The following is a 144,179-nucleotide window of genomic DNA, read 5'->3' on the forward strand; positions in this document are numbered from 1 at the left end:
GTGCTTGTGGCGAGTGCTCTTATCAGACACAGGCATGAAAACCTCTTTAATCTGATCTTAATGTATCACTGTACACATTAGACTGTCTGAGACTACTCAAGGCATTCACTGACAATGATCCTCAAGGGAAAAGGAGATTAACAGTCCTGACATCAATAGCACTTTATAAAAAGATTAAGAATAAACGTGTAAAAAAACATTGTCAAAACTGATGTTCTCTTGTTGTAAAATTACACACACCTTAATAAATTCACCATTTATTTTACACAACTTTTGACACTGTTATTTTTGGCAAATTTCGTTTTACACAGCATAATGAACATGCCCCCTGGTGTCATTTCCATGCCCTTGAACGTCACCTTTACCCTGATGTCATTGCAATGTCTGGTTAGTGGACAATATAAAGGTGGCAACCCTACAAGTTATTCAACACTCAAGCACTGTAGAACACCAGCTAATCGCCATCTGAGGATGTCACTCAACATCTAAGAGGACCTAAAAGGGAACTGCAGTCTATCTTTTGCTACAGGAAGGAGATTGGCTACCCCCAACCTACCTGCTGGGGAAGGACTGTTAGGGTATAATACATCCACCTAGAGCCCTGCAGCGGGTCGGGTTACCAGCAAAGACCTGCAGTACCCTGCGGGTTGCAGGTAGAAGTTTTGGGAGCGGGTATAGTCTAGTTGTTTTTAGATTTAGGTTTAGACGCGGGTTGGCGGTTCTCAGGTTTTGCAGGTCGCGGGTCACCGATCTTCTTAAAATTGAGTTTTACTCCTTTTTTTCTGATTATGCCTACTTCTAATGATGCCACTTCCGGTTTACAATGACAGCACTTCCTGTTTTACTCCTTTTTTTTCTGATCACACCTACTTTTAATGATGTCACTTCTGGTTTACAATAACAGCACTTCCTACTTCTTGATGGTCAGCAGGTCGCGGATAAGGAACTTGCGAGTCGGGTGGGGTAGCAGGTCCAAGTGGGTAAGTATGTGGGTTGCGGTTTGGGTTCGGGTTTAACAAATTGGTTCCATGCAAGACTCTACATCCACCACTTATTTTTAACACAAGCATATTCCAGAGGAGATTTATGGCAGGGGTGCCCAAAACATAGATCGGGATCGACCTGAAGACCTTTAGCTGGTGATCAGTAGATCTCAAGACACTGTCAACAAACCGTTTGTTTAGATCGCCCTCCTGTTTCATGATAAGTAATATTTTCCATGGAACAGAATTGTGACAATGCTTTCATGGATGAAGATCCTAACAGGATATCATCACTAAGAGTAGACCTCGTATTAGTAAAGTATGGGCACTACTGATTTATGGCATGCTCCAATAAAAGTGAAATTTTTAGCCCAAAGTAAAAGCAGGAGCCATATAATATTTTTGATTGCCTACATGATAAGGATAGTGAACAAAAAAAAGCTATGTGTTCTCTTTAAATTCCCCATATGGGATTATTGCAGACTCTGTGCCTTAAAGGAGAATTCAACCCCTTATTAAAAAAACCCTACATCTCTGCCCTACATAGATCCCCCTCCCTCCTCTCCCCCAGCCTAGCTGCTACCCCAGGCAAATGCCCCTAACTTTTTGAAGATTTACAATGTGCCATTGTGATTGGATTAGTGGCATAGTTTATAGACGAGAACTTCCCACACTGAACTGAAGAAGCTGTTCAGATGAGTAGTGAAATTTCTTCATTGATTACTCAGTCCATTTGTTTTTAGATTTACCTATACTAGATATACCATAACCTGGATGAATGAAAATCTTCATAGCCCCAAACTTTTTACTTACCCCTCAGTGTAGATTCAGGGATCTCAGTTGACAGCAGCCATCTTCCGGGTCTTCGGTAATCTGAAACTGAGATTGGTGAATCGGCGGAGCGATTTCCTAGTTCGCGACAACTGTGCATGCGCCGAAATGGATGAAAATTGCCGTAGCGCTGGAAGAAGACACGAAGAACCGAAAGATGGCTGCCGTGTGATCCCTTAATCTGCACCGAGGGGTAAGTATAAAGTTAGGGGCATTTCCCTGGTAGCAACTAGGCTGTGGGGAGAGGAGGGAGGGGGATCTATGTAGGGTAGGGTTTTTTTTAATAAGGGGTTGAATTCTCCTTTAAGGGGTTGGAATATTGGATGCATAGCAATGCAACGAAACAACATGATTTTCCTTAGCAGGGGGTTTTATTGTAAACGTTTGAACAAAGAGTGAATAGTGAATTATTCAAATTACTATCTAACGCTAGCATCTGAGATCTGTGCTTTGCGAGATCAGTTTCCCGTTTTATAATGGAAAAGCCAGGGAGTTGGCCTATATGTTGCATTCACTGTATTTGTTGTATCTGCTTGAGTTTCTGAGTGCACCAGGATGATATGAAGAAATAACTTTTATCAAGAAGAAAATACCAAGGGATTTGGAAAGATACGTATTAATCTAAATGTTTTATTGTGCTGCCCTGGCATTGGTTGAAAGCAACACAGCCAAGCTTAGTACTTAGGGCTAAGAACTGGATTTCTAAAATGCCTTTTTTTATATCTTACATTTATATAAGTTTGAAAGGACAAAGAAAAAAGGACAACTAAAGACACAGTACATACTGACAGCAGCAGTTTTGAGTCCCCTGTTCTTGGCTTTCTAGGTTCTACGGTTCCCCTAAGACAAAGTATGTGTTCTATTATTTGTATTAAGTCACAGGGCTGCTGCATCATTTCAAATGAACAGCAAACCAATGAAGGGTAAATTAAAACTCCCTGTTCTCTCCTTTGTACCTTCTGGCTTAACGGGTCTGGCCGACCTTGGAATCCCAGATATTGTAATGACAATAAAGTTGTGAATTGTGTATAGAGACATGTTTATGGAAATCAGTAGAATATTTACATGCCTTAATTTATGTAAAGAGTCCTTAGGTTGACCTTATAATATATGTATGAAAGCAGCAGAATATTTGCTTTAATTTATGTAAAGATTCCTCAGGTCTGGCTTATATGAGCTATAATAAATATATGACTACAGACCCTTAGTAATTCTAATAGAAAACGTCTTGAAAATGAACTTTTAATATGACTGCATCATTCACAGCTCCTTTCAGATATCTATTCCCAACCTATTATATCATGGAAACAGAATGAAGCTTGATGTAAGATTAATGAATATTTCGATTAAAATAATAATTGAAGTCCGCGGATTCAAGGGTGAGAACTAAGGGCCCGGGACACAGTGGGAAAGAACAGGCCTCGGGAAACACAGTTTCATAGAAATTGATTTTAATTACTCAAAAGGGCAGGCAAATAAAGGGCAATTATAGTGAGCATTAGGTTTTATAGCAGGTTGTATTATTTTGTAGATTGAGGAGATAACTGATGGGGCTGTTGCTGAAATCTAATTTGCAGCTTGGTGCCTGAAGGGATGAACAGATTGTAGAGCTGCCCAGTGTAATATAATGGATCATTCCTAATCATTGAGACCACACTGTCAAGTTTGCTGGATACTCGAGTATAAGCCGACCCGAGTATAAGCCGAGGTAATTAATTTTACCTACGAAAACTGGGAAAACTTATTGACTTGAGTATAAGCCTAGACACAACTACAGCCCTGTCTCCCAGCAGCGCACATTCCACCAAAGCGACCCCCCCAGTGATCAACTGGACTTCTTTGCAAAGTTGACAGTGACAGAGAATTGCCAAACGGATTACTGTGTGCATTGTCCCACTACCATGTGCAGAGGGCGCTGTGTGATATTGCAGTCACTGTTATTCTTTCATATAACCAACAGAGGGTGCTGTGTGATATTGCCATCACTGTTATTCTTTCATATAACCAACAAAGGGGGCTGTGTGATATTGCAGTCACTGTTATTCTTTCATATAACCAACAGAGGGCGCACTGTTATTCTTTCATATAACCAACAGAGGGTGCTGTGTGATATTGCAGTCACTGTTATTCTTTCATATAACCAACAAAGGGGGCTGTGTGATATTGCAGTCACTGTTATTCTTTCATATAACCAACAGAGGACACTGTGTGATATTGCAGTCACTGTTATTCTTTCATATAACCAACAGAGGGCACTGTGTGATATTGCAGTCACTGTTATTCTTTCATATAACCAACAGAGGGCACTGTGTGATATTGCAGTCACTGTTATTCTTTCATATAACCAACAGAGGGCGCACTGTTATTCTTTGATATAACCAACAGAGGGCGCTGTGTATACTCGAGTATAAGCCGAGGTAGACTTTTTCAGCACATTTTGGATGCTGAAAAACTCGGCTTATACTCGAGTATATACGGTAAATTAAATATTTCACTCCGGTTGCACAAAGCTCTATGAGTGCACCAATGCTTGGGTGATAGAGACCTAGAGAGACCTAAACGGTTATTGTTGAACCCTTCTGCTCATGCAACACCACTCTACATTTTTCCAAAAACACTATTATGAAAAAAGTACACCGTTATTAGTCATGATGGATTTGTCAACAACAAATACTTGTCTATTTGATCAACAGGTTTGGAATCCATTACGGAAAGGCCGTCTCCCATTGTAATCAAATAATCCAAATTGTTAAAAATGATTTCCTTTTTCTCTCTGATAATAAAACAGTAGCTTGTACTTGATCCTTTTATTTCCATACACGCAAATACATTGGGAACACTGCACATTCTATTCCAAATCAAAACATGAGGACAATGTATTCAATTTGTGTTATTCCTTTACAGAAAGTGGCATATTATCAGTATCTGCATATTTCTTTACAAACTCAGTCACTGTATAAACGAAAAAATGTTTCAAGATGTTCCTTTCCATTAAATGACTGAACTAATATTTAGTTGTATAAGGAGTGTTTCTGAGAACTGCTGCGCATCTGTGTTGCATGGAGTCCACCAACTTCTGCACATTCCACAATTCTTCTGCATTTCTTGATGTCACCCCACAAGTGGACTGGCCACTCCATAACATCAATCTTGTTGTTCTTGGCTACTCTAGTATCTCATAGATATATCTCACTTTCTCTTCATCCCTGCCTGTCTGCTCTAGTATCTCACATATATATCTAAAGTTGGTCATACACGGGCCGATAAAAGCTGCCAACAGACCGAGTTGGCAGCTTATTGGCCCGTATGTGTGGCCCTTTGACAGGCTTCCCCGATTGATATCTGATTGAAAGATGAAAGCCGCATCTGTTCATTGATGTGGTCCCGTGATCCGACCAACGTATTGGCTGCATTATGATCCGATCGTTAGGTCCTAGGGTCCTCAATGTGGGCACATCAGGGAGAGATCTGAGATTTCTCTACGTGTATTGTATGACCACCTTTACTTGTTCTTCAGATCACTGCCTGTCTGTTCTAGTATCTCACAGATATATCTCACTTGCCTTTCAAATCCCTGCCCTTCCCATTCTCAGTCATACCATAGCAGTTCCTCAGATTCCTACCTCAATACTCTCTCCATGGTCTGCCATATTTCAGTAACCACATACCCCCTTTAGCTGCTCAGATCTATGCCTGGCTACAGTAGCCAAATGACTAAAAGGATAAAAAGAGAGGGACATTTGAATATCCAGACATTTTGCTCTTTTCCTTGTATGTAGGAACTCACAGGAATGAAGTCAGGAGTAATAATAAAAATCCAAAAATGTATTGATCCAATTAAAAGTGGCACATCATGATAGGAACAATTAGAGAACCACGTTAGAGAAACGCGTTTCGTGGCTATCCAGCCACTTTCTCAAAAGTGCTTTTAATGGCTCAATACATTTTTGGATTTTTATTATTACTCCTGACTTCATTGATGTGGTGCTCCGTGTTCCTACATACAAGTTTGACTATGAAGTTTTGTCCGGGGTACTTTTCCAAAACGTGATGCACACAAAGGAGAAGTCACCCCGTGGTGCTCCCAGGTAACTAATTTCATGATCTGTTCAGATTTTGCTCTTTTGCTGCCTGGTTTGTTGTTTGCCCTTTGCTACAATACTGGCATTATACACACTGCAAGATTAAAATACCTTCCTTCTCTTAATGAATAAAGGCACGCACAAAAGTGCCGGATGAAAGGGTGTTGATAATGCTGTATCAGCAAAAAAAAAGTCTCCTAATTACTAGAGTTACTTTTCTTCTGTTGGGTCTAGTGTAAGCACAGCTGCGCAGAACCTCAGGGTAGTACTTTGCCACTGATTAAGTCAGTAATGTCCTTTGCAATTGGAAAGGCAAGACAAATCCGTAGAGCTGACAGATGTGCCAGCCTCCTTCCTGAAAAGTTGTGCTAGTCCGGCTTCCACATCAATACACTATAAAAGCAGGCATTTTCCAAATTAAAATTGCTAAGGTTTGATGAAAGCTGCTGATCTTCCCCCTGCTCACACTTTTAGGACGTAGAAGGAAATCTACTACGACTATCCTGAAACCAAATACTCAAATCGATGGCTGTAATTAAATGGCAAAACACTGAATGCAAATGGATGTCAAGAATCGGACACGTCTGAGTGAGAGTCTCAGCTCTTGACCCAAACACTTTAACCCTTATGTCTGACCCTTCAATTACAATTACACTATATACTAGAAACCACAACTGCAATAAGCATCGTTTGTCATGTGATTTTATTCATCAGTCAAGCAGTTGTACTACAGCATTTATCTCCAGTCATAAAATCAAATCTCAAGTCAGGCTTTCAGGATAATGATCATTAATATTACCACCATTGTGAGCATAAATACTATAATGTGAATTAAAAGTAGTGCTTATCAGATTCTGTAACACCGAACACACGAAATTTGCATGGAAAAACAACAGAACATTCACTGAATAATGCAATTTGTTGTTGACTCATAGAAAGGCACTCTTATGAGTCTGATTATTAAAGGCAGGGATATTTAGTTAACTTTTAGTATATTATAGTATATATAAAGACTTCTGAGGAGTACCAAGATGGTGGCTGCAAGAATTCGCCTAGTATACGCTGAGAACGCCCAGGGCATCTATGGCTCAAGCGAATAGGAACACACTAGTAACCTGCTTGTGCAGGGAATGGGCTCAACCTAATTGGTAGACCATGGAGAACGCTGTTACCTCAAGGTGGAGGGAGCACACAGAAGGGTTCATAGTATACCTAAGGGAGCACCCCTTGGCTCAATCCCACATAGATAGTTACCTTGTGATACATTTTAGGCATAAGGCTCTACCTGTAAGTACATAACTTAGGCAGGGAGCACTATGATAATAAACTTAGAAGAAGAAAAATGCTGCCTTCAAGGCAGGACAAACTAAAAGAACTGAGGTGAAGACACCGGATGAGAAGGAGAAGGAAGAGTTTGTCCTGCATCCAGAGAGGAGTAACCTAACCCAGTCCTCCTGTCTCCTGATTCCCCGAAAGCTTGTGCCACATTACTGCTGTAATAAATGTTTTAAAAGGCAGGAGTGGAAGTATGGTGGTGTGCTTCTTCTCCCTTTTCTAAAGAAGTCATCATGCTTGGCTTGGGGCAGCCTGGGACTGAATGCACCCTATGAATACAGGTAAGTGGTGTGCCGAAGATAAAATAGTTCTACCTGTAAGTGCAAGACTTAGGCAGTGAGCAATATGATAATAAAGTAAGTAGGAAAAGAAAAATGCTGCCTCCAAGGCAGTGCAAACTAGAAAAAACAGAGGACCGAGGTGGAAACAGAGGAAGAAGGTTTTAGTGTGTCCTGCCTCTAGAGAGGAGCAACTGAACCCCAATCATCCTGCACTGACAGGTAAGGCTGTACGGAGAAATTGCATTTAAACACAGTTTTTTAATGGAACTAAGCGTGTCTTTCCCCGTTCCAAACACAGCCCTCTATTCTATTGATAGCTGAACAAGTCCAGAGCAAGTAAATGCTGAATGTTGCATCTTAACAAACGCAATTAAATACAAACGGAGTAAAACGCAACTCAGAATGCTCATCAATACATCTGGGCAGAATATAATGGAATCAGTTAGGGAGTGCGTTTATTTACGTTCAAACCGGTGCTTTAATCCGTGTTAAATGCATAAAAAAAAAACACAGGAAAAAACACCAGAGTGTAAGAGCCTTAAGGCAACTCCAAGGGTCTTTCCCCATGATGTCAATGAGAAACAGTTTATAATGAATAGCAGGTGTTTTGACCAACAGCCCCTGGGCCCTGCCCAAACACAGGGTCAACATTAGAAGATTAAAAAAAGAATAGAACCTCTTAGGTATTACAGATCCAAGAGAGAAACGTGTGAAGGAAAACATGGCCGATCAAGGTAATTGAGTTGTTCTTTGAGTAGATGTGCAACGTAAGCAGATTTGTCTGTAACACGGCAATCATCGCTAAATCTCAAGTGTATCATTACACCCAACACTTATATAGAGGGAATCACTGTACTGATTGATGACAGAGCTGCACAAAGCTTGGAGACTGCTGGAATTTGGGCAAAGCTGACAAGACGAGAGTTGCAAGATCGGTTAAAGGAGAAGGAAATTCCCTGGGCGCAAAAACCCTCCCCCCGCCCCTGTGTTGCCCCCCCTCCCTCCTCCCCCTGGCCTACCTGTCGCCCCGGGCAAATGCCCCTAACTTGTTACACACCCCTTTGCGCAGGTCCTGTCCACGGAGTTCACAGGCGCCATCTTCTCCCAAGCGGTCTTCTTCCTACTTTGACCATGTGCACTAGGAGCACTTATCCGGTACGCATGCGCCAAAAGTCACTAAGTTTTCGTGACATTCGGCACATGCGCAGTAGATCCGTACCGGTACATGCTCCTACTGCGCATGCGCCAAAAACGTCGGTCAAAGCAGGAAGAAGACCGCTTGGGAGAAGATGGCGTCTGTGAACTCTGTGGACAGGACCTGCGGAGAGAGGTGAGTAACAAGTTAGGGGCATTTGCCTGGGGGGAGGCCAGGGGGGAGGAGGGAGGGTGGGCAACACAGGGGAGAGGGGAGGGATTTTTGCGCTCATGGGGTTTCCTTCTCCTTTAAGCAGTTAGTTCCAGCTCGAAGGAAACTCACAGGGTAGAACAAGGCGCTGCTACATTTTCAATTTAACTTGATAGCGGCAGATATAATAACATCATGGACATGTGTGCATCTACTCATAAGCGCTGATGAGATTAGTGGCAACTAAAATCCCACTAGCGGTGTGTAAGAAGCAATTTTCCTATGAATTTAGGCGATATGGTAATATATTGCAGACACTAATGCAGGTCTGTACCATTCCAGTGTTTACCACACGATCAATAGGATTTAGGCTTAATTGTCACTAGCAAGTTTATAAGATTCTGCAGCACGGAAATGAGACTCTCATTCTGGCCAGGAAGTTCCCTGTAGAGAAAGACTAGGGGGCGAATTTTCGTCAGCGCCAGCTTCCCACCCCTTGCACCACTTTGCCAGGCGCAAATACGCTACATATACGCTAATTCACTAAAATGCGAAGTTTCATCCCAGGCGTCGAATGCTGGCACCTTTTCGCTAGCGTTACTTCGGCTGTGCGAAGATTTCATAGCGAAGGTGCACTAGTATTCATTGTGCCTATCGAAAATCCACTAGTGATCTTGCGTTTAGGTCAATTTGCATAGGGCGCATAATTTAACGTTGTATGGACGTCTTTATTATAAATGTTGATGCAAATGGTTTAAGTTACCGGTTTATATAACACATGTCCAGGGAACCTTAATAAAGACAAGAGAGTTAATATAATGCCCTACACATGAGCCCACTGTAAAATTAATGTGCCATATGTTAGGAAATGTCTGACGAAAACCAGTTACCCAAAAAAGTTTAAGTCAGGACTTTTGTAGCCAATCCCACTTAAAAAAATGAAAAGTCGCCAGCTTTTTTGGAACTTTAATTTCGGCACACAGGTCTGAGGTGGCAAAGTCAACTCTGACGAAAGAGGTTCTGTAAAATCTGCACTTTAGTGAAGTAGCGGTGTAATGATCGTTCGCCAGAGCAAAAAGTCGCCTGGCGATAGAGTACGAACAAATGCTAGTGATGGTCCCGTTCACTAGCAAATTGGCGCCTGAGCCTGTTAGTGAATTGGCGATGTCCCTGCGAGTGGCAACGCTGGTGAAAAGTCAGCAACTTCGCTCTGTCCCTAGGAATGAGAGGCATCCATCTTTCTGGCAATTCATTGACCAGGTAGTAGGGAAGTAAAGGAGTAGGAGTAAAGTGTGGGGGATTGGTCACCCATTGAAGTGAGGGACCGGAAAGAGGAAAACGGGCCACCTTGTAATCTTGAATGAATTGTTGGTCTCTTGGTTTCACCTAATTGGTTACCAGGCAGTAACCAATCAGTGACTTGAGGGGGGGGGGCACATGGGTCATAACTACTGTTGCTTTTGAATCTGAGCTGAATGCTGAGGATCAATTGCAAAATCACTGAACAGTTATGTCCCATGTGTCCCCCCTTATAGTCACTGATTAACTCAGAGTTAGAGAGCTGAAAAGCAGGAAGTAGTGTTCTGGCTATTATGTTACACATCCACTCACTCCAGCCTTTATACATTACATTCTTAGCTAACTAACTATATTAGATACATTTTTTTATTTTTCACAGCCTATCTATTGACCCAGTTTTTATTTTTACACTGAACTGTTCCTTTAAACACATGATCCACTATCCTCCTATCTTCACTGAACTTTTCATAAATTTCTGTTATTTTTATACTATTCTTGTGAGTTTTCACTGTTCCTTTCAACCTCTCCCATTGAAAGGTCACACGCAGTATTTTTACGTTGCGTTTTTAAAAAATGTGCGGTTGAGAGTAAATACTCCAATGAAACCACACATGCATGTTAATATGCGTTTTTCAGCCTGTAGTTTCTTTTCCCAACATGCATTTCAGTTTTTTCTCATTCCCCACAAGCATTTTAGTAAAGTTTTGAGAGGAAAAGCCAAGTGGAAAACATTTTACATGAAGAATGTAGCCGTACTGCTTATCAATACGCAACGTAATTACATCACCAGCATACAATGCCGTAAATTCGTATATGCGGAATCCATCTCATGAGAGTTTGGCCACCATGTTGAAAATACGCAGAGTATTTCAGCAAAGTGTATTTCCAAACTTGCAGATCCCATAGCGTTCAATAACATGGTGTTTCCTTGGCGTATTGGCGTTTCTGTTAAAAAAAACGCAAATACTTGCGTCTTGTGGCGGATAATGGCTTGCAAGCTCCCTGTGGGAATGGCTATAGTGCGTATTCCCTTATTTTCAATAGAGCATTTATGCTCGGCTGTACGTTTTTAAAAATCCATCGTAAAAACGCCACGTTTGACCTTGCTCTAAGATGTTAATGCTCTGAGCAAGCAAGAGAAGTGCTAAGTATTTAGCTGTATAACATCTATAAACTGCAGGTGGACTCTGACCTGTTTCTGCTAAGAGATAATAAAGTTAACAGGGTATTAAGAGTTGCAAAGCATTGGCAGAAAAGCAAGATTGCCCTATCATAATGTGCCTATTATCCCATGGTGCACTGATTTATAAACCCAAGGTACATTAACTAAGTAGTCCTTTCCCATCGTCCCAGTATCAACTGGGATACTAGCAAATGTGAATGTTGCATTTCACACAGTGACACAAAATTGTGAATTGCTTTGTGATCAGCGATGATGCATTCCTTCCAACATTTTGGAAAGAGAAAGAGGGACAAAAAGATTTTTGAATCTTTTTGAATATTGAACTGTTGGGAATCCTTCAGTATGGTGCAGCTCAACACTTGATAAATCAGCCCCTGAATGAAGATTTGCTGTTGGAGGTCACTTACAGTATACGGTGAGCTTTGAAAGCATAAGAAAAGCATAAACAGAACAGTTGACCTCCGAATTAAAGGTATATCAACCAAAGTCATGTTTCCACCCATTGAGTATGGAAGCTCTAGAACTGTAACTGCACCTTATCCTTGTTTACTTCTTACCTAAACAGGGCTCTGAGATTAATCAAAACGGAGAGGATTCCCTCTGGACCATAAGAAAGACAAAAAAATGTATGTACAGGTATGGGACCTGTTATCCAGAATGCTCAGGGCCTGGGGTTTTCCGGATAACGGATCTTTCTGTAATTTGGGCATTCATGCCTTAAGCCTACTATAAAATCATATAAACATTAAATAAACCCAATAGGCTGGTTTTGCTTCCAATAAGAATTAAGTATATCTTAGTTTGGATCAAGTAGAAGCTACTGTTTTATTATTACGGAGAAAAAGGAATCATTTTTAAAAATTTGGATTATTTGGATAAAATGGAGTCTATGGGAGACAGTCATTCTGTAATTCGGAACTTTCTAGATATCGGGTTTCTGGATAAGGGATCCTATACCTGTACTAAAAAGCATCCAGTTTGAAATGAAAAAAATTAAAACCATTTGGCTTATAATTGGCTAGTCTATAACACACTAAGGGGCACTATTTATTAAGGCTCGAATTTTAAATTTGAATTTTTGATTATTTTTTTCTTGGGGCAGATTTATTAAGGGTCAAATTGCAAATTCTAAATCGAATTTCCAACTTGGATTTTTGGTCAAAACTCAAGTTCAAGTTGGAAATAATCAGAATTTGACCCTGGGAACTCTAATTCAACTATCCGCCACCTAAAACCTGCCAAATTCATGTAGAAGTCAATGGCAGAGGTCAGTTGACCCATTTTGAAGATGACATTCAAGTTTTTTCAGAGAAAAAACTCAAATAGAATTTAGTCTAATTCTATTCGAATTTACAGGGTCGGTAATATTCGTTTGCGTTTTAGATGTTGGAGTTTTTTCTTAAATAAGATACTATTCGAATTTTGAGGTCTTCGAGGTAATAATAATAATTATACTGAGAATGTTTGCTAATTCCATTTTATTGTAAGTTTATTTATTTTTCAATTTTCACATTTTTAAATTCTGTAATATCTCTAATAATTAGATTTTCCCACAGATGAGGCAGCAGCAAAAAAAAAAAATAATAATTTTGTTGTATTCCTTCAACTATAAAAGAAGATGAGAGTTACGAGATATAATTTAATAAATTTCAATAAAACAACACATGTTCACATTTTCACTTTGAAATTCTCTAATATCTCTAATAATTCGATTTTCCCCACAGATGAGGCAGCAGCAAAAAAAAAATAATAATTTTGTTATACTCCTTCAACTATAAAAGAAGATGAGTGTTACGAGGTATAATTTAATAAATTCCAATAAAACAACACATGTTCAGCCAAAGGCTTCATGTTGTTTTTTATTTTTTAATCCATACAGTTTAGCTACTGAATGCACTGAGACAAGGCAGCTGCCTATAATCCTACAGGAGGCATTGTGCATCATTAGTTCGTTAGAGCATCATTATTCTACACATATTTTATAATGCCTTTAGGAATATGTATATTAATGATTTGGTATCTTTTGGTAAAAAAAAAAGCTCTCTGTGCTAGTGTTCTGACTCATGGCTACCCCATGGCAACCAAAAAAGAGCCGTAATTGGGACTGGCAAAGAAATATTGCATTGCATAGGCTATTGTTTCTATCTACCTGATAGCTAGGTGGGTTAGGGTCAATTACATCATTAATCCCCTCTATAATACTTTTTTTTATTGCAATCAATGGGGAATCGCTATATGCAAGCAGTCCATTTTTGTCATTTGGTGAAAATGCTCTCTTCTTCATTATCTAAAATACAGAAGAGCCACGAAAATCCAGTAAATGATATCCTTATAATACACAAAAGCCATGAATATCTTGTAAATCAAATCCTTATAAACCGTGAGTTCTGATGTCATCAGTTATAAACGGTGAGTTCTGATGTCATTTCTGTCACATGACTCACTGAAACTTGTGTATTATAATAAATAAAGTACCCCCAGTTGCAAAATATGAGGATATTAGAAGTTACCTCGGAGTTCCATGACCTGTATAAAAACACTCGGCCTCGTGTTTTTATATGGTCATGAAACTTCTCGGTAACTTATAATATATCTATAATTTACAAGAGGGGGTACTTTATTCACTATTTAGTAATTTCATCATTATAATCGGTGCTTAGTGATGTAATTTGTCACATGACTCACTGGGGGTCAATTATAAGCAGTGGGCTAATTTGCTCCTGGGCTGTAAACCATGGCAACCAATCAGATCGTTTTCAGTGCTCAACCTGCTACTGGCTGGAAAAAGCTAATCACTGATTGGTTGCTATAGGTTACTGCCCTGGTACCAATTTGCCCATTTCTTATAAATGACCTCAGAGACTTGTGTCTTATAATAAATAATGTGCTCCAGCAAATTGCAAAATATGAAGATATCAGAAGTCACCTTGGAGTTCCATGACCTGTATAGAAGCAATCAGACGATGGTCATAGAACATGGTTTATCTCTCTGTGACCACAACTCAACACAATGCAGATAGCACATATCGAGAAAACAAGGATCTGTAGATTCTTCTGTCCAATGGTTTCCAATGCTGTCAAAACCTATACTGTATCTATAGAATGCGGAAGGGTGAAAAGTACATGTGAGTAAATGGGTGATCATAAAGCCAAAATCCATCAAACCGAAATAAATGACCCAGATATATAGTTAGCAGCAGTCCTAAACACAGCCTTTATCATGGAGGTAGAACAGAAATGAAGTTAAGTTACACTTTGGGGCAGATTTATTAAGGGTCAAATTGAAAATTTTGAATTCAAATTTTTTTTATGGTCAAAACTCGATTCATCATATTCTGGCCCTTTAAGAACTCGAATTTGACTATTCGCCACCTAGAACCGGTCAAGTTCATGTATAAGTCCATGGGAGAAGTCTATTGACCATTTTTTTGCTGTTAGTAGCCTTGCTGACAATTCTCGAATCTAGTTTAGTCTAATTCGAACTTCAATAAATGTGCCTCTTTATGTGCCGACTAAAATGAGGTCAAAAGTTGCCTACCAGAGGTAGAAATGTGTTTTACTTTAAGGGGCAGATTTACTAAGGTTCTAATGGTAAAAAAATTTTTTTAATTCAAATATAAATCCACCAGTTGAATGTGACATTTATCACCCTTCGACATTGGAAACATTTTCTAGTTCATGCAGAAGTCAACGGCAGAGGTCCCTTGAACTATCTGAAGATGTTAATAGTAGCGATGAGCCAAATTTTTCCTAAGTTTCGCTTCGAAATGAAGCCCCCAAAAATGTTGTGTGTCAAAAAAAAATTGACGCACAAAAGTCGTTTCTGTTTTCTGGAAGAGAACTCAAATTAAATTTGATTTGAGTTTTTGGGTCGGGACTAATCCATTAAATTTTAGATGTTCACATTTTTTCATAAATAACATATCATTTGAATTGTGAATAAAATGGAATTTATTGTAGTTTAAAAAAAAAAAATTCACATTACTCTAAAATACGACCTTCGATAAATATCCCCCATAGGATCAGCTCTTGCCCATGATGGGATTCTGATCTTTAGATGATCATTTCACGGTGTTAAAATATTTAACCCTGTTACTCCTAAAAAGTTCTAAAATGAAAACCTACGGTGTCTAATGGAAGAAAAACGTTCCTGACAAAAAAATGGCTTTTGGTTTTAATGGGCTTGTTTGGAAAGAGCAGCGGGAAACCTCCCGGTGACTTTTAGCCGCCTAAAGGAGTTCAATACTTTTTAAAAGGTTTCTCAGGGAGGGAGGAATGCCCAGTGTTTTCAGCTAAATGGCTTTTAAAAGTCTGCCTGCCATTTAAATGATCAGAAGTGGTGTCACCGGGTCTGTCTGTGACCTTCATCTTTCCTTGTATTTAGAGGAGAGGGCAGACTGTGCCGCGGCCTGTAATCAGTCACACAAATAAGCATTAATATTTAGGCCTGCTACAAAGTTTGCTTGTCTAACCTCCTGCTATACTTGTGCGTATTTAGTTTTACTGTATATTTACTATATCCCTGCCCTGGGATCTACATTGCCAGTCACAGGCTAAGATCAACACAAAATGCAAAATAAGTCCTGGTGCAAAAACCACAATCAAAAAGATGTAGGCCTCACCTCCGATAAAAACATTTCTCCTTTATTGTTTGGCTATTAGAAAAGATTACATAGTGTAGACGCATCACTGCCTGACGCATTTCGGACTCGACTAGTCCTTAAAGGGATACTGTCATGGGAAAAAACATTTTTTTCAAAATAAATCAGTTAATAGTGCTGCTCCAGCAGAATTCTGCACTGAAATCCATTTCTCAAAAGAGCAAACTGATTTTTTTTAATTCAATTTTGAAATCTGACATGGGGCTAGACATATTGTCAATTTCCCAGCTACCCCCAGTCATGTGACTTGGGCTCTGTTAAACTTCAGTCACTCTTTAATGCTGTACTGCAAGTTGGAGTGATATCACCCCCTCCCTTCCACCCCCAGCAGCCTAACAACAGAACAATGGGAAGGTAACCAGATAACAGCTCCCTAACACAAGATAACAGCTGCCTGGTAGATCTAAGAACAGCACTAAATAGTAAAATCCAGGTCCCACTGAGACACATTCAGTTACATTGAGAAGGAAAAACAGCAGCCTGCCAGAAAGCATTTCTCTCCTAAAGTGCAGGCACAAGTCACATGACCAGGGGCAGCTGGGAAATTGACAAAATGTCTAGCCCCATGTCAGATTTCAAAATTGAATATAAAAAAATCTGTTTGCCAAAGAACACATTGACTCTCCTAATGAGAAATGGCGCAACATTTTTGTGGACTGATAAAAGCAAGATTGTTTTTTTTTGGGTCTAGGGGCCACAGACAGTTTGTCAGACAAACACTTAGGGGCAAATTCATCAAGGGTCGAATTTCGAGGGGTTAAATCCCTCGAAATTCGACTGGGGAATAGAATCGAATAGGCAATTCGGGCGAATTTATGCGCTGACGAATAGTCGAATTGGGGAATATTCGCCAGGCGAATAATTTTTTTTACATTTTCACTTAAGACCTGAGAGTGCGGATCTTCCTTGCTGAATATGTATTGATATTATTGATACTGCACCCAGGCACCTTGGACTACTTTTCGAGAGTGCTGGCTACCTTGTGGACTATGTGTGTGTGTGTGTGTGTGTGTGTGTGTGTGTGTGTGTGTGTGTGTGTGTGTGTGTGTGTGTGTGTGTGTGTGTGTGTGTGTGTGTGTGTGTGTGTGTGTGTGTGTGTGTGTGTGTGTGTGTGTGTGTGTGTGTGTGTGTGTGTGTGTGTGTGTGTGTGTGTGTGTGTATATAAGCTAATTCACCAGTTTACAAAAGTGCCAACTATTTTTCTGCAAAATATCGTAGCGCTACATTATAATTAAAGGATAATGATACAAATAATAATACTCTGCATACTTTAAAACTGAGCTGCTAGACTCCCACTTAGTATAAGGAGAGCTATAAAAGAAGTTTAAAGAAACGTATCAACCATAATTCTCGGTTACTTAGCACTTCTTAAACATTAGCAGAGAGAGGAAAATATAGTGTGTGTGTGTGATAGGGCGTACATACAAATTTGCTACCGTTTTTTTTTTACAACGTCTGCGAGTTTTTATATATAATGGTTTTTGCCGGTAAAAGCAATTCACTCATCAGCCTTTTTATGTTTATTTGTCTGAATAATAATGCCTGAACGGTAGAATTACCTAAATAAAGGACAACATAGCAAACACTCCAGTTAAAAAGCTTATAAAAATAATATCTAGAGCGGCAAGGAGTGGGCTCACATTTCAAGAGCTACTTTTCAACCAGAAAGGAGAAGAAAAAAAAACAATTTCCAAAGCCGGGCCGCTCCACCATTGAATTGGAATAGTTTTTAATCTGCTTGAAGAAAGGCATCTGATCAAACTCCTTAGATGGTGTTTTATCTTTGTAGCCTGACGGGCTCCTACAGGTTATTTGTCGAGGCTGAGGACAACTTAATGGACTTCCCCCTGAGCAGCAAATACAACAAGAGAGAGTTTGATGGGCCTGGAACAGTGGTTCGCCAATGAAAATATCACAGGTGTTCAGTGATGCCATTAAGCAGCATCCTCTGTTGGAGTCGGCAATCTTAGATGCTAAAAAAGCCCAGACAATTGAATTTTTTTGTAACATTTTGCCTTTCATATTCAAAGAAAAGATGTATCCAACTGCCATATTTTGCTCTTACATGAATACAGACGCTACCTTTATTTTAAAGGGGCACTGAAACCATGTAAAAGTTGCTGTAGTGTCATCCAAAGGACCCTAATATCCAGGGGGTGATCATTTATTTTTCAAACTTCTACAGCCCCATGGAGGGAGTACAAAGTTCAGGTGTCGTTTCTTTTAAAAGGGCGACCTTTAACTTGAAATGAACATAGCTAGAAATGTTGTATTTTATATACTGAACTTGATGCACCAGCTTAAAGGTTCAGCATCTCAACAACAGTAATGATCCAGGTTGCGGGGAACTGCAGATCTTGTTAGGAGTGTCAGTGACTCTGCACATGCTCAGTGTGCTCTTATCAGCGGTTGAGAAGATACACTTGGGGGTCATCACAAATCATCAAGCAGCAAATGAGGTTCACTCATACAGGACTGCTACAGGACTGATTATTTCATTCTGATACAGAATACACTGGTTTCGGAATTGGCGTGACGAGTCTTTCCGTAATTTGGATCTTCATACCTTAAGTCTACTAGGAAATCATATAAACATTAAATAAACCCAATAAGTTGGTTTTGCTTCCAATAAGGATTAATGACCGTATATACTCGAGTATAAGCCGAGTTTTTCAGCCCCCAAAATATTCTGAAAAACTCTACCTCGGCTTATACTCGGGTCAAGCGCAAAAATGGTCGCCGGCATCTAAGAATAGTCTCCAAGAATATTCGCCGGCATCCAAAAACGAGACGCCGGCACCTCCAATGAGAGCAGAAACCCTCAATTTTTTGATTGAAACTTACCAGTAGCTGCTGCATTTCTCTCCCTAGGCTTATACTCAAGTCAATAAGCTTTCCCAGTTTTTGGAGGTAAAATTAAGTACCTCGGCTTATACTCGGGACGGCTTATACTCGAGTATATACGGTATATCTTAGTTGGGATCAAGTACAAGCGACTGTTTTATTATTACACAGAAAAAGGAAATCATTTCTCAAAATTTGGATTATTTGGATAAAATGGAGTCTATGGGAGATGGGCATTATGTCATTTCGGAGCTTTTGGATAACGGGTTTTTTTATATTGAAAATTACGTTTACAGTTCATTACAGCGGGCATTGAAAAAGACCAGTGCTAACAGAGGTCTACTGCTTCATGAAAGGGTGAGACTGAGGTTGGCAACTGGGCTCACTCTCCACTAATTCATGGCAGGGGCAATAGTGTACTATTGCCAGTACATAATACAAATAATGGTACAGTTATTGGATCAGTTATCCGGAAACCCGTCATCTAGACACCTCCAAAGTACAAATCCAAAAATCTGAACAGGAGGCAAAACAATCCTAATGGGCATATATAATGTTTAAATTATTTTGTAGTAGACTATGGGGCAGATTGATCAAAGGTCAAGGTGAATTTTCAAATTCAAAAAATTCTAATTTCAAGCTATTTTTTGTGTACTTTAGCTAGGGAATAGTCCAAATTAGATTTGAATTAGAAAAAACATCGAAAATTCAAATATTAAAATTTATCATGTACTAGCTGTCTAAAAAAATTCGACTTTGACCATTCGCCATCTAAAACCTCCCAAATTGCTGTTTTAGCCTATGGGGCACCTCCTAGAATCTATTTGGAATCAATTGGTGGATTGAATCGATCGCATGCATTATTACTTCAATTCGCACGATTTGAATTCGGCGGAATATGGACTTATTCGATCGAAAGCTGACCTATTCGGCCAAAAAAAACGTTGACTTAATTTCGCTTGTGAATTCAAATATCGAAGTTTTTCAAATTCGAAATTCGGCCCTTGATAAATATGCCCCTTAGGGTCAGATTTATTGAGGGTCGAATTGAAAATTAGAATTTATGGTAAAAACTGTAAATTTTGAATTGTGATTTATTCAAACTCGATTTGAATTTTAATAAGAATTCAAATTTCGAGATTTATCAAACTCTGGCCCTTTAAAAATTTGAATTTGACTATTCGCCACCTAAAACCTGCCCAGTTTATGTAAAAGTCATTTTACACATTTATGTTGAATATATTAAAATTTAATAGAGTTAAAAAAAATCGCATGAATTTGAAATTCGAACTTTCTAAACCACCAATTGTGCAATTCACATGTACCTCAGCTATCACAAATCCCAAAAATGTTTTGCACTTCGACCTTGACATGGGCTTTGTCTTCCTTGTACTCAGCTCACTGATAGTGACGGGACGAATAAATTTGCCTGGCATGAACTTGCGGTGAATTTCCTCGTTTCGTCACCTGCGAATAATTCGCAAATCTCCTGTGAAAATTCTAGATATTCAAAATATTTTGGACACGCGTCTGAAAAGTCGATTGCGTCAACACCGGCGCACGTCAACACTATTGACTTTAACGCCAGCATCAGCTTGGACGCGGGTGTCAATTTCCTATTTTTCGTGAAAATGACAGATTTTCACGATTTTTTCTTGATAACATTCGATTTTCAAAATTTTTTCATGAAAATGTCCCAATATCAGGATTTTTTTGGGAAACTTTCCGATTTCACAATTTTATTTGCCAATTTTTCGGGGGTTTCCCGTTTTGCTTCGGCGAAAAATTTGCGAATTTTTTCGGCGAAGCAAAACAGGAGAAATTCATCAATCACTACTCACTGATCATTCAAGGCAAAACCAAAGATATCAGGGGCACATATTTATAATCTTGTATAAATGACTCCAGTAAATACACAGTAAATGAACACATATATAAAATGGAAAATATTGCTCTATGAAATGCTGAGAAAGAACTGCAATGAAAAATAAATCACCCGTAATTAGATGAAGCCTGGCAGGATTAGTCATAATCAATCACTATCTGTTTTAAGGTCTAAAAATGTGATTTGATTCTGTTTTTAATCCGCTACGGAAGTGAATATTTCTGCAAGATAATGATCATTTTTAAATAGACGGCGAACACTTACCAAAAATATACCTCCTATACTGCACTACATGACAGCTCGATAACTATTCAATTCTATTTTTGTGGTCTTTAAATCCCTTAATTATAAAAATATAGTTTACCAGTGAGACATTGCTATAGAGTCAAAAATGAAGGCATAGTGAAGGAATAGAATAAAAAAAACTCTGGCGAAAGAGGTAACAAAATGGAAAATTAGCACTTTAATGAATTTGCGGTGTAACGATCGTTCGCCTGAACAAAAATTCGCCTGGCGATAGGATGTGAAACTGCGCTAGCGACGGTCTCTTTTGCTAGCGAGTTGTCCTCTATGCCTGTTAGCAAATTGGCAATGTCCCTGGGGATGTTTTTTTTTGCCTAATTTTTGCTATCGATGGCGACTTCACCCTTTAATTTACTAGCACATAGACTTCAACAGCAATAGTTGTTTAACTGCTTTATCCCGCCGCCTATTTGTTCTTCCACATTCCCCTTCAGGGTGTTGGCACACCCCACCATGTTACCATTTAACAGTTGCATGGAGTAATTTCCCATTGCTTTTTAGATTTAAACCCCGAGAGTTTGATCTCTGCAAATAAACTGCTTATGTGGAAAAACAAATTGGCAGGATAAAAGCAGCTGTGGGTCAGGGGTTTCCACTGATACAAGGTCTGTGGAGCAATCACTTTCCCAGGGGAAGGGAGCGGAGCATGTGCACCATATATATTACTATTTTATTCTCAAACAGCTTCTAAAGAGTTTAAAGGAGAAGGAAAGCTAAAGAATTAATTTATTGCCAATAGATTAGCCACAATAGTACAACTATAACACTATATTTATTCTACAGAATGCTTTACCATACTTGAGTAAACAGCTCTAGAAGCTCTCTGTTTGTTTAGGATAGCAGCTGCCATATTGGATTGCTGAGACATCACTTCCTGTATGAGTCTCTCCCTTCTCACTCATAGCTCTGGGCTCAGATAACAGCAGGGAGGGGAGGAGGGAGAGAGGAACAAACTGAGCATGCTCAAGCCCTAGCCCTGGAGGTTTAAGCTGAAAACAGGAAGTCTGATACAGAAGCCCATGTGTACACAATAGAAGGAAAGAAATGCTGAGGAATCAGAGCAGCATTACTTTGAGGTTTTACTGGTGTATTATATTTCTCATAACCTTTCCTTCTCCTTAAAGGGGGTTATTGATTAAAGCCAGAATGCTAAAAACTCAAAAAATTCTAAATTATTTTACTATAAAATCCAAATTTTTAGTGGGGATAAAAATTTACATTTTTCGAGATTTGTTAAAACCCAGAGGCTGTAAAAATTCAGAATCCGAAAATACTCCATCTTCAACCTGTCGAGGTACTGTAGAAGTCAATGGCAGAGGTCCTATTTGCAATTTGAAGATATTATTGTCCGAGCTGGGTTTCGTACAATAATTCGAACATTTCAGGCGTCGAATCAGATTTTTCGCGCAACAATATCTGAAAAAGTATCTGTTTTCGTGCGACAATCCGGAAAAGTTTTGGTTTTTTCCCGATCCGATTTTTTTTTGATAAAAAGGGCAAATCGTGAATTCTAGTTTAATCAGACCTTTTTTATTTAAAACATAAACGATTCGGATTTTGATAAATAGCCCCATAAAAGTGTTATTTATTAAAATGTCCATTTTCACATTTAAATGGTAACTCTGTGCCTACCCAAAGCTATTTCAGTGGCTTTCTATGATCAGTTCCCTGATTCATCCCTCCTAGCTGTGCCCCAAAGAAAAGCAATGTCTCCAGAGTGCGGCCAGCTGAACACTACAAAGAAGAGAAGTCTTCACCTGGTTCATATATAAATATCACTTCTTAACCCAAGAGACCAATTTAATGAAGCTAATTCTATGTCTGTGTTCAATGATGTTTAATCATCAGCTCTGAACTTATTATTTCAAGCAAGCAGCATTCTGAAGCACAAATGTAACAAGGTAATGGGGCTATCGTTGTTGTGTAAGGATGCCGGATGAACTGGCATAATACGGATTAGTTCATCACACTATTACCCCACTATTACACAAGGTTTAATTGTGTTGGACTTCCTGTTGATATACTAATATATACTAATAAGGGAAACTGCTGCAAAAATGAAAATGTAACTATAAGATTCATCTCACGGAAATAGTCAGCTTTTCGAAATATAATCAATTTAAAAATTCTGTACCGTTTCTGAGATAATCAAGTTGCTCTTCTCCGTTCCCTTCTCTTCGCACAGTTTTGTGTTGGAGTAGGTTATTTTGAAAGACAGTTAGCTCTAATACATTGTGTAGTCAAATGGAACACAGGGAAATGTATTTAAAGGGGAACTAACGCTAAAATGAAAATGTAATATTAGCTTCAGCATACCGAAATAAGAAACGTTCTAAATATAATTAATTAAAAATGATGTACTGTTTCTGAAATAATAAAGTTTATCTTCACTATTCCTCTCTCAGCATCTGTTTCTCTTCATTCTGTCTTCATTCAGGAGTTGGGTGTCAGATGAATGATCCAATGTATCTTATAGGGGGGCTCCTTTTGCCTAGAAGATGTATTAGAGCTCACTCTATTTAAATCACCAGAAATCCTGTCTCTCTACATACAGAATTTTTTAAAATAAAAAAGTCAGACCAAACTAGAATACATGATTGGACCTTATTTATTATTAAAACAGCACGATATAATCGGATCGGGAGAAAAACTTGATAAAATCTAGCGAAAACGCGAATTGTATGTGTTTTTGATTTTTTTTAACAAATCACTCGCTTTTCACTCAGATTTTTGCTCGAAAAGTGCGGGCTAATTCCACAGCAGACCACAGAAACTTCCAAATACGATAGGGAACTCTTCCATTGACTTCAATCGTTCTTGAGAAAAACTGAGAAGGGAACCACTTTGCTGTGTCCTAAGTCCCTACAATCCTACAATATCAGCTCTGCATGTAGAAATGCATCGATACCTCCCGCAACACAGCATTTTGGTTTTGACATAAAGCCGGCCTCCACAGAACAGTATTTATTTCAGTGTATCAAGGTGTAATAATGATTTGTTCGAAAGAAGACTAAGTCTTCTGAGTTATTGTTGTCTATAGCTTCCAAAATCTGTTCCCAAAGTCATCCCATGAACATTTTGCCTACAGATTTATTTCATGAGCACAGTTCAAGCACGGCATCCCTTGACATTGTTATATAATATTGCTGCGTTTATTTTGCTTTAACATAAAAGGCGACTCTTTAGGAACTTTCACTTTAATGAGCCTGGCTGACATTTAGGGGGTTATTTATCAAAATCCGACTTTTTAAATTAGAAAAGTCCAACCAAACTAGAACCCATGACTTGCCCTTATTTATCATTAAAAAAACCTAGAAAAAAAAGAGATCAGGAAAAAATGGGACTTTTTCAGAATTTCTCCCAAAATAACCCCAAATTTTTCACGTGTGATACCTGAAAACCACGAAACAGAAAACATCAAACCCCGAAAACGCTGAATTTCGTTAGGGTTATCACCCCAAGTGATCAAATATACGTATTCGAAACCCGGGTGAACCTATTAGGAGAAAAATACACTGGCCTGGGATTCTTCCAGCGAGCACCACGGAGCAGACATCTTCTGGCTTCTTCCAGCTGTGCATGCGCAGTAGCACAAAAAGTCGAACTTTAATGAAAAAGTCGTCTATTTCGTCCTACTGTGGAATCGTTGCGCATGCATCTGCCCCCTGAAATTTGAAGATAGAAGAAGCCGGAAGCCGGATAAGGGGACATATTACATTGACTTTTACATAAATTCGGTAGGTTTTAGATGGCTTATTTTCAGATTCGGACTTTGAACAGCTTTGGGGCATAATAGATTGCAAAAAAATCGCGTCTTTTTTTGCCTAAACTTTGGAGCATTAATAAATAACCCACTTAATGACTGAGCGCCTTCAGATAAGGAAGCATGGCTTTCAATATATAATATCCCCCCCACCTCACCAGACAGACACAATTATTCCCATTAACCTTTATAAAGCTTAAGACAAACGGTTGTGTTTGAAATAAAAATGTAAGCAGGGCTCCCCTGAGATGTGTGCATGTGCGGAGCATTTCAAGCAGCAACTTGGATAAGTAAGTGGGTGACAGCTCTTGTGGTGCTTGATGTATGAGAGATCTACAGAGCCACCTGCTCAGGCAAAGCAATAGCAGCAGCCCCTTGGTGAGTCCTCATTTATAATACTCACTGCTCTGCATCTCCATCATTGTAGCACTGAATGTGGAATAGAAACAGCTGTGATATAAGTAAGTGAGGTGTGCTGGGAAAAAGGATAGCAATAAAAACAGCACTTCACTTTTGTTCAGTCTAGGAGTACCCTGTTGCTTCATGAATATCTACAGATGAGAAGGAAACTGTAGTTCTTCACCAGGTCATCATTCAGTAGTAAGAAAGAGTTCAGGACTATTTGAAAGCTACAAGGAGATGCATTGTGCACCTAAAATGCAAATGAAAAGAAATTCAACTGAGATGAATTAGAAATAAGCCGGGGAGGCCCATTCTGTTGCTTCATGAATATCTACAGATGAGAAGGAAACTGTAGTTCTTCGCTTGGTCATCATTAAGTAGTAAGAAAGAGTTCAGGACTATTTGAAAGCTACAAGGAGATGAATTGTGTGTCTAAAAATGCAAATGAAAAGAAATTCAACTGAGATGAATTAGAAATAAGTTAGGGAGGCCCATTCTGTTGCTTCATGAATATCTACAGATGAGAAGGAAACTGTAGTTCTTTGCTTGGTCATCATTTAGTAGTAAGAAAGAGTTCAGGACTATTTGAAAGCTACAAGGAGATGAATTGTGTGGCTAAAAATCCAAATGAAAGGAAATTCAACTGAGATGAATTAGAAATAAGCCAGGGAGGCCCATTATGTTGCTTCATGAATATCTACAGATGAGAAGGAAACTGTAGTTCTTCGCTTGGTCATCATTTAGTAGTAAGAAAGAGTTCAGGACTATTTGAAAGCTACAAGGAGATGAATTGTGTGGCTAAAAATGCAAATGAAAGGAAATTCAACTGAGATGAATTAGAAATAAGCCAGGGAGGCCCATTCTGTTGCTTCATGAATATCTACAGATGAGAAGGAAACTGTAGTTCTTTACCAGGTCATCATTCAGTAGTAAGAAAGAGTTCAGGACTATTTGAAAGCTACAAGGAGATGAATTGTGTGGCTAAAAATGCAAATGAAAGGAAATTCAACTGAGATGAATTAGAAATAAGCCAGGGAGGCCCATTATGTTGCTTCATGAATATCTGCAGATGAGAGGGAAACTGTAGTTCTTCACCAGGTCATCATTCAGTAGTAAGAAAGAGTTCAGGACTATTTGAAAGCTACAAGGAGATGAATTGTGTGGCTAAAAATGCAAATGAAAGGAAATTCAACTGAGATGAATTAGAAATAAGCCAGGGAGGCCCATTATGTTGCTTCATGAATATCTGCAGATGAGAGGGAAACTGTAGTTCTTCACCAGGTCATCATTCAGTAGTAAGAAAGAGTTCAGGACTATTTGAAAGCTACAAGGAGATGCATTGTGCGCCTAAAAATGCAAATGAAAAGAAATTCAACTGAGATGAATTAGAAATAAGCCGGGAGGCCCATTTATTGAAGGTCAAATTTTAATAGTATTAAAACCTAAAATCACGAATGCCACGAACGTTATTAAAACAGACGAATGTAAGAATTATGAACGTTAAAGGGTGCAGAACAAAATACGAATAAGCTTAGCTTCTCAACAGCTGCTCAGAGCCCACTGAGCATGTGAGTGTCACAGACACTTTCCAAGATGGTGACCCCCTGTGACAAGTTTGAAGTCCTGGATCATTGCTGCTATTGACAAGCTCAAACTTTAGCCTCGTGCAATAAGTTCACTATAGAAAATAGGACATTTTAACCATATTAATGTTTAGGGTTTAGTTCTCCTTTAAGTCAAAGATGAGAAAAAGACTGAACAAACTGAGTCTACCTGGGTGGTAGTGAAGGAAAAGAATTCATCCCTGCACCAATGTCCTCTGGACATACAAGTCAAAGGTGGAGACACAATGGCATATGTCGCATCTGTAGGAAACCAAGAAATTCCTAGGAAAAGAAGAACCTCATTTCAAATGTAAATCATGGTGGTGGGACCATTATGGTTTAATCTGCTTTATTATTGCAAATCCTGGGTAGCTTGTTGTGACACCAGAACTGGCAATCTGTAGATGCTGGTGAAACCCTAAGGGGTTTCTGTAAAATACCACAGTCTAAAAGCTTTCTTGATAGTATTTTTCACGGATTTGTTTCCCTTATTTATCAATCCATTTTTCCCGGAAATTTCCTGTCTGGAAAAAATACTCGATAAAATCATGGAACAATTGGAAACGTATAAATTTTTCGGATTTGATGCCTGAAAACTTTGATATATATATATATATATTTGAAGGAGCCAGTGTTATTTTGAATTCCTGATATATATAATGTGTAAAAAAAAAAACCTGTTTTTGCCTCTCGTTATGTAATCAGCATCCATATATTTACCACCCACCACATATATTGCTTTTCTCCAGAATGCCTTTCATTTCATATGCAGCGTATATACAGTATACTGAATATCTTGCATCTGTCTCTACCTCATACATATATATATAAATATATACATATATACTGTGTATATACAATGATTTTTACAGCAGACCCCCATTTTAGGTTATTTAAGGGACCTGAAAAAATGGTGTAAGATCCTGTAAAATGTAATTCAGAGAAATGTATTATGAATTATACAGTATATTGCTGGGACCCCAAAAGGTTATGTAAAAATTAGGCTTTTGGCAACAGGCCTTTAAATGGTTATGAAACTCCTTAGGGATTATATACAAATACTTTATACTAAAGGCACATAACCAGAGTTGGACTGGGATGCCAGGGGCCCACCAGAAAACCTTAGACTATTGGCCAGTGTCGGACTGGGACACCAGGGGCCCACCAAAAACCCTTAGACCAGGGGTCCACCCAAAAACCTTTAGACCAGGGGACCACTCTAAGTATTATTTTTTTCCTCTACTCACTCAACCTCTATTCTCCTAGTCTCTTTTCTTTACATATTATAATCTATTATTCCATCTATTTAGCCTTAGAAATAGACAATGACCATGAAATAGGCCAAATGTTTAGAAACAGGAGGGCCCACTGACACCTGGGCCCACCGGGAGTTTTCCTGGTATACCGGTGGGCCAGTCCGACTCTGCTGTGGGCCTACTTTCTAAACTATTACTCCGCCTCTACGGTATATATAGATATATCCGTTATCCGGAAACCCTTTATTCAAAATTCTGAATTACAGAAAGGCCATCTCCCGTAGATTCCATTATAATCAAATAATCAATTTTTTTTAAAAAAAATGTATTTCCTTTTTCTCAGTAATCAGGGCCGGATTTACATAGCAGGCCCCCCCTAGGCCCGTTGTCGTTTGTCGCCCCGTCCCTTCCCTTTAATTTGCTCAGATTTTCATCCTTCATCATCATTCATCGTTCTCACCTGAGCAATGGGGATTGGCACACTGTAAATTTGAAAACTATTGTCTCTCATGCGTATCTCCAATGTTTCTGAACCAATTTGGTTGTGGTTGGGCAGCATGCCGTCCCATAAAATCCTGTTGCCCTAGGCCCGGGCCTTGGTGGCCTCTCCTCAAATCCGGGCCCGTCAGTAATAATCAAACAGTATTCTTGTACTTGATCCAAACTAAGATATCATTAATCCTTATTAGTAAAATCACTGTATTATTTACATGATTTTCTAGTAGATTTAAGGTAGAAGTTCCAAATTACGGAAGGATCCATTTTCCAGAAACCCCATGTATGTGTGTGTGTATATATATATATATATATATATATATATATATATATATATATATATATATATATTATCATGCTCCCAGCTTCAGCACAGACTAGGCTGACAAACCTGGGATTTTTACTATTCATTATGGATATCCACAATAAAGGGCACTGGGCTATCATAAAATATGTCCCTTAGGCTTGGAATGTTAAAAATAATCAATGCATGTACAGATGTAATTTGTATTTCCGAAGGTAATGTACATAAATAAAACATATGCTTATATTACAGTGGTCTGTGAAGCTTCAGTAATCGCATCACAATATCATGCGGCGGTAACAGGACATGTCATTTAATGATGTTATCGCATTAATTTTTTATTCCCTTGTTATATTTATCCACAGCTGTCTAATTAGGAGTCCACACATATTATCCATTAGATGCCCTTGGGTTCAGAGTTTCCTACACAAGAAACTAACTCTCAGCCCATGAAAAGAGGTTATATCTGCACATTAAGATGCTGGGCTGCCTGTGTCTAGAGAGCACAAGCCCAGTGTAAGGGATTCCTTAAAGAGCAGAGATCACACAGTTTGATAATCAAAGAAAGATGTGCCTAAGAGGGAAATCTGGGTGGTTTTAACTTGTGTTGCTATCTCCACCTCACGCGTTTCAAGCAGCAAGCTTCAGTAGATGGGACTGAGAGCAATGACACTCAGTGCTATAAATATGAAAGCACACGGGGAACGGCAATGACTTCTCCCTGTTTTGTGCTACTGAGTAGAACAGCGCAGATTAAATTATTTCATAAGGGCATCTTTGGTTTAAAGGGACCCTCCACCTTAAACCAGTTATTTTTTAGCATAATGAAAGAAAATGTTATTGTATTAATTAAACATTGTCAGTTGGGGAGGCACATTTTTTTTTGAAGTCTTTTAAATTCAAATATACGCGAAATTCGACTGAGGTTATTTAATAAAACGAATTTAATAAAAAAAATCGAATATTTAAAACTCTCACAAATTTGACCAACTCTAGGGGGCACATTTACTAAGCTCGAGTGAAGGATTCGAAGTAAAAAAACTTTGAAATTCTACGTTTTTTTTGGGTACTTCGACCATCGAATAGGCTACTTCGACCTTCGACTACAACTTCGAACCGAACGATTCGTACTAAAAATCGTTCGACTATTCGATAGTGTAAGTACTGTCTCTTTAAAAAAAACTTCGACTACCTACTTCGGCACTTTTAACCTACCGAGCATCAATGTTAGCCTATGGGGACCTTCCCCATAAGCTTTCTATGCTTTTTTTGATCGAAGAAAAATCCTTCAATCGATGGATTAAAATCCTTTGAATCGTTCGATCGATTTTTCCTTCGATCGTTCGATTGAAGTTTTTGCGGTAAATCCTTTGACTTCGATATTTGAAGTCAAAGGATTTTACTTTGATGGTCGAATATCGAGGGTTAAATGTGCCCCTACAACTCAAATTGAATTTGAATCCGACTAAACTCAATTTTTTTTTGGAGAAAAAACTTGAATGTCAGGAAGGCATGTCCAAATTGGTTACTAGACCTCTTCCATTGACTTATACACGAACTCGGCAGATTTTAGGTGGCGAATAGCCGAATTTAAGTTCTTAAAGGCCAGAGTATGATCAATCTCGAAATTCAAATTAAAACTCGTATCGAGTTTGGTAATTCACAATTCGAGAGCTTTGACCATAAAAAATTAAAATTTTCAATTTGACACGTAATAAATCTGGCCCTTATAGTTACTTGCTTAATTTGAGGTCAGTGTTTGTTAATCCCTTATGAAGTTTTTTGGTTATGACTCTTAAAACAAAAAAGCAGAAATCAATTTTATTAGCTGCCCTCTGCTACTTTATATCAGGAGTCAGAACCGGAAGTACAAAGCATATATACATCCAGACAGACACCAATTTCAATGGCACTGTACATTGCCTTTGGAAAAACACTATTTTAACTTCTAAAAACACATCTTCTAGGCAAAAGGAGCCCCCCTATAAGATATATTGGATCTAAATGTCAATGAATATCTGACACCCAACTGCTGCATGAAGACAGAATGAAGAGAAACAGATGCTGAGAGAGGAATAGTGAAGATAAACTTGATTATTTCCGAAACGGTACTGAATTTTTAATTGATTGTATTTAGAATGTTTATTATTTCAGTATGATGAAGTTAATATTAAATTTTCATTTTCACGATAGTTTCCCTTTCAAAAAAAAAAAAATTCAAAAGCGGTTGCTCTGTAAAGCCAAGCAACCATTCTACTCTTTTGCTGGCCAAAAGGCAGACCGTTTCCTTTACATCTAGCAAGGAGATGATCTTACAGATGAACAAGCACAGCTAGCAATACTAGTTCTTTATTAACAGATAAAATGGATTTAACCATGAAATAACATACAGAACCATGGCCAATGTGCAAATTGTCAGCATTTATCAGCATATGATAACAAGCATGGATGTAAATGTTATGTAAATACAGGTAGGAACACAAGTGAAGGCAAGTCTATCTCATTTGCACCTTTCTACATATCGGTTAAGATGACCACTTTATTGATTTATACCCTCCTGAAGTCAAAACACTTGCATGTAAAACCTATTAACACAGTATCTCCACAAAGCACTTACTGAGTCCTCCCATTCCCTTTGCCCAGTCATGTGGCGTTGATAGTCTTGTAGCAGACACCAAGTCTATAAGTGTGTTGAAGATCCCCTGTAACAAACGGATTCATTAAAGGAGAAGGAAAGCTACAGAAGCAGTTTATTGCCAATAGATTAGCCACAATAGTACAAGCTATAACCCTATATTAATTCTGCAGAATGCTTTACCGTACCTGAGTAAACATCTCTAGACTTTGTCTCTGTTTGTTTAGGATAGCAGCTGCCATATTGGCTTGGTGTGACATCACTTCCTGCCTGAGTCTCTCCCTGCTCACTCATAGCTCTGGGCTCAGATTACAGCAGTGAGGGGGGAGGGAGGGGAGATAGGAGCAAACTGAGCATGCTCAAGATTTAAGCTGAAAACAGGAAGTCTGATACAGAAGCCCATGTGTACACAATAGAAGGAAAGAAATGTGCTGTTTCTTTTGACAGGGGACACAGATTTATATAGACCTTTCTGATAAATCTTACTTACTTTTTACCTTTCCTTCTCCTTTTAACAAGCACCATATTGCTCAGACCACAAAAGGTCATGCTCTTAGAATGTTCCTCAAGCAGACTTGGCCTTTTTACAACTTTTTCAAAAGGACAGCAAAGTGCCTGTTCCCTGCTGTACTGCTGTATTGTGCAGCTTCTTTAATGATTCAGAGTACATTGTAAGGTTGTTCAACTCCTGCCATTCAACTCCACCATGTAGGCCAGAAATATTCCGGCCCTTGGTACCATAGAAGTTGGACAGCACTGGTGCAGTGGGTAAGCTTTACATAATGGCACAGGGCCCCCGGCAAATAATGGTATCTTCTTAAATGAATCTGTGATTAAGATGTTATTTCTGAACTGTTTAATAAATCTATTTTCTTCAGCCAAGGATAAGTACTGACCACTTAATTCCTAGCACAATTCTTTATCCCTATTATCAATGGAAGAATTTTGCTCATCAAATGAAAGCTGGACAGTAGCTACATTCAGCGGTTCCTTTAACGCCAAAACAGTGAGATTGCAGTTTAACAGTATATTATTCATGGACTGTCTGATATAAAATATACCAGAAATTAGATATTTTGTTTTATAGATGCTTCAGGACCATATACAGAAAAATGTAATATTTTTCCAAAATGCCTGGCTGAATCATTGTCCTATCAAGTGATTCTTTAAACCCGGTAACTTCCATAAAACTTGGGCTATTGCTTTACCTCTCATTATGTCTGGTTCCAGAACACGGAATTCCCATTTTATGAGAAAAGCTTCTTTCTGTGCAATCAGGTTAATATGGAAATGTATTGCTACAATTATGCTCTCTATTATGATGCCATTTTGCAATTGCGGCTCATGAGATTAACATTGTCTCCCTTCATAAATCTTCTTTATGTCTATATAAAATAGGACTGGTATCTACAATATCACGTGCCTTTGCAATCATGCGGTTTTAGTGATGCCCTGGGATACTTGGGCTAAAAGACACAAGACACAATGATAATTCTGACATAAGGTAAAATATATAACATTTTTGGTGCTTTTAGGAAGGCTGATTGGATGTCATTTTCCTTGTTGCCAGTACTCTCTACACAAATAGTTGAATTTTACTGTCCAGATAAATAAAGGGATACTATAAGTGCACGAGCGTGCAGAAATAGCAGCCCAATAGTGCTATCCAGGCACTGGAACCTCTAAATCCATTTCTGGTACTCTTTGTAGAATGTTTCATGAAGGCTCATCTTGCAGTTCAGCTCCTTAATGCTGTGACTGTGTGCTTAATACCAACATTCATTTGAAAATATATCTGTTTTAAGTCAAAAAATTATCCAATGTTTTTAAAACAATTACCCTTTAATAATCTACAAATGAAGGTTACTGGATCCCTAGAAAAATGAAGGACACTTGTAATAAATACAGGTTGGAGGGCGTATTGCAGAGGGATTGCAGAAGGAAAGAGGAAGACAGAAGAGTATGGCTCCGTGGTGCTCACTGGTATAACCCCGGGCTGGTGCATTTTTTTGCTGATAGGAGCACCAACCTGGGGTTTCAGGTCAATACAATCACTTGGGGGTGCCTAACATTTGGCACCCAGAAGTGCATGAAGCCTTTCCTTATCCTTTAAAGGAAAACTTAACACTACTATTAATATGGCTAAAAATGCCATATTTTATATACTGAACGTATTGCACGAGGCTAAAGTTTGAGCTTGTCAATAGCAGCAATGATCCAGGACTTCAAACTTGTCACAGGGGGTCACCATCTTGGAAAGTGTCTGTGACACTCACATGCTCAGTGGGCTCTGATTGGCTGTTGAGAAGCTATGCTTAGGGCTCGTCACTAATTATCCAGCAGAAAATGAGCTTCCCTGGCTGTAATATAAGCTGATGCTACAGGTTTGCTGATTATTCAATTCTGATGCTAATTGCACTGGTTTCTGTGCTGCCATGTAGTAATTATGTGTATTAATTACTAATCAGCCTTATATTGTGACATTTCTATTCTATGTGTACTGTATATTGTGAGTTGCTCCCTAAGCTCAGTAAGTGACAGCAGCACAGAGCATGTGAATCAGTGAATCAGCAGAAAAGAAGATGAGGAGCTACTGGGGCATCTTTTACTGCTAAAGGGGTGTTTTTGCTTTGGACTGGTTCATAACCCCATTACATAATGTACAACATTTCTGGTTCACTTCTTCTGAGTGAGCTAGAAATGTTGGCAGGAAATATTATCAAGCTCATAATTTGATTGGAAAGTGGAGCTTATTCATTTCTTCACTTCTTCACTGTAATCTTTAGTTCTCCTTTAAGGTATTCTAATTAAATCCCTAGATTTTCCTTACTTTTCTAAATGTCAGAATAGCATAAAAATGCGGTGCTACAGATTTTCCAGAGTCAGAACTGCTAAACACAAAACACAATAAACTAAAATGATTGACGAAAGGTACCAAGGTTCTTATACTCACTGACGCGTTTGCCCGCCAGTTGACTCCAAACCTCCACTACGAAGCCGTCAAAGCGCTCATCCTAAAGATATAAGAGGCTATTTAGCATTGATCAGAGTTGCAGTTTTACAAAGCTCTCTCATGAGTTTAATCTGATTAGTGCAGAATTAAACAGTTTTAGCCAGCAATTTAGCACATTGCCAATTTTAGGCTATTAGATAAAACATGGACAAGATATGACGTGAATACAAAGATACCTACAAGCAGGAGAAAAATCCCAATGCAACAGACATCTTGAGTGAAAGATGTTGCTTGAGCTGAATGGGAATAAATTGATCAGACCTTGGCACTGTCAAGACATGGACGTCTTCCTAATGCCCTTCATCCATCCTGAAACAAGAACAAAGTCCAAAATGTTAAAATTGAGCTCTTCAAGAACTGGGATCATCCCTTCAAACACCAACAAGGACCCTGCAGACATAAATTATTCTTTGCATAGCCTTGCATAGCATGTCTGGCTCTTCAATAATAGCACTGGCCATGCAATGTGTTTCTATTGGGAAAATGGTATAAAATTTACAACAAAAATTCTGCACTGGCGCAGTCTATAAAACATGCAATCTTTTCCTACTGGCTGATGGGTTACCAACCAATAGGCTTCCATATGTCATTCCCTCTAATGGCTCATTCGTAAGACACACACTGTATAAACACAATGTAAAAATACAAAGTAAATAATAATATAATGATAAAATTGTCCAAAATATTCCAGGAGGTAATAGAACTTCCGACATTTTAAAAAAGAAGCTAGATGGATTTTGCCATTCTCTGCTTGCCCAGTGCTGCTTGTGTGTGCCATTCTCTGCTTACTCATTGCTGCTTGTGTGTGCTATTCTCTGCTCGCCCAGTGCTGCTTGTGTGTACCATTCTCTGCCTACTCAATGCTGCTTGGGTGTGCTATTCTCTGCTCGCCCAGTGCTGCTTGTGTGTACCATTCTCTGCCTGCCCAGTGCTGCTTGTGTGTGCCATACTCTGCCTGCCCAGTGCTGATTGTGTGTGCCATTCTCTGCTCGCCCAGTGCTGCTTGTGTGTGCCATTCTCTGCTTACTCATTGCTTCTTGCGTGTGCCATTCTCTGCTCACCCACTGCTGCTTGTGTGTGCCATTCTCTGCTTACTCAATGCTGCTTGGGTGTGCAATTCTCTGCTCACCCAGTGCTGCTTGTGTGTGCCATACTCTGCCTGCCCAGTGCTGATTGTGTGTGCCATTCTCTGCTTGCCCAGTGCTTCTTCTGTATGCCATTCTCTGCTTGCCCAGTGCTGCTTGTGTGTGCCATTCTCTGCTTGCCCAGTGCTGCTTCTGTGTGCCATTCTCTGCTTGCCCAGTGCTGCTTGTGTGTGCCATTCTCTGCTTGCCCAGTGCTGCTTGTGTGTGCCATTCTCTGCTTGCCCAGTGCTGCTTGTGTGTGCCATTCTCTGCTTGCCCAGTGCTGCTTGTGTGTGCCATTCTCTGCTTACTCAGTGCTGCTTGTGTGTGCCATTCTCTGCTTACTCAGTGCTGCTTGTGTGTGCCATTCTCTGCTTGCCCAGTGCTGTTTGTGTGTGCCATTCTCTGCTTGCCCAGTGCTGCTTGTGTGTGCCATTCTCTGCTTACTCAGTGCTGCTTGTGTGTGCCATTCTCTGCTTACTCAGTGCTGCTTGTGTGTGCCATTCTCTGCTTGCCCAGTGCTGCTTGCGTGTGCCATTCTCTGCTTGCCCAGTGCTGCTTGTGTGTGCCATTCTCTGCTTGCCTTACGCTACCTGTGGGATGTAAGCCTGTTAGGGGTTTGTTCTTGGGGTTTGTTAGCATTTGGAAATTGTTAAGGGCCCCTAAGGTGTTTAATCATATGTTGGGTGGTTGTTGTATTATCCACAGGGGAGGATGAGGCATATGGATTTAAATGTATGTTTTTAACATAACTTCAATTTTTCACATATGAGTGATGAGGGATTTCCCTGCAGTGAGCACCAACCATTTGGTTTTTTGGTGTGCTACCACCTTTAATATGGATATGATCTTAAAAGTTCTTGTGGTAATATGGGTGTGGTTTAAAAGGGGGAGTGGCCAACACTGACTTCCTTTATCGGCCCTCCACCACATAGGCCAATAAAATGTTGGCCCTCGGTACCACAGAAGTTGGACAGCACTGATCTACATCATTGAGCCCGGTAACTTGATAGGCCTTTCTACATTTCCTCCTTATCTGCAGCCAGACTGGAGAGATGAGGGTAAATTTAGCTGCAAACGCATTGGCGATATCGTTGCCATGACCGTTCCACTGTTAAGAAAACAGGAAACTTGGTACCAAGTGTTGGTGCTTCGGACATTTGGGTTGCAATGCTTTTTGTTCCCTTATCATGGGAACCAATAAAACATCCAGTCCTTTAAAGGACATGTACACCCCCTCCACAAAATAAATCAAAATTGAATCAGTGAACAGCCACTTTGAAATCTTTAGATAACTGCCCCTCTGGTTGTTAAAAGGTTAACAGTAAGGCTGCAGCATCCCCTTAATCGCTTAGAAATCCTTCTCCTCCTCTAACCCACACGGCCCCCTCCCTCAGGAATTTGCTTTGACTCTTGACTTATGAGCATGCTCAGTTCATCTCAGCTCAGATTACTAAACACACCCATCAGTCTAACAGCCAATGAATAGATAGCATTACTGGTTCCCATAAAAACTCTGCTCTAGCTGTCTGATCCTATTTTTGTTCTCCTAACCACCTCTCCTGAGCTCAGCTTAAACATTACAGTGCTCAACCCCAGCAGAACTATTTATCAAAGTATGTTGTGCCTGTTTAACCCTGCATTCTGTGTTGCAGGAACTTTACAGCATACATGTCCTGTTTGAAGATGTCAATGTTACTGATGATGTGTGAGAAGGAAAATGGCAGCCTGGGGAAAACTGCTATTTGTTTTAGGAAAATGTGATGGCTCTGGCAAATGGAGGGGGTATGTGCAGTACAAATGATGTAGCTTGGGTGGGGAAGATGTGCCCAACTTATATACATGTAGGAAAATGTAGGCTTTACATGTCCTTTAACTTCCTGGTGTCCCCTGCTATACTTCCAATGGCAACAAACTGGTGAAGAGCAGTACTTTTAATAGTATATTTGCTAATGTGTAGTACTAGAGATGTGGCAAAGCAATAAGCATTTCCAACATGCCACCACTGTGTGTGTGACTCTGTGTGAACCTTATAATCTGATAGCTGTAACTCCAGCTACTAACTATACAGAGCATATGCCCCAAGGAATGAATCTTATGCTAAGTAAGCAGCCACAAAAGAGCAGCTTGCTGATTGCACTCCTCCTCCTGGGAGCAATGAAGGCCTCTGGGTATATGCTAACACTGCATGCCATACTTTACATCTTCCTTTTCCTGACATATTTTATAGAGGAGTTGGAATTTCAAGGCAAAACTGTAAAACTTGACTTAAAAATGACCTTGGGAAAATGTATCCTATTTCAGATGCTGATTTTTTAAATGCATTTATTATTATTATTATTATTATTATTATTATGGTACAGAAGCACAAAACATAATGTACAACATTTGTAGCTACTAAGTTAGTTAAGCTTTAGTTCTCCTTTAAATTACAATGCAGACTGAACTGGTTTGTGAGCTGCCATGCAATGTCATCTAATTAGCATTGTTTTATGACTTTAATGATATATCTATTTATAGCATATTATATTTAATAACCGAATAATAATCTTTCATCCTTGCATTTACACAAAGCAGTGCGGAGCCCTCCTCCCTGTGGCACTCAATATATAATTGATCAGCGGCTCCCAGCCTCCCATCATCCTCTAGGAGTCAAAGATGGCCAGAGGCTGTTGTTGTTGTGATAATGGCAGGTTAAGATTTTACTCAGCGTACAGAAGAATAAGAGTGACATCTAGTGGTACTAATGCAAACAGCTTCCTCCAGAAATCAAGCACACAAATATAAATCCATACCTCCCAACTGTCCCTTTTTCGGAGGGACAGTCCCTCTTTTGACAGCTCAACCCGCAGTCCCTCATTTGTACTGGAAAGTCCCTCTTTTCTCTGCACTGAACAGCCAGAAAAAGAAACAAAGTTTCTCACTTAATTGGCTTTTAGCAGAGAGCCCAGAACAGCTAACAGGTGCAAATAAGATACTTTGTAACAATTTTGAGACACAAAAACACAGTTTAGATAAGGAGAAATATTTTCAAACTTTCATAACCTGCCAAATTTTATAAAACAAATATGGTAATTAGGGGGTGTGGCCACAGAAAGGGGTGTGGTCAAAAAATTAGCTGCGCTACGTGCGGAAAAAATTTTTTGGTCCCTCTTTTTACTTCCAAAATGTTGGGAGGTATGTAAATCTAAGTCAGGGGTTATCGGATTTATTTGGATCAAGCCCCCTGCCATTTTGTGGACACTGCATCATCTCAGAATCTTGTTTGTGCACCAGAATGGGGGACCTGATGTCCATCCCCATGTCCTGGCTACACAATTAAATGGCTAAATGGCACAAATCTGCTGGCCACCAAAATGTCTAGAGGGTGACCTGTTTTATCAATATTTAATGAAATTGTCTATGTATTAGGGACCCCTATACCTCCTGGGCCCCCTCTGTAGTTACCCCCCTGGTGACGGGCGAATCTGTCCCATTCTGCTTCATGGGAACATAGTGAAATATTCAAGGTGTATTTTCACATAGATTCATTAATTTCTTTAGAATTTTTTTCACTGCACATATTGGGCTATTTTTTGGGGCTACGTTTGAAGGGCCTCTTGGCTAGTTTTGGGCTGGTTTTGTAGCCGACTTTGGCTGTTTTTCAAAATTAGACCTGGCAACCCTGCATTAGGGCAGGAAAAGTACAAACCAGCCAAAGGCCCAAAAAGTAGCCCAAATCCCTACCTTGGCTAGTTTGTACTTTCAAAACCCGCCTGGGCTTTAAATTAGTTGCCCAATTTGGCTGGAAACCTGGCAAACCCTGCCCTAATGTGCCAAGCCTGTGTCTCCCAATGCATGTTGGGTAATGTCGTTTTTGTTTAACAATTGAATGTTGAATGTAAGACTACAATACCCAGCATGCAATGAGACTGACTTGTGTAGAAGATGGGAGTTACCAGATTTTGGCCTCTGTACCCCCAGTCTCCTGTGACTTTCCTCAATTTCAGACCATTTTGGGGCACAAATCTGCTGACCACCAAAATGTCTTGAGGTTGAGCTGTTTTACCAATATTTATAGAAATTGTATATGAATTAGGCCTTATGGGGTCCCTTATACCTCCTGAGCCCCCCTCTGTAGTTACGTCCCTGGTGACGGGCCAATCTGTCCCAAAAAAATAGCCCAAACCCGTACCTTGGCTAGTTTGTACTGTCAAAAACTGCCTGGGCTTTAAATTAGTTGCCCAATTTGGCTGGAAAACCTGCCCTAATGTGCCAAGCCTGCGTCTCCCAATGCATGTTGGGTAATGTAGTTTTTGTTTAACCATTTGCCAGCCGCCATGTTTAATGTAGGACTACAATACCCAACCTGGCAACTCTGCAGTGAAATGAGGGTGATTTTCTCCTGTGTTATGGAGCACCTTTTAGACAGACTTATTAAAGGCTACAGTTTTCTGGTGAAGCTACATTTCCAGTTAAATTGCTGTTTATAGAATGTGCTTATTCAGCATTTATAGGCAACTTTAAATTGGCGCCCCTTCTCCACACGCCAATGAGTGACATCTGTCAGCTCTGTCACACAGTCCCCGCCCACCTTCAAACGAGAGAAGGCGGGAACCTCTGAGACGTGTACGCGCACATCGAACGCATTACACACAGCGACGCTTCTTTGCTTCTCCTGTCTCACCTTCCAGCGCTCGCTCCCGTCTTCAGGACCGGTTTCTATGAGCTGAGGGAAGGGGGCGGAGCCGTGTCGTGAGCGCACCGGGCCGGATTATTTACAGCAGAGGGGTATCCACAATACACCCAGGCAGCTCCCCCACGGGCCAGGACAGAGTGGACATCGTTTCTCCCCTCCTGTTGGATTACCTGTGGTGTCTTGGAAGATGCCTGCCGTGTCCAAAGGGGATGGGATGCGGGGCCTGGCCGTGTTCATATCAGACATCAGAAACTGTGAGTAGCGAGCGGGGCGCAGTGCGAGAGAGGGGGACCCACAGGCCAGTGGATAATCATGAGCTGACGTCACGGGGCAAGGGCAAATAGCAGAGGTCACAAGTGGATTGTTCCCATGGAAACCCCTTTACAGGGTCAGTGCGATGGTATGTCCCTAGGAGGAGGCAATTTAAAGGGGAACTCGCAAAAAAAACTGAAAAATTAAAATAAGCTTCCTCATACTGAAATAAGACATTTTCTGAATACAGCCAATTAAAAATTCTGCGTTGTTTCTGAAATATTCAAGTTTATGTTCACTATTCCTCTCTTCGTTCTTTCTTCACGCAGGACAGGGTGGCCAGTAGTGATGCCGCGGGACCCGGGTGCGGGTTGAGTTCTTTTCCTGCTCTCCCCGTCCGCCACCTTCAAATGCCGGCATTCGACTGCTGGGTTCCGGTTTTATAGTGTCGCGTCTATTCGCCCGCCCCCTTTGTGACGTCATTGTGACGTCATCAGCGGGGCAGGTCGGCGTGGGTCTATAAAAGGACCCCCGGAAGCAGGCGCGGGTGTTAGCAGGGCGGGTTAGTGTCAGGTATAATTTTCCAAACCAGCAAGAGTCGGCTACAAAATCAGCCCAAAAACTAGCCAAGAGGCACAAAATAAAAAAAGGGGCCCAAAAAATAGCGCAAGATGTGCAGTGAAAAAAAGCCAAAACAAGAAATAAATAAATGTGAAAATACGCCTTTTTCATATTTTCGCTGTTTACCAAGTTTTTCCATGAAGCAAAACTGGGACAGATTCGGCCGTCGCCAGGGGGGTAACTACAAATTGAGCCCACGAGGTATAGGGGTCCCATAAGGCCTAATACAAATACAATTTCAACAAATATTGGTAAAACAGCTCAACCCCTAGATATTTTGGTGGCCGGCAGATTTTTACTACAAAATTGTCTGAAATTGAGGAAAGACATGGGAAAATGTAAGAATGTTTAAAGCATACCTCCCAACATTCTGGAAACAGAAAGAAAAATTTTTAACCACACCCCGTTTTGCGGCCACACCCCCTAATTACCGTGCCCATTTTACGAAATTTGCCAGGTTATGAAAGTTTGAAGACATTTTATGTAGTTTTTATGTTTTTTTTTTTTACAGTTTTACTAATAAAGGTGAATTGCCCTATAATTGAAAAATGTGTATCGTTTTTATAAGAAACCTGACTGTATGCAGTGAAATTCTCCCTTCATTTACTGCTGTGGATAGGAATTGTCAGACGGTCCCTAACTGCTCTGCAGGGAAACAATCATACTTATGAACAGCAGGGGGAGCCCCCGCCTTACTTCCCAGCCAGGCAGAACTCAAGCAGCTTTGTTTGTTTCCCTGTAGAGCAGTCGGCGACTGTGTAGAGATTTGTATTGGATTTTATTTTTGCCTTTACATCCCCTTTACTGTTTCCAACTCCAGCTGCAGGGATAAAGATCATGGAGCCAGATTTAAACAGATAAACTGGGATTCTATTTGGAGGATTATTTTGCTGCAGCCGCTGGTTCTGCAGAGTTGGAGAAAGTTTGTATTAAACAATACAAAAACTATAAAATCCCCATTAGATTACATGACAACACAGGACCCAGTACAGTCTGTATATTCTGATTATTAATCAGTCTTGCTGTATCGGCTTCTGGCAGATATTATTTGACTTGTGCTGTTTTGATCATTTATGGCGACCCCTAAGCAGCCCAGATCACACTGAGCATGTGCACAGTCTTGGTCTTGCAAAGATGTATAACAAAGTTACAAGATGGTGACCCCCTGTGGGCAACTTTGAAAGCATAAATCATTTGTTTGATTAGGCTTGTGGTGCAGTAAGTTCATGTTTATGTTTAGTATACAAAATACAGCATTTCTAGCCTTATTCTATTTTACACTTTACTTCCCCTTTAAAGAAAAGTTAAAATCTGATCCACTCAAAATGGCAGCACTGGGCAAGCTGTTTTGCTGTTCATCATTAAGCGTATAAACCTGTAAAAGGAATCTGCGTAATGAACGCATATCGCAAAGATCGTTTTGGTGTCTGTTTTCTGCTTAAAAAAATCTTCTCGTTTTCATTTTCAGGCAAAAGTAAAGAAGCAGAAATAAAGAGAATAAACAAAGAGCTGGCCAATATTCGTTCCAAGTTCAAGGGTAAGAATCAGCAAGCTCAACTGTCAACTGTGTTTTTTTTGGTGGGAGAGACCCAGAAATAGGTGCTTTTATGTATTCCTTCAGTTCTGGCCGAATTATAGAATTAGAGCCTCCTTTTTATATGCTTAGATACAATAAAGGGCTAGGGCTGTCACTAAGGGTAGGCAGAAGAGCCATGTGACTAGGGAGCAGTGGGAGGAGCTATGGGAAATTGCACTTGTCCAATTGAGCATTATCTTAGTAAATGAGCTCTGATTTACTTTAATAAGTGACATTGGTGGGGAGGCTCACCCTACACTTTCTGGGTTCACAGTGATGTCATAGTTCGTTACACTGTTACTTAATTAAATCGGGTTGAAAAAAGACAAAGTGCATCAAGTTCAACCGCTCTATATGAAAACCCAGCCCCATACACACACCCCTCCCTACTTTCTCATAAATTCTATATACCCATATCTATACTAACTATAGAGTTTAGTATCACATTAGCCTTTGTATTATGTCTGTCCAAGAAATCATCCAAGTCCCTCTTAAAGGAGAAGGAAAGGTTAAAACTAAGTAAGCCTTATATATAAATACACCAGTAACCCCTCAAAGTAATGCTGCTCTGAGTCCTCTGTCAAAATAAACAGCACATTTCTTTCCTTCTATTGTGTACTCATGGGCTTCTGTATCAGACTAACTGTTTTCAGTTTAAACCTCCAGGGCTTGGGCTTGAGCATGCTCAGTTTGCTCCTCTCTCCCTCCTCCCCTCGCTGCTGTAAACTGAGCCCAGAGCTATGAGTGAGCAGGGAGAGACTCAGGCAGGAAGTGATGTCACACCAAGCTAATATGGCAGCTGCTATCCTAAACAAACAGAGAGCTTTTTACTCAGATATGGTAAAACATTCTACAGAATAAATATAGTCTTATAAATTGCACTATTGCAGCTAATCTATTGGCAATAAAACACCTCTGTAGCTTTCCTTCTCCTTTAAAGTCATTAACAGAATCAACATCACCCGGCAGTGCATTCCCCAACCTCACTGTCCTCACTGTGATGAACCCCCTACGTTGCTTCAAATGAAAGTTCTTTTCTTCTAGTCTGAAGGGGAGGCCTCTGGTACGGTGATTCTCTTTATGGGTAAAAAGGTCCCCTGCCATTTGTCTATAATGTCCTCTAATGTACTTGTAAAGTCTAATCATGTCCCCTCACAAGCGCCTTTTTTCCAGAGAAAACAACCCCAACCTTGACAGTCTCCCCTCATAATTTAACTCTTCCCTCCCTCTAACCATTTTAGTTGCACTTAGCAACCATTTATATCCATCTTAAAGTAACAGTTCAGTGTAAAAATAAAAACTGGGTAAATAAAAAGACTGTGCAAAATGTATCTAATATAGTTATTTAGGCAAAAATGTAATGTATAAAGGCTGGAGTGAGTGGATGTGTAACATAATAGCCAGAACACTACTTCCTGCTTTTCAGCTCTCTAACTCTGAGTTAGTCAGTGACTATAAGGGGGGCCACATGGGACATAACTGTTCAGTGAGTTTGTAATTGATCCTCAGCATTCAGCTCAGATTCAAAAGCAACAGTTATGACCTATGTGGTCCCCCTCAAGTCTCTGATTGGCTACTGCCTGGTAACCAATCGGTGGATGCCAGAAGAGCTGAAAAGCAGGAAGTAGTGTTCAGTTCTCTTATGTTACACATCCAGTCACTCCAGCCTTTATAGTAGGGATGCACCGAATATAGGATTCGGTTAAAGATTCGGCCAGGATCCTGCCTTTTTCAGCAGGATTCAGAATTGGACAAATCTTTGTGCCTGGCCGAACTGAATCCTAATTTGCATATGAAAATTAGGGGTGAGTAGGGAAATCGTGTGACTCTTTCCTGACCCTAATTTGCATATGCAAATTCAGATTCTGTTTGGCTAAATCTTTCACCAAGGATTCAGGGATTCGGCCGAGTCCCAAATAGTGGATTCGGTGCATCCATACTTTATACATTACATTTTTGCCTAACTAACTATATTATTTAAAACTGTACCCTCTTGGACCTGCTACCCAACCCACAAGTACCTTATCCGCAACCTGGACCCGCGACTTGCTGACCACCAAGAATTAGGAAGTGCTGTCGTTGTAAACCAGAGGTGACATCATCGGAAGTAGGCGTGATTAGAAAAATAGGAAGTACTGTCATTGTAACCCGGAAGTGACATCATCAGAAGTAGACATGATCAGAAAAAAGGAATAAAAATTGAGAAGACCTGTGGCTCAACCTGCAGAACAACCGACCCGCGTCTATACCCGCACCTGGAACTTCTACACGCAACCCGCAGGGTGACCCGCTGCAGGACTCTACATTATAGTCTTCAATTAGAATTACGTTAACGATTTGCTGTAACCCAGAACAGCCAGCTGCTATAGCTGTTGTATTAAACTCAATATAAAGTGATATTTTACCATTATAGCTGTTGTATTAAACTCAATATAAAGTGATATTTTACCAACAGGAGTGTCAGCAAGTGGGTCCCAGAACAGGAATTGTAAGGGAAGGGGTTGGGAGTTGCTGAATTGCAGAATTAGGAGGAGACGCACTAAGAGATTCCTTAGAAAACTAAAAACAGGAAGGGCTCTGTGATAAGTGATTTTTCCTTTCCAGAAAAATCTGCAAATTCACTTTCCCCCCCCTCACCCTGACAGATTTAAACCCTAATCATTCAGATGGCTCTGTTGTGAAATACAAAGTCTAAATGCATGCAGAAGCTTAAAGGATAAGTAAACCTTTAAAATAAGTGAATGTAAAATGGATTAGGGGGGATTTCTAAGCACTTTTGTAATTTATATTCATTATTTATTTTCTTTCTCCTGACAATTTCCTTGACTACTTGCTGGTCAGACTGGTGGGAAAATGACCAGCAGGTGGCGCTGTTGTAACAAAATTCAATCATATTAACAGTACATGTTTCCCTTAATATCTTGGAATATAAATAAAATAAATAATGAATGTAAATTACAAGTGCTTAGAAATCCCCCCTAATCCATTTTACATTCACTTAAAGAGACACGTCCCCGATAATGTCACTTTATAATGGGTTACCAGCCCTTCCATTCTTTTATTACGTATAGACCCTTCAATGTCTACATTTTTACTGTAAATTCATGCATTTTTCTTCACATTTTTAATAAAGCCTCCCAAAACTGATTCTTCAACCGCAAAAAGGGGTTATTCACCTTTAATTTAACTGTGAGGGCCTACCCAGTGCGTTGGGGACGCCCGCCACACTGTGCCGATTCTTCCCTCGTGCTGGCCTCTTAGGGCGCGTGCGCGCGCCTCAACGGTTCGTAAAGGCGCAGGCGCGCTGGGGTCATCACGCAATTGCCGCCAAATTCAAACGTTTAAATAGCCCATTTGCACTACTGGAATTTGCCCGTGATAGGAGTTTGTTCCTGGTGTTTTTGTGAGTTTGCTATCCTGTTTTTGAACCTGTTTGATTCCTGTTGTGACCCCTGCCTGGCTTTTGACTACTCTGACTTCTGGATCCTGATCCCTGCCTGAATATCGACTGACTCTTCTGCTTTAACCCTTCTGTTTGACTTCCTGGTTTGACCCCTTGCCTGCCTGACTAAGTTTATTCTCTGCCTGCCCCGACCCGGCCTGATTTGACTACTCTATTGCCTAAACGCCTTATACTACGACCTTCTGCCCAAAGACGCTCGCTAACAGTCGTGCCCCTCTGCCTATCCAGAACATCTAGCCTTGCACCACTCGTTTAAGTCCTGGTGGCATCCAAGTAGCTGAGGGCTCCTCCCGAGGCCAAAGGCGGTCACACTACAGGTGAAGCACGAGCCGAGACCAGGGTGCTTGGCATTTGTTCTGGTGTTGGGTGCCGACCGTGACATTAACTTTTAGTATGATGTATTGAGTGATATTCTGAGACAATTTGCAGTTGGTTTAATTTCATCAAAAAATTGATCAAAATTGACGTGTGTGTTTAGCGAATTATTCCCCGAATTACGCTCTAAATTGCCACATTTTTCTACAAATTCGGCCATCACTAGTGTTTGGGTTGGGTACAGGTAAGACTGGTTGAAGGCCTTAGACAAGATTCTAATTGGAAAATGAGGGTCTCCTATGAGTAAGTGCCCCAATAGGCACGAAACGCGTTAGGTATCATGTCCTAATAAATTTTCTACTTTTTTACATTTGTTTTCGTATTTTTTGGAGACCCTCACATTCCGTTTGGACACAGTAAATTTGACTTTGCACCTTGGGACTGAGGTGAACTGTGAGTGCTTTCTCCTTCATTCTTTTTTTTTTTTTTTTTTATTATTTGAAGTTTTTATTGTTTTTCAACATGACAAGTAAAAAAGATGTAATAAAGTATAACATGTTCACAGCTGCAAGTCTGTTCATGTCTAAATATGTTACGCCATTCTTCATTCTGCACAGGGCAGTTGCAGTATCCGACCACATCTCGTGGTCACTCAAGCGCAGGTCCGGATAACAGCATTGGTCTTAGAGGCTCTTATGAAGTAAAACCTGCCCTGCTCAAGATAGTTCAATGTAATGCTATTCTCGCAGCTGGCTTGTAGGTGGGGAGGGAGAAACAGATGTTAGAAGGGGGGGGGAAAAAGGAAGGGGGGAAGAAAGGTTAAGAAGAGAGACAGATATCATAACTACAAAGCATATTTACCAAATGACATCATAATTCCTACAGTGTTCAAGTAGTTCCAGAGTCAGGGGAATGAGACTCCGATTGGGTTTCCTCCAAGTATCGGGTCCACGGGTACCACTCCAGCTCCCCCTCATAGCTCTTGTCTAAGAGAATATTTCTGATGGATTCCATCGCACGGATCCAGTTTACCGTATATACTCGAGTATAAGCCGACCCGAGTATAAGCCGAGGTACCTAATTTTACATACGAAAACTGGGAAAACTTATTGACTCTAGTATAAGCCAAGACACAACTACAGCCCTGTCTCCCAGCAGCGCACATTCTGCCAAAGCGACCCCCCCAGCGATCAACTGGACTTCTTTGCAAAGTTGATGGTGACAGAGAATTGCCAAACGGATTACTGTGTGCATTGTGCCACTGTCCCACTACCATGTGCAGAGGGTGCTGTGTGATATTGCCAACACTGTTAATCTTTCATATAACCAACAGAGGGTGCTGTGTGATATTGCAGTCACTGTTATTCTTTCATATAACCAACAGAGGGCGCTGTGTGATATTGCAGTCACTGTTATTCTTTCATATAACCAACAGAGGGTGCTGTGTGATATTGCAGTCACTGTTATTCTGTCATATAACCAACAGAGGGCGCTGTGTGATATTGCAGTCACTGTTATTCTGTCATATAACCAACAGAGGGTGCTGTGTGATATTGCAGTCACTGTTATTCTTTCATATAACCAACAGAGGGTGCTGTGTGATATTGCAGTCACTGTTATTCTTTCATATAACCAACAGAGGGCGCTGTGTGTTATTGCAGTCACTGTTATTCTTTCATATAACCAACAGAGGGCATTGTGGGATATTGCAGTCTCTCCCCAAGTGTACTGTTGGTATAGGAATGATTAAAAGTGACTGCAATCTCAGCTAGTGCCCGCTGACCCGAGTATAAACCGAGGTAGACTTTTTCAGCACATTTTGGATGCTGAAAAACTCGGTTTATACTCGAGTATATACGGTACCTTGGTTATCAGTGATTGTAGACCAGGTAATTGTGGCCGTCTCCTTCATTCTTTACTTCAATTGGTATTTTTGATTTAATACTTTTTCATTAAGTGGTACCACATTTATTTATTTTTATGTGGCAGTAGCACTAACCTTTGTTTCTATAAGATTCTAATTGGACCTGAAATCTACCTTTGTCGTTCTGTCCAATTTGTTGGATTGTACCAACTGATACAGTATATGACACAGATGCTTCTTTCTATGATTAGTGAAACACACACACGGCATTCCTGGAAGTACCCGGTGAACTTCCTCAGATCCAGTTCAATGAGAAATGCAAATGGTTAAAGGAATCAAGTCAGCACTTTATTTTCCTGTTCTGTTACATGCTCTCTCTTCTACTGTGACAGTTGCTGTGTCTCTCTACCAGTACTAGATTATTCTTTCCTGTCTGATATGTTCTTATCTGATCAGATTTCATTCCGCATTCATTATTGCTTTTTTTCGAAGCAACAATACTTCTAATTTTTTTTTAATATTCCTCTTTTCCTGTCTTTAGGAGACAAAGCGCTAGATGGCTACAGCAAGAAGAAATATGTCTGCAAGCTGCTCTTTATATTTTTGCTGGGCCATGACATTGACTTTGGACACATGGAGGCAGTAAATCTGCTGAGCTCCAACAAGTATACGGAGAAGCAGATTGTGAGTCGAGCTTGTTTCCTACATATTCTCCTTTGCGCTCTCACTTCTGATACATTTTTTAGTACAAGGCATGAGTTTTTTTCCAGCAGATTTTGTTTTTCCAACAGAGAATACGTTTTGATGTGAATAGACGGCTTTGTTTAAAGGATGAGTTAACCTTTAAACTAAGTGAATGTAAAATTGATGAGAGTGCTAATTTAAGCACTTTTGTAATTCACATTCATTATTTATTTTATTTATATTCCAAGATATTAAGGGATACATTTCCTGTTAATATGAATGAATTTTGTTACAACAGCGCCACCTGCTGGTCAGTTTCCCACCAGTCTGACCAGCAAGTAGTCAAGAAAGTTGTCAGGAGAAAGAAAGAGGCTGCTCTGATGGTCTTTTTTTTTATAGGAAAACAATTAGAAACCTTTCTCAAATTTTTCCTAAGCAGAAGAACATCAGAGCAGCCTCTTTCTTTCTCCTGACAACTTCCTTGACTACTTGGTGGTCAGACTGGTGGGAAAGTGACCAGCAGGTGGTGCTGTTGTAACAATTCATATTAACAGCACATGTATCCCTTAATATCTTGGAATATAAATAAAATAAATAATGAATATAAATTACAAAAGTGCTTAGAAATCCCCCCTAATCCATTTTACATTAGGGATGCACCGAATCCACTTTTTTGGATTCGGCGGAACCCCCGAATCCTTCGTGAAAGATTCGGCAGAATCCGAACCCTAATTTGCATATGAAATTAGGGGTGGTAAGGGGAAAACATTTTTTACTTCCTTGTTTTCTGACAAAAAGTCATGCAATTTCCCTCCCGCCCCTAATTTGCATATGCAAATTAGGATTCGGTTTGGCTGGGCAGAAGGATTCGGCCGAATCCGAATCCTGCTGAAAAAGGCCAAATCCCGAACCGAATCCTGGATTCGGTGCATCCCTATTTTACATTCACTTATTTTAAAGGTTTACTTATCCTTTAAAGGAGAAGGAAAGGTTAAATCTCAGGTCCACCTAAATATATCAGTAAACCCTCAAAGTAATGCTGCTCTGAGTCCTCTGTCAAAAGAAACAGCACATTTCTTTCCTTCTATTGTGTACTCATGGGCTTCTGTATCAGACTTCCTGTTTTCAGCTTAAACCTCCAGGGCTAGGGCTCTGAGTCCTCTGTCAAAAGAAACAGCACATTTCTTTCCTTCTATTGTGTACTCATGGGCTTCTGTATCAGACTTCCTGTTTTCAGCTTAAACCTCCAGGGCTAGGGCTTGAGCATGCTCAGTTTGTTCCTCTCCCCCTTGCTCCTCCCTCACTGCTGTAATCTGAGCCCAGAGCTATGAGTGAGCAGGGAGAGACTCAGGCAGGAAATGACGTCACAGCAAGCTAATATGGCAGCTGCTATCCTAAACAAACCGAGCTAGAGCTTTTAACTCAGGTATGGTAAAACATTGTACAAAATAAATATAGTCTTATAGCTTGAACTATTGCAGCTAATCTATTGGCAATAAACTGCCTCCGTAGCTTTCCTTTTCCTTTAACTTTACTGAGCGTGCTGCACAAACAAATCCGTAGCCATCCCAGTGTGTTTTAGATGTATACATGCCCAGGTTTTTTGTACACATGTCGGAGGAACAGCAACACACCAGCTGATAAATATGACTTGTGGTTCAACCTGAAATCCATTTGGGAATGCTTTAATACAGGTATGAGACCTGTTATCCAGAATGCTCAGGACCTGGGGGGTTCCGGATAACCGATCTTTCCGTTATTTGGATCTCCGTTCCTAAAGTCTACTAGAAAATCATATAAGCATTAAATAAACCCAATAGGCTGGTTTTGCTTCCAATAAGGATTAATTATATCTTAGTTGGGATCAAGTACAAGCGACTGTTTTATTATTACATAGAAAAAGGAAATTATTTTTAAAAATTTGGATTATTTGGATAAAATGGAGTCTATGGGAGACTGACTTTCCGAATTCAGAGCTTTCTGGATAACTGGTTTCCGAGTAACGGATCTCATACCTATACTGCATACCTTTACTAATTGTTCTTCCTTTCTCGCACACGCAGGGTTACCTTTTTATCTCAGTGCTGGTGAATTGTAACAGTGAGCTTATAATGCTCATCAACAATGCCATCAAGAACGACCTATCAAGCCGCAACCCTACCTTTATGGGACTTGCCCTGCACTGCATTGCTAACGTGGGTAGCCGAGAAATGGCTGAGGCATTTGCTGGTGAGATCCCCAGAATTTTGGTGGCTGGGTAAGAATACCTATAGCTCACTGGTAACATTTATGTCTGGGATTTTCTGATTAAAAGGCAACTATCACTATGAAAATTTAATATAAGCTTCTTCATACTGAAATTAGAAACTTTCTAAATACGATCAATTAAAAACTCTGAAATAATCAAGTTTATCTTCACTATTCCTCTCTCAGCATCTGTTTCTCTTCATTCTCTCTTCATGCAGCAGTTGGGTGTCAGATATTCATTGACAGTTAGATCCAATATATCTTATAGGGGAGCTCCTTTTGCCTAGAAGATGTATAAGAGCTCACTCTATTAAACTCACCAGACATCATGTCTCTCTACATGCAGAATTTGTCAGATATTCATTGACAGTTAGATCCAAAATATCTTATAGGGGACTCCTTTTGCCTAGAAGATGTATTAGAGGTCACTCTATTAAACTCACCAGACATCATGTCTCTCTACATGCAGAATTTGTCAGATATTTACTGACAGTTAGATCCAATATATCTTATAGGAGGGTTCATTTTGCATTTTGCTAGAAGATGTATTAGAGCTCACTCTATTAAACTTACCAATACACCATGGGGTATATTTATCAAAAAGTGAAGTTAGAGATCGCCGCAGTCTACAGTGAAATTGCACCACTCTCCATTCATTTCTGTATCATTTTTAAAAGGCGTATTTATCAAAGGATAAACTTTCACCCATTTTATTTTCCCGATAGTTCCCCTTTAATGATACTTGCTAATTATGTATTAGGACTATAGATTTTTGCTGTCATCCTAAAATGTTTATTTCAAATAGGACCTTGTCTACACCAACATTCTAATGGAGTCCTAAAGTAAAAATGTATTTCACTTATTCATACAACAGTCACAGGGGAAAAAGGGGGTTTGATTTAAGGTTTTTTTTTTTAGGTTTTAGATTTTGACTTTGCCATTATAACCACACATTTTTTTTCTTATTATGATATTTTTGGATACCATAACATGCTAAACTTATAATAGAGTTTATTTTATGTATCAAAATGAATAGAAGTGTGACAGGAGCAAACTCCATTAACCAGCAATATTAAAGGGATCCTGTCATCGGAAAACATGTTTTTTTTCCAAACCGCATCAGTTAATAGTGCTACTCCAGCAGAATTCTGCACTGAAATCCATTTCTCAAAAGAACAAACAGATTTTTTTATATTCAATTTTGAAATCTGACATGGGGCTAGACATTTTGTCAATTTCCCAGCTGCCCCCAGTCATGTGACTTGTGCCTGCACTTTAGGAGAGTAATGCTTTCTGGCAGGCTGCTGTTTTTCCTTCTCAATGTAACTGAATATGTCTCAGTGGGACCTGGATTTTACTATTGAGTGCTGTTCTTAGATCTACCAGGCAGCTGTTATCTTGTGTTAGGGAGCTGCTATCTGGTTACCTTCCCATTGTTCTTTTGTTTGGCTGCTGGGGGGGGAAAAGGGAGGGGGTGATATCAGTCCAACTTGCAGTAAAGAGTGATTGAAGTTTATCAGAGCACAAGTCACATGACTGGGGGCAGCTGGGAAACTATTAGCCTATTGGGCTTATTTAGGGGCACATTTACTAAGCCCGAGTGAAGGATACGAATGAAAAAAAACTTAGAATTTCAAAGTATTTTTTTGGGTACTTGGACCATCGAATAGGCTATTACGACTTTCGACTTCGATTCGAACTAAAAATCATTCGACCATTCGATAGTCGAAGTACTCAATTTCCCAGCTGCCCTCAGTCATGTGACTTGTGCCTGCACTTTAGGAGAGTAATGCTTTCTGGCAGGCTGCTGTTTTTCCTTCTCAATGTAACTGAATGTGTCTCAGTGGGACCTGGATTTTACTATTGAGTGCTGTTCTTAGATCTACCAGGCAGCTGTTATCTTGTGTTAGGGAGCTGCTATCTGGTTACCTTCCCATTGTTCTTTTGTTTGGCTGCTGGGGGGGAAAGGGAGGGGGTGATATCAGTCCAACTTGCAGTACAGCAGTAAAGAGTGATTGAAGTTTATCAGAGCACAAGTCACATGACTGGGGGCAGCTGGGAAACTGACAATATGTCTAGCCCCATGTCAGATTTTAAAATTGAATATAAAAAAATCAGTTTGCTCTTTTGAGAAATGGATTTCAGTGCAGAATTCTGCTGGAGCAGCACTATTAACTGATTCATTTTGAAAAAAATTTTTTTTCCCATGACAGTATCCCTTTAAAAACGTGAAATAAAATACACTGACCCTCAATGAAATGACTGATTTTACTTTAATTCATTATCTTGAATATTTATATGAACTGCTTATTCTAACTTGAAATTGTAGGATGTCCTAACGCGCTGCCTTAGTCAAATCAAATGTAGGAGTGCAACTTTTCCCATACAGGGTCGGGCTGGAGCCTTCGGGGCCCACCGGGGCTGCACAACGAAGGGCCCTCCTGGCAGTCCCCGAAGCCCCCTCCTACTGCTAAATTCCCAGCATGCACAAGCTAAAAAAATGGCGAAACGCTCCCATGCGTGTCAGTTTATAAGCCGTCAACGGGGAGCCAGGTCTGGGCCGGCTGAGGCCCATGAGGGCTGGGGCCCATCGGGCTTTGTCCCTGTCTCCCGCTGGCCCAGTCTGACCCTATCCCCATATGGGTCCGATATACCGTAGAATTCTGTAAATTGAGGAGAGCACTTAAAAAGCATATTAAATGCTGTGATTATTCTTTATTTTTATTGCCGATAAAGTAGTCGGCAGTAAAAGAATATTATTAAGTCAACTTAAAGGTGAATCGCCTTTAACCATAACAAGTGTCTTTGCAGTGGGAAAGCCACATTCATTTATATTCCAAGCTGGCTGTTGGGGAATGCTCCTTTATCTCATGTCATAATGGAAGATTGGGTTTTGGGCCCAACCCTGAGCTGACAAATGAATTTGTTATAATAATGTATAATAAGGGTGTAATCTTTATTATTTATATCCTTGCTTTGTGATAGGGACACCATGGACAGTGTTAAACAAAGTGCTGCCCTCTGCTTGCTACGTCTTTACCGCACATCTCCCGACCTTGTTCTGACTAACGAATGGACTTCACGAGTTGTCCACCTTCTCAACGATCAGCACTTGGTAAGAAGCCTGTGAGACAGGGTCTTTAGTGGTAAATAGTTTCTATATAATAAGGAAAGTATTCCTGCACCAACTGAGCTTGCAACCTAACAATTGGTGTAAACGTGGAACAGGTGGAAAACATGGGTGATATAGTCTCTACACATTTTTGTAAATTTCCAGTGCCTTTTTTTGAAACATGGATACCTAAGTTTGGCAGGCCGTTTTATTAGCTTTATATTTGGCAGGCCATTATATTAGCTTTAATATTACCGTATATACTCGAGTATAAGCCGTCCTGAGTATAAGCCAAGGTACCTAATTAATTTTACCTCCAAAAACTGGGAAAGCTTATTGACTCGAGTATAAGCCTAGGGAGAGAAATGCAGCAGCTTGTGGAAAGTTTCAATCAAAAAATTGAGGGTTTCTGCTCCCATTGGAGTCTCGTTTTTGGATGCCGGCGACCATTCTTGGACGCCGGCAAATATTCTTGGAGACTATTCTTGGACGCCGGCGACTATTTTTAGGCGCCGGCGACTAATCTTAGACGCCGGCGACCGTTTTTGCGCTTGACCCGAATATAAGCCGAGGTAGAGTTTTTCAGCATATTTTGGGGGCTGAAAAACTCGGCTTATACTCGAGTATATACGGTAGCTTTAATTTGACCCTGGTGACCATTAAAAAAATCAAAAACTGCTCAATACTGATTACTGGTTTATGACACAGACTGAGGAAGTGGAGAAAAAAAAAAATCAAAAAAGTTGGAGGAACCTAAATTATTCAAACAAACGTTATAATGATCTTCATGTCTCTCTTTTTGTCTTTTTAGGGAGTAGTAACGGCTGCAACCTCCCTTATCACTTCACTGGCTCAGAAAAACCCGGAAGAGTTCAAAACATCGGTGTCCCTGGCAGTCTCCAGGCTGAGCAGGGTAATGGAAACCGCTGAATTATTAGATATAATCTTCATACAAGTCAGTGCTGTGAAGCAGGGTCACTGCTTAGTTGTTCCGCAAAAGCAAAGTGACTATTCTAATTGGAATTTAAAGCAACAAGAACGGTCTTATGTACATTGTTTGTGCGTATTCACAAATGTAAATGTATATTTTTCCTATACAGGAAGCCGTTATCCAGAAAGCTCTGAATTACGGAAAGGTCCATATTCCGTAGACTCCGTTTTATCCAAATAATCCAAATTTTAAAAAACTGATTTCCTTTTACTGTGTAATAATCAAACAGTCGCTTGTACTTGATCCCAACTAAGATATAATTAATCCTTGTTGGAAGCAAAACCAGCCTATTGGGCTTATTTAGGGGCACATTTACTAAGCCCGAGTGAAGGATACGAATGAAAAAAAACTTAGAATTTCAAAGTATTTTTTTGGGTACTTGGACCATCGAATAGACTATTCCGACCTTCGACTTCGATTCGAACTAAAAATCATTCGATAGTCGAAGTACTGTCTCTTTAGAAAAAACTTTGACTCCCTACTTCGGCAGTTTAAACCTACCGAGGTTCAATGGTAGCCGATGGGGACCTTCCCCAGCACTTTTCTAAGTTTTTTATGATCGAATAAAAATCGATCGATTAAAATCCTTCGAATCGTTCGTTTTCAATCGAACGATTTTTATTCGATCGAAGTATTTGCGCTGAAATCCTTCGAATTCGATATTTGAATGCGAAGGAATTTACTTCGAGGGTCGAACTCGAGGGTCTATTAACCCTCGAAATTCGACCCTTGATAAATCTGCCACTTATGGTGGCCATACATGGGCAGATAAAGCTGCCGATATCGGTCGTTTGGATCGATTTGACAGCTTATCTGCCCGTGTATGGGGGCTTCCGACGGGTCTTCCTGATCGATATCTGGCCATGATATCGATCGGGAGGGTGTATTTTTACCCGACCGACCCGTCGGAGCCGCTTGGCACATCGTAATTCGATCGTTCGGCCATACTGCCGAACGTTCGAATTACCCCCCATGTAGCCATGCAGTTTAGTGGCATATCGGGGGAAAGATCTGCTCGTTTGGCGATGTCGCCAAACGAGCGGATCTTTGAGTCTATGGCTACCTTTAATGTTTATATGATTTTCTAGTAGACTTTAGGTATGAAGATCCAAAATACGGAAACATCCGCTATCCGGAAAAAAAACTCCGGTCCCATACCTGTACTAACCCTGCCCTGTTTTGGGCAAGGCTAAAATCCCGTGTAATACCTTAGAAATTCATAGCTGACATTTCTTTTTATTAATGCTGAATTTTGCAAGGCAGCTCTTGTCAAAGTTCCATGAAAATGATTGCACTTGTGTATTTCCACACTCAGATTGTCACATCGGCCTCCACAGATTTACAGGATTACACCTACTACTTTGTTCCTGCTCCTTGGCTGTCTGTGAAACTGCTAAGGCTGTTACAGTGTTATCCTCCCCCAGGTAAGATTTGCTTCATAAAGAAGCGGCACATTTATTCTACACGAGAGTTGAGCACAGACTCCTTCTCAAATCGTCCTGGAGGGACTGAAAAACGTTTGTTGTGCCCAACGTTATGCAGGGCTCCTTTGGAATTTTTGGGGGAGGGGGGTTTATTTTACCTAGGAAAATTATCATTTTTTTTTCAGGATAACCTGGGCTTTTCTAAATCTATAATCAAGATATAAGGGTCTAAATACAAGAAATTCTATTTTGCAGAATATTGGGATTTGTATCAGACATATGTTTTATTATCTTAGGGCAAGTGTCTGATTGCTGCTAAAACTAAAAAAAAAGACTGGGAGGACTTTTCCTTTAGATAATATATTCACTCAAATTGCTGATATTGCCTCATTCAAAAAAGATAAAAATAGAAAAAAATATAGTAAAATAATGCAAGTGTGAGTTTATCAAATGGTATACCATACACTTATTTTTGGTTTAATCAGTGTTTTACTTGTTTTGTTAATGAGGCTTTTACACCCATAGGGTGAGACAGAAACTTGTGCCTTGACTATAAAATAGGGGTGCACTGAATCCACTATTTTGGATTCGACCGAACCCCCGAATCCGAATTTGCATATACAAATTAGGGGTGGGAAGGGGAAAACGTTTTTTACTTCCTTGTTTTGTGACAAAAAGTCACAAGATTTCCCTCCCGCCCCTAATTTGCATATGCAAATTAGGATCAGGATTCGGCCTTTTTTCAGCAGGATTTGGCGAATCCTGCTGAAAAAGGCTGAATCCTGGCCGAAATCCTGGATTCAGTGCATCATTACTATAAAATGCTAATCCCTATTAATATGATAATAATTCCCCAATGGGGCACCTACAAGAGCTGTGAAATGAAGATTGGCTGATCCAAAGCACAGCAATCTATTGTAGGGCAAGGTCATGCATGGCGTTTTTAAAAACTCACGGTCGAGCGTAAATACACCAATAAACTCCAATAAAACCACACATGCATGGTAATATGCGTTTTTCAGCCTGTCGGTTTCTTTTCCCAACATGCATTTCTGTTTTTTCTCATTCCCCAACAATTTACATGCAGAATGTAGCTGAACTGCTTGTCAATACGAAACGTAATTATGTCACCAGCATACAACGCCGTGAATACGTTTTTGCAAAATCCATCTCACCAGTTTGGCCGCCATATTGAAATATGTAGCGCATTACAGCAAATTGTATTTCCCAACCTGAGGATCCCATAGAGTTTAATGATATGGTGTTTCCTTGTCCTTTTGGCGTTTCTGCTTAAAAAACGCAAATACTGGCGTCTTGTGGCGGATGTTGGCTCGCAAGCGCCCAGTGGGAATTGCATTGTGTGTATTCCATTATTTTCAATGGGGCTTCACTTTGTGCATATTTGCCCTCGACTGTACGTTTTTAAAAACGCAACGTGTGACCATGCCCTTAGACACATGGGGAAGAGTTATACTGAGCTTTTAAATCTCACCAGTAATTCGTGGGGTCTGGGTGCTCATGCCTCAGACCTACAGCTCAAGGTGGAGGCACCAACCAAAAGAGAAAACGACACTCACAGATTCCGCAAACAGGCTTGTAAAAAAACCGGAAAACGTAATTTTAGGCCTGTATAATTTTTTAAGCCTATGATTAAGTCCCGGACGGCACGAAATGCGTAAGGCTATGTTATTATTTACGTTTTGCCCTAAAATAAAGTTTTCCGTTTTTTTTACAAGCCTGTATCATGTACAGGTATAGGATCCCTTATCCGGAAACCCGATATCCAGAAAGCTCCGAATTACGGATAGACTCCATTTTATCCAAATAATCCAAATTTTTTAAAATTATTTCCTTTGTCTCTGTAATAATAAAAACAGTAGCTTGTACTTGATCCCAACTAAGATATAATTAATCCTTATTGGAAGCAAAACCAGTCTATTGGGTTTATTTCATGTTTGAATGAATTTCTAGTAGACTTAAGGCATGAAGACCCAAATTAAGGAAAGATCCGTTATCCGGAAAACCCCAGGTCCCGAGCATTCTGGATAACAGGTCCCATACCTGTATTATATCTCTTTAAAGGAAAACTAAACCAGGCCATACAATAAAAAGCACTGGAATTATACCTATATAGTTGATACCTATAATATGGCTAGCAGCTGAGGATTAACCATTGGCCTACAGTGAGTTTTTGCAGCACATGATCCTTATGATTGGTACTATGAACTAGGTTTTTTTTTTCGGTTTGTGGAGACTTCTTTTACTAAGGGACAGATTTATTAAGGTTCGAATGATAAATTCTAATTTTCAAATTTTTTTGTGTGTCAAAACTCACAAATTCGAATTTAAACGCACCGACTCTAATGTAAATTCTAATGTGAGGCATATCACACCTTGACCATGGAAACAGTTCTAATTCGAATATTCGCCACCTAAAAACTGCCGAATTAATTTACAAGTCAATGGCAGAGGGCCGTTGACCCATGTTATTAGCCTTCTTGACATTCAAGATTTTGTTTTCGGAGAAAAACTCGATTCGTACGAATTGAATATGATTAGAATTTTCGTGTCAGAACCATTCAATCGAATATTAGATATTCAAATTCGGTTTGTGGAGACTTTTTACTAAGGGACAGATTTATTAAGGTCCGAATGATAAATTCTAATTTTCTAATTTTTTTGTGTGTCAAAACTCACAAATTCGAATTTAAATGCACCGACTCGAATGTAAATTCTAATGTGAGACATATTGCACCTCGACCATGGAAACAATTCTAATTCGAATATTCGCCACCTAAAAACTGCCGAATTCATTTACAAGTCAATGGCAGAGGGCGGTTTACCCATGTTATTAGCCTTCTTGACATTCAAGATTTTGTTTTCGGAGAAAAACTCGATTCGTACGAATTGAATATGATTAGAATTTTCGTGTCCGAACCATTCAATCGAATATTAGACATTCAAATTTTTTCTTAGATAACCTCCCAGGTGAATTCTGAGTATATTCAAATTAAAGAAATTCACATGAATTCGAAATTCAACCTTTGATAAATGGGGCCCCCCAGTCATTTATTTGTTTGTATTATTCTGGTATAGTGAAAATGAACAATGATAACATATGTATGTTGTTGCCTTTTAGAGGAGCCTGCAGTTCGAGGCCGACTAACCGAGTGCCTGGAGACAATACTGAATAAGGCACAAGAGCCGCCCAAATCAAAAAAGGTGCAGCATTCCAATGCCAAGAATTCTGTATTGTTTGAAGCGATAAGTCTCATAATCTCCCATGACAGGTGAGCCAAATTCTAAATCTATTTCTATCTCCTGTTGTCTGAAAAAATTTCAAATTGCTTTATCTTGAATTTCCTCGCACAGGGTCAGTTGACAGTTATGGATTTTATCTTGAATTTCCCATGAACTCGAAATTCAACCAAAATTCGACCAACTGCAATCAAAAAATTCTAATTTTTCAAACTTGGGTGAATGGGATCGACCCGCAAACTCGAATCGAATTTGAATCGAATTAGATTCGAGTTTTTTTTCTCCGAAAAAAAATAGATTTTCAGGAAGGCTGCAAACAACTCCAACTTGATCCCCCATAGGCTAAAACAGCAATTCGGCAAGGTTTAAAGGAAAACTATATCCCCAAAATGAATACTTAAGCAACAGATAGTTTATATCAAATTAAGTGGCATATTAAAGAATCTTACCAAACTGGAATATATATTTAAGTAAATCTTGCCCTTTTACATCTCTTGCCTTGAACCGCCATTTCATGATGGTCTGTGTGCTGCCTCAGAGACCACCTGACCAGAAATACTGCAGCTCTAACTGTAACAGGAAGAGATCACCTGACCAGAAATACTGCAGCTCTAACTGTAACAGGAAGAGATCCCCTGACCAGAAATACTGCAGCTCTAACTGTAACAGGAAGAGATCCCCTGACCAGAAATACTGCAGCTCTAACTATAACAGGAAGAGATCACCTGACCAGAAATACTGCAGCTCTAACTGTAATAGGAAGAGATCACCTGACCAGAAATACTGCAGCTCTAACTGTAGCAGGAAGAGATCAGCTGACCAGAAATACTGCAGCTCTAACTATAACAGGAAGAGATCACCTGACCAGAAATACTGCAGCTCTAACTGTAACAGGAAGAGATCACCTAACCAGAAATACTGCAGCTCTAACTGTAACAGGAAGAGATCACTTGACCAGAAATACTGCAGCTCTAACTGTAACAGGAAGAGATCACTTGACCAGAAATACTGCAGCTCTAACTGTAACAGGAAGAAATCACCTGACCAGAAATACTGCAGCTCTAACTGTAACAGGAAGAGATCACCTGACCAGAAATACTGCATCTCTAACTGTAACAGGAAGAGATCACCTGACCAGAAATACTGCAGCTCTAACTGTAACAGGAAGAGATCACCTGACCAGAAATACTGCAGCTCTAACTGTAACAGGAAGAGATCACCTGACCAGAAATACTGCAGCTCTAACTGTAACAGGAAGAGATCACCTGACCAGAAATACTGCAGCTCTAACTGTAACAGGAAGAGATCACCTGACCAAAAATACTGCAGCTCTAACTGTAACAGGAAGAGATCACCTGACCAGAAATACTGCAGCTCTAACTGTAACAGGAAGAAGTGTGGAAGCAAAAGAAAGAACTTTGTCTGTTAATTGGTTCATGTGACCTAACAAGTATGGTTTGTTTGTTTGTGTGCACAGTGAATCGTACGATCCCAGGGGGTGGCCCTTATTTTTTTAAAATGGCAATTTTCTATTTATGATTACCCAATGGCACATACTATTAAAAAAGTATATTATCATGAAAATAGTTTATTTACATAAAGCAGGGTTTTACATATGAGCTGTTTTATGCAATATCTTTTTATAGAAACCTACATTGTTTGGGGTATAGTTTTCCTTTAAGTTGGCGAATAGTCAAATTCTTAAAGGGCCACTACATGGTACATCTCAAAAATCGAATTTGAATTTTTTTAAAAACTCGAATCGAATTTTACCTAAAAAAAACTTTAAAGATCGAATTTTCACTTGGATCCTTGATAAATCTGCCCCTTAATGTTTACAAGATTTTCTAGTAGACTTAAGGTATGAAGATCCAAAGTATGGAAAGATCCATTATCCAGAAAACCTCAGGTTCCGAGCATTCTGGATAATAGGTCCCATACCTATACTGCATCTATTTTCAGTGGGCTTTGAGAATTGCTCATTCCTCCTTTCCTCAATCAAACTCGATCAAATATCAGGAAGGCTGCAAACATCTCCAAATTGCTCACTGGTCCTCTATCATTGACTTATACAGCAATTTCGGCAGGTTTTAAGCGGCGAATAGTCAACTTTGAATTCTTAAAGGGCCAGAGTATGATAAATTTTCTAAAATCAATTTTTTTTTTAAAAAACTCGAATTGAGTTTGGATAATTCCCTAGTCAAATTTGACAGTTTTGACCATAAAAAAAATCAAAAATTCGAATTCTAATTTTTCTTTCTTGCGCTGCAGTGAGCCCAACCTCCTGGTCAGGGCGTGCAACCAGCTTGGACAATTTCTGCAGCATCGAGAGACCAACCTGCGCTACTTGGCTCTGGAGAGCATGTGTACATTAGCCAGCTCCGAGTTTTCACACGAGGCAGTTAAGACTCATATAGAAACTGTCATCAATGCCCTAAAGGTGAGAAGAATCTCTCTTGTCTATGAATTACAGAATTTGGAAGCTGTTTGTTCAGTTAGTACCTAATCAACAAAATTAATTTAAAAAACCAATCATAGGGATGGGCCACATGTTAGATTTTACTTAAAGGGGTAGATCACCTTTAATGTAGCTTTTAGTATGTTATAAAATGTCCAATTTTTTTTTTCTGCTTTTTTTTTTAGTTTATATAAACAAGCTGCTGTGTAGCCATGGGGGCAGCCATTCAAGCACCTGTGCTTGAATGGCTGCCCCCATGGCTACACAACAGCTTGTTTATATAAACTATAGTAGTACTTATCTGTTATCTACTGTGTATCCTGTGCTTGAATGGCTGCCCCCATGGCTACACAACAGCCTGTTTATATAAACTATAGTAGTACCTATCTTTTATCTACTGTGTATCCTGTGCTTGAATGGCTGCCCCCATGGCTACACAACAGCCTGTTTATATAAACTATAGTAGTACCTATCTTTTATCTACTGTGTATCCTGTGCTTGAATGGCTGCCCCCATGGCTACACAGCAGCTTGTTTATATAAACTATAGTAGTACTTATCTGTTATCTACTGTGTATCCTGTGCTTAAATGGCTGCCCCCATGGCTACACAGCAGCTTGTTTATATAAACTATAGTAGTACTTATCTGTTATCTACTGTGTATCCTGTGCTTGAATGGCTGCCCCCATGGCTACACAACAGCTTGTTTATATAAACTATAGTAGTACTTATCTGTTATCTACTGTGTATCCTGTGCTTGAATGGCTGCCCCCATGGCTACACAACAGCTTGTTTATATAAACTATAGTAGTACCTATCTGTTTTCTACTGTGTATCCTGTGCTTGAATGGCTGCCCCCATGGCTACACAGCAGCTTGTTTATATAAACTATAGTAGTACTTATCTGTTATCTACTGTGTATCCTGTGCTTGAATGGCTGCCCCCATGGCTACACAGCAGCTTGTTTATATAAACTATAGTAGTACTTATCTGTTATCTACTGTGTATCCTGTGCTTGAATGGCTGCCCCCATGGCTACACAGCAGCTTGTCTATATAAACTATAGTAGTACTTATCTGTTATCTACTGTGTATCCTGTGCTTGAATGGCTGCCCCCATGGCTGCACAGCAGCTTGTTTATATAAACTATAGTAGTACTTATCTGTTATCTACTGTGTATCCTGTGCTTGAATGGCTGCCCCCATGGCTACACAGCAGCTTGTTTATATAAACTATAGTAGTACTTATCTGTTATCTACTGTGTATCCTGTGCTTGAATGGCTGCCCCCATGGCTGCACAGCAGCTTGTTTATATAAACTATAGTAGTATTTCTGAAGCAAACACACTCGTTTTACCAGTGCAGGGCAACAGTACACTATATTGTCATTCCTTTAACACACTTCATTTTTCTTTGCAGACAGAAAGGGATGTGAGTGTGCGACAGAGGGCAGTTGATCTCTTGTATGCAATGTGTGACAGGAGCAACGCGCAGCAGATTGTGGCCGAAATGCTGAGCTACCTGGAGACAGCAGATTATTGCATTCGGGAGGAGATTGTAAGGGCCAAAATGAACAGATAGAGGACGTTTCTATATACTTGAACAGGAGCTTTTTTTTCAGTGAATAAAGTACCTACTACTGTAAAATATAAGGATATTATAAGTCACAGAGGAGTTTCATATAAGCTTTTATACAGGTCATGGAACTCTGAGGTTACTTCGAATATCCTTATATTTTCCAACCAGGGGTACTTTATTTATTATAATACACGAGTGAGTCATGTGATAAAAATGACATCACCATTTCTAACTGATGACATCACTACTCACCGTTTATAAGGATATCATTTATAGGATATTCATGGCTTTTGTGTATTATATAGAGAATAGCATATATATATATAATACACAAAAGCCATGAATAACCTGTAAATTATATTCTTATAAACGGGGAGTTCTGATGTCATCAGTTATAAACGGTGAGTTCTGATGTCATTTCTGTCACATGCCTCATTGAAATTTGTGTATTATCATTAATAAAGTACCCCCAGTTGCAAAATATAAGGATATTAGAAGTTACCTCGGAGTTCCATGACCTGTATAAAAACACTCGGCCTTTGGCCTCGTACTTTTATATGGTCATGAAACTCCTCGGTAACTTATAATATCCTTATATTTTACAAGAGGGGGTACTTTATTCACTATATATATATATATAGATATATATATATCACAAGCAAGCTGGAGCACTCACATGCAAAGTAGGCAACTGCCTGGGTGCTGGTTACATAATAGTATAAACAGCAACCAAAAAACCGCACTCACAGGACTTGATTTGTGCAAACAAGAAGTGGTTTTTTATTCCGACGTTTCGGCTCTAACACTCGAGCCTTCTTCAGGAAGTGAACATAGTGCATTGTACAAACCAAACATTTAAACCCCCATTTTGGCGCCAAACCTCCATCTTGTGACGTCATTAAACACTCAGGAACGTGAATCAGTGATCGTATTGTATATTAAAGTGTCAATATAAACACCATGCGCCATGTATCAAGTGCAAAATCGGATTTACCCAGCATGTAACCAATGTGGTGAAGTATATCAGTGCAGTGTCAGACGTGCATCCACTGTACCGTGTCAGTCTGTGCTGACAGCGTGAGCAGGTGACAAGTGCAAGTTAAAAGGAATACTTACCCCGAGGTCACATATGCAGCCAGAGGATGGCGATCGCCCTTGTCTCGCCCCTATTCGCTTCAACGTTCCCACACAAAATGCCGAAAGACCCCAATCGCAACCTTGGCTATGACGTGTGCTCCGCATCCAACCGATCGTCCCTCCTCCGTGTACTATTGGTTACCGGGTCATAGGCTCCGCCTCCATGTCAAAAGCGGGTCGTCCTAGTGGTGCAGCGGCATTTTGTGTGGGAACGTTGAAGCGAATAGGGGCGAGACAAGGGCGATCGCCATCCTCTGGCTGCATATGTGACCTCGGGGTAAGTATTCCTTTTAACTTGCACTTGTCACCTGCTCACGCTGTCAGCACAGACTGACACGGTACAGTGGATGCACGTCTGACACTGCACTGATATACTTCACCACATTGGTTACATGCTGGGTAAATCCGATTTTGCACTTGATACATGGCGCATGGTGTTTATATTGACACTTTAATATACAATACGATCACTGATTCACGTTCCTGAGTGTTTAATGACGTCACAAGATGGAGGTTTGGCGCCAAAATGGGGGTTTAAATGTTTGGTTTGTACAATGCACTATGTTCACTTCCTGAAGAAGGCTCGAGTGTTAGAGCCGAAACGTCGGAATAAAAAACCACTTCTTGTTTGCACAAATCAAGTCCTGTGAGTGCGGTTTTTTGGTTGCTGTAGATATATATATATAGATATATATATATATAGATATATATATATATATAGATATATATATATATATATATATATATATATATATATATATATATAGATATATATATATATATATAGATATATATATATATATATAGATATATATATATATATATATATATATATATATATGTTACAGTATATAGTTGATATTTGCAGTTCAGTTTCTGCACACGGCCAGTTGTCACATAGAATTTAGTCAGTTCTAGCTTATATGTATGATGATGGTCAAGTACTGTAGCCAAATTAGCATTGTTTAGTGAGCATATTAAATTGGAGTGCTGGTGCCTTCATTTAAAGGGGAAGTAAAGGCAAAAAAATAAAATCCATTTTTACCTTCTTTAATCAAAAAGAGACCTATCTCCAATATACAGTAATTAAAAAATGTCTACTGTTTTTATAAGAAACCTGACTGTATGCAGTGAAATTCTCCCTTCGTTTTACTTGCTCTGTCAACTGCAGTCAGGAAATTTCAGACAGTCCCTAACTGCTGTGCAGGAAAACAATCATACTTTCAAACGACAGGGGGAGCCCACTCCACCTTACTTTCCAGAACTCGAGCAGCTTTGTTTGTTTGTGAACTGTGTAGATTTGTATCCACAGACCCAGTGCAGTCTGTATATTCTGATTATTAATCTTGCTATTTTGGCTTCTGGCAGATATTGTTTGATTTGTGCTGTTTTGATCATTTATGACGATCCCTAAGCAGCCCAGATCACACTGAGCATGTGCACAGTCTTGGTCTTGCAAAGATGTTTAACAAAGTAACAAGATGGTGACCCCCTGTGGCCAACTTTGAAAGCATAAATCATTTGTTTGATTAGGCTTGTGGTGCAGTAAGTTCATGTTTATATTTAGTATACGAAATTCAGCATTTCTAATTCCCAATGAGGCAAATAAGGCATTGAGCAATCACATATTGATCTCTCAAGACAAATATGAAAGGGTCGGGCAATTTGATCCATAACAACTGAAATGACCAACCTGATCTACCTGCTGAAGCTCCGCCTAATATATACTTAGCCTTTTGTTTAAAGGAGAACTAAATCCTAAAAATTAATATGGTTAGAAATGGCACATTTTCTATAGTGAACTTATTGCAGGAGGCTAAAGTTTGAGCTTGTCAATAGCAGCAATGATCCAGGACTTCAAACTTGTCACAGGGGGTCACCATCTTGGAAAGTGTCTGTGACACTCACATGCTCAGTGGGCTCTGATTGGCTGTTGAGAAGCTAAGCTTAGGGCTCGTCACTAATTATCCAGCAGAAAATGAGCTTCCCTGGCTGTAATATAAGTTGATGCTACAGGTTTGCTGATTATTCAATTCTGATGCTAATTGCACTGGTTTCTGTGCTGCCATGTAGTAATTATGTGTATTAATTACTAATCAGCCTTATATTGTGACCTTTCTATTCTATGTGTACTGTATATTGTGAGTGGCTCCCTAAGCTCAGTAAGTGACAGCAGCACAGAGCATGTGAATCAGTGAATCAGCAGAAAAGAAGATGGGGAGCTACTGGGGCATCTTTGGAGACACAGATCTTTACTGCTAAAGGGCTGTGGTTGCCTTGGGCTGGTACAGAAGCACAAAACATCATGTACAACATTTCTATCTACTTCTTTAGTTAGGCTTTAGTTCTCCTTTAATGACAGGAAGTATAGAAACATTATTAGTCATTTGATTATTAGCAACAACTTTACCCATCCAGCAAATATACATCTTTTTTCAGTTTTTTTGCTCCAGGAGTTCCCACAACATTGCACATTTTTATGCTTCTGTTTACAGGTATTAAAAGTTGCCATCCTCGCTGAAAAATATGCCGTGGATTACACATGGTACGTGGACACGATACTAAACCTCATTCGCATTGCTGGGGACCACGTTAGTGAGGAGGTTTGGTATCGCGTCATCCAGATTGTCATCAACAGAGATGATGTTCAGGGTTACGCAGCCAAGACTGTGTTTGAGGTGAGAGCAACATCCAATAAGCACATGTACTACTGTTACTAATATAATACCCACCTCTCCATATTGCATTGTAACTTATTGCTTCTGGAAAAAGAACAGAAATCAAGGCAGCTTGCAGAGATACAATTGTTAGGCTGCTTGTCGTGGTTTTATAATTATTTAACAATAGGAAAGATTCCGTCTCTTTATACCAAATATAACTATGCAAAAGTGGCTTAAAGGAGAAGTAAACTTTTAAAATAAGTGAATGGAACATTGATGAGGGGGCTATTTTAAGAACATTTGCAATTGACATTCATTATTTATTTTCTTTTTATTCCAAGATATTAAGGGATACATGTACTGTTAATATGAATGAATTTTGTTACAACATCGCCACCTGCTGGTCAGTTTCCCACCAGTCTGACCAGCAAGTAGTCAAGGAAGTTGTCAGGAGAAAGAAAGAGGCTGATGTTCTTCTGCTTAGGAAAGATGTGAGAAAGATTTCTAATTTTATTCCTAAGCAGAAGAACATCAGAGCAGCCTCTTTCTTTCTCCTGACAACTTCCTTGACTACTTGCTGGTCAGACTGGTGGGAAACTGACCAGCAGGTGGCGATGTTGTAACAAAATTCATTCATATTAACAGTACATGTATCCCTTAATATCTTGGAATCAAAAATAAATAAATAATGAATGTAAATTGCAAATGTTCTTAGAACAGCACTCTCATCAATGTTCTATTCACTTATTTTAAAGGTTTACTTATCCTTTAAAGGAGAAAGGAAGTGAGCTTTATCAGAAAGTCTATTTAAATACACCAGTAAACCCTCAAAGTAATGCTGCTCTGAGTCCTCTGTCAAAAGAAACATCACATTTCTTTCCTTCTATTGTGTACTCATGGGCTTCTGTAGGGCATGCTCAGTTTGCTCCTCTCTCCCTCCTCCCTGCTGTAATCTGAGCCGAGATCTATGAGTGAGCAGGGAGAGACTCATGCAGGAAGTATTGTCACAGCAAGCTAATATGGCAGCTGCTATTCTAATCAGAGTTTCTAGAACTGTTTACTCAGGTATAATAAAGCATTCAGCAGAATAAATATAGGGGCAGATTTACATAGGGTCGAATATCGAGGGTTAATTAACCCTCGATATTCGACTGCCGAATATAAATCCTTCGACTTTGAATATCGAAGTCGAAGAATTTACCGCAATTCCAACGATCGAAGGAAAAAACGATAAAATCCTTCGAATCGAACGAGTCGAAGGATTTTAATCCATCGATCGAAGGATTTTCCTTCGATCAGAAAATTGTTAGGAAGCCTATGGGGACCTTCCCCATAGGCTAACATTGGCCTCGGTAGGTTTTATTTGCCGAAGTAGGGGGTCGAAGTATTTTTTAAAGAGACAGTACTTCGACTATTGAATAGTCGACCGATTTTTAGTTCAAATCGTTCGTTTCGTGGTCGAAGTATTTTTTCTTCTATTCCTTCACTCGAGCTAAGTAAATGGGCCCCATAGTGTTATAGCTTGCACTATTGGGGCTAATCTATTGGCAATAGACTGTCTCTGTAACTTTCCTTCTCCTTTAATGCAAAACTTGCTGTCCTTAAATTATTCTGTGCAAACATTTCTCCCTCACTGTAGGACATAAGGAGGGGCAATCCATCAGTAGGCGTGCCTCTGTAATAACTATTAACTGTGCTGCTATTCCTTACTTGTTAGGTGTCTTTTTCTTTAATTAGTACTTTAAAATTTTGGGGTTATTTTTATTAAAACTGAAATGAATGTTTTACTAGGCTCTCCAAGCCCCCGCATGCCATGAGAATCTTGTCAAGGTTGGAGGATACATCCTCGGCGAATTCGGAAACCTCATTGCTGGAGATCCACGCTCTAGGTGAGTCAACAGTGATGCTGCTCAGTAATGTGTCCGGGTCTAAATACAGCAACATTTTACTCAAGGTGGCAAACTTCAAGAAGAATCATTAACACCTTTACCGAATGTCGAGAGAACAAAACAAGAAGAGATTACAATTAACTTCTTAGATTTCCATTAGACAAGTTCCTATGGACAATGAAAAGATAACTCATTATTGTTCATTAATATGTCAGACACTCCCAGCGAGTTCAGTCCCTAAGGGGCATAATTCTCAGTAAGAAGGTAAAGAAGTAGCCATTTGACCTTTAATAATAGAATTTCCAAATTATAATGATCTATAGATGAGGAATCAACACTCTCCAGTTATCACCAACTGAAACCTCAATCCAATATATAACGTGCAAGTGCTTGGGGTCCAATAAGCCAATAAAGACAATACTACTCGGATTAATTACTTAGAATAAATTATTTATAACCATAAAAACACAATTAATTAAAACCCTACCAATTGTATTTCATGAATTAATTAATAAAGTGATATCATTTCTAAAGTGCTGTGCGTAATTTATAAATCAATTACAGTTCCCAATTCATTCCCTGAGTTGATTAGAGTAGGACACCAGTGTATTATGTGACCATTAAATTAATAAGAAATCGATTAATATAAAGTGCTAGTGCGGATGAATATCTGACACCCAACTGCTGCATGGAAAGAGAATGAAGAGAAACTGATGCTGAGAGAGGGATAGTGAAGATAAACTTGATTATTTCAGAAAGTTAACACATTTTTAAATATTATATTTAGAAAACTTCTTATTTCAGTATGACAAAGCTTTTATTAAGTTTTCATTTTCGCGATAGGTCCCCCTTTAAAAGCAGCACCTTCCCTTGAAATGAAACATAGAGGGTTTAATTCACTAGGGGCAGATTAGACTAGCCCAAAACATGTAGAGTATGTCTGCTGTCCTTTATGGCTAGAAATGCTTTGTTTTTTTTTTATTCTGAATTTACTGTACCAGCCCAGATGTTTGGAAAAACTGTTCATTTTTTTTTTTTCTTCTTCATTTCTCAGTCCTTTAATTCAGTTTAACCTGCTCCACTCCAAATTCCACCTGTGTAGCGTTCCTACCCGGGCGCTGCTCCTCTCTGCCTACATCAAGTTTATCAACCTGTTTCCGGAAATTAAGACTACCATACAGGATGTGCTACGCAGCGACAGCCAGCTCAGAAATGCTGACGTGGAGCTGCAGCAAAGAGCTGTCGAATATCTTCGTCTCAGCTCCATCGCCAGTAATGACATCCTGGTAAGTCTCCGAAACATTCCATGGGGCAGATTTACTACAGGGCGAAGTTGCCATCGCTAGTGGAAATTCGCCATAAAATCCCAATTTACTAGGGATGCACCGAATCCACTATTTTGGATTCAGCTGAACCCCCGAATCATTCGCAAAAGATCCGGCCGAATACCGAACCGAATCCGAATCCTAAATTGCATATGCAAATAAGGGGTGGAAAGGGGGAAAACATTTGTTACTTCCTTGTTTTGTGACAAGAAGTCACGCAATTTCCCTCCCCACCCCTAATTTTCATATACAAATTAGGATTCGTTCAGCCAGGCAGAAGGATTGGCCCGAATCTTGCTGAAAAAGGCCGAATCCTAATCCTGTCCAAATCCCGAACCGAATCCTGGATTCGGTGCAACCCTACAATTTACTAACAGGCATAGAGGACAATTCGCTAGCGAATGAGACTGTCACTAGTGTAGTTTCACCCCCTATCGCCAGATACATTTTTGCTCAGGCAAATGATCGTTGCGCCACAAATTCACTAGTGCGAATTTTACAGAACGTTGCCTCTTTTTTTATCAAATTTTCTTCACCAGCTTAGAGGATTGCCTTCAAACGTTCTAACTATTACAAATTTTTGTGTTGACAATTTTTTTTGTTACCAATATTTGAATATTTGACTTTTTATTACTTATTTCATTTTAAGGCCACCGTTTTGGAAGAGATGCCCCCGTTTCCTGAGCGGGAATCTTCCATCCTGGCAAAACTGAAGAAGAAAAAGGGGCCGAGCACAGTTACAGATCTGGAAGATACAAAGAAAGAGAAGAGTAATTCTGATTTGAATGGGATCACCGAGCATGCCCCTGTCAGTACTACGGTACGTTCAAAGAGAGGTAAAAAGTCTTTATGGAGGATTTATTTTAATCTAATATTTGTAGTAATGGCTGCTTCCAGTCTGGGACTGAAATTCAAAATTAGCACTGGGATTTCAAGTCCACGGCAGCCCAATAAAGAACTATGGCATCTTACAGCAGCCCTCTGGCTTGTACCAACATCTACAGATTGCCAGTCCTGTCTCGTTCCTATCATTTAGAATAAGATTTGTGGGTAAAGAAAGGTGCCTTTCATTTGATCACTCAGTTGATGTAGGGACAATCTCCAAGTGTTAAGGGAAAGGGTGGATTAGTCAATCGGAATAACGTGAATGCTCCTCTGCGTACCACTCCGTTCAGCTGTTTCAGTCAAAAGCGGAGGATGAACAGGATAAAATAGTAAATTAATAAAGGGAGCAAATCAGACCAAATACGGTGTTAAAGGAACAGTTCAGTGTAAAAATAAAAACTGGGTAAATAGATTTTCAGCTCTCTTGCTTTCCACTGATTGGTTACCAGGCAATGACCAAACAGAGACTTGAGGGTGGGGGGACACATGCGTCATAACTTGATTTTAAATCTGAGCTGAATGCTGAGGATCCATTGCCCATGTGGGCCCCCACATGCTTGCTAGAATTAAGAATTCCCAGACTGAAGGAAACAAGATTCATTTATATAGTACAATTAAAGTTCATTTTGCTTGACTAATGTGATAAAATAGGATTTTTAAAACTTTTTCTGGGTGATGGGTCTCCTTTAAAGGAGAAGGAAAGCTACCAAGGCAGTTTATTGCCAATATATTAGCCCTAACAGTGCAAGCTAAAACATAATTTTTCTTCTTTAGAATGCTTTTCCATACAGTAAACGGCTCTAGACACTGTCTCTGTTTGTTTAGGATAGCAGCTGCCATATGAGCTTGCTGTGACATCACTTCCTGCCTGAGTCTCTCCCTTCTCACTCATAGCTCTGGGCTCAGATTATAGCAGTGAGGGAGGAGCAAGGGGGAGAGGAGCAAACTGAGCATGCTCAAGCCCTAGCCCTGGAGGAATAGAAGGAAAGAAATGTGGTGTTTCTTTTGACAGAGGACAGGACAGAGAGCAGCATTACTTTGAGGCTTTACTGGTGTATTTATATTTATAGACCTTTCTGATAAAGCTTTTAACGTTTCCTTCTCCTTTAAGTGTATCTTGAAACTGGCCAGTTAATGTATCGACATACATGGAGTAACTGTATTCCTTTGTGCTGTGTGATCGCTGTCTGTGCATATATGGTTGCTGAACACAGAAAATACTTTTACTAAGATTCTATAACAAGAAAGTCCACAAATCTGCTGCTCTTTACCTGTTGTTGTAAGCAGGGGGAATACTGGGAGCTGAGGGATGTGCATAAAGAATAACTAACACAGCATGAAGTGGTTTGAGAAAATGGCTCTGTACTTTTTAAAGGAGAAGGAAAGGCATCGAACAACTTGGGGGTGCAAATGTCAAGTTCCCCATAGACGCGACGATTCTTCTTGCCGAACGACCGATTTTAGGGAAGTCCGACCAATCCTTCGAAATTATCGTGCGGTTAGTGGGATTCGAACGATCGTACATCTTACGATTTTTCGGCCGACATCTGTCAGGAAATTGATCGGCCAGGTCAAAAAATCTTTGTTGGTCCCATTACAATCTCTCTATGTTTGCAGGGCCAAGCAGCTCCCCTTTGTTTTCCTGCCAAATTGGTCTTTTTAGTTGATGGTAAATTCGTACGATTGTTCTGAGAAGATCGTGGTCTCACAATCAGGATCTGATCTTTTAAAAATCTCAACATCATATGCCAGTTTTAGGCACCCCAAGTAATTGTATTGACTTACCTGAAACCAGGCTGGTGCTCCTATCAGCAGAAAACTGCACTGGCCCGGGGTTATACCAGTGAGCACCACGGAGCGATCTTCTTCCGTCTTCCTCTTGCGGCTGCTTATGTGCAGTAGAACGAAAAGACAAACGTTAACGAAAGAGTCAGCTATTAAATTGCTCATGCGTCTGCCCCGGGAAATTCGAAGAAGAAGCTGGAAGAAGATCACTCCGTGGTGCTCACTGGTATAACCCCGGGCCGGTTAAGTTTTCTGCTGATAGGAGCACCGGCCTGGGGTTTCAGGTAAGTCAATGCAATCACTTGGGGGTGCCTAACATTTGGCACCCAAAGTGTCTGAAGCCTTTCCTTTTCCTTTAAAAAGGCTTCACCGAGCATCTAGAAAAAACTTCCTTTTCTTTTACAGTCCACTCCATCTCCCTCCTCTGACCTACTGGGTTTGGGAGCTTCGTCTGGTTCCAGCTCTAGCGCAACAGCCGCTCCAACCGCTGGCAGTCTACTTGTTGACGTCTTCGCAGATGCCTCCCTGCCCGTTGCTGCGGACACTTCAGAAGCAGATGATCATTTTTCAAGGTAAGAGCAGCATCAGCGTAGAAATGGTGGAGGGCGTGTAATAAAAATGGCACACGATGTTCGTTTAAAGGGCTATTATACAGGTCACTCTAAAGGAACCCAAGCTGGTTAGGGGTAGAATGTTTTTATCTGTTTACGGGGATTATGTTGATTAATCTTTGCTCCATGTTGCTGCCCCTTTCTCCTCTTCTTCATTTCTTCTCCGCCTACAATGGCTGTAAAGTGATGTTCAAACATCTTTAGAAGGGGCATCAGGGGAACCAGAGCCCTCTGCGGACGATGCAGAGGATTTCTTCCACAAGTAAGGAAACAAACAAACGGCAGAACCATCAACCTCATCTGGCACCCAATACCATTCTTCTCTGCCTCCTACTCTCTGATGACATCATACATTGTGTGATGTATGATTCATTTCCACAAACTGTTCGATTAGACTGCATTGGATGTTGCAGGTTTTGTTAAAGGGGAACTCCGGCTTCCAAACCAAATTTTGATAAAGAGGCCACATAACAGAGAAGCCCCTAATATCCCCATCACAGTTACCTGTTTCTTCAAAAAGTCTGAATAAATGTTATTTTCTATGCTGAAATCCAGCTGTGTAACAGTTCTTCTCTTTCTGCATCATTTGAAATCCTGGCAGGGAAGGAGGGACTAAACACTGATGTTACACATTGTACTTACAGACAGCATGCAGGAACTACATAACCCACAATGCATTGCACTGGGATGTTCCTTATTGAAATCACATGTGCAAGGAATTGTGGGGTTTGGAGGATGCATGCTGAGGACAGATGATACAAAGTAGAAGTTGGAGAGACATGGTGCTCCAGAATAATTTGTAAATGACTCGCCAAATAGTGAATGTGGTCCGGGGGCTCCAGCCCCAGACCCCACGCTTTAGGGTACAGCAAAGGATAAGCCGGAACAGGGCCGACCGACACTCAAATGGATCCACAGGACCAGGGAGGATTAGTTAAAAAATATTTTATTTATACAAAGTTAAAAAATATGTATCTCCATCCGCCCTACGCGTTTCGCACCCACTTAGGGCACTTAGTCCTGGGCTTTTCTCCAGGATCACTACAGGGTTCCATTGTGTCGTTTCATGCTCCATAATAATATTGCACTGCTGCTTTAAACCATTTGTACCGAGCAAATATCACGTGCTTATATCTGTGTTTTATTAGTCATTATGATGAACTGAATACGATGACAATCTCCCACCAATAGTGATTATATGTACGTGATATTTGTACGTGTCTGGGGGCTTCTCTCCTACCATTTCACCCTTTAACTGCTTCCTTAGCCTCTGCCGAATGAAGTCACATTGTTATCATCAACTATACAAGTTTGGAACCTGTTATCCAGAATGTTCTGGACCTGGGGTTTTCCAGATAAGGGATCTTTCCATGATTTGGATCTTCATACCTTAAGTCTACTAGAAAATCATGTAAATATTAAATAAAGCCAATAGGCTGATTTTGCTTCCAATAAGGATTAATTATATCTTAGTTGGTATCAAGTACAAGCACAGACAAAAAATTAAAAATTTGGATAAAATGGCGTCTATGGGAGACGGCCTTTCCGTAATTCGGAGCTTTCTGGATAATGGGTTTCCGGATAACAGATCCTATGCCTGTTTTTATTTATCTATCTATCTCTCTCTCTCTCTCTATATATATATATATATATATATATATATAAAAATATTTGTAAATGGGTGCACACCAGGAACGTTTAACACCAAGTTACTTAAAACATACTTTATTGTAGAAAATTATAAAAACAGGCCAACGTTTCGGTCTCCTTCTCAGACCATTATCAAGACTTGATAATGGTCTGAGAAGGAGACCGAAACGTTGGCCTGTTTTTATAATTTTCTACAATAAAGTATGTTTTAAGTAACTTGGTGTTAAACGTTCCTGGTGTGCACCCATTTACAAATATTTTTATTCTACTTCATTTATGGGTAGCACCTGGGTCATTTACCTCTATTTGGAGTGCGGAGAAAACTCAAGGACTTTATATATATATATATATATATATATATATATATCTATCTATCTATCTATATCTATCTATATCTATCTATATCTATCTATATCTATCTATATCTATCTATATCTATCTATATATATATATATATATATCAAAAATCCACATGCTCATCATGACAGCATTTGCCTTTAATACTACAGAAGTTATTTTTCCTTTTAGAGCAGCCCTAGTACAATGATAATTCAGCATTTCTTCTGCGATTTCCCATTTGTTTTTTTAGGTTCATCTGCAAGAACAATGGCATTCTCTTTGAGAATCAGCTGCTACAAATTGGTGTGAAATCAGAGTTCAGGCAGGCTCTAGGTAAGTGAAAATAAGAAGTTGGGGAGCACCAACCATCAATTATAGGGCACAGGGGATGGCGTGCAGGGTCAAATAAATTAAATACATATCAGAAACTGCACCCTCCCATCCATTATCGGAAGACTCGCGTGTATTTATTAAACAAAACTTTTAACAAATGATTAAAACAAAATGTCCAGTGTGGATTAGTTAGAATCAAGATTAGTAGCAGGAAGATGGATTGACAGGAGGCAATTGGCTGGTTGTTGGGTATGCGGTTATTTTATGATCAGGTTATCAAACCTATTGCCAATGGTGCTATATTGCATAGAGATGCACTAAATCCAGGATTCGGTTCGGGATTCAACCAAATCCTTGTGCCTGGCCGAACCGACTCCTAAATTAGGGGTCGGATAGGGAAATCACATGACTTTTCATCACAAAAGAATAATTTTTTCTACTTTTTCCTTTCCTGCCTGTAATTTGCATATGCAAATTTAGTTTGGTATTCAGCCAAATCTTTCACCAAGGTTTTGGGGATCTAGCCAAATCCCAAATAATGGATTCAATGCATCCCTGATATTGCATACGCAGTATGACCTGGTAATGAATCATAAAACCGGCAGAGTCACCCATTCAATCCCACATCAGACACCAATAGTGATGCACCGAATCCACTATTTTGGATTCGGCCAAATCATTCGCAAAATATTTGATCCGAATACCGAGCCGAATCCCAATTTGCATATGCAAATTATGGGGGGAAGGGAACATTTTTTACTTCCTTGTTTTGTTACACAAAAATCGCGTTGCTCTGATCCTGCCCAGGCTGGGACTGGTGCATTTGAGGCCCATCGGGTTGCAAACCTCGAGGGGGACCCGCGCCAGCGCACCCACACGCATGTGCAAAAACCCGCCGCACAGATTTTTTATAAAGTTCCGGATGATGGGGAGCGAGTCTGGGCCCAGTCCAACGCTGCCAATACACCTGTAGGTCACCCATTCTTTAGGCACTTTCCTACCTGTGAGGAGGACACAGAGCAGAAAATGCCAGTGGGAGGCGGGGACTGGGTGGGCTGGAGGCGGGGACTGGGTGGGCTGAAGGCAGGGAGGAGGTTAGTAGGGATCTCCGTGGGGTGGGCCCTTCGGAAGATTTCTTTTTGTGGTGGGGCACACAGTTAGAGTTCTGCAGCGGGTCGGGTACCCGCAAAAAAAGCGGAAGGATTTTCAGGTGCAGGTATACCCGCGGGTCTCATCTAAATGTCTTATCTTATGTAATATTGTCTATATTTTACTCCTTTTAAAGTTTTATGACACGTGTTTCTGTCCCTGCCCACGTTTGATGACGTTACTTCCTGTTTGATGGTGGTCGTCGGGTTGCGGATAAGGCAGTTGCGGGTTGGGTAGCGGATCAAACCACAACCCCCCTGCATGGCTATTTATTTTTGGCTCTATACAGTTTTATCCTAGGGTACAAGATTCAAGGAATAATAAGTAACATTCTATTTCCTCCTCCCCTTTTTTTAGGCCGAATGTTTATTTTCTTTGGGAACAAGATGTCCTCACAGTTTCAGAACTTCACATCCGCTTTAATATGTTCAGAAGAACTTTCTGCCAATATCCTTCTCTGAATAACTTCTATGAGTATGTAATGTGTTCCGCTGTTGGTATAAGAGAGGTAGGTACGTGGCATCCATAGCAAGAGCTCTGGGGAACACTGGTCTGTATAGGAGGCTTGCACAGAATAAGCCTTTGCTCAGAAAGAAGCTGATGCCATTCCTACAAAGCAAGAGAGAGGCCTGGATACAAAGTGGAAAATGTTTTATGGTTGTGATAGAATTTTATTTTGTCAGATTTGGGTGGCGCAAAATGTAACATTGCCACGGAAAAATAACCTGTTTATCCTGCTAATGGATACATTCTCATCTTTAAAGGGCAACGAAAGTCTAAAATAGAATAAGGCTAGAAATGCTGTATTTTGTATACTAAACATAAACATGAACTTACTGCACCACAAGCCTAATCAAACAAATGATTTATGCTTTCAGAGTTGGCCACTGGGGGTCACCATCTTGTAACTTTGTTATACATCTTTGCAAGACCAAGACTGTGCACATGCTCAGTGTGGTCGGGGCTGCTTAGGGATCGTCATAAATGATCAAAACAGCACAAGTCAAATAATATCTGCCAGAAGCCGATACAGCAAGACTGATTAATAATCAGAATATACAGACTGCACTGGGTCCTGTGTTGTCATGTAATCTTATGTGGATTTTATAGTTTTTGTATTGTTTAATACAAACTTTCTCCGACTCTGCAGAACCAGTGGCTGCAGCAAAATAATCCTCCAAATAGAATCCCAGTTTATCTGTTTAAATCTGGCTCCATGATCTTTGTCCCTGCAGCTGGAGTTGGAAACAGTAAAGGGGATGTAACGGCAAAAATAAAATCCAATACAAATCTCTACACAGTCGCCGACTGCTCTACAGGGAAACAAACAAAGCTGCTTGAGTTCTGCATGGCTAGGAAGTAAGGTGGGGCCCCCCCTGCTGTTCATAAGTATGATTGTTTCCCTGCAGAGCAGTTAGGGACCGTCTGACAATTCCTATCCACAGCAGTAAATGAAGGGAGAATTTCACTGCATACAGTCAGGTTTTTTATAAAAATGGTACACATTTTTTAATTAAAGTATATTGGAGATAGATTTCTTTTTCATTAAAGAAAGTAAAAATTGGATTTTATTTTTTTGCCTCTACATGCCCTTTAAGAACTTTATTTCGAAACTATTTGCCACCTAAAACCTGCCAAATTGCTGTTTTAGTCAATGGGAGAAGTTTGTCAAAAAACACGGAGCAACAAGAGGGAGCAAAATAATTGATAAAATATCACCTTTAATAGTTCATCTTTAAACAAATCCAATACATCCCGACATAGAACTGTGCATCATATGCTTTATGCGTCTCGTGGCGTCTTGCTACTTCTAAAGTTCAAATTGAATTTGATTCGAGTTTTCGGGTCTTCTATTCACTTGAGTTTTGAAAATTCGTTTTTTTTTTTTTAAATAAACTCACATGAACTCGAAGTTTGACTTTTGATAAATGTGCCCATGAATGTCCGCAATACCCGGTACTTTTTCCTTGACTTCTGATCATGTCTGAATGTGCAGTCAAAGCCAGCAGAGACCACCATCGATGGAGGGGCACAGGCCCAGCAGGTGGTGAATGTTGAATGTGTGCAGGAATTTACAGACACTCCTCTTCTAAACATCCAGTTCAGGTATGTGTATGGGGTTGAATTGATATTATCTTCTTGAATCGTTGCTTTTGCAGCCGTGGGAACTACATGACTTGTTACCAGAATGGAAAGCAATTTATATTGTTGTGTGACTATGAAGATTTTCATTCATCCAGGTCATGGTATATCTAATATAAGTAATTAAAAATAAAATAAAAAACAACTGGACTTGCTGAGTAATTATTGAAGACATTTCACTACTCATCCGAGCAGCTTCTTCAGTTCAACTGACTGGTGTGGGAAGTCCTCGGCATATAAACTCTTCCACTAATCCATTACAACGGCACTTCACTTGGCCTTCATTTTTTCCCTTTTTTTATAGTGTTTCATTATTTGCCTTCTTCTGACTGTTTCCAGCTTTCAAATGGGGGACACTGACCCACCTCAAAAACAAATGCTCTGTAATAGTGACGTCGTGCAGGCCAGCCTGAAATCCACAGGTTTACCTGGCGGGTTCGGGCCGACTCCTGCACAAAATCTTCGGGTCGCGACCTAGCAGTTCCGGCACCGGAATTTATAGACTTCCGCCTGCCTCCGCCCCTTCTGTGATGTCACTGTGGGGCGGTCTATAAATAAAAGGCCGCAGCGGCCCCGGGTGCAGTTTGGGATGCGGCTGGGTTAGGGTCGGGTGCTGGTTGAAAAATTCTCGAACCGCACATCCACTACTCGGTAAGGCTACAAATATATTGTTATTGCTACTTTTAATTCCTCCTCTTACTATTCAGGCCTCTCCTATTCATATTCCAGTCTCTTATTCAGGAAGCAGACCTTGCGGCTACAGGGGGGCCCAGGAGTTAAAGGGGTCCTAATTCATATACAGTTTCAATAAATATTGGTAAAACTAGTCAACCTTTAAGCATTTTGGGAGCCTGAAAAATAATTTGCTGTGGTGCCCAGTAATATTTAGTTAAGCCTCTGCTCTTATTCAAAGCAATGCATGGTTGCTAGGGTAATTTGGACCCCAGCAACCAGACTGCTGAAATTGCAAACTGGAGAGCTGCTGAATAAAAAGCTAAATAACTCAGAAACCACAAATAATAAAAAATGGAAACCAATAGTAAATTGTCTCAGAATATCACTCTCTACATCATACTATGAGTTAATTTGAACAACCCCTTTGATCCTATTGGGCCCCACATGGGAGCCTCCCTTTCTACACTCCGTTCTGATGCAGCATTGGACTTTTCTAGATAATATAAATTGTTCCTTTGTTGTTCTAGATATGGAGGAACATTGCAGAATGTGTCGGTGAAGCTGCCTATCACACTGAATAAGTTCTTTCAGCCGACAGAGATGAGCGCTGAGGATTTTTTCCAGCGTTGGAAGCAGCTTAGCAGGTAGAGAACTGTGCTGAACAGCTGGGATATGGGAAGATCTGATCTATTCACTGCTATAGTGTTGGCCTTGTTTGTGCTTTTGTTTATATAGTGAATAAAGTACCCCCTGTTGTAAAATATAAGGATATTATAAGTCACCGAGGAGTTTCCATGACCATATAAAAGCACGAGGCTTCTTTTAATATCCTCATATTTTCCAACAAGGGGTATTTCATTATAATATAAACGTTTTAGTGAGTCATGTGATCAATGAGACATCACTAAGCTCAGTTTATATATGATGACATCACTAAGCTCCGTTTAAATATGATGACATCAGTAAGCTCCGTTTGTGTATGATGACATCAATAAACTCCATTATATATGATGACATCACTAAGCTCCGTTTATATATGATATCACTAAGCTCAGTTCATATATGATGACATCATTAAGCTCCGTTTATATATGATGACATCACTAAGCTCCGTTTATATATGAGGACATCAATAAGCTCCGTTTATGTATGATGACATCAATAAACTCCATTTATATATGATGACATCACTAAGCTCCATTTATATATGATATCACTAAGCTCAGTTCATATTTGATGACATCAGTAAGCTCCGTTTATATATGATGACATCACTAAACTCCATTATATATGATGACATCACTAAGCTCCATTTATATATGATATCAATAAGCTCCGCTTATATATGATGACATCACTAAGCTCTGTTTATATATGATGACATCACTAAGCTCCATATATATATGATGACATCACTACGTTTATATATGATGACATAACTAAACTCCGTTTATGATGGCATCAGTGAGCTCCGTTTATAAATGATGACGTCACTAAACTCCGTTTATATATGATGAGATCAGTAAGCTCCATTTATATATGATGACATCACTAAGCTACGTTTATATATGATGACATCACGAAGAGCTGTTTATAAGGATATCATTTTCAAGATATTCATGGCTTTTGTGTATTATAAGGATACAACGTGAAACCTTTGGGATGCTTGCATTAAGTTAGTAATAAATCCTAATTTTGTTATGTCACCCACAGCCCAAATCAGGAGGTCCAGAAAATTTTCAAGGCAAAGGACCCAGTGAATACAGATATTATAAAGGCCAAGGTGAGTGCAGACACAGCTCACAATCAGAATTTAAAGAAGCAGAATGGTTCAGAGAGAATAATGCGATTCCACTAATATAGTTTAACACCCAAAGCTTAAAATGTTAATTCAATTTTATTTTTTTTTGACACTTGATGGTGATGTAATGCCCTGAGGTCACTGTCACTTTTCAGATGGGATTGGGGTTCCTTCTGTGTAATCTGTTAGGATCAAGGGTCTGGGGGGCTCGTTCAACTTCCTATATATATATAAATCAGTGTTCTATAATCCCTAAATGGCATTAAGGCCTGATACAGGTATTGGATCTGTTATCTGGAAACTCGTTATCCAGAAAGTTCTGAATTACGGAAAGTCTCCCATAGACTCCATTTTATCCAAATAATCAAAATTTTCAAAAACAATTTCCTTTTTCTGTGTAATAATAAAACAGTCGCTTGTACTTGATCCCAACTAAGATATAATTAATCCTTATTGGAAGCAAACCCAGCCTATTGGCTTTATTTCATGTTTATATGATTTTCTAGTAGACTTAAGGTATGAAGATCCAAATTACGGAAAAGATCCGTTATCTGGAAAACCCCATTCTGGATAACAGGTCCCATACCTGCATAGGTTCCAGTGAGGCCTGAAATGCTGCCATATTTTTCAGCTATGAAGCAACACTCAGTTCTGCTACAGTCAATTTAGTTTAAAGTAGGGATGCACCAAATCCAGGATTCTGCCTTTTTCAGCAGGATTCGGATTAGGCCGAATCCTTCTGCCGAACCGAATCTGAATCCTAATTTGCATATGCAAATTAGGGGCAGGGAGGGATATCGTGTGACTAAACAAGGACATAAAAAAATGTTCCCCTTCCCACCCCTAATTTGTGTGTGCAAATTAGCGTTCGGTATTCAGCCAAATCTTTCACGAAGGATTCTCGGGGGTTTGGCCGAATCCAAAATCGTGGATTTGGTGCATCCCTAGATGATGTTGTGGGGTATGCCACACTGGATATGAAAAGTATTAACAGTATGCTCCAAACATATATACAGGTATGGGATACGTTATCCAGAAACCTGTTATCCAGAAAGCTCAGAATTACGGAAAGGCCGTCTCACATAGACTCCATTTTATCCAAATAATCCTTTTTCTGTGTAATAATAAAACAGTAGCTTGTACTTGATCCCAACTAAGATATAATTAATCCTTATTGGAAGCAAAACCAGCCTATTGGCTTTATTTAATGTTTACGTGATTTTCTAGTGGACTTAAGGTATCATAATTACGGAAAGATCCGTTATCCGGAAAGCCCCAGGTCCTGAGCATTCTGATTAACAGGTGCCATACCTGTATTTATGTATAAATATGTCTGCTTTTTTATTTTCATGTCTAACGGAGTTCCTCATAATTCTATTTCCATGTCAGCTCGTTGGATTTGGCCCAGCTGTCCTGGACAATGTGGATCCAAATCCGTCCAATTACGTCGCTGCTGGAGTCATTCAGAGTAAAAGTCGACAAGTTGGCTGTCTCTTAAGGCTGGAACCCAACGAGCAGGCGCAGGTAAGTTTCAGTTGTGCTTTTTGTGTGGTTCTTGAGTGAGATCGGGCTCTGAGGTGTGAGGATTATGCCGTTACATTATTTCATCTTCTCTGTAGATGTACCGGCTCACTATACGCACAAGCAAAGAAGAAGTTTCCCAGTCGTTATGTGAGCTGCTTTCTGAGCAGTTATAATCCGCCATCATGCTGGCCCTGAAACTCCTTGTCTTTGTGATGTCCCACTCCTGCCTCCCAGTCTTTCATCTCCACGAAAATAAATATTACCTACACATCGGTGTCTTCCTGTTATTTACAACCATTATCCAATTATCACTTCATTTATAACTGTAACCCATTTTTGGCCACCCCCCTGGTGCCAAAGTGGTACATCGCAATATTTACATGACTTACAGGTCCTGAGTCCCCTTTGCTAGGTGAAAGGGTACTGGGAATTCTTCTCTTTGACAGTGCCTCCACCTAATGGAATCCCGGAATACACCTGAGGATAGTCCCATTAGGAATAACATGAAACACGTTATTATATTAAAACCATAACTTTATATAAGGAAAGTGTAATTTAAAGGGGAAATAAAACACATTTACATCACATCAAATATAACCCACTCCCATGGGAACCTATGGCAGTCCATTTCTTGGCCCTCCATGCCAAGCAAAGTCCCGCAACTCCTTTGGCAGACAAAGAGTCTCAGTCCCTTTTCCCCAAAGAGCACAATAGGTCCCAAGTAGCAATAGCAGCCCAAAATACCTTTCCCTCCGGTTAGGTACTGACTCCCTCGTGGCAGGCATAAACAAAGCCCATATCACAAATGGAATATAGCTGGATCCTCTCTTCTTCTACCCTCCCCTGGCATCACTCACCTGAGGGCTCACACACAGAGCTGGTAGGCTCACCTAGAGCTGGAGCAGGCATCCACAGCGATGAATCCATTCCATAACATATGCAGCTTGTATTAGCTTCCATAACATAGCTCTCAGCACTGTCTATACTGCGAGCACACTGTTGCTAAATCCAAAGCTGACTGTAGCTCCCAGCACTATCAATAGCACGAGCACAAAAGATGTCCAGCTAACTCCAAACTGGCATGGTTGAGCGTTCCAGGCTTTTGGAGTACCCTGCATTACCCCACACTCCTTTTAGCCCCTACATCTTTGCGTGAGTTCTGTCCACCTTTCTACATGAAAGTGAAAGTAGGAATCCTCCAGCAGTAATGGCTGCGAGCACATGGCAGTCTCCTTTTATAGGGCACAGCGACACCTTGTGGCTGCTTTTGGGATCAGCCATGTTGCACCAATCCAAGAGCTCTGCCCTTGGAAACTCTAGGAGACCCTGTATCCACCATGAGGCTCCAAATGAAAAGGGGAACTTACGCCTCGGGGTCCCTACATAACCATAATCTATATCCATGACCCAGGGCATTGCAGGTCTTTCCTTCCTGTTTTAGCAAAACAAAAACTGACCTTTATTTAATCAGAATAGAAGCAAATATATTTAATTACTGGATTATTTCATCATCTTTGCCAGAAGACAGACATTCATGCTGCTTCATCACAACTATTTTTAATTATAATACTGTTACGCAATAAACCCAGCCTTTAAAAAATAAGTTCCTTCAAATATATGATGACGGGTTTATGGAAGATATCTAGCAGTGGTAATTCTAAAGCATGGGGACTTGCTCCAGTTTCTTTAGACAGTGCAGGTACGGGACCTGTTATCCAGAATGCTTGGGATATACATGCCGAATGGTCAAAGTCAAATTTTTAAAGAGACAGTACATGATAAATTTCGATATTCGAATTTTCAAATTTATTTTAAACTTTTTTCAATTTTTTTTTCAAATTCGAATTTGGACTATTCCCTAGTCGAAAGTGCACAAAAAATAGCTCGAAATTCAGATTTTTGTCATTCAAAAGTTCACCTCGACATTTGATAAATCTGCCCCATAGAGAATGATTTCTCAGTAGTTGAGTATTGCTGGGAAAATGCTGCTGGCAGGATTCCCACACACGTATGTCATCTGGCACTCCCCAAATGCTGCACAAATCTACCTCTTAAACTCAGCTTGGAGGCTTTTGTGCTACATTAGGAAATAAAGGTGAAATAATTGATTGCACTAAAACGCTTTATGGGATAAAGAAAACATTACTGAACTTTCATAATGAAACTGCATTGAAATTCAACCCTATTTTATCCTCTAAGTCACACACAGCAAAGTTGTTCTGAATTGTTGTTCTAGATCACCTCTATCAACACTAATTTACACAAAAGATAAAAATCGAATCTGTACATTGCCCGTGCCCTTTTATGAAACTCAATCAGCCGTTAGTTTCAAGTTTTGAGATAAAGGATTCCTAAAGTTGGGAAAGGCCTAATAAAATGTTGGAATCAATAAGTCACTTCGATCTTTCAAAAATTCCTGCAAAAACTTAATGGCTTTGAATCCTGCAAAAACATTTTTATCATTCCCAATAAATTCTAATCGGAACTTTAAAGGGATCCTGTCATGGGAAAACATGTTTTTTTCAAAACACATCAGTTAATAGTGCTGCTCCAGCAGAATTCTGCACTGAAATCCATTTCTCAAAAGAGCAAACTGATTTTTTTATATTTAATTTTGAAATCTGACATGGGGCTAGACATTTTGTCAATTTTCCCAGTTTCCCAACAAACTCTTTGGGCAACTAATCTCCCAGAACTGCCTTCTGGCACTCGGAGCGGTCCTTTTTCCGAAGTTGCCTCACAAGGAAACTTCGGGTGACTTCGGAAAACGAAGCGCTCCGAGTGCCGGCGATTTACATTCTAGCCGACGGGAAGGCAGTTCGGGGATATTAGTCGCCCCGAAGAAGAGGAGATTTGTCGCTGGACGACTAATCTCTCCGAATTTGCTTTAGGGCTGAGGCCCTAAGAACAAGGAATGGACTGGCAAGCTTTTTTTTTTATGATTTGAGCCTTACGAGAAATAAACATCCCATACCATTAAGTTTTTATTTCGAAAAAAATTCACATACCTTGCGTAGATGATAATGCACAAAAATGAATATCATATTAAATAACGTATTGCTATGCAATCTTTTGCAAATGGCTTTGGTTCAATCAAATGTAATGTAATATATCTAGTTCATCGGGCTGCATTCCAGTTACTTTAATCAAGGCAGAATGCTCAGGTGATCACATGACATAAAGGCAACTTATCAGTCGTATCCATCCGTTACGCTAAAGCTGTTATTCTTAATAACAAGGAAATATAAAGCAATAATAGTAAGATGGCAATAATGGGATACCAGACAAAGTGGATCTGAAGAGAAAATGAAAATGTGTATATACTGTACTCCACTGCTCTGTTATTATCTTGCCTTATTTGTTTATCCCTTAATTACTTTGTGTATTCAGAGGCCTTTGACTCTGACCTTTACATGGATAGGAATATGTAATTAAATGCTTCTTATATAATTGCTTGGATTGTTGTAAATGGATATTAAGATGTCCATGATTGCATGGTGTGTGCAAAGGGTTTCTTAACTGTCCTCAGAAGACCTTAAAACCAGTATCGGCCCAGTGCCCACCATCGTTGCACCCGAGGCTGGTGCCTCTTCTGCTACCCCTAGTTCCATCCCTGGTGGATTTGAACCAAGGACTAATTCTTGTTCTTGATTTTATGTGGTCTATTGGGATTCAACTCCTAGGGCACACCATTTATTGGGGACTTCTCAATGATTTTTCATCAGTCACATCAGTTTTGTACATTAAGGATCAGATTTATCAAGAGTCGATTTGAAAATTAGAATTTTTAAAATTGAGTTTTAGTGTAATTCGACTAGGGAATAGTCCAAATTTGAATTTTAAAAAAAAATTGAACAGTACTGTCTCTTTAAGAATTCGAATGCGACTATTCGCCATCTAAAACCTACCGAATTGGTGTTTTGATGTTTTAGGCTATGGGAGACCTCCTACAATTGGGTGAAAAAACACAAATTCTAATAGAATTCAATTCGAATTTGTAGCTCAATCTTATTCACCCATTTTTAAAAGAGACCTCTAGTGACCAAACAGAGGTAAAACCATAAACTCAATAATTTCTCCAAGGCATGCTATTAGGTAAAAAAATATATTTTATTCACATCAATAGTTAAAAGACATGGATAGAATCCCCTCTAACGCCTAACGCGTTTCATGCTTACCCAGCACTTAGTATAGGCAGAATCACGAAGGAAGATCAAATGAAAATACTAAAAATGAGCTAAACTAAATGATAAGCACATTTTTAGATTGCCAACAACACCCCAAAGGCAGATACGTTGCAGCCAGTGCGACGATGTGAGATGGGATGACCATTGGCGAAGTTCAGCGTGTCACTCATCGTTGACTCATTAGATTATGCTTGTCCAAGAAGTTACTGTATCCAAACAATGTTAAAGACATTAATAGAATCCGTTGTCAGAACATCACCTGGCAGGACATTCCACAACCTCACTGTCCTCACCATAAAGAACCACCTACTCTTCTTCAAATGAAAGTTCTGCTCCTCTACTGGATGGACTCTGGTGCAATAATTGATTTTATGGGAGAAACCTCCCCTGCTTTCTGTCTATAATGCCCTCTAATGTACTTGTGAAGAGCAATCATGTCCCCTCACAAACAGCCTTTCTCCAAAGAGAGATTTCTCCAACAGCAACCTTGACAGTCTTTCCTCATAGTTTAGTTTTACTCTTTCCAACGAATTAATATCCTTCTTGAGATCCCAAAGTCCCAAAGCTCCACTGTATACTCAAGGTGAGGTCTGGGCAAAATTATGTTTTCATTCCTTGAGTAGATGACCTTTTTATGCAAGAGAGTACTTAGGGGGTTATTTACTAAACTCAGAATGCAAAAATCCTGAAAAATGTGTGATTTTTTTTAATAAAATCGGACTTTTAAAAGATCACAAATTTTTGGAAATTATTAAACTCAGAGGATGGAAAAGTCCGAATCATAAAATCCGGCATCTCAGACCTGTCTTAGTTGCTTATAAGTCGAATGGAGAAGTCCCAATGATTTTTTGATGTACGTGGGTTTCATGCAATACACCAAAGTTTTAAGCCTTTTCGGGAAAAAAAAAAAACATGAAAAGTTTTCGGGTGTAAAATCTGAAAAAATTGTGAAAATCAGATTTTTTAAAGCAAATCAAATTTTTGGGAAAAAGTAATAATAAATAAGAGCGGAAAACCCGAGCAGATTTAATTGGAGTTTGTAGCAGAAAATGTTGAGATAAAACCGGATTTTGATAAACAACCCCCTTAGTGTTTAAAATAGCAGGTTTTTTTTATTTAGGATTATCCAGGGGCACATATTACTAGACATTTTTTTAAATATAAAAAATGGTTTTAGAGACGGTTCCTACAATACCAACCTCGGGGTCATTTTGAACAAATTAAAAAGCAAAGGACCAAGTACATCAGCAGAATATGAGAAGCTGAAAAAGAGGCCTTTGCTACTTTGTCCTTTTGAAAGTCCTTCATTAATTCATTCAACAGGCACTTTTAATTATTAACATTTTTATTGCCTATAGCTTTATGTACAATATTTTATGGTTTTGGAATTTTTGCTTTTTTTTTTTTAAACAATGAGCCTTTTAAAACATTCCTGTAGGTCATTAAATGAAAGGTTGTTTGATCCATATCTTTAAAAACATTTCCTTGATTCTTTAAAACAGTTGTTTATAATGTTTCAATGCCTGGAACAAATGTGGACTTATCAATTAGCTGAAACCACACTCAGTGCTGAAATCTTCCAATTTGGAAGAGTGTCTTTTTGAAATGAAGAAGTTTGGACATATGGCTCTGAAATTTTTAGGGTGATGACACACGCTGAGATTCCGGGGAGATAAGTCGCCCAGCAACAAATCTCCTTTTCGACGACTGATCTCCCCAAAAAGCCTTCCCGTTGGTGGGATGGCACTTGGAGCGCTTTGTTTTCCAAAGTCGTCCGGAAGTTTCCTCATGAGAGAAAAGGTCCATGTGATCCAAAACAAGTTGTGCAATAAAAAGTAGCAGCAAAGTTCTGTAGTTTTGTGGCTTCCTTCACAGTTTACTATTGATGAATGATTTGGTCTCTGCGGTGTGACCAAAAGGAGGTGAGACTACTATAAAACCGATGATAAGGATATGCTGAAAAGTATTTGTCACTTTAAACCCATTCAAAGTTTTTTTTTAAAGAAATACTTCAAATCAAATTTGATCGAATACGATCTGAATTCGATTTGTACGATCGAATGCAGCCTATTCACTCGAAGTTACATTTTTTTTTTTTTAATACATTTTGGTTGCTCTTTTTTTATTCAAATTTCAAGTTGATGGGAGTTTAAAAAAACTCCCATCACCTCGAAATTTGACCCTTGATAAATCTGCCTCATAGTGTGACAGTACTGCAATCATAAATAATCCCCTTTATCTTTAAATCACTTATATTACCCACTGTCATTCCACTCTATCTTTCCAGATCACCAGCCTTTCCCTCTGGCCACGGACTGTCCACCACATCACCAACATTCTTTTTAGAACCCTCTTTCACTTCTGTTCATCTCCTTTTAATTAATTTTTTATTTGTAAGAAACTACTAAGAATCACAAACAGTGGTGTGTATATATATATATTATGCTTCAACAATGGTTCTACATTTGCTGTAAATTATTGTATTATACTTTGTTTTGAAACAGCATTTGTTGGTAGTTATCGTGTACTGTCTCTATAAAAATTAGACTTGACTATTCGCCATCTAAAACCTTGCTGTTTTAGCCTACGGGGGACCTCCTAGAACCTATTTGGAGTCATTTGTGAACTTTAAAAAAATACTTCAAATAGAATTGGATCGAATACGATCCGAATTCAATTTGCACGATCGAATATAGAATATTCACTCAAAGTTAAAAAAAAAAATTTAAATAAATTTTGGTTGCCATTTTTTATGCAAATTTCGACCCTTAATAAATCTGCCCCTTAGCTATGTCAGAAGAAAAGTTGTAGGTGTGTCAAATATTTTGTTATTCTTTGTGTAATTGAGCTATTTAGATTGATGCCCAATATTGAGCGTTTTCATAAGTAGTTTAATGAAGGGAAATGGAGCTAGATCATATTTAGTCTTGGTACTTTGCCAAGTCCTTAAGGTATGACTCTTGGCCTATGCGGTTCTTTGATCAATGGTATTTTATATGTTTAGAGCCATCTGATATGTGACAGATGTCATCTTAGTAGTAGTAAACAGGTGTCATAATTTTGTGGTTTAAGTAAAGTATTGTTACTAGTTGTTGCTATTGTTAGGTGCTTCTCTGTTCCATATGAGGGGTTGGCTGATTGTAGAAGCTTTGTGGTATAAAGTAATGTTCGGCAGACCTAGTTGCCCTGCTTTTGTGAATCAGTTGTAAATATTAGTTTAGACTCTAACTTAATAATAGTTTAATTATATCTATAGTGATAACATGCCACTTCAAGGGACAGATTTATCAAGGGTTCAAATTGAAAATTTAAATTTTTAAATTCAAATCTCGAATTTATTCTAGTGTAATTCGACTAGGGAATAGAATAGTCCAAATTAGAAAAAAATAGAAATTTCAATTTTGAAATTTATAATGTACTGTCCCTTTAAGAATTCAAATTCGACTATTCACATCTGAAAGTGAAAATTCGAATTAAAAAAATTCAAATTTCAAGCAATTTTTTTGTACTTCAACTAGGGAATAGTCCAAATTCGATTCGAATTTGAAAAAAATTAGAAAATTCGAATATCGAAATTTATCATGTACCTTCTCTTTAAAAATTCAGCTACAACCATTCGACATCTAAAACCTGCCGAATTGCTGTTTTAGCCTATGGGGGACTTCGTAGAACCCATATGGAGTCAATTGGTGGACTTTGAAAAATCAAAGGTTTTTTAGGAAAACTTTGAATCGAATATGATAGTACTTCGATCAAACGAAAACGGCCTATTCACCTGAAAAAAACTTAGATTTTTTTAAATAATTTTCGGTTGGCGTTTTTTTATTCGAATTTCGACGTCGATAAGCTTAATAAATCTGCCCCTGTGTGTACTCTTATTTTTTTTTTATCACATAACGCAGCAAGTTATCCAAGTCATTGAAAAGTGAATATATCAAATAAGTATCAATTTAGATAATGTAATGTTTTATTTGGCTAAATTTAAATCACAGCAACACAATTGATTTATTTTTTTAACCAGACTGACATGAATATTCTTTTTAGCATTACACTTTTCATACACCAGGGGGCAGATTTACATATGGTCGAATATCGAGGGTTAATTAACCCTCGATATTCAACTGCCGAAGGTAAATCCTTCGACTTCGATTATCAATTTTAATCCATCAATCGAAAGATTATTCTTCGACCAAAAAAAAGCTTGCAAAGCCTATTGAATGGTCGAATAGTTTAACTATTATTAGTTCGAATTGTTCGAGTCGAAGGTCGAAGTAGCCAAAAATTTTTTCGAAGTTCGAAGTTTTTTTTATTCTATTCCTTCACTCGAACTGAGTAAATGTGCCCCAGGAGTTAGGTTTTCCACTGATTGTCATCAAGACACATTATTAATAGACACCTTTTAGTCTCTCGCTGCTATAAGGACAGGGTTGGACTGTTCCCAAGTTAATTCGTATGAAGTAGTATTAATGTATAATAAATTATAAAAGTACATTGTGTTAGTTCTTTTGAAGCTTAATAATAAAAGAGAAAGAATGTTAGATAACAATGTAACTTGCCATCACTAAAGTATTGAGTGTATTCAGGCATTTTGCCCACGGGGTTTTTATCAAAATGACATCAAAACATTCAAAATGAAATCTTGTGCAAATTAATTATCAGCAATTTATATGGGAAGTGAAATTGCACAAAACCATTGCTAGGGCTTCTGTAAATTGCCATAGTTGTTCGGGATTTTGTCTACCAAAAATACTAGTGCTTAATTATATTCTCAAGCCAGATATGGTGGTAAAAGTTTAAGGAGGTGATTTATCAAAATTCTAATTAAAATTTTTGCCACAATTCAAATTTTTTTACAAAAAGCAAATTTGAATGATATTTTCAAAAATGAATGTTTGGTATTTGTTTAAGCACAAAAAACTCAAATGTAAAACTTCTCCATCCCCAAAAGCTTGTGAGTTTATATAGAAGCCAATGGAAGTTGCGCTAGGCAAAATTGAAGCAATTTTTTTTAATTTGAGATTTTCAAGTTTTTTTGAGCTTGTAAACTCACAAATTCAAATTTTTTTCATGATTTTATTCAATCATATTCTGATTTTTTAATAAATAAACAGACATTTGATTTTTTTTTAAATTGTGAGTTTATTCAAAATAGAAAAAAAAACTGACAAATTAGATTTTTGATAAAAAAAACCCCCAGTAATGTGGGAGGCACATTTATCAAGGGTCAAACTGCCATAAACTTGAAATTCAATAAAAGTCGAATTGAAAAATCTAATTCGATTTGAATTAGAAAAAATCGAATTAAAAAAACTTGAATGTCAGGAAGGCTGCAAACATCACCAGATTGATCACTGGACTTCTCCCATTGACTAAAACCGAAATTTGGCAGGTTTGAGGTGGCGACTAATGAAATTAGTATTCTTCAAGAGCCAGAGTATGATAAATCTTAAAATTTGAATTAAAACTTGAATCGAGTTTGGCAATTTTTCCGTTTGCACGGCAGGGTTGCAAAGTGCAAAAAATAATGGCAGATTGCACATTGCGCTATACATTGCACAAAATCTCTTTTTAATAGTAATGAACACTGAATCAGTGCATTGGATATTAATCATCCATTTACTATATAAACTGATAAACATATACAGTGTTGCATCTTATTTACTGATACCCAATTAATGACCAGTTCCTTATATGGGATATTTATTAACAGGTATTCTTAAGTTCATAGAAGTTAACAGAACGTTAATGATCAACAGAATTATCTGGTTAGTCTTACTTGTTTTTAAATATAAAATACAGTATAATAACATAGACATGCTATAAATTCCTCTGGGCGATAAGTAAACTGATGGAATGTTTTGAATATAATAGCGTAGAAAGGAAACTATTTTGTAGAGGCATAAAAGCACTTGTTCATTCTATTCTGTATTTATCCGAAAGTGTTTACCACTTGGACGCAAAATTATTCAGTAAAGATTTGCTTCTGTATTTGGTGCATTTGTTGGTATATTTCCAATAGTCTTTGAATGTTGTGCTTCTTGCTGTTGTATAAACATAAAAGCACAAAAAATTTTCAAAGTAAATTATAGGTCCTGTATCTTTCCAGCTTTTGAATTATCCAGATGAGGTCAGGTCAGCGAGCGCATTCCAAAGACAAGGGGGTATAACTTGGTGCAATTTTTTATTACACTTTTTCATGGTTTTTACACTTAGGGGCAAATTTATCAAGGGTCAAATTTCAAAGTAAAAAATACTTTGAAATTCGACCATCTAATTAAAATACTTCGAATATCGAAGTCGAAGGATTTCTCACGGAATTTGGCCATCGAACGATCTAAGTAAAATCATTTGATCGAACGATTAAATAGATTAGAACGATTTTTAGCGTACGATCGAACGATTTTACTTCAATGTGTAAAGACTTAGGAAAATACATTAGAAGGCCCCCATAGGCCTAACATAGCACTTCGGCAGGTTTAATTTGGCGAACTATTGAAGTCGAAGTTTTTTTAAAGAGACAGTACTTTTAATCTTCGAACTATTTTTCTTTGAATCGTATTCAAAGTAAATTCGAAGTCGTAGTATCCTATTCGATGGTCGAAGTATCCAAAAAATTACTTTGAATTACAAACTTTTTTACTTCGAAAATTCCCTCGAATTCACTTCCACCCTTGATAAATCTTCCCCTTAATAAATCTTGAATTTTTAGAGGAAAAAAACCCACACATTTTTAGACCTTCAAAAAGATCCATATGTTAGATACAATTAGATATAAAATATTAATGACCCAGTGCAAAAAAAAAGTAGTAATAATCCAGGGAAAAGAATAAAACAAAAATCAGTCTATAAAAATGTCCAAAATAATTTGTATATATAAAAAAAAAGTAAAAAAATTGATATTGTGAATAAACTTGCATATATATTTTTTTACTTTTTTTTGGGATACTTGGAGATTCTTTTGGACATTTTTATGGACTGAGTTTTGTTTTATTCTGTTCACTGAATTATTACTACTTTTTTTCACTGGATCATTAATATTTTATATTTGTGTATAAGACCCTTGAGATGTCACAAGGAGAGGGCGGAGCATGTACCCTCTCTTTCACTTTAAAAGGGTTGGATATGGTGTAACACAGGGCTTGATAAAGGGCCTGGCTGGCCTGAAACGTTGCCTGTTTGTATGATGTGGGCTTAATACATTTTTGGTTCACTTTTGCAATTCAACATAGTGTGCTGCTGGTTTCCTTTTTGCATGTCCATGGACCTCGTGAATTCTTGCTCATAGACTGATTTATTTCTTAAACTTCGATCGTCCTTCCAAATAGTTTAGGAATATTTGCAATGGAGGCGAATGAGTCAACACTGCCATGTACGTCTACTCACATAAAAGAGCAAATCCTTCCCGGTGTTATGTGGTCCCAGCCCAAAAAGATTTGTATCGCCTGTTGATCTTTCTGTATTATTTCTGTTGATTTTTGGGGATATGTTAAAAAGATCTGCTTGATTAACAAAGAGCAGCAACGCTTTCATTTGCATCCATAATGGCACATAAGGGAAACTATTTGTTTTGAGAGTCGTCTCAAATGCAGACGGGTCAATGATTTCAAAACCTGGACCACCAAAAACAGAAAAGTCATTTTTTTTCCCCTTATCAATGTTGCATCAATATTAGGTTTGGCAGCATCTATCTCAACTAGGTGTTGGTCAAAAGAGATTACTGACAAGTATATAGATAATCCTCTTATCATATCTTGCCAAGTAAAATAATATAAAACGCGCACTGTTGTTTCTTTATATGATATTATCTTAAAAGGGGAACTTGATATGGTCGATAACCTACAGTAGAAAATCAATAATAAGTAACTCCTTTCCCCCTGTTTTGTTGGTTCATTTATTAAAAAGAAAACATGAAAACAAGGACATTGCATAAAGTCATCCAAAGTTTAATAACACAGTTTTAAAATGTGCCTAATATACTATTTTTTGGACCTGCAGGAATGATGAGCAAGTCGATATTTTATCGGTAGGGTCCAATATTACGTATTTGTTTGGTTTTTAAACAAAAACAACAAACTCCATTGCTAGCATGACAATATAGATATGGGCCTGTTATCCAGAATGCTCGGGACCTGGGACTTTCCGGATAATGGATCTTTCTGTCATTTGGATCTTCATGCCTTTAGTCTACTAGAAAATAATGTTATTTACTAAACTCCGAATACAAAAATCACGAAAAATTAGATTTTTTTTATAAAACCAGAATCATGAATTTTTCAGAATTTATCAAACTACGATGATGGAAAAGTCCAAATCCGAAAATCCGGCATCTCAGATCTGTCGAGGTTGCATATAAGTCAATGGGAGAAGTCCCAATGATTTTTTGATGTGCGCTGGGTTTCGTGCAATACGCTGACGTTTTCAGAGTTTTCGGGTGAAAAATTTGAAAAAATCATTGTTTTTGGATCAAAACAATGTGAAAATCAGATTTTTTTCGCGCAAAACCTGAGCGGATTTGATCAGAGTTTTTAGCAGAAAATGTGGAGATAAAATCGGACTTTCATATATATAACCCCCTGAATAAACCCAATATGCTGATTTTGCTTCCAATAAGGATTAATTATATAGTTGGGATCAATTACAGAAAAAAAGAATGGATGATCTGGATAAAATGGAGTCTATGGGAGACTTCCTTTCTGTAATTCGGAGCATTCTGGATAACGGGTTTCTGGATAATGGATCCCGTACCTGTACTAAGAGGTGAGGCTAATGCATAACATACTTTTCACATTGAGTAACTTTCCCACCTATTTCCGATTTGCAAAAAATTCATTATCCTCCCTGCAACTCTCATTTGTATGTTCTCATAGCCGTTACCACTGTATTAATTTCCTTATATAGTCCTCTACTGTAGCTAAGGCTCATTGCTTACAACATTTACAGCATATTAACCTAAAGTTTGCACAATCAAGAATAAGTAAAAAAAAAGAACAGAAAATATCAGAGAACCTGTATGTATCAATATGAATACAAGGAGTCATTTACAAGTGCATGTGGAAAGTTACGTTTTGGATGCAATTTGACATGTATTTTACCAATAATTCAGAGTCTAAAGGTGGCCATACACTGGCCAATCAAAGCTGCAGACAGACCAGAGTCAGCAGCTTATTGGCCTGAATATGGGGCCACCCGATGGGCTTCCGTGATCGATATCTGGCTTGAAAGTTGGGCAGATGTCGATTGGACAAGACTTAATTCCCGTCGGATCGTGGCTGCATCTGTTCATTGATGCAGTCCTGCCCATTTACCATTTGCTTTGATCCAATCGTTGGGCCCTAGGGCCCACGATCGGATCAGCCCGATATCGCTCACCTCAAGGTGGGCATATTTGGGAGAGATCCGCTTGTTTGGCGACACCGCCAAACGAGCGAATCTCTCAGTGTATGGCCAGCTTTATTCGTCAATGCCAGAGAATCCAGAGTGCTGAGCTGCACCTAAATTGGATTTAATCAGAAAATTGCAATGGCATAACTAGACATGGGTGGAGCGCAGGAGTAGACGCACTCAATTATTGCGAAGGGGGCTGTACTCATACAGACGCATGTATGTGCTGAACGCAGGTGAAATGCAACATGCTTCGTCCCACCTGCATTTGGCGCTTACATGCGTCTGTATGAGTACAGCCCCCTTTGCAATAATTGAGTGGGTCTACTCCTGCGCTCCCCTGCGGCTGAACAGAAGAAAGTGCAACGAAGACGAGCACAGGAAAAAAACAGCCGCGTGTAAGAGCCCTTACTGTGGTTCTCTTTCTGGAACAATTGAAACAATTGACTTAACCTGTGATGATTGTGACGGCGGTGTTGTTGCAAAGATCTTCCCAGAGGCTAAAGCAGGTGGGTCCTCATATTTTCACACTTCTTGTTCGTAAAGTAAACAAAAGTTTTGCAATTGCAGTCTAAAAAATTCACCCCAAAGGTAAATTTGTTCGTTCACCTGTCTCTTGTTTTCTGTTCGTTGCGGTGTTATTGTTATATTGTTACAGATTTTGATGAAGAGATGCCAAAGCTCGTCAACTACAAAGCAATACTTTATGCTTCCGATTCCTCTGGAAATGGCTTCTGAGGTTAATACCGATCAGTATTGACAACAATTAATAAGATAAAATAGGAGGACGGAAAAAAAAAAAACACTTTATAATTTCTAATTTACTGTTGATTAGTAAGATTAATTGTTCATTTTTGGGCCTGAAATATTGAATCATATTAGCGTAATCATATTTATCCTACTAAAATTATTATTTTATTGTTTTTCCCCACTGTTCAGTGATGGCTGGGTATTAACGAATATATTTGGAAAGGGAGTGCTAGTCAAATTTCTCTGGTGCTGGTTTTCACTAGGGATGCACCGAATCCAATATTTCTGATTTGGCCGAACCCCCAATTACTAATTTCCTAAAAAGCCACTCGATTTCCCTCCCCGTCCATAATGTGCATATACAAATTCGGATTCGGTTCAGCCAGGCAGAAGGATTCGGTCGAATCTGAATCCTGCTGAAAAAGGCTGAATTCCGAAGCGAGTCCTGGATTAAGTGCACCCCTAGTTTTCACGGTGCTACTATTCCTAGACGCACAGCCACGTCATCACATAGCAGAATCATGAACGAATAAAGCATTCTACCATTTCTTGCTGTGCAATGAATCCTTTATTGAACCAGGTTTACCATAAAAATACAGAACAACGTTTCGGAGAGTTTACACCTCCCTTCATCAGGTTCCAAAACTGAGCCAAAACAACCCTTAAATTTACCCCAGAACCCCACCTTCATGACATCATAGTGCGGGTGTGGTGTGATTTTCCAAAGTCCAATCAGAGTCCATTTTCCTTGCATAGTTTTATAGTTCAACAATACCAAGTACTCACTATTTAATTAGCAAATACAAAACGGAAGATAAATATTCATTACCAGCTGGGTGTATCATCATTACTCTTATGCGTTTCTATTCCCCAAGCCGGTTATCTGTGAATAAAATACAAAGCTTCAGTTAATTATAAAAAGGCATACAGTAGGTTTATTTTAAGAATCAGTTAATTTTAAGAAAACGCACTTAGCAACTTAGATTCCATTGTTCAGTAAAGGGGACCCGTCACCCGGAAAAAATCTTATTTTATTACGTTAGTCAAACAAAATAAACTCTAATTACACTATATAAATTATTTAAATCTAGTTTCATTTCGTCTGGGAATTTATAATTATAGCAAGCAGGCAGGAGCCATTTTGTGGGCACTGTTATTAAGACAAACCTTGTATCATCTCAGAATCTTGTTTGTGCACCAGAATGGGGGACCTGATGTCCATCCCCATGTCCTGGCTACACAATTAAATGGTAAAGAGAACTGGGGGAATGTGGGGAGAGCAGTGACATCCAGGAAGTGCTGAATGGAAAGTGAAAGTAACTGCATGCCCCGCCTCTATGCCTAAGGCAAAGAGGAGGGGCAGGCAATATTTGATTGACAGCTGAGATTTTTAAATGAGCTTACAACAGCTATGAATGCTTTAATAAAAAAAAGAATTTGGATTTTATGTTTAATTTGAAAAGGACTTTTATTATACAGCTTTTTATATCTGGGTGACAGGTCCACTTTAAGTTAAAGTAGTTTTATCTTTTTTGGACTCACTCTTTTTACATTTTTTTGCAGGTCTCGTACTGTTGTCAGTTCTTATTAGCAGATCTTCTTATCTATTATGAAGGTTTTTTTATAAGCCTGAGCAGAGTTACTCTGAATACACATTTGGCAATTTCAGGCAACACTGCTGCAACTACATGGGCATCAAAGGGATTTTCCATTTTTCTGTTTACCGCTATGATACATGCATATATTCCAACTTCACCAAATATATCCTGCAAACATAAATCAGCAGACATGATTTACAACACAATGGTAATATAATTAGAGAAATACCTATGATGACATAGATTTATGGTATCTCTGTATATAGGTTATGAGAAAACCCAGGCAATTATCTGCGCTATGCTGGCTACAGACACATCAGAAGGACTACGCACCCAATTACATCATTATATGCTGTTCATCCAATAGAAAACACTCCTTCTGGCATCTTAGTAATGGCATTACAAACAACTGATTGGAGCCCTTGCTGATTTGTGCTCGTTTTAAGTGAATATCCATCCTAAAGATTTGTGTATTATGCTATGTCTCTCTACAGCCTATAATAACACTTAAAGGGGAAGCAAAGATCTTTTTTACTTGGGGGTGCCAAAGTTAGGCACCCTTAAGTGATCACATGTACTTACTGAAACCCCGGGCTGGTGCACCTATTAGGAGAAAACTGTACCAGCCTGGGATACTTTCTTCGAGCACCACGGAGTCATAGGCTTTCTTCAAATTTCGAAAGGCTGACGCATGCACAGTAGAACATTATAGCAGACTGCGAGAAGAAAGAAGAATCCAGTTGATGATCGATCCGCGGTGCTGGCTGGAAGAATATATTGTCTATATTTTACTCATTTTAAAATCTTACAAAACTTGTTTCTGTCCCCATCCACTTTTGATGATGTCACTTCCCGTTTACAGCAGCATCACTTCCTGTTTGATGGTGGTTGGCGGGTTACGGGTCAGGTTGAGGATAAGGCAGTTGCGTGTCTGGGTCGGGTAGAGGATCAAAGTGGGTAAATATGCGGGTTGCGGTTCGGGGCTGCTGGTTTGTGTCTTAGAAATTGGTTCCACTAGAGGGCAGCCCTTATTACTCAAAATGGCAATTTTCTATTTAGTATTACCCAACGGCACATACTACTAAAAAAGTGTATTTTTACGAAAATGGTTTATTTATATGTTTTACATATGAGCTGTTTTATGCGATATGTTTTTATAGAGACCTACATTGTTTGAGGGGTATAGTTTTCCTTTAAGAGTGGTAAGTACACGTGCCCTGGACATACATTAATAACCCACATTAAGTAAATTACCCACTCAATTCCCACTGCCTAAAATATATTCATTTTCCTCTAGTAATAACCATTATATTTGCTAATCTCTTTCAAACCTTTAGTTCATCTGGACAGTGCCCAATTCATTGTTTGCTTTGGTGTTGTTGAAAAGAAAAGTCAGCTTGTAGCCCATGTTACTCATGAAAAGGAAAGAAGTAAAGCTGGGAAGAGCAAACAACTCACCAACACAAAAGCACTTGTGAAATTTGATTCTGTGTTTGTGGTGCTTTGGTAAACATAAAAGTCTTCCTTGTTGAGGTTGTTTATGAAAAAAAAAGTGGCCAACTTCAACAATTAATCAGCTCTAATATTGTTCTTATTACAGTAATGCATGTATCCCTGGTGTTCTATATATATATATATATATATATATATATATATATATATATATATATATATATATATATATATATATATATATATTTATTAAATTTAGATATAAAAAAAATAGCTTAAAAAACAGCCATGTTTCTTGGGTAAATTTCAATGTTTCCCCCTTTTTAACTTCTATTCATGGGTGAAGGTGACTTGGACAGGTTACATTTTGGATGCCCATTTCTCCTCTACAATCTGAAGTATCAAAGATACTTTGGGGCAGATTTATCAAGGGTCGAATTGAAAAATCTAATTTTTACATTCGAATTTTGAGCCAATTTTTGGGGGTATATTTATCAAGGGTCTCATTTCGAATTTGAAAAACTTTGAAATTCGAATTCAAAAAGACCAACTAAAATTAAGTAGTTTTTTTTGGCCGAATAGGTCAGTTTTCGATCGAATAGGTCCGTATTCGGCAGAATTCGAATAATATCTCGAAGTAATAGAGCATTTTTTCCCAAAAAATCAGATTTTTCAAAGTCCACCAATTGACCCCAAATAGGTTCTAGGAGGTTCCCCATAGGCTAAAACAGCAAATCGGCAGGTTTTAGTTTTTGAATGGTTTTAGAAATCAAATTTTTAAAGAGATAGTACAGAATTTTCGATTTTTTTTCAAATTTGAATCAAATTTAGACTATTCCCTAGACGAGGTACACAAAAATGGCTCAAAATTCAAATTTTTTTCATTCGAAAATTGACTTTGACCTTTGATAAATCTGCCCCTTAGTGTACTTCGATTTGGGAATAGTCCAAATTCGATTCGATTTTGAAAAAAATTTGAAAATTCAAATATCAAAATTTATCATGCAGGGGCAGATTTATCAAGGGTCAAATTGAAAAATGTATTTTTTAAATTAGAATTTTGAGCTAATTTTAATGTACTTCGAATAGGAAATAGTCCAAATTTGATTTGAATTTGAAAAAAATTTGAAAATTCAAATCGAAATTTATCATAATTGACTCCAAATAGGTTCTAGGAGGTCCCTCCACAGGCTAAAGCAGTAATTCAGCAGTTTTAGATGGTGAATGGTTTAAGTCAAATTTTTAAACATAAAGTACATGATAAATTTCGATATTCAAATTTTGTAATTTTTTTTCAAATTTGATTCGAATTTGGACTATTCCCTAGTCGAAGTACACAAAAAAAAAGCTCAGAATTCGAAACTTTTTACTTCGAATTTTCACTTTTGCCCCATAATTAAAAATGTAACCTTAGTAATTCACTTCAGACAGAGGGAGGGTCTGAAATGTCTGCTGCTCAACAATGCCAGTAACTAACATATCAGATTGTGATGGGGCGATAAATTTTACTATTAAAACTAGCAAAGGATTCTTTATAGTCCGCACTTAGGTTCACAAGAAGTCTTTCAACATATGAATTTGATGGGAATTTTTATTTGGTTTAATGGTCTGAATGTTTGATGAACAGGTCATACCAAAATGGTATAATTCAAAATTTATCAAAATTTTAAATTTTTATAAAAAAAAAAATCAAAGAATAATTAGGAATAAATAACTTAACGAAACTTTGCTTCAGAAAGCGATCAGGCGATAAATTGTGCGGTGCTCGATTACTCCTCCCTGCCTTCCTAATAGGAGATAGCCAGGGAGGAGAAATCGAGTGCCGCACGATGGATCATCGCCTTTTCTGAAGAGGAAGCAGAGTTTCGGTAAGTTATTTCTTAATAAAGACTTTGCGATTTGAAAGTTTCATTTGTCTTACTGGTTTTTTTTCCGATGTATTCTGACGAATTTTTTAAAAACAAAATCTTGATGTTACTGGTCCTTTAATGGTTTAAAATTGAATGGGGAGCACAACTTTCACTTTTTTTCCATAATTGCTACAGAAATGATCACCAAATGCACTTTATTCATTTAGATACAGAATTACAATCTCAGACTCTGTGTGTGAGAAGTGCCTAAGGCAAAGCTCTGACCTGAATCACTTAAATTGCTGTGAGCACAGGAGTTTGAATGTAAATGGACATTGTATGTCCCAGCCCTCCTCTATACACAATGGCTTTAATTCTTGTGCGATACACCTCGTTTTTGGTTACAAAGGGGGTCAGGTTTTCTAAGGTTCCTTAGCTCTGCATATTTACTGAGGTGTGGGCACATCACACAAGCATAATGATATGTGACTACCCAGCAACTTGTTTATATAAACTATAGTAGCATTTCTCAATCAGGCACATCAGTTTTTGGCGTTGCTGTTCCTTTAAGTTTTTTCTTGGTTCTCGGAATCTTTTTATTATATTATGTCCTGTAGATCATGAGCTTCACTTCCAATATTCTTTATCCCAGCACTGCTACATTGTTTTCTTTTCCCCAAACACATTTGAGGCAGATTTATCAAGGGTCGAATTTCGAAGTGATGGGAGTTTTTTTAAAACTCCCATCAACTCGAAATTCAAATAAAAAAAGACCAACTGAAATGTATTTTAGAAAAACAAATTTTTTAACTTCGGGCTGTATTCGAATATTGAAGTTTTAGCGCATTCAATCGAGTTTGAAATTAAGTATTTGGCCCAAAAAACTTAGAATTTTCAAAGTCCACCAAATGACTCCAAATAGGTTCTAGGAGGTCCCCCATAGGCTAAAAAGAGACAGTGATAAATTTCAATATTAAAATTTTCAATTTTTTTTCAAATTCGATTCGAATTTGGACTGTTCCCTAGTCGAAGTACACTAAGGGCAGATTTATCAAGTTTTTTTTTTTAACTCCCATAACTTCAAAATTCAAATAAAAAAAGGCCAATCAAATTTTATTAAAATAATCAAAGTTTTTAACTTCGTATTCAAATTGTTTGAATCGAAGTTTTACTGCATTCAATTACATTCGAAATTAAGTATTTGCCCCTAAAAAACTTAGATTTTTTAAAGTCCACCAAATGACTCCTTGATTTAAAAGGTATGGAGCAACGGCGAATGATGGCCGAAAGGCGGAGCTAAGGTAAGTGTTGAGCAGATTGGGGACGGCCCAAATTTCCAAATCCAATATTTCTAAAAATAAAAGCATTCTATCAAAATATAGGTGGGTGTATTGTGTGTTGTTGCTCAAAGGTCCCCTTTCATTTTTCCATAAATGCTTCTTCAAATTTATTAGATCTCATTCACAATTCCCGTATCAGTACTTGTGCCTCATTTAGAACAGTAGGGAGGATAACAAACAAGTATGGGGAAGTGCAAGGAGTGTCTTTGGACATAAATTCCTTTAATGAATGGCATCAATACGCATTGTATCTGATTTAATAAAACAGTTGTGATGGTAATTGAGCCCTCTAAGCTTCAAAACACAAATCGCCGGTGGCAAGTTTGTCTTTAAAAAATGCAGATTGTCCCTGCAAAAACCAAGCAACTGAGGGCTCGTTATCTCATTCATACAAGGGACCTAGATGGGAGGACAAAACATCCTCCTGAAGTTGGTGATAAAATTAATGGGCAAGATATATTTTCTTTTCCAAACAGGAGCTTCTTACAAGTGAAAATAGTAATTAAATTGACCTCAACATCTTCTACTTCTTCTAATTCCCCTGGTTGCTTGATGAGCTCTTTCTAGAAGAGCAATGAATGGACTCATGTTTGACCCAATATCTATCATCTATCTATCTATTATCTATCTATCTATCGGTAATCTATCTATAGCTCATCTATCATCTATCTATTATCTATCTATCAATCAGCTATCCTCTATCTATCTATCTATCTATCTATATCAATCTATCTATCATCTATCTATCATCTATCTATCATCTATCTATTATCTATCTATCTATCGGTAATCTATCTATAGCTCATCTATCATCTATCTATTATCTATCTATCAATCAGCTATCCTCTATCTATCTATTATCTATATATCTATTATCTATCATCTATCTATCCATCTATCTATTATCTATATATCTATTATCTATCATCTATCTATCCATCTATATATCTATTATCTATCTATCAATCGCTCAAGGATTACAAGACAATTAGGCACCATTAAAAAACACCAGTATTATGCCGTATGAGTTCAATAAACAATTATTCAAACTTGTTCACAAAATAACATACCGTAGCGCAGTGTAGGATAGAAAACATGAAAATGAGCTAAATCTTTTTAGAGGTTGCACCCCAAATAATGTAAAGAATGTGAATGCACTAAACAGATCATAACTATCAGGAATTTTTTTGCTTGCGTTCAGGGTAAAGGAGATTAAACCAGTTAAGCCGGATGGCATTGGATATATGACCCATGTGTTTGTCCAGGTAGTTTGCAGAATCATCTCTGAAGTTTACTTACGTCAGTATAAATTTTATTGAGATTGTTATGGTGCCTGACATATGGCAAAGTTGATGTATTAAAGCCTTTAGTTAAAGGCACAATAAAAAATTCACTTACATCCGACTGGCTCCAAGCAAGTAATCCCAAATTCATACTGACTGGAACCAGTACCTTCAAGCACAATGAGCTCTATAAAATGCTGGGCCATAATCACCCACCTGATGAAATACTTTAAGTGATCTCTAGTACATAGTGACCCAGGACCACCATTAGAAATCACAGGGCCTGTACAGCAAAATTTTCGGGGGGCCCTGGTCCCTGCCCACACCAGCCTGACCCCCAAGCTCCACCCCAGATCCTGCTCACACCACAATAAAAAGTCCATACATACATCAGCGGTGGTCACGACCCCCCTATAAGATAAAAAAAACATTGGTGGCCAGGGTCCCCTATAAAAGTTTTTAAAAAAACATTGATGGTCAGGGCCCCCTTACACGTTAGAAAAAATTGGAACTTATCCGAGTGAACACTGGAAATTCCCTCAGACAGACTGCAAATATATTAGATGCAACTGCAAGCGCATCTGATTCAGACACAGTTGTGTCAGATGCAGTGCAGTGAAGTCAGACGTAGTGTAACGACGGGTGAATTAATTCGCCAGGAGAGAATTTGTAGAGATATCCGCCACGTCAAACAAAATTTGGGCATAAAAATTGTCGCGCATCAAAATTATTTGGACACCATTGGCTTTAATGCATTTGGATAAAATAGGCGAGTGTATAAAAATTGTCATGGCTGTCAAAATCGGCGCGCAAAAAAATTATTTTGACGCCCATTGACTTCAACTGGACAAATTCATCCATCACTTGTAACTGTATCTAATTCAATACTAATTCAATGTGCCCTGGTATCTATAGCTGATCAACTTGTCTGGCTGATGTCCCATTGGTACACATATGGATTCACTGGTCAATATGTATAATGAGGCTATTATTATCTATTTGATATGCTCATTGCAACTGGGTCATCCATGTGTGTGTGCATGAGCACTGTATAATACAGTATATACTCAGTTGGCCTAGGTATTGCCCTTTTTATATAAGCATTGCCTCTAGAACTGAACTAAAATGTACTGTAAAGCAAGTATTAAGTATTAAAGTAAGTATTGTTTCTTATGAAGGAAGTTATAGAGTAGATAAGGCACAAAAATCTCAGCAAAAGCCCAGTAGGTAAATATTGATCTGAGATAAAGTGTATGCTTAGGCTAATGCACAGCCAACTAAACTGCTGCACTGGGTTTAATAAAGGTGCAGTCCTACTAAAGGGAAAGCCTTGCGAGGTTGGGTTATTACTTTCACCAAAAGTTTTAACTATTTCCACAGCTCTTATTACTTTCACCAAAAGTTTTAACTATTTCCACAGCTCCCTGCCACTTGCAATATTCCATTTGAGTGAACTAATATCAGAGAGTGAGAGAGAGAGAGAATTCCAGGAGTAGTACTGAGTGCTGGTAAAGAAAAAAATAAACCGGAATAAGAACTGCACTCTATAGATCATAAAAACACAAATGCTAGTTAGATGATAACAACAGTCCAATAGTGATGGGTGAATTTGCGAAGTTTTTCTTTGCGAAACGGCGCTGGCGTCCATTTTTTCGACACCGGCGTCCTTTTTTTCCGAATTTTTTTTTACGCCGTCGAATTTTCGCCAGCAAATTTTTGTGGGCGTTTCGCGAAATCTTTTCACCGGCGGCGAATTGCGCAAATTCACGCCTGGCGAATAAATTCGCCCATCACTACAGTCCAACTCAAATCCGGTTTTTCGGTCACCACCATGTGACCTTCATCAGGTGTTTCTGTATACACAGTCTGTCTGCCAATGCTGAATTTCGCACATAGCAATGGGTATTTTATCCTGTGAAAGGTGCAAAGTGCAGCCAGACCAGTGGCAAAAGATTTCCGTATATGAACACTAACGGTGGCCATAGACGTAACAATTACGATCTTTCGTTTATTTCAATACAAACGTGTAGAGTTAAATCGTCAGATATACAGACAGAAACAATAGAATTCTACCTGTATCTGACGATTCAGCACGAACAATGGCTGATGTTTGGGTCCCTTCAAAGGCACCCGATTGAAATTTTCTGTCCAGCCCGATTGACGAGCCGACCAACATCCAAGTCTTCTGTCGATATCCATCTGAGATCCATGTTGCCTATTGGCTATACACCAGCAGATCCTCTATTCCAGTAGTCCCCAACCAGTGGCTCTTAAGCAAGATGTTACTCGGCAACCTCTTGAATGTTGCTCCCAGTAGCCTCAAAGAAGGTGCTTCTTTTTGCATTCCAGGCTTGGAGACAAGTTTTGGTTGTATAAAAACTAGGTGTACTAGAAATGTATTAAAAAAATAGAAGTTTTTTTTTGCAGGTGAATAGTCCATATTTGTTTTGGATGCATCCGAATTCGAATCATACAAATCGAAGTAACAGCGTATTCGAATCGTACGAATCAAAGTTTTTTCAAGAAAAAAATTTTGATTTTTCAAAGTCCACCAATTAACTCCAGATAGGTTATAGGAGGTTCCCCTTAGGCTAAAACAGCAATTCAGCAGGTTTTAGATGGCGAATGGTCAAAGTTGAATTTTGAAAGAGACAATACATGATAAATTTCAATATTCTAATTTTCATTTTTTTTTCAAATCCTGTTTAAATTTGGACTATTCCCCAGTCAACGCACACAAAAATTAGCTCGAAATTCACATTTTTTTGATTCAAATTATCACTTCAACCTTTGATAAATCTGCCCCTAGAAGAGTGTTGCTTATAGCCTTGAGTCCATGAGTTGGAAGGATGCAACCTTTGCTGCTGTGGCATATTAAGTTTTTACATTTCATATAATAATGCAGTGTATGACACTGTGGGCCTCACAAGGGACATGGGACAAGATGCAAAATGCAAGAAATGGGTGCACTGTGATTTTTGGACTTTGCACCTTGTATTGTGGTTTACACCAGAAGACACAGCTACTTACAGTCCCAGAATAAGTCTGAGTTTGGCAGCACTGAATTGATAAGCAAGTTTGTGGCAATAAATAGCATGCAGGTTAGTGAGCGACCAGAATATCACACTCTACATAAGTGGTCCCCAACCAGTAGCTTGTGAGTAACATGTTGCTCTCCTACCCCTTGGATGTTGCTCCCAGTGGCCTCAAAGCAGGTGCTTATTTTTTAATTCCAGACTTGGAGTAAACTTTTGGTTGCATAAAAACCAGGTGTAGTGCCAAATAGAGCTTCCTGTAGACTGCCAGTCCACATAGAGGCCACCAAATTGCCAAGCACAGCCCGTATTTGGCACCCCAGGACCATTTGCATGCCTGTGTTGCTCCCCAACTGTTTTAATTTTTGAATGTGGCTCATGGGTAAAAAAGGTTGCGGACCCCTGCTCTACATCATACTAAAAGTTAACTCAATGGTGAACAACCCATTTAAAATTACTAGATATTCTGTCTCTCTACATGCAGGATTTCTGCTTCAGTTGTGTTTTTCTATTAGATGTTGTTTGTGCTGGAATCAGTTATAGTGATGGGCGAATTTATTCACCAGGCGCGAATTCGCGGAGAATTTGCGCGATTCGCCGCCAGCAAATAAATTCGCAAAACGCCCGCGAAAATTCGCGTCAAAAATTCGCCGGCGTCAAAGATGGTTTTTTCAAAAAAACGGACGCCGGTGTCAAAAACGGACGCCGGCATCAAAAAAACGGGCGGCGGCATCAAAAACAAGACGCCTGCGCCGTTTCGTGAATTTTTCGCTGTTTCGAGAATTTCGCGAAAAATTTGAGAATTTTTCGGCGAAGCGAAACGGCGCAAATTCGCCCATCACTAATCAGTTATTTGAACGAGCGCTAATAAATCTACTAGGAAAAAGAGCTCCCCCTTACGGTACAACTACATGGAGCGACTTTGGTGCATTTCAGGCAGATTCGATGCTCTGCGCCAAAATTCAGGCGTCAAAACGGATGCGACGGAGAATAAGGTAAGAAATACAAATGTCGGATCTTTTGGCAGCGTTGATCTGACATAATACGACTGTTGGATGCAGACGCAGCATGTCGGATCAACGCTGTGACACCATCCGACATTTCTATTGGTTATCTTTTTTTTTTTTCCTATAATAGATTTTTATTTAAGTCAAGGATAGGGGTACAGAAAGAAAAAAAGGGGGGGAGAGGGGAGGGAAGATTCAATACACATAGCATAGCAAAGTAAAAATCACACATCTCTAGACATGCAGTATGTACAAACATAACCAGATATACCGAACAGCTAAGAGCTCAGTAATCGCTTGTACTCCGCGGTGTCCCTGAACAAAAACCAGCGTACCCAAGTGTTCCTAAAGTTGTTTTTCTGTAGAGGAGGAAAGTTCCTCAAATTTCGCAATCTCATTTACTTTCCCGACCCAATCTTTCTATTGGTTATCTTAATCTCCGTCACATCCGGTTTGATGCCTGCGTTTTGGCGCAGTCCGTCAGATCCGCCAGAAACGCACAGAAGTCGCCCATGTAGTTAAAGACATACAGGTATTCTAGCAAGTTATGTAGAGCTTCCCGTGCTAAGATTTTAGGAGCACTTTGCTATAGAATTTCCCTAGTGTGATGCAGTATTTCCCTTTCTCTCTCTATAACATCTCTAGGGCTAATTGCTTAAGAATCAATTATTCTTATATTATTTAACAATAATAATTAAAGAATTTACAGTGTACCATTTGTCACATGCACACGCAGGTTGCAGAACATTTGTCAGATATTAAGTAATCCTGGAATAAAGACAAAAAGCTTTTAAGCGTCATCAGCAATTCCTTTGTCATTTGACCGTCCGTATCCTTGTGCAATATTTCCCTTTTGTCTAAAACTTGAGTCACGGGACTTCTTTCAGTCATCTGAGAACCTGTTGCAGGTGGTGGAAATATTTCCTTATGAGGCATTAGTGAAATTCTGCAGTTTGGCAACGCTGCATTGCTTGACAAGCTCGTATCATGGAGAATTTCCAGGGCAGGGCTTATTAAAAAAAGAAAAACCATACAGGACCTTATTTAAAAAGCTTTCTGATTAAAATCAGAATTCAGTGTCTGTATAAATGACATCATCATTAGTGATGGGCGAATTTATTCGCCAGGCGCGAATTCCCGTGATTCGCCACCAGCGAATAAATTCGTGAAACGCCCGCGAAAATTCGCGGAAAAAATTCGCCGGCGTAAAAAATTTTTTTTTCGAAAAAACGGGCGCCGGCGTCAAAAACAGGCGCCGGCGTTGAAAAACGGGCACTGGCGTCAAAAACGAGACGCCGGCGACATTTCGCGAATTTTTCGCCGTTTCGCTAATTTCGCGCGAAATTCGCAAATTTTTCGGCGAAGCGAAACAGCGCAAATTCGCCCATCGCTAATCATCATCATAAATGACATCATACCAAAGCCATCTTAACACCCATTGGGTCAATGATAACATTAGCCTACCCTAAGAACACATTATTTTGAACATGCTGAGTAGCAAGCAAATAGTCAGACTTAACTGACATTGTTATACAAATATGGGACCTGTTATCCAGAATGTTTGAGACCTGGGGTTTTCCAGATAATAGATCTTTCTGTAGTTTATGGATAATGGATTCCATCCCTGTAATAATAATAACAGTACTGGTATGGGATCCATTATCCAAAAACCCATTATCCAGAAAGCTCCAAATAACATAGACTCCAATATAATCAAATAATCCAGCTTTTAAAATTGATTTCCTTTATCACTGTAATAATAAAACAGTAGCTTCTACCCAACTAAGATATAATTAATCCTTATTGGAAGCAACACCAGCCTATTGGGTTTATTTAATGTTTACATGATTTTCTAGTAGACTTAAGGTTTGAATACCCAAATTACAGAAAGATCCATTATCTGGAAAATCCCAGGTTCTGAGCATTCTGGATAACAGGTCCCATACGTTGTACTTGATCCCAACTAAGATTTAAGTAATCCTTATTGAAGGGAAATCAATTTTATTGGGTTTATTTAGGGTCAAATTTATCAAGGGTCGAATTTCGAAGTAATGGGAATTTTTTGAACTCCCATAACTTTGAAATTAAAATAAAAAAAGACCAACATAGGCTAAAACCGCAATTCGGCAGGTTTTAGATGGCGAATACTCAAAGTCGAATTTTTAAAGAGACAGTACATGATAAATTTCGATATTCAATTTTTTTTCAAACTCAATTAGAATTTGGACTATTCCCTAGTCGTAGTACACCAAGGGGGCAGATTTATCAAGGGTCGACATTCAAAGTAATAGGAGTTTTTTTGAATTCCCATAACTTTGAAATTCAAATAAAAAAAGACCAACCGAAATTTATCAGGTGAACAGGGCGTTTTCGTTTGAATTCAAATCATACGTATCAAAGTAACATCGTATTCGATCGAATTGGATTCAAAAATGCTGATTTTTCAAAGTCCACCAATTGACTGCAAACTGGTTCTGCATAGGCTAAAACCATATGAGGTCCCCCATAGGCTAAAACAGCAATTTGGCAGGTTTTTGATGGCGAATGGTCGAAGTCTAATTTTTAAAGAGACAGCACATGATACATTTTGATAATCAGATTTTCGAATTTATTTCAAATTCAAATCGAATTTGGACTATTCCCTAGTCGAAGTGCGCAAAAATAGCTCGAAATTGGAATTTTTCAAATTCGAATTTTCACTTTGACCCTTGAGAAATCTGCCCCCAAAATTAACTTGAAATTTGAATTTAAAAATTAGATTTTTTCAATTCGACCCTTGGTAAATCTGCCTCTTAATGTTTAAATCATTTATGAGTAGAATTTAGGTATAAAGATCCAAATTAGATGGTAAAAACCCTAGGTCCCAGGCGTAACAGATCTGGTGCCTGTATTTGTGCATAGTGCTCAGTCACTGTATCTTGCTGCAACCATGGTTCTATAAAATACTGTACCTGCTGAATATTATTACCCTCTGGATAACTATAGGTTAAACCATGAGGACCTTTGGGAACAATTTGTTTCTGATGAATGTGATTGTCCTTTGACATCTTCAGTGACAATAACTCCCTTGGGCAAATATGAAAACGCTGGTGCTATTTATTAATTTTTTGTTCTTCACCTCATTAAACCCTTTTCTATGATACACCAAGAAATACAAACACAGTTATACACACATTCCTTCAGCATCCTCCCTTACACCTGCAGCAGCCCCTCCCAACTTACCTGTATGAAAAAAAATCCTGATTCTGGGCCAAGCTGCTTTATGAGCTGTATATAAAGATCAGCTCAGTGCAGACAACTTTGTCCCCTGTCCTCTCCCACACGAACTGCAAGATGATGGGAACCTCCAAAGGGATCCCGCTGTGGATCCTACCTCTGCTTTTGAGTCCGTTAAATGGTAGGTACCTTCAATGACAAATATGCATCAATTCTGAAGCAGTTTAACATGGAAAATTGAGTTACAATTACTCAATATTAAGAACCAGAGACTGTCTAAGCTTAAATACTTGCTAGGGAAAATACATCACATCATTAGTTTTATTTTAATTTATTGAAATATTTTACCTGACTGATGAAGAATGAATACGGCACGCGGTTAGAAAGGAACAACCATCAGGATTTAATTCAAGGGGTTCAAGTGAAATTTTATCAAGGGTCGAATTGAAAATTTGAAATAAAAAAAATTTGAATTTCGAGCTAAGGAATAGTCCAAATTCGATTTAAATTTGAAAAAAATAAATTAAAATTTGAATATTGAAATTTATCATCTTTAAAAATTCAACTTCGACCATTCGCCATCTAAAACCTGCCGAATTGCTGTTTTAGCCTATGGGCGACCTCCTACAACCTATTTGGAATCAATTGGTGGACTTTTTTTTTTAAAAAAAAATACTTTGAATCAAATTCGATCAAATACGACTTTGATTCGAACTATCGAATACAGTCTATTCACCTGCAAAAAAAAATCTTTGTTTTTTTTTAATAGATTTCGGTTGCTCTTTTTCTTATTCAAATCTCGAAGTTAAGGGAGTTAAAAAAAACTCCAATTACTTCAAAATTCGACCCTTGATAAATCTGCCCCTAAGTGTGTTATAGAATGGCCTGTTCTTAGCAGCTTTTCAATTGGTCTTTATTGTCTATTTTATTATCTTTATTATCTATTTTTAATAGTTTTTTTAATTATATACTTCTTTACTCAACTGACCCCATCTTAAAAAAAATGCTCTGTAAGGGCCAGGGGACACGCTGCTATTTCGGGAGATTAGTCACTCAGCAACAAATCACTTCTTCTTCGGGCAACTAATCTCCCCGAACTGCCTTCCCACCGGCTAGAATGTAAATCGCTGACGGCATGGCAGTTGGATTGATTTGGCTTTCCGAAGTCATCCGAAGTTTCCTCGTGAGGCTGAAAATATGCGTTCCGAGGGCCATCCTGTCGGCGATTTACATTCTGGCCGATGGGAAGGCAGTTCGGGGAGATTATTCGCTTGTGGGGTTTGGAGGATGCAGGCTGAGGACAGATGGCTATTGATACAAAGTAACAGTAGTCAGACAACTCAGCAAAGTAGTCAGACAGATCAGCAGGAGAGCAGGGGGCTGGGCTTAGGGAACTGTCAGAAACCATTAAAAATCATGAAAAGTCTGTATATTTTTTAATTGATGTATATTGCAAAGTTGCTTGAAATCATGTTTACTTTTCAAAAAGCTTAAGTTATGTTTGTGTGGAGTTCCCCTTTAAGGTTTGTGTTTTTCTGCTATTAAGTCCTATTGCTCAACAGGGAATTAGAACAGAGCTATATTATATTGGCTGGAATGTATTTAAATGCTCATTTATGAACCTTTGTAACAATACACTCCCTTACAGGTTAATCTGTTTAGCTAACTTTTCTTCCAGCAATAGCAGGTGATAAAGTCAACATCATAGGCTTCATTTGCTATATGTGGGCTACATGGGAAGTGCAAAAAAATGGAAATAAAGCACCCTGCTTTTTGCACTTTGCCCCATGGAGTGCACCTTGAAGTGAAGCATTTGCTTTTAATTTGTCAGTGCTGTATTTAGAAAGAACAGGGTTTTGCAGAACATGGGTTCTCCCAGGAGTCCCCCTTTCTTGCACATTATTCAGGCTAATAATTCAGGAGCACCAAGGGCCCAAGGCAGACGTTAAGGACTTCCAGTTGCCTGACTTTGCACCTTGTAGCAGATTCTTAGGGGGTATGTTTATGAAAGAGGGAAGTTAGAGATCCTCACAGTCCTCTAGAGTGAAAGTCTGCCACTCGCCATTTATTTCTATGGGATTTTTAAGAGTATTTATCAATGGGTGAAAGTGAACGTTCACCCTTTGATAAATATACCTATAGAAAATGCCATAGAAATAGATGAAAAGTGGCAGTATTTCACTCTAGCAGACTGGGCAATCTCTAACTAACTCTTTGATAAATATACCCCATTATCTGGTACACCTATCTTGTCTACACAAACTATTTGAAATGCAAGTAAAAACTGCTTCTTGTTGTTTTAGCCTATGGGGGGTCCTCCTTTTTTTTAAAAAAAAGAAAAATTTAAAAAAATTGGAATCACAGTTTGCAGCTCGGTCCTATTCACCCGATTATAAAAAATTCTATTTTTTAAAATAAATTTCGATTGGTCGTTTTTTTTTCAAATTTTGTATTTATAGGAGTTGATGGGAGTTTTAGAAACTCCCATAAACTCCCTTGATAAATCTGCCCCTACATGATAAATTTAACGTTTCAATTTTTTTTTTAATTCAAATCAAATTTGGACTATTCCCTAGCCGAATTTCACAAAAATAAACTTAAAATTCAAATTTAAAAAATTCAAACTTTCAATTTGACCCTTGATAAATCTATCCATCCAGATAAAAAAAAATCACACCCAGAATCAGTTGGTTCATTGGTTAGTCCTTCCTCAGCCTTGTTACCACATATTTCAACTACTCCTTTGAGACTTGACCCCATTCAAATGCCAATTAGTTCAGGTTATCTATTCCTCTAGGTAACATTGTTACATTGTTTCCTCTTTCTATTAAACATTGATTGTCTTGTCTTTGCAGCTCAGCTGTTCTCCGACTATGATCAATCACAGGGATTGTCTGGTGGTGAAAGTTATGACTACAAGATTCATGAAACCATCCAGAATGAGGAGACACGTAAGTCTTTGCCAATCATTTGTCTTTAATATGTGTTATTTTACACAACATTGTCTTTGTATTTGTGTAAGGGATGCACCGAATCCAGGCTTGGTTCGGGATTCGGCCAGGATTCAACCTTTTTCAGCAGGATTCGGATTCGGCCGAACCGAATCAGAATCCTAATTTACATATGCATATTATGAATGGGGAGGGAAATTGCATGACTTTTTGTCACAAAACAAGGAAGTAAAAAATGTTTTCCCCTTCCCATCGCTAATTTGCATATGCTAATTAGGATTCCGTTTGGTATTCAGCAGAATCTTTTGTGAAATAATGGATTTGGTGCATCCCTAATCTGTGTAAATATCATACAGAACAGGGTTAAAATGAAACAAGGGCAATATTTGCTCCCAGTACAGCCATGTAAATGTTTACTTACCTTAAGGCTAGTGGCACACGAGAAGATTTGTCAACCACAATTTTTTTGACTCGGCTGCGAGCGAAAAATCTCCCGAAAATGTTTCTCCATTGTTGGTAATTGAAATTGTTGGCAGTATGTCCAACGCATCCCTATATCGCCATCCTCCGGAGGCAACTTCAGGCAATTTAGTGATATGTTGGACATTCTGCCAGCGATTACAGTTACCGCCAATGGGGAGGCATTTTTAGGAGCTTAGTTGCCTGCAGCTGCGCCAACGCAAATGCGAGCGACAAATCTTCCCGTGTGCAACTCTAATGCAACTTAACAAAAGTAATAAAAGCTAACTGCCGGTTGGCTGCTCTGCCCCCTCTTCTTGCATAATCCCATGGAGTATTACAAATATTACAAATGGAAGGTAAATATTCCGAAACTGTACATTGATAGTCAAACTTTGATACAGAATTATACATCAATACAACATAAACATCTATAAAGCATCTCAACATGTTAACATTTTCAGCAGATGTTCGTTTCATTTTCTTATTTATGCAACATAAATGGGGTTACTGTTATTGCACACATTTATCAACCTACTGTATCGTATTTATCCTTATTAACTGACCTTAATATATTGCTCCATCTCTACCTTGCAGTTGGGAATGGACCTGCAAAGATATCCATAATCCCAGCTGTGCACCCAACGCCGGTAGTTAAAGGTAAGTCATGTCAAGTATAATGTCTCAATTTCTAAGCAGATGCAACTTCCTGAACCACAACCTGCCTTCAATTCTGCCATGTTTGGCACAGCCAAACGTGAACGAGGAGTGAAGAAGGAGGCCCGGGAGCTCTGCCCCAGGCCTTAAGCATAAGGGAGCGGACAACACTGTAATGTTTGTAGGGTAGGCACTCAAAGAGCAATCCTCCAGGCAGGGGTAGTAAAAAAAGGTCTTTATTAGAGTACAAGTGTGGCTTACAGCCTTACGCGTTTCGTGTTCTCACAACATTTAATCATAGGCTTTTTTGGCACAGCCCTCAATATAAATCAGGGTAGCAGCGGTATGGTTGGCAGATGCCATCTTGCGCCACCCGAGTGCTCTTGCCTAAGGAGTATGCACAGTTGACTGAACATGAACATGGTGAACATGCTACTGGTCAGAAATGGTTTGGGAAATGACATCAAGCTGTTTGAGGTGGCTCCCATAGTATTAGTAGTTAGTGGTTAAAGATCATAAAACGAATGGACATTAAGGGGCCGATTCACAAAGGGTCGAATATCGAGGGTTAATTAACCCTCGTTATTCGACTGGGAATTAAAATCGTTCGATTCGAAGGATTTTATCGTTCGATCGAAGGTATTCGCACTATTTGCGCTAAAATCCTTCGAATCGAACGATTCGAAGGATTTTAATCCAACGATCGAAGGAATATCCTTCGATCAAAAAAACTTAGGAAAGCCTATGGGGACCTTCCCCATAGGCTAACATTGAGTTCGGTAGCTTTTAGATGGCGAACTAGGGGGTCGAAGTTTTTTCTTAAAGAGACAGTACTTCGACTATCGAATGGTCGAATAGTCAAACGATTTCAAGTTCGAAAAGTTCGATTCGAAGTCGTAGTCGAAGGTCGTAGTAGCCCATTCGATGGTCGAAGTAGCCCAAAAAACACTTCGAATTTTTTTTTTTCTTCGAATCCTTTACTCGAAGTTAGTGAATCGGCCCCTTAAGGTATAAGGACAAGCTTACCGCTTTCCACAAGGAGTCTGGGTGCTCATGCTCCAAACCCTCAGCAAGGGGAAATACATACAAAAACCTTAAAAATCAAACTGGCACCATTCCGGAACCCCAAAAGTAGATTAAATTAGTAGAATCCAGGAGTCCAAAAGTTTTTATAAAGTAATACAAAAATCTTTATTTACATCTTGTATAAAAAATAATAGCCTAATACCACTAATAGTAATAAGTGGTAGTATTATGGATGGCTAAGGTCCAAGTTAAGCTTCATTTTTGCATGTTAATAAATACCCCTATAGCTATGGGTGATGGCTGTTTTGTGCACTTGCTTGTGATAGATTTCTAGGAAAACCTCTGCATCTCAGAAAACAAGTATAGCAAATATTTTTAATACATGTCATTATGTATCAATTATCTGTAGTTGTCAACACCGCTCACAATAACAAAGTATGCAGCACCTGGGGAAACTTCAACTTCAAGAATTTTGATGGTGATATATTCCATTTCCCGGGGATCTGCAACTATGTTTACGCTTCCCATTGCAAAAGCGATTATGAAGACTTCAACATCCAGATTCAACGCACCGTTACCAACAGTATCCCAGAGATCAGCAAAATCACCATGAAGATCAACGGGGTGGCGATACAGCTCAGTCAGAATTCTGTGATAGTTGATGGCGCAGGGTAGGTTATGTTACTTTAAGGGGCAGGTTTATAAAGGGTCGAATTTCGAAGTAACGGGAGTTTTTTGAACAATCATAACTTCGAAATCCGAGGAAAAAAAGACCAAACAAAACTTATTTTGCGGGTGAATAGATGTTACTTTGATCGTTCGAATCGAAGTTACATCGTATTCGATCGAATTTGATTCGAAGTATTTTCAAAAAAAACTTTGATTTCTCAAAGTTCACCAATTTACTCCAAATAGGTTCTAGGAGGTCCCCCATAGACTAAAACAGCAATTTAGCAGGTTTTAGATGGCGAATGGTCGAAGTCGAAGTTTTGAAGAGACAATGGCAGATTTATCAAGGGTCGAATTTCTAGGTGATGGGAGTTTTTTTTAAACTCCCATCACCTCAAAATTCGAATAAAAAAAGACCAACCAAAATTTATTAAAAAAAAAACCAACTAATTTTTTAACTTCGGATGAATAGGCTGTATTCGATCGTTCAATTCGAATTCGGATCGTATTCAATCAAATTTGAATCAAAGTATTTTCCAAAAAAAATCCACCAAATGACTCCTGATAGGCTTAAACAGCAATTCGGCAAGTTTTAGATGGCGTATAGTCTGTCAAAACAGGACATGATAAATTTCGATATTCAAATACAATTATTTGCATTTTTTTCAAATTCGATTCGAATTTGAACTATTCTGTAGTCGAAATACACTAAAATTACCTTGAAATTCTAATTTAAAATTTTGAATTTTCACTTCAACCCTTATAAAATCTTTAAATCTGCCCCTACATGATAAATTTCGATTTTCAAATTTTTTGAAAATTTTTGAAATTTGAATTTGGACAATTCCCTAGGTGAATTACACTAAAATCAACTCGAAATTCGGATTTAAATATTTGAATTTTTAATTCGACCCTTGTTAAATCTGCGTCTAAGTCTTTCATATCAATTTCAGTTGACCCCTTTAGATGGCTGGGCAATGTTCAACCATTGAAGTAACGTCCATCAGACATTGGTTCTAAGAAATTCTACAGAAATGCTGATTTTAGCCTCGTATCGTATGAATGATCATACGCAATCTTCTGACCTCCAACTAATCATTGAAATTAAATAAATTAGTAAAAGAACGATGTTCTGGCTGTGAGAGCAATCGTACAAAGTTATGTCCGACAAATAGTGGTGACAGTCACCCATCGATATCAATATATGTAGAGATATTATCGTTAGCTGACAAAAAACTTCTAAACTGCCCTATCAACTGAAAGACCTATTGCCATGGTACAAAAAATTGTAACAATTATCACACAGTCCAAAAATGGTACAAAAAAATTTTAAGTCAACTTTTTCTTAGCATCCATGGCCAGCTCTACAATAGACTCTTTACAGCCATTTGTTTATTAGTTGCTATACGGTGCTGCACAAGTGCACAATACAAATTTTCCATTTGGTCAATATGGTCAAAGTGTGGGTGAATCACTTTTGCCTGTACTTATCATATTTAGTGACATACTGGGAAGTGTTTTGACTACCCCTGTGAATAAGAAAACACTTGTTCATAAAGCGATATTCCAGTTGTTGTTCTACAGCCGTTATCACAGTCAGATTTTTTTATATTCAATTTTGAAATCTGACATGGGGCTAGACATATTGTCAATTTCCCAGCTGCCCCAAGTCATGTGACTTGTGCTCTGATAAACTTCAATTACTCTTTACTGCTGTACTGCAAGTTGGAGTGATATCACCCCCCCTCCCTTTTTCCCCCCAGCAGCCTAACAACAGAACAATGGGAAGGTAACCAGATAACAGCTCCCTAACACAAGATAACAGCTGCCTGGTAGATCTAAGAACAACACTCAATAGTAAAATCCAGGTTCCACTGAGACACATTCAGTTACATTGAGAAGGAAAAACAGCAGCCTGCCAGAAAGCATTTCTCTCCTAAAGTGCAGGCATAAGTCACATGACCAGGGGCAGCTGGGAAATTGACAAAATGTCTAGCCCCATGTCAGATTTTAAAATCGAATAAAAAAACATCTGTTTGCTCTTTTGAGAAATGGATTTCAATGCAGAATTCTGCTGGAGCAGCACTATTAAATGATTCATATTGAAAAAAAATTTTTTTCCCATGACAGTATCCCTTTAAAGATTTTCTTGTAGAATGTACACTACGCTCTATTGACATACGGGGGGAATGTAATAAAAGTCGCAAAGAGCAAAATAATTCGCACCAATAAGAATAAAAATCCACATCTCGCAATGTTCCTTAAACTGTTATTGCATTGCGTATTTTCATTGCCCGCTCTTAAGAAGTGCTTGAAGGTGTCGTAATCTTTTGGTGCAAACATAACGGGGCTCATTTATAAACTTTGTGCAGGGCAGTTTGGTGAATATATTTGCCTTGCACATGGTTACATTTATAAAGCTGAATTAGAGTGTGCAATCAGAATTGCGAATTTTTTTTCAAACTGCGAATGTCTATAAGAGCTTTTTAAATGTGGCGCTAATTGCGAATATTATGTGCACAGTCTGCGTTTGAATTACGCCACAGCTTTGGTGGTGGAGAAAATATTCGCAAAACAGTTTTGCAAATTGCGAATTTAAGCTACCGTCAACAATATTTTCGCGCACACAGTGGGCGCACTCACGCAAACACCCGTCTCATTCGCAAGCCATTTGCAAAAATGTATTCTCAATGCGAATTCGCAAAAGTAGTGCAATATTTTAGCATTCAGGAAAAAAACATGGGCAATACAACCATTTGCGAATTAATAATTTTGTAAATGACCCCAAACGACTTTTTCAGTAAGAAGTTTTAGTACATTTACTGCGCATTGGCGCAAACTATAAAATTCTCAAACGGTCTTCCACTGTCGGAAGTGGTCATTAAACAGTTTCCGGCTTCGCAAAAGTTAGATTAAATTCGTGCAAAGCTAAATTTGTTTGCGCAAAGGCAGAACTTTTTGCATTGCAAATAGTTTTTCCGTTACCAACTGTTATTACATTTCCCCAATAGCCTCTTATTTATTGGTAATGCTCCTAATATGAGTGCAGTCGAGTTTGCAGCATCTCCTTTCTGAATTGCGATCCCTCTAGCAACATATTTACTCTAGACAATAAAAATATTCCTACATGTTTTTCTTCATACAGAGTGCAATTGCCCTATAGTGGTTCCGGTGTCCAGATTGAGAAGAAAGGCATTTATCTTAAAATCACATCCAAACTTCGTTTGGTGCTAATGTGGAATGATGATAACAGTCTCCTGGTAAGAAAACATTTTCATTTATGCTTCACAATGTCATTTAATTTTGTTACAGGTATGGGACCTGTTATCCAGAATGCTCGGGACCTGGGGTTTTCCGTAATTTGGGTCTTCATGCCTTAAGTCTACTAGAAATTCATTTAAACATTAAGGGGCACATTTACCTAGGGTCGAATATTGAGGGTTAATTAACCCTCGATATTTGACTGTCGAAGTAAAATCCTTCGACTTCGAATATCGAAGTCGAATGATTTACCGCTATTCCTACGATCGAACGATCGAAGGAATAATCATTCGATCGAACGATTAAATCCTTCGAATCGAACGATTTGAAGGATTTTAATCCATCAATCGAAGGATATTCCTTCGATCAGAAAATTGTTAGGAAGCCTATGGGGACCTTCCCCATAGGCTAACATTGGCCTCGTTAGGTTTTAGGTGGCGAACTAGGGGGTCGAAGAATTTTTTAAAGAGACAGTACTTCGACTATCGAATGGTTGATTAGTCATACGATTTTTAGTTCGAATCGTTCGATTCGAAGTCGAAGGTCGTAGTCGAAGGTCGAAGTAGCCCATTCGATGGTCGAAGTAGCCATATTCGACCATTCTAAATTCAAACTATTTTTCCTCTATTCCTTCACTCGAACTAAGTAAATGGGCCCCTAAATAAACCCAATATCCCGGTTTTGCTTCCAATAAGGATTAATTATATTTTAGTTGGGATCAAGTACAAGCTACTGTTTTATTATTACACAGAAAAAGGAAATCATTTTTAAAAATTTGGATTACTTGGATAAAATGGAGTCTATGGGAGGGAGCCTTTCTGTAATTTGGAGCTTTCTGGATATCGGGTTTCCGGATAAGGGATCCTATACCTGTATTATGAACATTTGTGTCTACTATTTTATGCTTATAAAATGCAGTAAAGTCAATAAAGTGTTATCCTGTGTAGCTGGAGCTGGATGAAAAGTATGCTAACCAGACCTGTGGATTGTGTGGAGACTACAATGGCATGTCTATCAACAATGAATTCATTAATCACGGTCAGTTTATTAAAGTCTTAATTCTCTTTTGTCCTTTTTCATAACCCGTTGTCCCCTCTTCAGTCATCTGCTTGCCTTTCTATACCTCATGTCTCCGTTATTATAGTTAATGATAGTTTTGTTGTCTTCCTTATCAAATTAAAAAGGCACTCATTCTGTGCCACTTAAAGGGTAAGTAAAGTCTAAAATATAATAAAGCTAGAGATACTGTATTTTGTATACTAAACATAAACATGAACTTACTGCACCACAAGCCTAATCAAACAAATGATTTATGCTTTCAAAGTTGGCCACAGGAGGTCACCATCTTGTAACTTTGTTATACATCTTTGCAAGACCAAGACTGTGCACATGCTCAGTGTGATCTGGGCTTAGGGATCGTCATAAATGATCAAAACAATATCTGCCAGAAGCCGATACAGCAAGACTGATTAATAATCAGAATATACAGACTGCACTGGGTCCTGTGTTGTCATGTAATCTAATGTGGATTTTATAGTTTTTGTATTGTTTAATACAAACTTTCTCCAACTCTGCAGAACCAGTGGCTGCAGCAAAAAAAAAAATCCTCCAAATCGAATCCCAGTTTATCTGGAGTTGGTAACAGTAAAGGGGATGTAAATCAGTAAAGGGGATGTAAATCCAATACAAAGTCGCAGACTGCTCTACAGGGAAACAAACAAAGCTGCTTGAGTTCTGCATGGCTAGGAAGTAAGGCGGGGGCTCCCCCTGCTGTTCATAAGTATGATTGTTTCCCTGCAGAGCAGTTAGGGACCGTCTGACAATTCCTATCCACAGCAGTAAATGAAGGGAGAATTTCACTGCATACAGTCAGTACACATTTTTTAATTAAAGTATATTGGAGATAGGTTTGGAGATAGGTCTGGTATTTACATCCAGGGTACTAAAAGGTTCTGTATGTAACTGGAGATAAACTTTGATCAAATGCAATTCACATCACTTTTGTTCGCAGAAGTCACTTTTCTTTATTTGTCTGTACGTTTGTATTAAAGGCGTCCGCATCACAGAAACTCAGTTTGGAAACCTCCAGAGACTAGATGGTCCCACAGAACAGTGCCAAGATGTACAACCAATAGCAAAAAGCAACTGTACAGACTTTGTAAGTAAAACACTTAAGGGGAAATGTAAATGAAATTTGCAGACAGCCCATTTATGAAAAGTTCAAAAAAAACAAGTTGAAAGCACCTTGTGTTTCCTGCAAACATTTTATTGCTTCTCTATGTTCACTTGTGTTTAATGGGCTTAAAATATCTTCACCTGTATATGTAAGTTCCAGAATGTGGGTACAGCTGGACAAGGGTGCAGAGCGAAGGACCTGAATTGGTGCAAACAATGGATCTTTTATTAGATATTTACACATATATATTACATCTTAATGGCCATAAATTGTGCAGATCACTGCATGGAACTTGCACCAAAAGAATAAACCTTTAATTTATTTTATATACTAAAGAAGAAACCAACTGTTGTCAAATAGATCTTCCAGCATTGCTTCTTGGTGGGTTATAATCCCAACACCATGTGGGTCATTTTATAATGCGCTAGATTATTAGAATTATATTATTAGGATTAATTATTAGAATTAATTATTAGAATTAGTACTAGAAGGAATATGGGGCATAAAATTGCACTCTTAATGCTCATTTACCCAGCACAGACTGTAACGACTGGTATCCCAAACCCAGAACAAACTCCAAGGTCCTGGTCACAGCTCAGTCTTCCACCTGTAGCAGCCGCCTTTGGCCTTGGGAGGAGCCCTCAGCTACTCAGATGCCGTGAGGTCTTTTTATTAAGGGTCGAATTTCCAGTTGATGGGAGTTATTTTAAACTCCCATCGCCTTGAAATCCGAATAAAAAAAGACCAACTGAAATGGATTTTAAAAAAAAATCTATTTTTTTTTACTTTGTGTGAATAGGCTGTATTTGATCGTTTAAATCGAATATGGATCATACACGGTTAAATTCGATTCAAAGTTTTCCCCCAAAAAAACGTATATTTTCCAAAGTCCTCCAAATGACTCCAAATAGGTTCTAGGAGGTTCCCCATAGGCTAAAACAGCAATTCGTCAGGTTTTAGATGGCCAATAGTCAAAGTCAAATTTTTTGAAATTTTTTGAAATTCAATTCGAATTTGGACTATTCCCTAGTCGAAGTACACTAAAATTACCTTGAAATTCGACCCTTGATAAATGTGCCCCTTAGTGTGAGAGGACCAAGGGGAGAGTTCTGGGCTAACAAGGGAACCACATGTGGTAAGAATGGAGGACAAGAAGCGTAGACAAGGGATGGGCCGGGTCAATAACAAGGATCAGACAATACGGTACAAAATCAGGAACAGAAGAGTAGTCGAAGTTCACAGGCCAGGGTCAGGACAGGCAACAAAATATCAGAGTCAATCAGGCAGAGGATCAAACACAGATATCAATAATAGTAATCACATCCAGGAACCAGTAAACAGAACCTGTATAGATCAATGATTCAGTGCAGGGCAGGGGTCTTTATAGGAAGGCGCCTAATGGCTTATACTGATCACATTGGACCAGATGGGCCAGATAGATAATAGCTGAACAAAGCCCTGCCCTACTTGCAGTTACACCTATAGCAATGGGAGTGAACCAGGGCCAGAGCTGTCTGCTTACATAGAACAATGGTAGGTCGCTGGTTCAACTCCAGGCAGGATATTATACAGACTTTGCTGTGCTCTATACCTTGATTTGAATTAATGTGAATATAAGGAAAAGGATAGCAACACATAAATGCCCCTTCTGAATTCTTGTGTTTTATTTTGCTTTTTTTAATGTATTTCAGGAGAACATCTGTGAGAAAATATTACTGGGCTCAGCCTTTGCAAACTGTCACTCCAAGGTGGCTGTTGAACCCTACATTGAAGCCTGTGCGCAGGATCTGTGCCGCTGTGATAGCAGTGTGGCTTCCCTCTGTTTGTGTAACACCTTCGCTGAGTACTCGAGGCAGTGCGCCCACGCCGGGGGTCAGCCCACTAACTGGAGAACAAACGATTTTTGCCGTGAGTGTTTTCCTTTGTCTAAAGCTCCTTAAATTGAATGAGTTCATTTTTTTGAAATGTCAGTAGTTCATATTATTGTTTGTTGCTTATTCTCGCTACAGCCCAGAAGTGCCCTTTTAACATGGAATACCGAGAATGTGACTTTCCTTGCGCTGACACATGTACCAACCAAGAAAGAGCAGCTGTTTGTAAAGAGCATTGTCTGGAAGGATGTTACTGCCCTAAAGGTGATTATATATTGTAATTTAATGGGTTTGCCATATGGAAAAATATGTATGAATGAATTCATGAAAATGTTGGCATTTACACTTATTATTGGTCATCAGATACCAACTTAACCCAACACATTTGTTGTCCATAGGAACTGTCTTTGATGACATCAACAACTCCGGCTGTATTCCTGTGGATATGTGCCCCTGTACAGTTCGGGGAGAGATATACACTTCTGGTGCCTCATATTCTACCCCATGCAGTACCTGGTCAGTTCATACTTTAATATTTCATCTGTGTCTTCATGTAGGCGCCGGAATTGTAACAAGGAATAGGGTTCAGCATAGGGTTCAGATATTGCATAAAACAGCTCAAATGTAAAACTCTGCTTCATGTAAATAAACCGTTTTCGTAATAATATACTTTTTTACTAGCATGTGCCATTGGGTAATTATTAATAGAAAATTGCCATTTTAAAAAACAAGGGCCGCCCCCTGGGATCCTACGATTTACGGTGCACACAACCAAACTAAACAAACCAAACATGTTAGGTCATGTGAGCCAATTAACAGACAGGGTTCTGTCTTTTGCTTCCACACTTCTGCCTGTAAAGGTGGCCATAGACGCACAGATAACATCGTACAAAATGAATTCTCGTAAGAAATTGGTGTGTGTACTGTATGGTGGGAAATGAGCCGACCGATATTGGCAGAAAACTTGGATATCGGTTGGCTGGTCGATCGTGCTGGATGGAAAATTTTGATTGGTGCCTTTGAAGGCACCTAAACATCAGCCATTGTCAATGCTGAATAGGGTTGCCACCTGTCCAGTTTTGACCCGGACAGCCCGGTAATTTGAATGACTGCCCAGGTCAAAACTTCCTGCCGGTTTTCCTAATTTGAAAAACCGGGCAGGATTCCCCATGATTGACACTGTGTCATAGTCACTCCCCTGATGTCATGGTCTGTCCCCGCCGCGTCATGGCCCCACCCTCTCCATGTCACACGGGTTGCCACCTGTCCAGTTTTGACCCGGACAGCCCGGTAATTTGAAGGGCTGCCGGGTCAAAACTTCCTGCCCGGTTTCCTAATTTGGAAAACCGGGCAGGATTCCCCATGATTGACACTGTGTCATAGTCACTCCCCTGATATCATGGTCTGACCCCGCCGCATAATGGCCAAACCCCTCCATGTCACAGCCCTGCCCCCTGCCCTGTCTCCACTGGCAGAAAAGGTGGCAACCCTACTGCTGAATCGTCAGTTACAGGTAGAATTCAGGTAGAAAGATCGTGATAGTTACGTCTATGGCCACCTTTACAGTTAGAGCTGCAGTATTTCTTGTCAGGTGATATTTAAGAGAAGAACACAGAATGGTGGTTCAAAGCAAGAACAATATTTACTTAAATATAGATTCCAGTTTGGTAAGCTTCTTTAATATGCCTCTTTATTTGATATAAACTGTCAATTAATTTTGGGGGTATAGTTTTCCTTTAAACTGTACCTTAAGTTAATAGTTGGGGTCTATTTATAGAGAATAAAGAATGCAACATGGCAGTAACATTTAAATGCACTGCACCTATCAGCAAGGAAAACAAGGTGTGATTTAACTTAATATCAGCCATAATGATAGCCCGAGTTAACTGTAACAGACGCAACACCCTTCATTCAAACAAGCAGTGTTTAATTACAAATTTAAAATTTTGATTAATACATATATATATATGACATTGCACAAAAGTTTGTTAAATTCCCCCACCCTGATCTACTTTGTCCTCCTCTTGGCTCTAATAGACTATTGATTTTGGCTTTCCAGAGATAAGACTCTGCCTAAAGTGCCGGCACCACACCTTCTATCTCCACACATGTTACTTAGAGAGCCAACTATAAAATATTTTATTACATTATAATTATATAATTATATTATATTTATTATTTTATTGATGTAGCTTAAGTTGTCTCACTATACATTTCTAACTTATTAAACTGTCATTAAATTGTTTCTTCTTATTTTGTGATGTTACTGTTTATTTTTTAGTCACATGCAGAGATTGGAGGAATATTATAAAAAACATTATATAGAAATTTTTACTGTGTGGATTTAAGGAAAGTTACAAGACTTCATTTATGAACACAATTACAATTTAGATTTTTTTCAAAGTGGAAAAATACAAATTAAACCAATAATATGACCTTACGTACTGATTTGAGAAATTTATATTTTTTATAATATCATCAAAAATTTCAGTATTGACTGACTTGAAATTCAGTATTTTGTTTTTTTCATATATGTAATAAAATAATTATTTTTAACTCCTGGGTTCTACATAACTTCTGGGTAATAAATAATTTATGCTAAAACAGTTTTTTCCTGCAATTAATTCAGTGATTTTTACAAACTGCATTATGGGTAATAGTTGTCAATGGGGAATATTTAAGGAATATTCTAAACAAATCTTTCAATGACTTTTGTTTAGGAGTAAAATGTAGGTTTGTGGAAATTTTACTTTTTATATTTGATAAATAAATCCAATGGCAACTGACTTATTGTGAATTCTTTTAAAGTAAAACAATATCCCCAAAATGAATACTTGAGCAACAGATAGTTTATATCAAATTAAGTGGCATTTTAAAGAATCTTACCAATCTGGTATATATATTTAAGTAGATATTGCCCGTTTACATCTCTTGCCTGGAACCACCATTTTGTGATGGTCTGTGTGTTGCCTCAGAGATCACCTGACCAGAAATACTGCAGCTCTAACTGTAACAGGGAGAGATCACCTGACCAGAAATACTGCAGCTCTAACTGTAACAGGAAGAGATCCCCTGACCAGAAATACTGCAGCTCTAACTGTAACAGGAAGAGATCCCCTGACCAGAAATACTGCAGCTCTAACTGTAACAGGAAGAGATCCCCTGACCAGAAATACTGCAGCTCTAACTGTAACAGGAAGAGATCACCTGACCAGAAATACTGCAGCTCTAACTGTAACAGGAAGAGATCACCTGACCAGAAATACTGCAGCTCTAACTGTAACAGGAAGAGATCACCTGACCAGAAATACTGCAGCTCTAACTGTAACAGGAAGAGATCACCTGACCAGAAATACTGCAGCTCTAACTGTAACAGGAAGAGATCACCTGACCAGAAATACTGCAGCTCTAACTGTAATGGGAAGAGATCACCTGACCAGAAATACTGCAGCTCTAACTGTAACAGGAAGAGATCACCTGACCAGAAATACTGCAGCTCTAACTGTAGCAGGAAGAGATCACCTGACCAGAAATACTGCAGCTCTAACTGTAACAGGAAGAAGTGTGGAAGCAAAAGACACAACTCTGTTAATTGCCTCATGTGACCTAACATACTGTATATGGTTTGTTTGTGTGCACCGTGAATCATACAATCCCAGTTTTTATTTATTATTACCCAATGGCACATACTGCTAAACAGGTATATTATTATGAAAATTGGTTATTTACATGAAGCAGGGCTTTACAAATGAGATGTTTTGTGCAATATCTTTTTATAGAGACCTACATGGTTCAAGGGGTATAGTTTTCCTTTAACTGTCAGCACCTTTGCATTTTTCATAACAAACAACACTAGTTACAAAACACACTGTGGTGGATGAATAATTAGTAAATCTTGTTTTTGCCTACAGTTCATGTTCTTCAGGGAAGTGGAACTGTAAGGACTTGCCTTGTCCCTCAACCTGCTCTGTAGAAGGAGGCTCTCACATTACAACCTATGATCAGACCCATTACAGCATCCATGGTGACTGTAACTATGTACTGACCAAGGTAAAGGGTCCAAAATTCTTCTGTAACATGTATAAAAAAACAAAATCACTTTGAGGTGCTATAAAAATATTGATACAACTGACAACATTGTTACTTATATACTGAAATCGGTTATTGATGTTTTCACAGACATGCCATGGTGGAGATTATACAGTTGTTACTGAACTTCGCAAATGTGGTTTAACTGAAAGTGAGATCTGTTTGAAGAGCATTATGATCCTGCTCAATGGAGGAGAAACAGTAAGTCCTCAAGCTTTAGACTCTCTTATATGAAAAATAAAAATTCTAAATAAGATTTGGTTAAATTAAGACTGAGTGAGAACTAGCTAATTGCCAGAACCTTAGGGGGAAGATTTATCAAGGGTCAAATTTCAAGTTTATGGAAGTTTCTAAAAACTCCCATAGCCTCCCATAAACTTGAAATTCAAAAAAGACTACCAACCGAAATTTATTAAAAAATGTGAATTTTTTTAAATTCGGGTGAGTTGGATCGACCTTCGATTTTAGTTTTTTCACCAAAAAAATATATATTTTTTTTAAATGTTCACGAAATGACTCCAAATTGATTGTAGGAGGTCCCCCATAGGCCAAAACACAAATTTGGAAGGTTTTAGATGGCAAGTAGTTTAATTAGAATTCCTAAAGGGACAGTACCTAATACATTTCAAAATTCGAATTTCAATTTTTTTTTAAAATTCAAATAGAATTTGGACTATTCCCTAATTGAATTACACTAAAACAAACTCGAAAATCAAATTTAAAAATTCAAATTTTAAATTCGACCCTTGATAAATCTACCCCTAGGTGTCGTATATCCTCAAAAGCAAAATGGTAACTATCACCTGTGTAAAAATTTGCCAAAACATTGCCAATTTATTAAAAGGAGAGTATAAAAAGATTTAGTGAATTAACTTAACTTTGGTGAATACTCTCTTCACATTGGTGAACATTCACAATTTTTTGTCAGGTGAACAATTCCCAGTGCAAAGCTATACATATTCACTAATTTACCAAGAGCACGGGAATTAACTTTTTGCCAAGAAAAAATGTCTCCAGTCTGGCTAACTACCATTAGAGCAGCCATGTTTACATCCCACTATCCACATCAACATCATTATTCGCATCAAGAGGCATACTGTATAGAGGCAAACTTTGTTAGACAAGATGGACGTTCTCCCTTTCTGTCAGAGTTTGAAATTTCTGCTAGTTCTAAGAGAGCTACTCTACTCACTACCACAGTGATGGGCGAATTTGTCCCGCGAAATATGCAAAACAGCAAAAAATACACAAAACGGGAATTTTGACGCCCACGTCAATTCGTGTCAATTTTAATGCTTGCGTAAATGTTGACGCTGAGGATGGGCGTCCAAATAATGTTGATGCGCGACGGTTTTGACAAGAGCGAATATTCTGACTCATGTCCACATTTTTTTTTCTCGTCAAAACCGTCGCACATCAACATTATTCGGACGCCCATCATCGGCATCAAAATTTGTCCTGCAAAATATGCAAAATGGCAAAAAAATCACGAAACACTAATTTTGACGTCCGCGTCAATTCGTGTCAATTTTGATGCTCGCATAAATTTTGAGCCGATGATGGGCGTCTCAATAATGTTGATGCGCGACGGTTTTGATGAGAGCGACTATTCTGACTCACGTCCACATTTTTTTCGCACCATTGAATTTTCTTCAGTGAATATTCGCTGCAGTTTTTTTTTTAAAACGTGGAAATTTGCCTCACATTCATGGCTGCTGAAGTTATTAGCCCATCACTACATACATGTGCTGAAGTAGTTTGGTTGAGAATTTCATATTAAGCCTCAATGCACATATTATCCAGTGGTCAATTTCCAACAGAACATTAAAGGGATACTGTCATGGGAAAAAACATTTTTTTCAAAATGAATCAGTTAATAGTGCTGCTCCAGCAGAATTCTGCACTGAAATCCATTTCTCAAAAGAGCAAACAGATTTTTTTATATTCAATTTTGAAATCTGACGTGGGGCTAGACATATTGTCAATTTCCCAGCTGCCCCAAGTCATGTGACTTGTGCTCTGATAAACTTCAATCACTCTTTACTGCTGTACTGCAAGTTGGAGTGATATCACCCCCTCCCTTTTCCTCCCCAGCAGCCTAACAACAGAACAATGGGAAGGTAACCAGATAGCAGCTCCCTAACACAAGATAACAGCTGCATGGTAGATCTAAGAACAGCACTCAATAGTAAAAACCCATGTCCCACTGAGGCACATTCAGTTACATTGAGAAGGAAAAACAGCAGCCTGCCAGAAAGCATTTCTCTCCTAAAGTGCAGGCACAAGTCACATGACCAAGGGCAGCTGGGAAACTGACAATATGTCTAGCCCCATGTCAGATTTCAAAATTTAATATAAAAAAATCTGTTTGCTCTTTTGAGAAATGGATTTCAGTGCAGAATTCTACTGGAGTAGCACTATTAAAGGGCACCAATCATGACCAGAATCATTTACTAACTAAATACACTATGTGAAAGTTCAAGAAATCCTATTTTTAAAACAGTTAGAATTGTTTGTATAATGTAAATGATCAGCTCACTATTCCTTCTGCAAGATCTCCCCTATCTCCCCTGCAGTTCTAGCTGAGGCAGCCATCTTGGATTTCACTGGCTCCTCCTACCTATATCTTCCCAGCCAACTGTAGCTCTAAAATCTCGCACATGCTCAGTTCCAATTCCTTGTTTGCTTATCAACCCTTCTAAGCTATTTTCAAATCAGCCAAACCTGTGTGTTAGCTGCTGTACAGTAGTGCTGCCACCTGCTGGAAGTTAGCAGGTGGCAGCACTTCTAGTGGATACTTCTAGTGGAGGAGTTTACTAAAACAAGGCATTCTGGGTAGAATACTCAAAGCAGTGTTACAATCTGAGCATGCTCCTGAAATTTGTACATTAGAGTCTCTGTTAGAGTCTCAATATGGCCTCCCTCAGTGAAAGAACCCATTTGACAAAGTAAGGGATTTTTTTAAAACCTGCAGTTTTTTCAAAAAACTATTTATGTAGTTTGATTAAACGTGTTTAGCTTGTACTGGTCAGATTGTTAATATGTGTTTGATTTTGGCTGTGATAGGTGCCCTTTAACTGATGCGTTTTGAAAAACAACATGTTTTCCGATGACAGGATCCCTTTAATATAATCTGACATTTTAAAAAAATTAAAACCTTAAAAATGAATTTCGTAGAAATCAGCAGATCTTTATTTCTATATTAACAACCATGAGAAAGATGTAATACTGTTCCTCTATTTCTCATATTAAGTTGCTGATTTATTTATAACCCTAACAGATGGTTGTGATCAAGCCCTGTGGCAGTGTGTATGTGAATAATGTCTACACCCAGCTGCCATTATCTACAGGTAAGATATGTTATCCTATTGTATTTGTATGATATTTTATTACATGCGTATGTCAATTATGTGTTTTCATCATTCTTGGCAATATATATAGGTAATAATTTTGAGCTGGCACAATTAATGCAGGGATGCTTGAAACATGCCCATATCTGCACTTACTGTTTTGTTTTTCTTTTTAGCAAGCGTCACCATCTTCAAACCTAGCTCTTTCTACATTATTGTCCATACACAGTTGGGACTACAGGTGGTTGCTCAGCTCACTCCCTTCATGCAGGTCTATGCAGTACTGGACCCAGTCTTCAAAACTAAGACATGTGGTAAGGATATATCTTAGCATTTTTCAGAAGGAAAATCAAAGTAGTTCTGCAAGTTCAGCCTAACCGGTCTCTTTCCTCAGGTCTTTGTGGAAACTTCAATGACAAGCAAAGTGATGATTTCCAAACCATAAGTGGAGCGATAGAAGGAACTGGAGCATCGTTTGCCAACTCATGGAAGATCCAAGCAAGTTGTACAGACATCAAGAATATCTATGAAGATCCATGTTCCATCAGTGTGGAAAATGGTACATATCTGTTACAAAATATGCACTGCTTTAAACATACTGTATAGGGGCCGATTCACTAACTTCGAGTGAAGGATTCGAAGGTAAAAAACTTTGAATTTCAAGTTTTTTTTGGGCTACTTCGACCATCGAATGGGCTACTTCGACCTTCGACTACGACTTCGAATCAAAGGATTCGTAGTAAAAATCGTTAGATTATTCGACCATTCGATAGTCGAAGTACTGTCTCTTTAAAAAAAACTTCGACCCCCTAGTTCGCCATCTAAAAGCTACCGAAGTCAATGTTAGCCTATGGGGAAGGTCCCCATAGGCTTGGCTAACTTTTTTTGATCGAAGGATATTCCTTCGATCGTTGGATTAAAATCCTTCGAATCGTTCGATTCAAAGGATTTTATCGTTCGATCTAAGGAATTATCCTTCGATCGTTCGATCGAACTATCTGAGCTAAATCCTTCGACTTCGATATTCGAAGTCGAAGGATTTTAATTCCTAGTCGAATATCGAGGGTTAATTAACCCTCGATATTCGACCCTTAGTGAATCGGCCCCTAATATTAGTAAAGTTTGGATTTTAGAGGTTTTTTGAAACCATGACTAAACTCACAAACTCTAAAACCACGATTGTCTTCGAATCTACTAAAAGATCCAATTATAAAAAGAACGAACGAAAAAAAATCGCTGAACATCGCTCTGCAAAATATGTTAAAAATCTACCCTGAAAAGAAAGGTCCCCAAACTACTAACCTTAGAGGGTTCCATAGGACTTAATAGGGGGGTTGCAGTCTATAGGTCAAGTAAAAGGAAACTTGGGGTGAACACAGCAACATTTGACCTCCTATTTATTATTGGTAGTAAAGGAGATCACCTAAAAGCTGCCAACGTTTTTCTTCATTAGAAAATTACCTAAATTGCGAAGCTTTTTCAGACTGAAACCCAGAGTAACTACGGAAACTCACAGCGGGTTTCCTTGACGAGCAATTGAGCCGAAAAACTCAAGCCATCATAACTAGGCCCCTGAGTTCCGGAACTCACGCTGAGTTTCCAGCTGAAAAAAGCTTTGCAATTTCCATAACTTTCAACAAAAGAGATTTTCTAACAGATAAAAACTTTTAGGTGCCCATACGTTACATTGTGGAAAATGCAAGCTTTTTTGACCCAAAACTTGGCATGAGTATGTCAACTCATGGCAGGTTTCCTTGATGATTGCTTGAGCTGAAAAGCTCAAACAATCAGAAATAGGCCCCATATAATCTGAGAACCACCAATGTAAAATGTTCATGTTTTTCTTCTGTAGAACAATACGCTTCACACTGGTGTGATCACATATCTGACCGGAATGGGCTTTTTGCTGCATGCCACTCAACAGTGAACCCAGAAATGTACAAAAAGGTAAGTCCACGCATGCACAGAAACAAACACAAAGATTTTGATAAAACTTTCAATCCAATCTAAACACATAAATAATATTTTTCATGGAATATATTCAATTCTTTCTTAGAACTGTATGTATGACACCTGCAACTGTCAGAAGAGTGAAGATTGTATGTGTGCCGCCCTCTCCTCTTACAGCCGGGCATGCGCATCCAAAGGTGTCATATTAAAAGGATGGCAAGCAGGAACCCCATGCAGTAAGTTGAAGAGGCTTTAATATAAGAAATGTTGGTATATGCAGGTACTGAACTGAACAATGATAATTTATTAACTGCCATTCTGCCTTTCTGATTTATTATGCAGACACATATACCGACAATGGTGTGTGTAAAAAATAATATAAGCTGATTGCAAATAATTCTTGCCAAATGTGTCGCATTCTATTTTTAGCTAAATATACCAAATACTGCCCCAAAACACTAACCTACAATGACTCCATAAGCGCCTGCCAGCCAACCTGCCGCTCTCGCTTTGTTGCCGACCCCACCTGCAACATCAAGTTCCCACTTGTAGACGGGTGCCGCTGCACTCAGGGCTTCTACATGGATGATAGCGGCAAATGTGTTCCTGAAGCTGCCTGCCCCTGCTATTACAAGGAAAGCCCCATACCTTCTGGAGAAGTGGTTCATGACAATGGAATACAATGGTGAGTTGCAAAATTTGGCATTTATTTTTTATATGTAGATATATAAAACAAGATTATTTGGAAAAATATATATATATATATTGTGTTGATTGTATGTTTAGTGCTACCTTTCTGGTATACTGCACCTGCTTTGTTGCAAAATATGTGAAATGGGAGACATACTTGGAGGTGTTCTCAAAAATAACCCTACTAATGTAAAGTGCAAGGGAAGCCATCAAATCTGCTGGTTTTTACAACTAATGCCTTATTTTACTGTCACGTATTTCTTTTTTATTTCACAGTTCTTGCACTCAAGGGCAGTTGAGCTGTATTGGATCTGCTAAGCCAGGTAATGTCTCAATGTCTCATTGACAAAATGCTTTATGATAGACTAAGGGGCAGATTTATCAAGGGTCGAAGCGAAAATTCAAAGTAAAAAAAATTTCGATCTATTTTTGTGTACTTCGACTAAGCCATGGGAATAGTCCAAATTCGATTCAAATTTAAAAAAGAAAATGAGAGTATGGAAATTTATCATTCTTTAAAAATACATGCCGAATTGTTGTTTTAGCCTATGGTCGACCTCCTAGAACCCATTTGAAGTCAATTAGTGGACTTTGAAAATCTAAGTCTCTTTTTGAAAAAACGTAGAATCAAATTTGATCGAATACGATTTTACTTCGATTCACACTACTCGAATTCGAACTAATACAGCCTGTTCACCCGCAGAAAAAAACGTAGATTTTTTTAATACATTTCGGTTGCTCTTTTTTTATTCGAATTTCGAAGTTATGGGAGTTCAAAAAAACTCCCATTATTTTGGAATTCGACTCTTGATAAATCTGCCCCTAAGGCAAACCACCATTAGGCATTAAAGCTGCAGTAAAAGACTATCAACGTGCATCCATAGAGGGCTGTTGTGACTAATAGTTTGAGAGTCATTTGCCTGTGCCATCCACTGGGTTCTGCAGCCATTGGCAGGTGTAGCAGGTTGCACATTTCATGGATGCCCATATTTACTTACATATATTTCCCCCCGCAGAATGTGCTGCTCCAATGGTTTATTTTGACTGTAAGAATGTAACAGAGGACACAATAGGATCCGAATGTCAGAAGAGTTGCCAGACATTGGATATGGAATGTGTAAGTTGGTTGCTAAAACTATAATTATGGACCAATACTAAATTAATTATTCTTAGCCTCCGAATCAGCATTTCGTGGTGATTGCTATAATATAGACACAGTATATAATACAAGTAAGTTTGTTGCTATAATTACTTACATTTTTCTCATTTCACTTACAGTACAGAACAAAATGTGTCTCTGGTTGTGTCTGTCCTGGTGACCTTGTGTCAGATGGAAAAGGAGGCTGCATTAAAGAAGACCAATGCCCATGTGTCCACAATGAAGCCACTTATCGGCCTGGAGATAAAATTAAAGAGAAATGCAATACCTGGTATGTTTATCAACTCACACCCATGCATTGTATTGTGCAAATAATGCTTATAAAATTGAAGAAACAACGTCCAACATCCCTCCCTCTCTCCACAGTACGTGCAAAAACCGAAAGTGGCAATGTACGAACGAGCCATGTCTAGGGACCTGTGCTGTGTATGGAGATGGACATTATATCACTTTTGATGGCAAGCGATACAGCTTTAATGGAGACTGTGAATATATTCTTGCTCAGGTACAGTTTTGCTTTAATTATTTGGAGACTGCATGTTGAGGGATCTCTAAAATTTGGGTTCATGCTTATTTTTTGGTTCTATAATTTTAGGATCATTGCAGTAAATCTGAGCTGAGTGGCAGCTCTTTCCGAGTCATTACTGAGAACGTCCCATGTGGAACGACTGGCACAACCTGTTCTAAAGCAATCAAGGTCTTTCTAGGGGTAAGTTGTGAACATAACTCTTAATGACATTATTATTGGTCCTGCAGTATAGCCTAGAATTCCCAAGAGCAGTAGGTCCATTATTTGTGAGATATCAACCTGTAGCCTTTCTTTCTTTTATCTAATAGATGTTTTGCCAAGTAGGAAAACCTTGACCAATTGGCATAATAGGCCAAGTGATAACATTAACAAGCCCCACCTTACCCCTTGAATTTCTTGAAAATACTCTATAGACAGTGTCGAACTGGCCCACCGGGATGCCAGGAAAACTCCCAGTGGGCCCAGGTGTCAGTGGTCCTCTTGCTTATAGACATTTGGCCTATTTCATGGTCATTAACTATTTCTTTATGGAAAAAAATTGCATAATAACGGAAGAATATAGTAAGCAGATATAAAAGACTAGGAGAATAAAGAAGTTGAATGAGGAGAGAAGGAATAATAGTTTGGAAAATGGGCCCACAGTCTAAGGTTTTCTAGTGGGCCCCTGGCATCCCAGTCCAACAGTCTATAGATGTATAATTTCCATCCACACATGGATGTAGTAAGAGCAGACTGGAAAAAGAGTAGTGAGTGATAATCATGGGATTGAAATATGATTTATCGAATTTATTGTTTACATCTCCTGCCTTTTCCCCAATAACCAGAGCTTTGAACTTGTTCTCACAAATGAGCATTTTGATGTAATGAGAAGAGAATCTGGAGCTAAGGTGCCATATAAGATCCGACACATGGGTATCTATCTTGTCATTGAGTCTGACAGTGGTCTGATCCTACTGTGGGATAAGAAGACGGGCATCTTCATCAAGCTCAGTAAAGACTTTGAGGTAAGATTTTCTACCTATAGAAAAAGGCTGCATTTGTCAACAGAGCTTCGTATCATTATCCACAGTGTCAGTAATTTATCTCTGCAAGTGATAAATTAACATAGTGTAATTCATGCTCAGGGTAAAGTCTGTGGTCTGTGCGGTAATTATGATGGAAATGGAAACAATGACTTCACTACTAGGAGCTTGTCTGTAGTAGGAGATCCTCTGGAATTTGGCAACAGTTGGAAACTCAACCCAACGTGTCCTGATGTCACTCCAACCAGGGATCCTTGTTCTGCCAATCCCTACAGAAAATCATGGGCACAAAAGCAATGCAGTATCATCAACGGCAAGGCCTTTTCTGACTGCCATTCTCAGGTGTGTGTAGTTTACTCAGCACTTTCAAAGTATAATAAACTATACAGCAGAAATATTTGAATTACACCTTTCGGATATGGCATGTTAATATAAAAAATGTTTTTATAGCTTGACCCATCTGGGTATTATGATGCCTGTGTTACCGACTCCTGCGCTTGTGACAGCGGTGGAGACTGTGAGTGCATGTGTGATGCAATTGCAGCCTATGCTCTTGCCTGTAGTGAAGCTGGCATATGCGTTTCCTGGAGGACCCCAAGTATCTGTCGTAAGTAATACATAATAGTTTACGATTCTCTAGTTCTATTATCATTTTTTTTGTTTTGTTTTTTAACCAAAAGCTTGTGGTAGACCCTGACTGATGGCAAAAAATTTAACAAACATTTAAATTCAGCTCTGCTTCTCTATGGGGGAATTCACAAAAGTGGAGAGAGCCTATTTTTGGAGCAAAAGTGGTGGTTAACCGGAGTAAAATACTTTCTCCATATTCACAAACAGAAATCCGCCTAAATTCCGACTCAACCACCACTTTTCATATTTTAGTGAAAGAAAGACAGTTTACAGACACTTTTGGATTTTTCTTTCAAACGACATAAAAATGGTGCAAAAACAACATTTTAAATGGCATTTTCTCCTGACATTTTGGAAACGGAGTAAAGCTCAGTTATTGTACTTAGACCCTTCTATCTTGTTACTGAATTGGAATTACACAAATATGTAGGCAGATTTGGAAAGCCCAGGTTATCCTGAAAACAAATGATGTATAATTTTCCTAGGTAAAATAAACCCCCTCCCCCAAAAATTGACGACTGACTGACAGGTGTAGTAAGAGCTAAAGACAAATTCAGAAAAAAATGTTGTTAAAATGTTGTGCAAAATCTGAAAAACGTCTGTTTAAAAGACTCAGAGGAAGAAACGATAAGAAACGCGTAACTCAGACAGCACAGCATACCCACCGCATGTAAGAATCCACATTATATGTGCTTCAATAAAGCCGCTTATTTTTGACAAAGACTGTGTCCTGACATTGTCCTCCGGATTTGCCCAAGATGCGCGAGATCTAGTTGCTCATGTTTAAAAGACGCATTCACAAAAGTGCAGATAGAGGTTTTTGGTGGGAAATCCAACATTTTTATGTCCACCATTTTTGTGAATTTCCCCCTAACTGTTTCTAACAATATATTTCTGTGTTTGTAGCTATCTTCTGTGACTACTACAACTCAGACGGTGAATGTGAATGGCATTACAAGCCATGTGAGCACAGCTGCAAAAAGACCTGTAGAAACCCCACTGGAAAATGCCTTTATGATCTTCCTGCTATGGAAGGTAAGAGATGGTTAATCAATGGTAGAAGACGGTAGTTGACTACTGGAGTACTGGATAATAACCACATGGGCAATAGTTCTGAGGAGGTCCTCTAAGCCAACAAAAGAGCATAGTAGCAGTAATAATTGACATGGCATGCAGCCGCAATGACTGGACCAAGTGAATCATGCAACATATGTAAACTTTGGTTGAACAGTTGGAAGAAAATACTGTATATAGTCTTCAAGCTGATATTTTTGCATGACTACTGCACAGAAAATACCAATTTGATGGATAGCAACTCAGCTTTTTAAGGCAATGAGGGGGTGCTATGATACAAGACACTTAAGGCTGATGGCTGGTAGAGCATACAGTATATATAATCATGAACTAAGGGGTGAGGTGAGTATATAGCATGACAGATGCATGGGGTGGGTGGTGGAGAACATACAACATCATGGGCATAAGTCGTCAGGCACATACACCATGATACACTCAAGCTTTGTACAGAAATATAGAATGGTGTAGAAAATGTGTAATATAGGAAATAAAACATGGAAGTCAGAATCATATGAATTAAATCTTTATAAATAGTATTGAACTGGGGCACCATATATTTCTGAAGGCTTAAAAATGTATTCATTGGAGGGCCATGTTCTCTGCTGTACTGACATACAATATACTCCAACAATGAAGGATATACTGTAATTGTTGCTGCTATAATTCTGTCCTGTGTGCCAGCAAATAGTATTAACTAAACACATGGGATATGGCTCCTAACTATAGGTTTGGTCCAAAGGATATGTTTTTTTGGACAGCTACAAAAACAGTTTACAATATTTTGATGTAGTCAGGACAATCAGTTCTTTGAAATATTGAGCATTATGCCTACCTTGATTCATTGCTTTATTTCCACAACAAGGGAGTTATTTACTAAACGCCGAATGCAAAAATTATGAAAAATTTGTGATTTATTTTTATAAAATCAGACTTTTAAAAAAAAAAATCACAAATTTATTAAACCCCAAGGATAGAAAACTGCGAATCAAAAAATCTGGCATCTCAGACCTGTCGAGGTTGCATATAAGTCGATGGGAGAAGTCCCAATGATTTTTTGATGCGCGCTGGGTTTTGTGCAGTACCCACAAGTTTTTGGGTGAAAATTCTGAAAAAATTCGGAAAAATCGTGAAAATCTGATTTTTTCCCGTGAAGCAAATTTTCGGGAAAAAGTAATAATAACTAAGTGTAAAAAACCCGAGTGAATTTGATCGGCGTTTGTAGCAGGAAATATTGAGCTAAATTCAGACTTTGATAAATAACATTTTAAAAAACATCAAGACATGTAGATGAATTTCCCTTAAATTTTATCTCAAATAATTTTTTTCATTTTGCCTTTAGGATGTTATCCCAGCTGCTCAGCAGAAAAGCCCTTTTTTGATGAAGACGCAATGGATTGTGTACCCCAGTGTGGTTGCTATGATGATGAAGGAAATCACTACCCACGAGGAGCCGAAATTCCGAGCAAGGAAAATTGCCAGACCTGGTAAGGTTCTTTAGGTGCTCATTTGAAATTTTCAATTTAAATGTTCACTTAGAGGAGTACGTAACCCATAAAACTTTAATTGAAAGCAGTTTTTGTTTGTCTCTTTATTAAATAATGAAATGCTATAGTCAAAGTCTTCTCTTCTCAGTGCCCTCAGTTATAGTGGAGTTCCCGCTTTATTAGAATTAAGAATTAATTTGAAAATTGTGTTGTGTGTTCCAATCTGAAAGCATTTTGTTTCTTTCTGCAGTGTATGCAGCATGTCTTCCCATACTGAATGCAAGTATGATAACTCAGGTAAGCTTGGAGGGAAAAAGCAAGCGATTATCTTGGTAATGAGCACAACTAGTCATAATGAAGAATGAGGATGTACTTGAGAATGTCCTCATGTGGTTTTCATAAAATAAAGGCTCAATATTTATTTAGCTAAACGCAACAAAATGATGGCAGCCAGTGGACTGCCCCTGGTCTTATTTAATGCTGGAGTGATCTAAATAATACACAGGTTCCAAATGAGTCCATGTAGTTATTGACTATCCTTAACAAATGTATAGAAGAAACATTGTTGTCTTTCTGTATTTCTTTAACCATATTGTCTACTATACAAAATGGAGGCTACACTAAGGAGGTTATTTACTAAAACTCCTTTTTTTCTTATAGTTATCAGAAACAAATTCAACCTAACTCCTGTTCATACGTTTACTAATATTTCAGGTCGAAAAAAATTAGTTTATATTAAAAAAAACTCGATAATTTCAAGTTTCAATTTGAATTACATGACTTTATTTAATTGGCATTCGAAAAACTAGAATTTACCAGCATCAAACACTCCAAAACTCCCAAAATTTGTTAAGGTTAAAAACATCTTCAAATGGTTAAGCTGCCATTGACTGTTACATGAATTCTACAGGTTTTAGATGGAGTATTTTCGGATTCAGACTTTTAGCAGCTTCAGGGCATCATAAATCTCTACAAATTCAAGTTGTTTTCACTAAAAAAACTTGACTAGAAAAAAAAACTGTTTTAAATAAATAACCCCTTAATATTTGCAATGATAATAAGTAGCGATGAGTGAAAATTTCCATAGTTTGACCGCAAAAATGACACCCATAGACGCCAAGGGGTGAAAAAAGTGTCAAGTGTCCAAAAAATATTGTTGCCCATAGACTTCAATGCAAACGGGTCAAATTTGTCCATCATTAATCTTAAATCCTGTGTCGTGTTTCCATTTTGTTTTTAAGGTTCATATACACTTACACTCCTTTTTCTTTCTCAGCTTGCTACTGCATGTACAACGGCACCAAATACCATTACGATGATGTGATTTATAACACACGGGATAACACCGGCGGGTGTCTGAGTGCCATTTGTAAGGAAAATGGAACAATCCTGAGAGATACTTTGTGTTCCACAACAACTCCTACAACTACATTTGTTTTTACCAAAACAACACCAAAAACTGCCACTGCTACCACTACTACCAAACCTATTGGTAAGTCCCAAACGCTTCCGTTCCATCAAATGACATCTATGTAAGAAAACAGGAACTTATTGAAAAGGCCATCAATGCAAGCATTAAGGGACCCATTCTCCCAACTTAGAATTTGTGTTGTTTTAGAGGGTTTTTGAACCTTGACTAAACATTAAAATAAAACATGAATGTCATTAAGATCCAAATATAAAAACATGAACAAAGAAATATGCAGAATGACTGCAACCTTGAAAACCTTGAGAAAACCATGAGAATTTTCATAAAATTACAAAAAATCCCGACAACCTCAACAAACTAGAACTAAATAAAGATTTTACAGAGGACAGCTCCCATTGACTTCTGCATGGCCTCACCAGCTTTTAGATGGTTATTATAGTTTTTTTGTTCTTTTTACACTTGTTGAGTGGTGCTTTTTTTTCTAAATTATTTTGAATAGTCAATGGGAATGTTCTCTAACAAATATATTTATTGATTCTCCCAGTTTATTAA

The 144,179-nt window shown here is 38.7% G+C and overlaps 2 protein-coding genes and 1 long non-coding RNA gene across 4 annotated transcripts in view; 2 read left to right on the top strand and 1 right to left on the bottom strand.

The window, feature by feature from the left end:
• Window positions 1-31,260: 31,260 nt before the first annotated feature.
• On the bottom strand, window positions 31,261-34,816 carry LOC121403718. The gene is made up of 3 exons (XR_005967444.1): window positions 34,685-34,816; window positions 34,445-34,505; window positions 31,261-31,558 (listed from the first exon to the last, which is right to left on the bottom strand). It is a non-coding gene; the product is annotated as an uncharacterized LOC121403718 (long non-coding RNA).
• Window positions 34,817-40,227: 5,411 nt separating this feature from the next.
• LOC108714918 (AP-2 complex subunit alpha-2) lies at window positions 40,228-84,320 on the top strand. Of its 2 annotated transcripts, XM_041560799.1 has the most exons (23): window positions 40,228-40,560; window positions 42,648-42,716; window positions 48,939-49,081; window positions 51,145-51,338; window positions 54,314-54,443; window positions 55,252-55,353; window positions 56,747-56,855; window positions 59,995-60,145; window positions 62,385-62,553; window positions 63,989-64,126; window positions 67,780-67,962; window positions 69,736-69,833; window positions 70,888-71,119; window positions 71,808-71,978; window positions 74,234-74,400; window positions 74,624-74,701; window positions 76,679-76,761; window positions 78,268-78,357; window positions 79,893-80,016; window positions 81,255-81,371; window positions 82,441-82,510; window positions 83,918-84,052; window positions 84,148-84,320. In XM_041560799.1, the coding sequence occupies exons 1-23, from the start codon at window positions 40,494-40,496 to the stop codon at window positions 84,223-84,225; spliced, it is 2,898 nt and encodes a 965-aa protein (XP_041416733.1). In that variant the 5' UTR covers window positions 40,228-40,493; the 3' UTR covers window positions 84,226-84,320. The 2 variants fall into 2 exon arrangements, with proteins under 2 accessions (XP_041416733.1, XP_041416734.1); XM_041560800.1 differs by lacking the exon at window positions 74,624-74,701 and having other exon boundaries at window positions 40,229-40,560.
• A 28,913-nt stretch (window positions 84,321-113,233) lies between these two features.
• Window positions 113,234-144,179, top strand: part of LOC108714919 (mucin-5B-like) — an 81,754-nt gene continuing 50,808 nt past the window's right edge. Inside the window, exons 1-30 of the mRNA XM_041561906.1 lie at window positions 113,234-113,332; window positions 116,007-116,102; window positions 117,159-117,221; window positions 118,654-118,915; window positions 122,059-122,173; window positions 123,122-123,212; window positions 124,226-124,332; window positions 126,042-126,258; window positions 126,360-126,485; window positions 126,620-126,737; window positions 130,133-130,271; window positions 130,401-130,511; window positions 133,591-133,660; window positions 133,837-133,974; window positions 134,055-134,219; window positions 135,513-135,607; window positions 135,717-135,846; window positions 136,040-136,295; window positions 136,577-136,623; window positions 137,317-137,417; window positions 137,579-137,730; window positions 137,826-137,964; window positions 138,055-138,168; window positions 138,813-138,992; window positions 139,113-139,352; window positions 139,461-139,617; window positions 140,547-140,675; window positions 142,054-142,198; window positions 142,449-142,495; window positions 143,475-143,690. Of these exons, the coding sequence (XP_041417840.1) occupies window positions 113,269-113,332; window positions 116,007-116,102; window positions 117,159-117,221; window positions 118,654-118,915; window positions 122,059-122,173; window positions 123,122-123,212; window positions 124,226-124,332; window positions 126,042-126,258; window positions 126,360-126,485; window positions 126,620-126,737; window positions 130,133-130,271; window positions 130,401-130,511; window positions 133,591-133,660; window positions 133,837-133,974; window positions 134,055-134,219; window positions 135,513-135,607; window positions 135,717-135,846; window positions 136,040-136,295; window positions 136,577-136,623; window positions 137,317-137,417; window positions 137,579-137,730; window positions 137,826-137,964; window positions 138,055-138,168; window positions 138,813-138,992; window positions 139,113-139,352; window positions 139,461-139,617; window positions 140,547-140,675; window positions 142,054-142,198; window positions 142,449-142,495; window positions 143,475-143,690 (4,030 nt within the window). The 5' untranslated portion in view covers window positions 113,234-113,268. The remainder of the gene's footprint in view (window positions 113,333-116,006; window positions 116,103-117,158; window positions 117,222-118,653; window positions 118,916-122,058; window positions 122,174-123,121; window positions 123,213-124,225; window positions 124,333-126,041; window positions 126,259-126,359; window positions 126,486-126,619; window positions 126,738-130,132; window positions 130,272-130,400; window positions 130,512-133,590; window positions 133,661-133,836; window positions 133,975-134,054; window positions 134,220-135,512; window positions 135,608-135,716; window positions 135,847-136,039; window positions 136,296-136,576; window positions 136,624-137,316; window positions 137,418-137,578; window positions 137,731-137,825; window positions 137,965-138,054; window positions 138,169-138,812; window positions 138,993-139,112; window positions 139,353-139,460; window positions 139,618-140,546; window positions 140,676-142,053; window positions 142,199-142,448; window positions 142,496-143,474; window positions 143,691-144,179) is intronic.

Source organism: Xenopus laevis, chromosome 4S (assembly GCF_017654675.1).
Source record: "Xenopus laevis strain J_2021 chromosome 4S, Xenopus_laevis_v10.1, whole genome shotgun sequence".
NCBI classification, from domain to species: Eukaryota; Metazoa; Chordata; class Amphibia; order Anura; family Pipidae; genus Xenopus; species Xenopus laevis.

Excerpts from the sequence above, each read along its gene's own strand:
- LOC108714918 (XM_041560799.1), top strand. The coding sequence starts at position 40,494 with ATGCCTGCCGTGTCCAAAGGGGATGGGATGCGGGGCCTGGCCGTGTTC. Across the intron at positions 67,963-69,735 it reads CAGCCAAGACTGTGTTTGAG|GCTCTCCAAGCCCCCGCATG; the intron begins GTGAGAGCAACA and ends ATGTTTTACTAG. Across the intron at positions 84,053-84,147 it reads AACCCAACGAGCAGGCGCAG|ATGTACCGGCTCACTATACG; the intron begins GTAAGTTTCAGT and ends TCTTCTCTGTAG.